This window comes from Anabrus simplex, chromosome 4, assembly GCF_040414725.1.
Source record: "Anabrus simplex isolate iqAnaSimp1 chromosome 4, ASM4041472v1, whole genome shotgun sequence".
Classification (NCBI taxonomy): domain Eukaryota; kingdom Metazoa; phylum Arthropoda; class Insecta; order Orthoptera; family Tettigoniidae; genus Anabrus; species Anabrus simplex.
Window position 1 is genome coordinate 299706493 of NC_090268.1, and position 116518 is coordinate 299823010.

The 116518-nt window shown below is 38.7% G+C and overlaps 1 protein-coding gene and 1 long non-coding RNA gene across 2 annotated transcripts; one reads left to right on the forward strand and one right to left on the reverse strand.

Moving 5' to 3' along the window:
- Positions 1-710: 710 nt before the first annotated feature.
- Positions 711-101519, reverse strand: park (parkin). Its single transcript, XM_067146482.2, has 8 exons — positions 101193-101519; positions 100939-101107; positions 81162-81352; positions 60902-61050; positions 38633-38831; positions 35989-36126; positions 21457-21579; positions 711-2023 (listed from the first exon to the last, which is right to left on the reverse strand). Exons 1-8 carry the CDS (start codon positions 101448-101450, stop codon positions 1829-1831), a joined length of 1422 nt encoding a protein of 473 aa, XP_067002583.2. The 5' UTR covers positions 101451-101519; the 3' UTR covers positions 711-1828.
- On the forward strand, positions 40061-43804 carry LOC137500577 (uncharacterized). Its single transcript, XR_011018099.1, has 2 exons — positions 40061-40421; positions 43197-43804. It is a non-coding gene; the product is annotated as an uncharacterized lncRNA (long non-coding RNA).
- Positions 101520-116518: the final 14999 nt, after the last annotated feature.

Sequence of the window (116518 nt, forward strand, 5' to 3'; positions counted from 1 at the left end):
CAGGCCAATCAGTTTGACATGTATTGAATGTGAGATTTGGAAAATAATTCTTTCTGATTAGACATGTTTGCAGAATTGATAACTCATTTGACAGAAGGCATTTCAAGTTTAGGAAAGATTATACCACTGAAACTCAACCTGTAGGATTTGAGCAAGATATATGCTATATCTTGGATTCAGGAGGTCAAATGGACTATATCATGATGGACTAATCTAAGGCATTTGGTAGGGTAGATCATGGGAGACTACTGGCAAAAATTAGTGCAAAAGGACTAGACAAAAGAGTGACTGAATGGGTGGCTATATTTCTAGAAAACAGAACTCAGAAAATTAGAGTAGGTGAGCATTATCTGATCCTGTAATCATAAAGAGGGGAATTCTGAGGCAAAATTATTGGACCTTTATGTTTTCTTAAATATATAAACGATATGAGTAAAGAAGTGGAATCAGAGATAAGGCCTTTTGTAGATGATGTTATACTGTAGAGAATAATAAACAAGTTACAAGATTGTGAGCAACTGAAAAAAAGACCTCAAACAATAGAGAAGGACAGCAGGCAATGATGATAAACAGGGTTAAAAGTCAGGTTGTGAGTTTCACTAATAGGAAAAGTCCTCACAGTTTAAATTACTGCACTAATGGGGTGAAAGTTCCTTTTGGGGATCAGTGTAAGTACCTAGGTGTTAATATAAGGAAAGATCTTCATTGCGGTAATCACATAAATGGGAATGTAAATAAACATTATAGATCTCTGCACATGGTTATGAAGGTATTTAGGGATTGTAATAAGAAGTAAAGGAGAGGTCATATAAGTCTCTGGTAAGATCCCCAACTAGAGTATGGTTCCAGTGTATGGGACCCCCACCATGATTATTTGATTAGAGAATTGGAAAAAATCCAAAGAAAAGCAGCTTGATTTGTTCTGGGTAATTTCTGACAAAACAGTAGCACTACAAAAATGTTGCATAGTTTGGGCTGGGAAGACTTTGGTCAAAGGAGACGAGCTGCCAATATAATTGGTCTGTTACTGGACATGGTAAATTTTCCAGCTAACTCATTTCTGTTGCCAGCATTTTGCACCAGTGTGCCAATTTGGGATCATCATTTGGTAACTAGCACACCTACAAAAACACATGGCTAGTGCATACCGTGGAGGCATTGTTATTATAAATTTACTCATTCAAGAAAAATATTTTAGGTTCCCTATGGAAATCTATTTCTGTAATATAAATGGTATAATCTGAGCTGTCAGTGGAGACATGGAGTGGAATGACATTAGTAGATTAATATGAAGATAAAGTTGGAATTCAAGAGGGCAAATTGAGGTAAATATTCATTAATAGGAAGAGGAGTTAGGGACTGGAATAATTTACCGAAGGTGATGTTCAATGAATTTCCAAATTCTTTGCAATTATTTAAGAAAAAACTAGGTAAACAACAGATAGGGAATCTGTGCCACCTGGGCGACTGCCCTAAATGCAGATCAGTGGTGACTGATAAGTGATTAAGAATACACACTTGCGCAGACCCATGAAAAGTGGACCTGAAAGACACAACAACAATCTAGCTGTTGGATGGTAGAACAGAAGGAAAGTTGACTGAGATATGTTAGACAGGCAAATTAAGGAGAAGAGTAGTCATATTAGTACAAGGATGCAAATATCAAAATATCTTAGTTATGAATAATTCATAATGCCAATTTTCTTACAGTCCTGTTCTTTCTGACAGTAAGAATTTGTAAATATTCAAAATATATTTTGATTAACATTCCAGGTACTTCGTTTTCTGTGGTTCTACTTCCACAGTTCTTGATGTCTCGAAGAACTAACTAGCCAAACCAATGGCTGCCCATACAATCACGAGTCCACTCCGTCTGACAGACCCAGCACCAATGGAACCCACACTGAGGACGTGTGCACACCATGTGCATGCAGCCACCATCACGTTCTGTTGGGGTGCGGCACTTGGGACATGGCTTTGTGGAAACCTTGATCGTTACTTTACTGGCTTCATCCCATCGGGCCTGGAAAAATTGACGAGAAAATAATTTTCATTAATACATTTAAGGAGGCCTCTCTGTTTACAAGTATCAATTGTTTACTGGGAACACAGCAAGTTTCAAGAGAAAAACACTGCATGGGAAGCTTATCTAGACCAATAAGACTAATGCATTAAAATATCCTACAAAAATATAAGAGTTTTGTGTGTACATTTCCTTTGATAAAAATCAGTATGTAAAGTTAGGGAATAAGATACTACACTTTAGGCTATAAATAATTTTATTCAGACTGAGTAACATGGTAGTAGTTTATTTTTTATTTTTATTTTTGCTATTTGGTTATGTCCCACTGACACAGATAGGTCTTATGGCAACGATGGGATAGGAAAGGCCTAGCAATGGGAAGGAAGCAGCCGTGGTCTTAATTAAGGTACAGCCCCAGCATTTGCCTGGTGTGATAATGGGAAATCAGGGCTGACAGTGGGATTCGAACCCACTATCTCCTGGATATCTATGTTATTAGTGGTCCTATCAATATACAGGGTTATTCACCTAACATGTTACACGGAAATAACTTCATATTCGTAAATGGTAACCAGGGTCTTGTAAAATAACGTGTTACTTATTCTCATGGGGTGATTAATAACCGAGATATTGATACTAAATCCATATTTTTAAATGGAATATCACAAATTTATACAGCTGGCCTAAAAGTTCAACTGCGTACAAGTTCAAATATGTAAGTATTTTAAAAATTGGACAAGTACTTTTTGAGATATAAATAAGAACAGCATGCGATGTTTCGCATGCCGCATCAGACGGCGTGCAGTCTGGCAAGGATATATTGACGACAAGCAGTTTACTGGGAGTGAGTTCAGCCTCAGAACGGATACCAGGCATGTATTGTAAACATAATGTGATGTACTGAAGCATATCATCATATGTTTCATTGGCAAATTTTAATTGTGATAGAACACTGTGGACTTATTGCGCAATATGGCTTTGCGTGGGAGTCTGTGTGGAAGACGGTTAGATACCTGACCACGCTAGCATTAAGGGGAGCGGCCCGCGGATGGCTTCAGACAACAAATTTTGTTTAAATTTGAACGTAATTGCTGGAAACCGCCGCAGTACTCTTTGTCAAGCCAGTTTCGAAATCCGCCAATCACGAGCTAGTAGGAGGGCTCTGTGAACTGGCGAACTGCGATGGCAGGATAACCAACCCTCTTAACCGCATCTTTGTACCAGTTTCTTTTATGATAATAATCTGTCATTGCGCCGATATTCCACAGTTCTGATGTGTCCAGATAGACAAGCGTAATTTTCTGATGCCTGAGAATATATTTGGTGCCTACTTAAGGCATAGATGTTCTTTCGCATTTATCAACGGCTTCTCATTTAAACTAAACCGCCGCTCAACAGACTTTCTATTCTTCAGAAGGGAGTTCCGTTCTTTGAAAAACTCGAAGAGTCTTTATAACTGCTAGTAACAAGGGAGCGTCACCTCATTCTCTGTCTGAATTTCGTGCCGGAAGGTCGCTCGCACGCCGAGACTATATTTACCGGAGGACGCTTTGTTCTGATGTTTGAGACTGAGCCAGTGATACGTATTCGAGATAATACAATGAATAGCTGTGATCAACAGTGGCACAATGTATGTGCAGTATATTAATTCGATCCTGGAGTGATCGGTACATATGTAATAACGACATTTCGCGGGCGCGATCGGGGAACTCTCGTAATCGTGTGTTGTGTTGCCGCGCCAAGGACTCTTCACGTCTGGGCCGAGTTGCCCTTAAATTAATGGTGAGCGGGACAAACTAAATTTTTGCTTGCAGGCCGTAGTCAGTTAACGGCCAAGCATTAAGGGCGTGATCTCACACACGTGTGTGACTAGCGGTGAAGAATACGGTGCCTAATTCAACTGTTACAGGACCAACATCAATCAGCGCTATGGAGCCCGCGCCGAGCATCGATGGACTGACTTCCCACATCCTGAAGACTGAGATGACCATGGCCTAAGTTCGTGATGACGCCAGTGGCCATGTAAGCTGGCGCAAGATAAGCTCTTTGTCATATTTTAGCATGCCTGGGCAATAGTTGCACACTAGTTTAGATCAGATGTATATAAATAATTTAAAGTTAATTGTCAGCCAGAGGGCACAGTGGTTTTTCAATTCAATTTACAGTAATTATGTCCTGGGCTGATGCATGCCTTTGTTTTCCTTTTTATTTTTTATTTTTTTTTGCTAGATTAGATGGGTTTGAGGGTATGCCAGTGTAGTTGTAGAAGTGTTGTTTTGTGTTTTTCAGTGTATTCCATTATGTGGTCAGTATGCAAGCTCTGATCATCATTTACAAAGGCTATACGCTGGTGATGATGTATGGGGGATCAGATTACAGTTGTAGTTTTATCATATATCTTTTTTTTTATTCATGCATGGGAATTTCAGATGTGGTCAGGAAGCAGAATCACGGAAATTCAATGTTGTTAGATAGCGTCATTACTACACTAGGGAAGGACGATTAACGCTTTTTATCGAACAACTGACCGGCCATGTAAGACGCCGGAAGTGCACGTTATAGATGATTGTTAACCTGGGGCAGGTTATGTGAGCCATGTGGAATCACGAGTATAATGATGAATAATTCAGGGGTTGATGGATTGAGACATGTGAAGGAGGCTGGAATTGCCGTAGCCATGACATAAGGAGGGGGAGAACCCGTGCACTGCAAAATGAAAGGCCCGAGTATGGTCTCAGGATTTACAGTATGTGATGTGTGTATTTATATGAGAGAGCCTGCCGCCCATATTGATGTGCATTTATTTTAAATCTGCGAATTGAGATCGCAGGTGATTATAAGTAAGAAGCAGTAATAGTGCTGCAAAGGTTGTGAATTTATCCTTGTCTCCGAACGAGAGTTAGCAGGTAGAGACCAACCCTTTTCTTGAGAAGTCAAGTGTACCGCCCCAAGGCCGTGTTTTCGTAGAGGGCTAGGTGGACCGTTATTCGCATTTTCTCCCGACAAGTCAGGAAGTTACAGGTACCAGCTGTTTGCGATAGTGGAAGTGTTTTTCAGAACGAATGGCCCTTGCATCTGACTTCTGGGCGTAAACCATGTGTCTGCCTGCTGAGGAAAAATCCCGATGACCACATATGGAGCATTTATGCATATTTCTCGTTTTTATTTTACAGGTCCCATACGCCCACTTTATTTACATGTGTTATCATGCTTATCTGGTTTGATCCATGATTTGTATGAGATGGTGACGACTGATTTGTTTTCTTTGTGTTTGTTTTATTTCCTTTGTATTAGATGTCGGCGTGACCAGCGTTGCATTAGATTATTTGTGTGTTTTATTAGCTTGTTTGCTAAATAGATGGTCGCTGGCATTCATGCCATCCAATTGCTATGTGGACGGCCACATATTTAGAATCTGTGTAATCATAAGTTGCAGCTCAGGGCTAGTGTTGAATTGATTTTGTTATTGATATGTAAATATGTATAGTTTGGATCGGTTACTAGTGTGTTTACCTATCTACCGCGGTCATGTATAGACACTTTCTGAAGCGCATCCCATTAGGGACTCATGACATTGAAGCGAATCTTGCGTCGACTTAAATTTAAAATGTATTCATCCGAAGTCAGTTCCAAGTCGTGTGTCTTTAGTAGGGCTGAGTCCCTAGTGTTATAAATTTGTGTTTCACATGGACATGTGTGGGGCACATATTTCATTTTGGTTTTTTTGAGGCCAACAGGCTGAATGTTGTTATATTTCATGTCGTTAGTGAATGAGTTAATGTCTTTAATAAATCCATTGTACCCCCCACTTCTCTGTCTTATTCACGCAGTCTATGTACCCGAATTCCTGTCATGTACCTTTGGTATATTGCTCATGATGACAGTTGAATTTAGTTTTGCCCATATAATTTTTTTCGAACGGTGACCACGTCTCTGCCGCGACTAGCCCGGGATATTATGAAGATGGGTACGGTACAGTACTGAGGCTTGGAAAACAACAGATAGGGAATCTACCACCTGGGCGACTGCCATGGCCTATCCCAAAGGTACCTATGCGGTATTTGCCTGGTGTTGAACATGGGACTCCATGTAAATCACTTTCATGTTGGACGAGGAAGGACTCGAACCTGTGGCTCTCCCAAATGCAGAGCAGTCTGTCGAGTTTTTTAATCACGTGTAGCGGCTAGCATTCGTAGCTGTCACCACGGTGGTCCGGGTTCAATTCCCGGCTATGGTAAGCCATTTAATTCTGGTTGTAGGGCTGGAACGGTGTACACTCAGCCTTGTGAGGCAAAACGAAGAAGAGGTGGGTTCGGTACCCATCTCAGCTATCCTGGAAGTGTTTCCGTGGTTTCCCACCGCTACTCCAGGCAAATGTCGGGATGGTTCCTTACTTACTACAACGGCCACCTCCGTCCCAATTCCTCACCTGAATTACAAATACAGTAACTAACACACACACACACACACACACACACACACACACACACACACACACACACACACACACACACACACACACACACACACACACACACACACACACACACACACACACACACACACACACACACACACACACACACACACACACACACACACACACACACACACACACACACACACACACACACACACACACACACACACACACACACACACACACACACACACACACACACACACACACACACACACACACACACACACACACACACACACACACACACACACACACACACACACACAGCATGAGGCTACACGACCATGATGTCCAACCCCCGGAAATGAAATAACAACAATTATTCTCTGTACTCTTTCGAGTGTCTTAATCACGTACATCTGGAGAGGAACCCAAACAATAAGATGCATTAATGAAAGTGCGACCGTATAACATTACTGTTCTGGAGTAGACTTAGTGTTCGAAAGTGTGGATTTTGTCACGCAATCACAGTGTGAATGACACACGTCCTGCAAACAAATGGAAATAGTAAGATGAGGTAGTGTAGCTGCTATTAGAGGGCGTAGGAGGGGAAGGTCTTGTCCGCCCTGTGTCTCACGGGCCTCATGTTACGTACACTACAGTTTTGGAGTACGTCTAGAGTACGTCTGAAGAAATTGGACATGCTTCTCCTGTACGGAGAGTGTGGAAGGAGTTCTAGGAGAGCTTTGCAACTGTACGCTGAGAGGTATACCGCCCGGGTTCATCTGTCACGTATGACAATACGACGCCTTTGCCGCAAGTTGTTGCAGAACGGACACTGGAATAATAATGTGAAGAGAAACAGAAGCACACCAGCGACAGGGGAAGAGAAGGCAATAGATGTTCTGGCGGCGGTCGCCCATAATCCACATACTACCTCACACGCAACTGCGCGTGATGCCGGAATAAGCCAGGCAAGTGTCATTCGCATTCTACAGCGACCCAAGTTTCATCCCTATCACATATCTTTGCATCAACAACTTGATGAGCGAGATTAAAGACAACGTGTGGATTTCTGCCGTGTTGTTCTTCGCGAGCACGGGACGAGAGGAACTTACTGCAGAGACATCTCTTCACTGATCAAGCGACTTTCAGCAACCATGGATATATCAATCTACGGAATATGCATTATTGGTCTTGTAAGAACTCACACTCGCTCAGGCAGGTGGATCATCAGCAGAAATGGAGTGTCAATGTATGGTGCGGGATAATCGGCATCCATGTAGTAGGGCCATATTTTCTTGAAAGTACCTTAACGGGAAACAGGTATGCTGAATTTCGATCAGAAGCATTACCGGTTCTCCTGGAAAACGAACCCCTTAACATACGACAGGATATGTGGTTCCAGCACGACGGGTCTTCTGCCCACTATTCGCTTGTGACCTGGCAAGTCTTAAACGAGATATTCCCCGGTCGATGGATCGGACGTGGAAGCGCCTTCAGGTGGCCAGCACAGTCACCTTATTTGACACCGCTGGACTTTTTCCTCAGGGGTACGTGCACGAAATAGTCTACGTGTATGCTCCAACAACACCACAGGATCTCAAGTGACATATCATCGCAACATGTGCTGCAATATCGAGGGAAACTCTTCGGTCTGTGAGATCATCCCTCGCGACACGACTGCAAATGTGCATTGCCATTGATGGTCAACATTTCGAGTACATAATTAAATAGACACATTGTGTATGCGGATCACTGAGATGCAGTCCGGCTCCATGGCTAAATGGTTAGCGTGCTGGGCTTTGGTCACAGGGGTCCTGGGTTTGATTCTCGGCAGGGTCGGGAATTTTAACCATAATTGATTAATTTCGCTGGCACAGGGTCTGGGTGTATGTGTCGTCTTCATAATCATTTCATCCTCATCATGACACGCAGGTCACCTATGGGCGTCAAATGAAATCCAAAGACCTGCACCTGGTGAACCAAACTTGTCCTCGGACACTCCCGGCACTAAAAGCCATACGCCATTTCATTTTTTACTGAGACACACGTATTCAAACATCACCTACCTCTTATGTTTATTGTTGTGACAGCCTCCAGCCAATCAACGATTAGCCACGAATGGCTTTGCCACATAAAGTACTGAACTCGTTGCCAACACGGTCTCTAAATACAAAGTGCCAAAATGCCCGCCTCATAACAATTACACTGACGAGTCGTCGTTATGTTCTCATTCCTACGCCCTTAGGGTCATTCCCAATGAAGTCTACCTCGGACATTATTCAACTGAGTTTCTAGAAGGAGCTCTTCCGGTGTTTTTTGTTATGCTTATTTCTCAACTCAAACAGTAGTATGAACTATACACTAAAACCAGTGACAATTATAGCCTTAGTTATGTTTCTTTCAAGGCAAAATACTTATTTTATTCCTTTTAAACACATCAACCCTCCGTGTCCTGTCATGAGTTCGCTTGTCATACACACTTCGCAAACCCATCACATGCGTGCGAGGTGCTTACATGCCTGGTATCCATTCTGTGGCTCAACTCACTCCCAGGAAACTGCTTGCACGTCAATATGTCCTTGCCCGACTTCACGCCGTCTGATGCGGCATGCAAAACTGCGCATGCTGTTCTTATTTATATCTCAAAAAGTACTTGTCTGATTTTTAAAATACTTACATATTTGAACTTGAACGCAGATGAACTTTTAGTCGAGCTGTATGAATTTGTGCAGTTCCATTTAAAAATATGGAGTTAGTATCAATATCTCAGTTATTAATCACCCCATGAGACTAAGTGGCACGTTATTTAACAAGACCCTGGGTACCATTTACGAATATGAAAACAAAATGCCAATATCTTTAATCGTTTAGAAATTATTCCCGTGTAACATGTTAGGTGTATAACCCTGTATACTACGTTACAAAAGTTTTATAGAATACAATTTCCAATCATTTATGTCTGATACAGTTTCACTATACTGGTTGTGATAACAGAGATATTCATTAATTCATACTTTTGTTGCTTAATCCATATCAACACTGAGCCACAAGAAAATGGGTGAACAGAATGTTATGAAAATGAGAACCTGAAGCAATACGAATGAGACACACAGCGATCATAAAATATAATACCATACTCACACGGGTGAAAACTAATTGATAAAAATCTTCAGAGTTGCTTATAGACATGATATAGGCTTTTTGGGCTTATGCCGCGTCAAGCAAATAAAGTGAAATTCTTTACGTTTCGCAGAGAACTTGCCCTGCGTCTTCAAAAGAAAATCTCGACTGTTCACGAGGTAGTGGCAGTTTTCGTCAGTTGCAGTGTCAGTGGGTAAACCTCTAATAACATCAGGCACTAAAACAAGAATATGAGAATAAATTATTACGAATAAAAGAAATAATAAATGACTCCCAGCTAAAATCTGGCACAGGAAGCAGGTTATAGCCTACAAAGGGAATACTTCACTGATCTCAGAACTACATTCTTGCTACTAGCCTTTCGAACTAAACCAAGACATGTTAAACACAGATGAACTATACACTAACCACCATATGGATGTAAATAAAACTACAGCTACAATGAACTGTCAAACCTATTAACAACTACAGGCTATTTTATTTATGCTATGTTAAACTGTAAACTATGCTATACTGTACTATACTAGAGAGATGAAGACTAGGAATAACCATATGAAAAACACAAATTACTGAAGAAAATGCAAAAGATTGTGAACTATACTGAATACCGTATACACCGAGCAAGGTAGCTTAACCATGTGGTGAATGTACACAATACAGTTTGCAACTAGGTTTCAATATTGCTCTCAGGCAATATAAATCATTATGAATGGCAGCTTGGGATGGCTGGATGTCTGCAATCTGTGCACAACCACCAAATAGAGCCAAAACATCAATTTAGAAGCTATAATGTTCAGAGTACAACAGTTGTGATATATAGATCAGAAAGAGGATTGCCATGGTCAAATACATGATGATTATTGATGGTTATGAATTTCATGTTTTTGGTCCGTATTGAACGATATATAAGTAATAATAATAATAACTTAAATGTTTCCACCTTTTCAATACAATATATTCACAAGATTACAAAATTATACGGTACTAGTTTCGACCCATCTAGGGGTCATCATCAGCCGTATTGGAGCAAAGATCATTTGTGGCGAAATCCTAAGACAATATTATTTTAAAGAATAACAAGTGAAATGAGATGTTATGGTAATAGTTAATAATACAAGGAATATACATAATAAGAGGTTTTTAACAAAGAATAAAGTATAAATGGGGTGTTGTAAAAATTATAATCATGGAAATCAGTAAGTTCTTGTATTGAAATGAAATATGGCTTAGGAAGAGGGCTTAAGGTGGGGCTGAAGGGTGCGGGAGAAAGTGTAATTGTCTTGGAAAAGTACCTTTGATTAAATTTAGGATTGAGTTTAGGTTGGCTGCATTATTGTTTCTGAGGAAAGTGATAAATAGATCGAAGAGTATGTTGGGTTTCTCTGAGATTTCATTGAGATTGTGACTGGCATTAAAGTATTGGTCTAGGTGTATGTAGTAATTTTCCATTATGTTCAGTAAAGGGCCCTTGTTTGCTAATACGAGGATGTCCATGTCTTGTTCAATATTGGTGAAATTATGGTTATAATCTTGCATGTGTTGGCCGATGGCTGAAAACTTGTTGTATTTTATTGCGTTAGTGTGCTCGTGGTATCTGATAATGAAGTTTCTCCCGGTTTGCCCGATGTAGGTTTTTTTACAGGTGGTACATTTGATCCTATAAACTCCTGATTTTAAAAAACTGCTGGTCTTGTTAATGTGTGAAGTATTGTATAAAACATTCATCACTAGAAACTCAGATTCTTTCAGTTATAAAATTTTCAGAAAACCCACTCAAACAGCCTCCACCATTCGCCAAGATTCAGTGCACCCCCAGTCCCACAAACGAGCCACATACAACAGCCTAGTTCACCGAGCCTTCAGCATACCTATGTCCAATAAAGATCTAAAAAACGAACTCAACACAATCCGCGGAATCGCAAAATTCAACGGCTTCAGCAATCATTTTATAGAAAGGATAATCAATAAACACAAACATCGCCCAAAAACTACCCTCAAAAAAGAAATAACCAAACCTCTAACATTTTCCACCTTCACGTTCAACAATGATATCTACAAGTTAACCAACATCTTTAAGAAACAAGGCGTTAAAATAGCCTTCAAAACCAACAATAAGAACATGAATGTTTTATACAATACTTCACACATCAACAAGACCAGCAGTTTTTTAAAATCAGGAGTTTATAGGATCAAATGTACCACCTGTAAAAAAACCTACATCGGGCAAACCGGGAGAAACTTCATTATCAGATACCACGAGCACACTAACGCAATAAAATACAACAAGTTTTCAGCCATCGGCCAACACATGCAAGATTATAACCATAATTTCACCAATATTGAACAAGACATGGACATCCTCGTATTAGCAAACAAGGGCCCTTTACTGAACATAATGGAAAATTACTACATACACCTAGACCAATACTTTAATGCCAGTCACAATCTCAATGAAATCTCAGAGAAACCCAACATACTCTTCGATCTATTTATCACTTTCCTCAGAAACAATAATGCAGCCAACCTAAACTCAATCCTAAATTTAATCAAAGGTACTTTTCCAAGACAATTACACTTTCTCCCGCACCCTTCAGCCCCACCTTAAGCCCTCTTCCTAAGCCATATTTCATTTCAATACAAGAACTTACTGATTTCCATGATTATAATTTTTACAACACCCCATTTATACTTTATTCTTTGTTAAAAACCTCTTATTATGTATATTCCTTGTATTATTAACTATTACCATAACATCTCATTTCACTTGTTATTCTTTAAAATAATATTGTCTTAGGATTTCGCCACAAATGATCTTTGCTCCAATACGGCTGATGATGACCCCTAGATGGGTCGAAACTAGTACCGTATAATTTTGTAATCTTGTGAATATATTGTATTGAAAAGGTGGAAACATTTAAGTTATTATTATTATTACTTACATGATGATTACATAAAATAAATTTCATTGTGCTGAGCCTGTATTGTACCGAGTGAGTGAGTGAGTGAGTGAGTGAGTATTGCTAAAGTGATACATCATGACCCAATTGTCTCATACAATATTTGGAAGGATTGCTTCTTTTCAGTAAACCGTAAAATGAGACTAGTCTAGATACTAGTGTTCTCAATCTTCATCTACAATGCTGGAACCTGGATCCTGCGAGCTGGAGATTGAATCCTAAACATGCAGGAACATCAGCAAAAGTTGCCCTCCATCAACAACTTGTCTCTATCTGGATTAAAGAAGAACTACCAGAACACTGGACAACAGCCCTCATTCATCCACTGCACAAAAAAGGGGTCAAAACCGACCCTAATAACTACAGGGGAATCTCGCTCCTAGACATAACATACAAAATATTTTCAATAATCATCCTTAATAGGATAAGTTTACAACTTGAGAAAGAACTAGGAGAATATCAAGGAGGTTTCAGACCCTGGAGGAGCTGTCCTGATCAGATCATGAGTCTTAAGTTGATAATGGACTATAACAGGAGAAGAAACAGAGATATGGTGATAACATTTGTAGATTTCAAGAAAGCTTATGATTGCATCCATAGAGAATCTCTGTTTAAAATTTTAAGACACCTTGGACTACACCCCAAATTAATAAACATGATAAAATTGACTCTCACAAATACCAAATCAAAAGTGAAGTTTAGGGGTGAAACATCAGAGACATCGGAAATTAAAACTGGACTACGGCAGGGAGATGGGCTCTCACCACTATTATTTAACTGTGCTCTAGAAATGGTAATGAGGGAATGGTTTAGAAAATGTCCCCCCAAAATAAAGATTGGCCGAAAAATCAAAACAAATTGCCTGGGTTTTGCTGACGATTTAGCATTACTAGCAGTGGACATAAAAGAAGCAAAAACCCAGATATCAGAACTTCAAAACATTGCAAATAAAATTGGCCTCAAAATATCATTTGAAAAAACAGAAATTATGCCCCAAAAACCAACACAGCTAAAAGAAGTCATCATAAATGGTAATAAAATCAAAATGGTAACTCAGTTTTAATATCTTGGAGAAGTAATAACACATAACTTAAATGAAAAAATCTCAATCCAAGTAAGAACAAATTGATTAGCTAAAGCACAAAAATTAACATGAGATATCTACAAAAAGAAATGTCTATCAATAAATACAAAAATAAAACACTACAACACAGTTATAAAACCGGAAGCTACATATGCAGCAGAAACACTCTTTTACCTGAATAAACAATCAAAGACTGACAGACATCAGAAAATTGAAAGGAGGATTGGAAGAACCTGCATCAACAAAAATACCAGAAAGATGGACAGTGGCGGTTAATACCTAACAAAGTCGTGTACAAAGAGCTAGAACCCATTACAGATACTATGCGTAAGAGGAGACTGGGATTCTTTGGACATATCATGAGGATGCAGGATTTGAGACTTCTGAAACAACTAGTACAACACAATCTCGTCTCAAAAAATACCACAACAGAATGTAAATGGATCAGAGAAGTAAGAGAGGATCTGAAGGAAATAGGCCTTACAACAGAAGACACCACAAATAAGATAAAATTGAATACAGAACTCAAGAATACAAACCTCCGCTTTACCCTTACACAAAACAAACCAACAACACGTACATTTTCAACTGAGGAAAGGGCACGAAGATCGGAGCGTCTGAAGAAGTACTGGGAGGACCGCAAAGCCCGAACAATCCCTTCAAAGAGACCTGAACGACGGACTGACTAAAGTGATCCTATGTGGTCATAAAAGAAGAAGAAGAAAGAAGAAAATATATACAGGCGTGAAAAGTAAAGACTGGCTGACTGATTCATCATCGCTGAGCCAAAACTACTGGACATTTAAAAAAATGAAATTTCGGGAACATACAGTATTTATATTAGAGTGAAGGTGTTCATTAAGGAAGAACTTAGGACGTGAAAATTGTTATTAGGAATCTCCTTTAAAAATAAACAAACATATTTTGTATTTTCGGAAAATGCAAATACGGAGAGGAGGTAAAAGTGAAAAAGGGGTTGAATCCTTTTCACGAGGATGCATGTATCTCAAAATGCTGTTAAGACGTGAAAATTGGTACATCTCATAAACTTAACACGCTACAAACGTAAACACTGGTATTTAGAATCTCCTTTAAAATAAGGAAACACATACTTTTGTTTTAGGAAAATCCACTTAAGGTGAAAAGAATCAAAAAAGTGGGTAAATTTTTAAAATGAGTATATCTACAATATATCACAAAAACCTAACATGTTACAGGTGTTACAAATTTTTGTTTTTGGAAAATCCACTCAAGGGGAGGGTGTGGGATGAAAAGATATGAGGAAGGAGTTGAATTATTTTTTCATAAGGATACTTATATCTCAAAAACTGAAGATGTTACAGATGTGAAAATTGGTACAGTATTTGGAAACTCTTTTGAAAATAAGGAAATATTTATTTATTTGTTTTTGGAGTAGCCAATTAACAAGGGTTGAAAATAAGTGAAGGAGGAGTTGAATTCTTTTCATGAGCATACTTATATCTCATAAAATGAAGATGTTATAGACATTAAAATAGGTATTTGGAATGTCCTTTAAAAATATAGAAATTTTTTTCTTCTTGACTTGAAAGAGGACTGTTTCTCACGCGTAGAGTTCCATGCACATGTTCCAGAGATAGCTCTGCCAATAGCCTTGTCATCTTAGCCCCAAAAGGCAATATAACAAACGTAGTTTACAGATGGGTTCTGTGGTAAATTTTTCAGTGCGTTTTTATACTTAAAGGATTTTCAGATATTGTCTTAATGCGGTATCGGGGAAGATTAATTTTACCAAAGTATGAAATCCTCGCGAGGGAAGGCGCGGGTAACAGCTAGTAGATGCATATTCATCAATGTGACAATTGAATAGCGCCTCAGGCATTGGATGTTAGACGTCCTAGCAGCCTATCAGAGCTCTGGACATTTGAATTTGAAACCTCTACATCACAGATTGTAAGATGCTCATAGTCCAGGAAGGTAGAGAAGCTGTCTATCAGACGAACATACACATGGAGCATTGGCTTTAAAAGGGCTAGTGTTGTGGCGATGCATTCATTCTCTTCTCACACACTGTTTCTGACTGTGATACTGTGACTCTGATCCTTGTTCGGAGTGTGACAACTCTGATGGTGGTTCTAATTTAGACTGATTATTAATATGGGCAAAGACCATCGTCTACTGCATTTGTATGTGTGACTTGTTTGTTGCAATTTTATTACTGACAGCTTTAAAACTACAATTTGTACATTCATGTAAATATTTACTTCATAAACTCCACTAATGTGTTCTCGTGTATTGGCGAAGTTTGTTAATCATCATTGCTTGGAACGAGTCGTGATTGAGTAGCAGCCGTTGTGAATACAGTGTACCAAACTCAGCTGTGATATCTTGCGACATAACCTCAACCATGCAATGTTTTGGGGATCTGTCGAGAAAACATTAGCCAGCTCTCCATACGAATCAAGATTAACTATAAGGTCCATAAGCTGCAAAAGTGCTGTGTAAACAGAGTTAAGGATGTACTTAGTGTTACTTTCTTTGTAGTATGTTTGTCTTCATCTTACAAATATCGTTATTTTCTTATACGATGGAAGACTCAAATATGTTGGTAGTGAGACCAGTGTTGTGGGAATCTCTCATTGAGCATATAATTTGTTTTGTGTCCAGTGATATGTTTAAGTTGTGAGTATGTATTAATGTTGAGAGTTTATGATGAACCATAGATCAATTAGGGTTCTCAGTGCAGTAAATCAAGCCATTTAACAATCTACAGTTTCTTTCATTAGTGGAGTCATACCTGGCAAATTACCCTATTATTTTCAGGGATGAATGAGTGTCAGGTAATGTTATACCAGTAGAAATGGTTTCTTGTAATTCATGATCGAACATCCTGCAATATTGAAAGAAGTCTTTTATGCTCGTTTTACATGATGTTTATTTTCTGTAATATCATTACAGTGGTGAACAAATTTATCTATGAAGCTAAATTTAATCAAATGTGGGGGGGGGGAATCCTTTTTTCTCAATGTACCGGGAGGTACACCTCAACGCTGCGCATTCAAAACTCGCCTAAACGAACTCCTCTATTGGTAAATCAATGAAACTGAAACTACACAGACTTGGAACTTCAATCAGAAGATGTCACCACTAAAATATTATGTAATTTTGTTATTATTATTATTATTATTATTATTATTATTATTATTATTATTATCATCATTAGAAAAGCGCACGAATGTGCATTACAGAGATTATTGACCGTTTTAGTCTTTGCTATAATCGCATAGAGATTTGTTGTTGTTTTTACATCTTGTGATGTGATATATGTCACAGAACTGATCACACAGCGAACACTCACATTTTTCAATTGGGTCGTGATAAGACATATTTTTACATATTGTATGGTGGTACCCGTGTACTGCTAGTTTTATTATCACATGTCTTAGCTTCTGGTTGGCGTTCGTCCAATTTTGATCCAACATGGCATCTGTGCTGTAGAACTCTAGCGGAATTTCTTCTCTCTTCTTCCGCCTCTCCACTAGGTGTGCTTCTACATTCGTTGTGGATGGCAGTGGTAGTTTTATTCTCAGTTCTTCAATAAAGAAGGGCTCCCGTGCTAGTTCGTATGTTAGGTGGGAATGCGTGTATTTTGAGATGCCCATTATGGTCTTTAGGAATTTTGCCTTAACTCCTTCTATGGTGGCCAGGTCTCTCTTTGTTAGTCTTTCCCACATCAAGTGGATTCCATAGGTGAGTATTGGTAGGATCGTTGTGTCAAATAGGCGCATAGCTGTTTTTAAGGATAACTGCTGTAGATTGTTAATGTCGTACATGGCTTTCATGGCTGCAACTGCTTTGTCTTTTATGTGTAGTCTGAACGTCCCAGTAGTCTGCAAGGTTATTCCCAGGTATTTGAATGAGTTTACTATTTCCACTTTGCCGTCTTCGTATTCTACGTTGTTGTTTGCTGCATTTCGTCCGCCTTTCCGAAAGACCATCTGTTGAGTTTTTGTCCAGTTTATTTTCAGACTGTTATTTCCTGCCCATTCAGCCAGTGCCGAGAAAGCGTGTTGGAGCTCTTCCTTCTTTGCTGACCCTAGGACCATGTCGTCTGCATATATGTAGATCACTGCATCCTTTGCTCTTTCTCTGATTGCTTTTGTTACATCCGCGGTGGCAATATTGAATAGTATGGGGCTGAGTGGATCAACTTGCAGCACTCCATTAGTTTGGGTGATTTCCTTTGTTTTATGGGTTGCATCGTCTATGGTGATCTGGTTGTATGCCAGAATATTTCTTATTAAAGCTGTAAGGGGAGTATTTCCAATCATAGTTTGGAGTTTTGACATTAGTTTCTTCCTGTCTATTATGTCGAAGGCTTTTGTATAGTCTATGAAGACTGCATAAAATTTTCCTTTGTGAAGACGTTGTGCTTCTTCTATGTCAGTGAGTAGGTTTTGAATTGCATGCAGGGTTCCTCTTTCTCTTCTAAATCCAAATTGCTCTTCTGGCATTTTGGGGTCTACTTCTTCAACTATCCTGTTGGTTAGGATTCTTGTTAACAGCTTGAAGATATTGCTTTCTAGAGCGATTTTTCTGTATGAGTTTGGGTCGTTGGTTTCACCTTTCCCTTTATAGAGGGTTATAATTGTTGATTTTCTCCATTCATCGGGAATATTTCCTAATTCTAGGCATTTATTAAACAGTTTGGACCATATTTCTGCTAGATGCTAGATTCTTTAAGGTGCTCATTATAAAACCCGTCCGGTCCAGCGGCTTTTTTGCATTTTGTAGCTTTGATAGTGTCTAACACCTCTGCTTTGGTGATGGGAGGTATCACTTCAAGCTGGTTGTTGTATTCAATTTCGTACGCCGCCTGTTTCCTTGCATTGTTAAGAATATGAGTGAAGTGCGTTTCCCAGGTTCCTATTTCTACGTTGCTAGTTCTTGATGATCTTCTGGGTCTGATGGCTACATGTGGGTCTTTTATTGCAGTTGCATAACCTCAGTGAAGTTCTCCTTGTTTTGTTTGCCATTTATCACGAAGTTTGGACATTTTTTCCACAGATGACACTACAAAAACTATGATCATGCACCCTGGTGCGAAGTGAAAGAACTTATGATTTAAAGAAGTTTTGTATTTCTAGGTTTTTGGTAACTGATTGATGCTCATTTATTTTTGGGTTGGCAATTCTTCCTTTTATTTCCACCAGTTTCGAATCCAGCCAATCCCTAATTTATGTAATTAATTTCCAACCAATCCCGCATTTCTTCTTCACCTTGTGTTTAACCAACAAAATCAAGAGGGCGTTTCCTGATTCATCTTGAATGATCTCGAACCTTCCCTGAGGGTTTATAAACTGTGGCTTTTCACGTCTCTTGGCCAATTGATCGTCATCTTACTAAGTGTGTGTATCAAAGCAGGAGGCGGGTGGCCTCTTTCTTCGGTCAGCAGTACATCTACAAGGTAATGGCCACATAACATCTTTCTTTCTTGCGAACTCCGCACCGAGGGAAAGGTCCGAATCGTTAACTATGTAACCTTCTTTTCTAAAAATGTAACTTCCTGCCGGTAAATGTAAAAACTTCATAAATCATTAACAGTAAATCAGGGATAAAGAGTGATGTACCCTCTCGAGCTCCCCTTCATCTTGGTTTGAGAAGACTACGTTTCATAACTGTTTTCCATTCTGTATTGTGGTAATGCAAATTCTATACGAGTCACCTCAGTAGTTTGGGAATAGCCCTTGTTTCATCGGCCTAGAGCCCCTTAGGTTGTTTTAGTGTTCATATCTAGGAGTGCAAGTATACGCCTCCATTCAATTTGTGTTTCAGGCCATTTACTTAACCTGTTATTTCCCGCAAAGGCCCCGTAGGTTGGGTACTAGATACCTCTGTATAACATTACCTTTCAATTTGTAAGTTGTGCCTTGATGGGCGAGTGATTGTAATGTTCGGATATTGCCTTGAATAGGCTAGAAGAAACTGAGAGCCTGTTAGCTCTTTTCCAAAATTTTGTAATTGTAAAGAGTGCCTCTGGAAGGCTGGATATTTAGATTTTGGAGAGCAAGTGCTATTGAATTAGGGGATTTCTGCCCCTGAATAATTTGTGCTCGGTTGTAAATTTGAGCTTGTAGCTCAGGAAATGTAAAGCTAGGGGCTTAAAGCCCAAAGTGTTAAGATTCTGAATCTTGGATTTTTCCCAATCTGGTTTAATGATTGCTACTTGTACCTGTAATATTGGCATGAAAAAATTGTTAAGTTTGAAATTCTGAAAATGTCATTCATGTGGTTTCTTGTGAATATTTCAGTAAGTCGTAATTTGTGCCACAACATTGGAGCATTTGTTAAAATTACAACTGTCACCCAGTGGTTGGATATATATTAGTGGGTTGTTGTCGAGTTGCAATTGTCACAATAAGCGTGTGGCGAGTTCTATTAGGCAAGGTACAATTGGTGCCAGAATGTGAGGCTCGAATGAGGTCCAAATACATAGGAGACCTAGGTGCACTTGTGTTAAAGTATTTGAATGTATGAGGAAGAGTTGAAGTGTAAGTGATATTTTGGAATTAAGGGGTAGAAGTATACAGCAGAAAATTATGCCTGTGAGTGGAAGTAGTACAAAGGAGAGCTTAAATACGAGTGTACAGAGTGGAGATAGTAATAAGGGTGAATCATTTGCGAAAACTGTGCAGTGATGGAGGGCGAAAAAGGAAGGAGTAGTGGGGAAAATCAAAGTAGTATTGGAGGGGGGTGGGCTTATAATGACCTTATGAGACTGTTACTTGAAAAGATAAAGGAACTGTCTAATCAATGGAAGGGAGTAAGAGAGGAGTCGAGTAAGGCACTCGATGAGAGTAGTAAAATGATAAGTGAATGAGGGGAGGTAATTGAGAAGCGTGGTATAGCAATTAATGATTGGGGTAGTACTTTTGCAGTTTTGGAAGACGCTGGGGTGCCAGAATTTTGTCATGCAGGAGTTCTTTTATGTGCCAGTAAATCTACCGACATGTGGCTGATGTATGTGAGCACCTTCAAATACCACCGAACTGAGCCAGGATTCGAACCTGCCAAGTTGGAGTCAAAAGGCCAGTGCCTCGTGTAAATATTTAGTTTCATAAACTCCACGAATGTGTTCTCGTGTATCGGCAAAGTTTGTTAATCATTACTGCTTGGAATGAGTCGTTATTGAGCAGCAGCCATTGTGAATACAGTGTACCTAACTCAGCCACTCAGCCTGGCAAATTGATAAAGTAAGGAGGGAAATTGATCATTGGAGAGATTTTGGGGACAAGGGGTGTGAAGATATTAAGGAAGATTTGTCAGAGCTATGAGCTAGTGTTGATGGCAATAACAATGTAATGATAGATGCTCTTGTGGAAGTTCCAGAAATTGAAAAGGAAGCTTTTTGTGAAAGTGGTGAAGGTTGTTTGGTGGATGAGGAGTCTTTGAGGAAAATATATGGTGTTGTGAATGTTAGTGCAAGTGAGGAGATTAATGTTAAATCACTGATGTGTCAGAATGGTAATGCTGAGATTAATGGAACTTCCATTAAGGGGATCAAGAGCAACAGTGTTGACGATATGAATGATGTGCGAGTGCGAGCTGATATGAAGTATGAAAGATGGAGTAATTGTGGAGGAATTTAGTATAAATTATAGGAATCTCAAAACATATAATGGTAGTGATTTCTGGAGGGTAGCACATTCAAATATGGCCATCTTCAATGCGTTAAACTTTTGTAGACAAATATAAACACAAGAATAAATTTAACATTTCTATTTTCTATATGAATTATCACTCCAAGAAAATCATGCTGACAGGTAACTGAAAATCACAGTACCTGAGCTGCCCTATTGGGATCCACAGCATAATCACAATTTCCTTTAGGTCCTGATGTCCCTTCACTCTCCTGTGCACAGTTGCCTATGTGATACCCTTGCAGGCACTGACGACAGAAGACAAACTGCACAAACAAAAAAACAGTGTGTCAGTTTTGAATACTCATTTCAAAATTAACTCACGAAAATGATTAAATCATAATAAATAGGTAATGAAAGGAACACATAAGTGATGAATTAAGTCATATAGAGAAAAATAAGAATTCCAAAACATGTTGGATACCTGACGTGTTATCATAGAAACAGCAAGCAGTGTGACTATTAGTAGATCGGGGATTCTAAGGTGTAACTAATTTGTAAAATTAAGTCAGCATGGCTTCAGGTTCTTGTAGTTAAATTAGTCTGCATCTCAAATTAGCTGTAATTATATAAATGCAGGAATAATACAAACTGAAGTAGTGAAATACACTGACTGATAGAGCAAATGCAACACCAAGGAGGAGTGGTTCGAAAGGGATGAAAGTTGGGGAAAAAACAGAGACGGCACGGACGAATAATTGATGTTTATTTCAAACCGATATGCAGGTTACACAATGCGCACGGCATCGACTCAGTAGGATGTAGGACCACCGCGAGCGGCGATGCACGCAGAAACACGTCGAGGTACAGAGTCAATAAGAGTGCGGATGGTGTCCTGAGGGATGGTTCTCCATTCTCTGCCAACCATTTGCCACAGTTGGTCATCCGTACGAGGCTGGGGCAGAGTTTGCAAACGGCGTCCAATGAGATCCCACACGTGTTCGATTGGTGAGAGATCCGGAGAGTACGCTGGCCACGGAAGCATCTGTACACCTCGTAGAGCCTGTTGGGAGATGCGAGCAGTGTGTGGGCGGGCATTATCCTGCTGAAACAGAGCATTGGGCAGCCCCTGAAGGTACGGGAGTGCCACCGGCCGCAGCACATGCTGCACGTAGCGGTGGGCATTTAACGTGCCTTGAATACGCACTAGAGGTGACGTGGAATCATACGCAATAGCACCCCAAACCATGATGCCGCGTTGTCTAGCGGTAGGGCGCTCCACAGTTACTGCCGGATTTGACCTTTCTCCACACTCCGACGCCACACTCGTCTGCGGTGACTATCACTGACAGAACAGAAGCGTGACTCATCGGAGAACACGACGTTCCGCCATTCCCTCATCCAAGTCGCTCTAGCATGGCACCATGCCAGGCGTGCACGTCTATGCTGTGGAGTCAATGGTAGTCTTCTGAGCGGACGCCGGGAGTGCAGGCCTCCTTCAACCAATCGACAGGAAATTGTTCTGGTCGATATTGGAACAGCCAGGGTGTCTTGCACATGCTGAAGAATGGCGGTTGACGTGGCGTGCGTGGCTGCCACCGCTTGGCGGCGGATGCGCCGATCCTCGCGTGCTGACGTCACTCGGGCTGCGCCTGGACCCCTCGCACGTGCCATATGTCCCTGCGCCAACCATCTTCGCCACAGGCGCTGCACCGTGGACACATCCCTATGGGTATCGGCTGCGATTTGACGAAGCAACCAACCTGCCCTTCTCAGCCCGATCACCATACCCCTCGTAAAGTCGTCTGTCTGCTGGAAATGCCTCCGTTGACATTCTTAGCTATACACGTGTCCTGTGGCACACGACAACACGTTCTACAATGACTGTCGGCTGAGAAATCACGGTACGAAGTGGGCCATTCGCCAACGCCGTGTCCCATTTATCGTTCGCTACGTGCGCAGCACAGCGGCGCATTTCACATCATGAGCATACCTCAGTGACGTCAGTCTACCCTGCAATTGGCATAAAGTTCTGACCACTCCTTCTTGGTGTTGCATTTGCTCTGTCAGTCAGTGTAGTACGGACTATCATAACTGACAGTGGCAACATTTTTAAAGAAAAGGCAGGAAACTGATAAAACTGTGAATTCAAATACCATAGGTCCCATTAGAAAACACATGAAAACTGTGACATACAGCGACATTGATGCTGCTATGTTTAAGGAGTTTCTGGAAAAGGAAACTCTAAACATCCCATTTAACAGGCCACTACATTGTGCTCGAGCCAAAAAGTTTGCTGACATCCTGGGTGTTCTTCTATAACAGTGATGTTTTCAGACTCTCAAAACTAAACTAGTACAAAAAAGAAATTAATAACAGATTATACCTGAAAAATAACATTAATTAAAAATAGATCATCAGATTCTATCACATCACACTTTTAAAATTATGATTTATTTTATTTATTCTTTATTAGGAACTGATGAATATTATTAAGAAGTGCAAAAACATTTATGTTAAAATTCTGTGTACACCTTTCTAATAATTGTCTTATCTTAAAGAAGAACTTTTCTTGTGCTTCCTCTCACCTCATTAGTCCAGCTAAGAGTGCAATGTGGTGCAATAATAATATTTAACATTGTTTTGGAAATGATATAGGGAATATTAAATGAACATTAGTGAATTATTAAATGACACAATTTAATGGAGTTTGGACAGTTGTACTTTATATGTGATTAGCTGAAATACCTATGGTTGACGGGACAATCACCTAACATGTGCATGATTTTGTCCACATTTCACATCGTCCCCAGATTCTGAGGCACATTAATGGGCATGTCTCTGTCTGTTAGCGGCTTGTCGAGGCATACTCGCGTCCTCGCTCTCTGTGGCCCTTTACAATTACATATTGTTTTGCATTATTGCTGATCTTGGTTTGATCTCTTCTTTCTGGTGAAAAAATATAGCCTAATAATAATAATAATAATAATAATAATAATAATAATAATAATCATCATCATCATCATCATCATCATCATCATCTTCCAGCTCCAGTTTCCTGGGTGTTGTGTACAAGCACTCGCCACTTCTTCTTGACAAAGTATAGTTTCTGTTCCACTATGTCCTCCCACTTGGCATTCCTCTTGCTAACTGATTTCACTGTGTATATCCATCGACTCCTTGGTCTCCCTACTGGCCTCTACCCTTTCACTTCTCTGTCAAAGTAATTCCTTGCTATTCTTGCTCTGTCCATCCACATAACATGTCCAAACCATTGTAGCCTGAGTCTTCTTAAAAACTTAGTAACAAGTATTTCTATGCCAGTCTCCTTCCTGTTTGTTTCATTTCTAATCTTGTCCTTCCTGGTCTTTTGGTTCATTGTCCTGATGAATTTCATTTCTGTTGACTGAATTTTACTATCTGCCTTGTTATGCAGGGTACATGCCTCGAGTCCATATGTGAGAATTGAAATGAAGTAGGTATAAAACATGGTCAATTTTGCTTTCTGGAGTATTTTATCATCCCAGAGTAGATTTCTCACTTAAAAATAAAACTGAGAAGCTTTCTGAGTTCCATGAAGTATTTCTTGGTTTGCTGCGTTATCTTTTGAAATGATACTTCCAAATGTAAGGAAAGAGAGGCCGTGGACAACCACGATTGAGATGGAAGGTTACAATCCAACACAGTTTTATAGAAAGAAACCTGGACTGGGACACAGTATTGGAGGAGGAGTGGTGAAAAGACCAAAGAAAGTGGAGAGGAACCATATTTGCCCCTACCCGGCTAAAGTTGGATAAAGGGAAATGATGATGATGACTTCCAGGGTATCTGAAGTTAGAAACAGACTGCAATAACCAGGAAAATATTTGAATCTGTGCCTTGCTTGTTGATAGTCATTTCAAGAGTTTTTGTTTTACTGATACTTAGTCCAGACTCTTTATACTTGCTGTTCCAAAGATTTGGTTTCTGCTGTACTTCTGTTTCTGTCTAGCATTTGGTTAATATACAGAAAACACTGACAGGTGTACAAAGCCTTCAAAAATTTGTTGGAACGATCTCCATAGCAATTCACTTGACAGTCTGATGATGATGCTTGTTGTTTAAAGGGGCGTCGGCCCCAAATGGTACGAAATGAGACGAAATACAATGACAATTTTAAAGTCCAAAATTCATCCACTGACTAGAATTTAAAACATGATGATGAAGAATGAAAAGATAAATATGAATTTAAAATAATCAGCGGAGACAACTCACAATACTGAAAGTTAAAAATAATTCCAAAATCGATCCACTGGCTAGAATGAAAAAAGATGACGATGAAAAATGATTATGAACTTAAAACAATCAGTGGATCTGACCCGCAATGCCTCACTTTCCTAGAAATGATATTGAAAAGTTAGTATTACTGACCAAGGGACTGCTTACAAAGCACAATTCTGAATCGACGATTCTTGTTGTCCAAAGGGGTCCAAAATCCACGTCAACAGCCCCTCATAATGGTACTTACCACTAGTAAAGTAGAACCATGGTATTTCTCTAGTTGTGGCACTCATCAAGAGTGGCGTAGACTCGCGGTGTTCCAAATGTTATGGTACCACTCACAAGTAGTGTACATCACACAGGTAACTCAGACCTGTGGTGTTTCTCACATAATGGCGCCACTAGCAGGCAATGCAAACCCATGGTGATTCTCACATAGGTGTACTAATCACAGGGACTCGTACTATCCCATGGTGTTCCTCACATAGTGGGTACTAATCACAGGCAATGCAGACCCACAGCGTTGCTTATATAGTGCTACTAATCACAGGCAATGCCCAGACCCGTGGTGTTTCTCACAATAGACCAATCACAAACAACATAAGCCCGTTGTGTTCCGCATATAGTGATACTGATCACGGGTACTGTAAACCCATAGTAACCCACCCACTACTGCTACTAATCGCAAACCTATCGTGTACCTAACATAGTGGTACTACTTGCAAGTAAAGGCGACCCATGGTTTTCCCCATGTGATGGTACTAATAACAATTAGTTTCATGGATCTAATTCAAACATCCCTTGCTCGCCCCTTTTAGTCATCTCTTACGATAGGCAGGGAATACAGTGGGTGTATTCTTCATCTGCATTCCCCACCCACAAGGGGGACTTGACAGTCTATAGAGCAAGTTACAAGCTCTTGGACTTCAAAGTTTAACATGACTCCCTCTGATATTTCCCTTATTTTTCACTCTACTCCTCATTACTATCAGCACTTCAGAGCAGAGATCAAATAACTGGAATACTATAATGAACCAGTATGTCATGTACCAGTAGTCATAAGAACATGTATGAACCTGAGGAAAGGCATGCTAAAAAAGAAAGTTATCTAACTCCCCATCTACTTCCCACCAGTATCGAGGCTTTTCTACTTGGGATGCAGCAGTAGTCCCATTTATCGGAGTTGAGCAGGAATAGAAGAGATAACGCACATCACAACAAACAACAGCCAATGTAATGTTATTGTTGATCAATTTTATGGGCTTACATTTAGTTTTCTGCCAGCTTGATCGCAATCATTTTGATCACCTATTGAACAGGACAGAAGCAGATCAGAGAACAAAAGAACTAGCTGTTGAAACCTGTACAGAGGAACCTCCCATTACATGGGCAGAAACAGAAGCAGCCCTTAAGAAGATGCCACAAGGGAAATCCCCAAGAATCGATGAAGTCAACACGGACATGATTAAAGGAGCAGGAGTCCAGGGTTTACAGTGGCTATACAGAGTGCTCAATGCAGTTTGGAAAGATGGCAAGATACCTACTGATTGGAGCAAGGGTGTCATTATCCCCCTGTTTAAGAAAGGAAATTGCCAAAAATGCTCCAACTACCGGGGAATAACACTCCTTTCTCGTGGGCTCAAAATTCTTGAGAAAATCTTAGACAACAGATTGCGAGTCATCTTAGAGGTTAAATTAATAAATTTCATTGTTTGTCCGTATTGAACCAAGATTACAACTTTATTTATAATTTGGATCCACCTTATTCAATACATAAAAACTGTCGAAACTAGTTCTGATTGAAATATATGTTGTAATTTCATCCAAACAACAGTTTTTATGTATTGAATAAGGTGGATCCAAATTATAATAAAAGTTGTCATCTTAGAGGAACAGTATGGCTTCAGGCCTAACAGGTCCATAACAGACCTAATCTTCTGTATCCGTGTGTTAATGGAAAAATATTGAGAAAAAGGCAAAGATCTGTTTATGGTTTTCCTTGACATTGAGAAGGCATATGAAAGCATTGCAAGAGAGAAGATATGGGATTGCCTGAGAAAAAGGAATGTGCCAGAGGGACTGGTGAGGTAAGTTCAGATGCTGTATGAGAACTGTACCAGCTGTGTGCAATTGGGTGACGGACATTCATCCTGGTTCCAGACGGAAAGTGGAGTCCAGAAAGGCAGTGCACTATCCTCATTATTGTTTATCACCATCATGGATGACATAATGAAGAGCATCAAGAAAACCTCTGGTGAACTAAATGCAATGGCCTTTACTGATGATCTGGGAAGAAACTGAGGAACAAGTACAGTCGAGACTCAATGAATGGAAGGTTAAGTTCCAGGAGTTCAGTCTCAAGATAAACAAACTCAAAACAGTAGTGATAGCAATAAACAAAGAGGGACGACCAGCGAACATCATGCTAGGAAAGCTTTACATACCTCAGCAGTATAATATCTTGAAATAGCTTAGCCACGAAGGAGGTGGCGAATAGATTGCAGAAGAGCTCTCACTTTTACCAGCAAGTACAAACACTCCTCTGGGATCCCAAAGTAGCAACAAAATCAAAGCTGGTGATGTTCAATCAGTACTTCTTACCAATCTTAACCTATGGTATTGAAACCTGCACCCTCACTAAAAAAGAATCATCAAGGTTGCAGGCATCCAGATGAAGTTCCTTAGGTCCACAATTCAAAAAACCAAACTGGACAAGTTAAGGAATGATGTGGTTAGGAAGGAAGCTGGGATTGTTACATCATTGTTAGAATGGGTCAGGACGTTCAGACTGAGGTGGTTTGAGCATGTAATGAGGATGGAGCCAACAAGGACAGCATATGTCAACTTGGAGAGACACGTGGCAGGTAAACAGATGGTGGGAAGACCAAGAAGCCACTGGATGGACATCGTAAAGATGGACATTGCAGATCGGGAAATGACACTGGAGGACATCAATAAGACAGAATGGAAGAGGCTCGCCAACAGTACCCAGGAAACTGGAACTGTAAAATGATGATGATGATGATGATGATGATGATGATGATGATGATGATTGATTGCATTCCTGAGCTGAGACGGCAGTGCATCACACATTTACGATTGCCAAATGTTACTGATACAGCATTCTCAATAAAACACTAAATTAACCAGTAACACGGTAATGTATACTGTATGAGTAATGCTCCCTGTGTTCTTGAACTTGTCTCACGAAATATTTTACCGGATACACTTGAAAGATTTTAACTTATTTACAAATGAACAAAACACAAGAAAAGATTGAAATTGAACATGGAGGCTATTTATTTATTGGCTTATATTCCGTTCATAATTTACTAAAACTGCACGCCACTTGCAGAGGGGTAGATTGTTTATATTTATAAAACTTGAGAGAAAAAAATACATTATAATTGTACAGTAGCATGCCACTAAAAAGACACTGCTTATGAGCATTTTAAGCAGAGTGGCTAGTTTCACTTTCATTTTGTGGATACGTCGGGAATTTGATGTTCTTTGGTAATGTTTTGCATTTAAATTGTAGTTCATCGCCACCCCACGACAACTAATATCAACCCAACCTGCCATCAATGTGTTCTCCGACGCCACTCCCCGCTTTATAGCAGCAGTGGCCCCTCAAGTGAATCAAGGATGGGCTCAGGCCTACGCCACTCCCCCGCCGATCCATGCCGCAGAGACCACCGCCGTCATGGCCGCGGTCTGGGCCATCACCGATTTACCACCAGCTTATAATTGTGTAAGAATATTTACTGATAGTTCTGTAGCATTGTGGACATTACGTACCGGCCTCGGCCGGTATTACATTCTCATGTATATCTTTTGGCTCTGTATGTGTACTTATTAATAAAAACAGCAACAGAGAGGAGCGTGCTCCTCTCGTGGTTGCCTGTCTCCTCGGCTGATAATGCGGCTGATGTCCCGTCCAGGGAAGTGCTGAACTCTCTGCACGTGCACCCTGATCTGCTATAAAGGGAGCGCTCCCATGGACGGGACTTCAATCTGAATGTGAAGCCCGAGGGGACAGGCAGGTAGGTAGTTTATGGCCATCAGCAGTAATTGCTAACATCATCGTACAACGTAACTTTTCGTTGCCAGTAGTTTTAATTAGAACACTTGTTGCTCCCTTCTCAGAAACAGAAGTGTTCCTTGGCATCTAGAAATACACAGGGTTTGGTCAGCATTGCCGATCTGCAAGAGGAGATACGAGTTCTGCTGCCTTAACCTGATTGCATGCCTATGAAACTCTGTAACATTGACGGAGCAGTTGTTATGCATGTTTTGACACAAAGACATCTTCCGCCGCAATGACAGGTTATTACGCCGCATAAACCGAGTACAGCGGAACCTTGATTCTCAGTTTTTGGAGAGGCCACGGAAAAAAGTACAACACGGGAAAACGGAAAATCTGGGTAACGAATTAAAACCATCAACAATTTGGCTAAACATCACAAATATGAAATATGTAGGCTATAATTATAATTTTACAAACACTCTTAAACCAAACTACAGCTCTAGTGGGTCTTCGCCTACCTAGAGACCGCTGCTAAGCCCGAAGGCCTGCAAATTATGAGGTGACACATGGTCAGTGCGACGAATCCTCTCGGCCATTATTCCTGGCTCTCTAGACCAGAGTCGCCATCTCACCATAAGATCGGTCCTCCCTAAAGGTAATCATGTAGGCTAAATGGACCGGGAACCAGCCCTCATATCCACGTAAAAATACCTGACCTGCCCGGGAATAGAATGCAAGGCCACCAGGTGAGAGGCAGGCAAGCTAAACCACGGGGCCAGCTTCAAACATTCATTACACGAGTTAAAATTCTTGATACTTTACATTCAGTTTTACTGGGGAAACTTCTTTCAATGTCAGCAAATTTGATCAGCCAAACTCAATGAAAAATCTAACAACATCAAGCCAAACAACAATCGACCATAAGTAGCTAGTTTTTAAATTCTGTCTTCTTCTTCTTCTTTCCTAGCCGTATATGCACCCATAAAATGGGCACTCCCAAGCTCACTCAGGGTCTGATTCGGAGAGAGTATGTCCGACGTTCTTGTACCAGATCTAATGGCACCTCAGCGGTTTGTTTCCATATTGCCTTACGACGGCCTCTTCCTCTCTTCCGCACTTCGATGGCAAGAGCTTTCCATACCAAATGGTGTTCATTTCTTCTTCTGACGTGACCATACCAGCGAAGCTGTTTTTCCTCTATCTCGTCCCTGATGGGCACAACTTTAAAGGATCCTCGCACATGTTCATTGTGCACTTTGTCATGCAGAGTGACTCCCGCCGACCATCACATCACCCGCATCTCTGTGACATGCATTCACTGGTCATGCTTTTTCTGCCTTGCGCAACATTCGGAGCCGTATATGAGGGTGGGCCGGACAGTAATTTTTTACACTTTGCTCCTTAATTTGATTGGCATCCGCTTATCACGCAAAACACCAGTAAGCGATTGCCATTTCATCCAACCAACACTGATGCGGTGCTTGATGTCTGCATCAATATTACCATCAGTTGTGATGACCGATTCAAGATATTTGAACTTGTCAGTCATCATCAGTGGTTCTCCAGCCAGGAAGACAGTCTTGTGTGGACCCACTTGCCCTGGCTGCGCAAAGTTGAAAAACATGTACTCTGTCTTCTGGTGACTTATTCTTAATCCATTTGCCTCTAGTATTACTCGCCATCGTTCCAAAGCTGCCTCAACCTCCTGACATGACTCACCAACCAAAACAATATCGTCTACATAAAGAATGATCCACGGCTGCTCCATCAGGCAGTTGATGACAATGTTGAACAGTACCAGGCTCAGTGCCGGCCCCTGATGTACACCAACATCAACACGGAAACTATATGAAACACCTGCAGTGGTTTTCACCATAGTAGATGGACGTATGTACATGTCTTGGATCATCTTCACATGCACCTCAGGAACTTTTCGATGTTGTAGTGCTGCCCAGACAGTATCTCTAGGAACACGATTGAAGGCTTTCTCCAGATCAATGAATACCATATGGAGGTCTTTACATAGCTCATGGTGCTTCTAAATCAAGATCCGCAGTCTGAATTGCGTTACTTTTTGACATACTTGGTGTGAAACCACATTGGTTCAAGGGGATGTTAATCAAACCCTTGCAGTCTCCTAAACCGCATTCCCAGATTTTGTGTGTGTGTGTGAAGTGAGCTTGATGCCTCAGTAATTCTCACATTCATGGACATCACCCTTTTGCTTGTAGATGGGCACAAGGAAGCTTTGACGGAACTGTTCTGGCATTGAAAATCCAGCGAGGATTTTGGTGAACAATTTCGTCAACCACTCATTTCCTTCGGCACCTAGGACTTTCCATAGTTCAGCCGGAATATCATCAGGGCCAACCTCTTTGCTATTCTTCATCTTTGATACAGCTACTGCAATATTAGAATGGGTGACTTCAGGCACAGGCCCCTCAACTGGACACTGCAGAACTGGTCTGTCTCATGGAAACTCTTCAATTAGTAACCCTTTGAAATACTTCTTTCAGCTGCTGTTAATGGCATTATCATTAGTCAGTAATGTTCCCCGATCATCATGGATATATTTCGTAGAGACAATATCCCTGGATTGTCTTTCACGCTGAGCAGCGATCTTGTAGATCCGCTGCACACCCTCTGGTGCCTCCAAGTTGTCGTAGAGGCCTGTAATCTGTAATTTAATAAAATAAAGCACATTAGATACAAAGCGCCCATAATGATGATGAAATCCCTTCTTTTCATTTTCTTTTTATCTTCCATTGTAATTTGGTCACCGGTATACAGTTCACAGTAAGTTTATGGAAACGTACTACGTAAATTAGGCCTACATCGACTTTAAGAGGTTACATTGAACTCGAGAATATGGTTTCGAAGTATCGATTCTCAAAAGTTCTCGAATGATTTATATTCAATTGGAAAGAGATAAAATACCACCAAAACTCCAGTAATGTCCGTTATTCGTAACCTTGAGCTCAGCTGGAAAGCGCACTTGCGCACTTGCTACACAAGCCAGTACAAGTGGGAAATGTTACGAACTTCATCATATAGATCCGTATTGATACAGTTAAAACTAAGAAACAATTAAAAAACATATTAAATATATTTATATATATAAATATATATTTAGGGACATGTTTCTTCTCTATTTGAGACTTCATCAGCCATAAAATCATGTGGTAGATCACAAAACTCAAAATTCAGAAATTGATAAAAATGAAAAAAAAAAAAAAAATTGGAAGAACACATGCCTTCTTAGGGACATTTTTGAGAAACGCAATAGATATACAGTAAATATAAATACATTATTTACACAAATTGACCTCACTTCTTGCTAAAACTTTTGTCATCAATTTAAAAAATGAAATATAACTTGAAATATGACAAGCCTGCCATAACGTCTCATACGGAATTAATGTCCATTGTTACTGTCTGTATTCAAAATGAAAGTTCCCTTTGAACTATTGAGAAAACATTGAAGAACAAATATACACATATTTAATGAGGTAGTTTAACACTTCTTGCAAACAATCTTTCTGCAAAGTTAAATATGAACGACCTTACTTGAAAAACGTTGCAAGCATTGTTGGAATCTGGTAGTTTCAGAAGCATGTCAGAGCGAGGCTCAGTCTAAACCAGCTATAGGGAGTTTAATTTAGACCTTGTCTTTTTCAAAAAGGAATATTCTTAAGATTTAAGCCACGAATATGGTGGTCATGCAGCGTTGGTCTTTGCCATACAACAGGCGGTCTCATAAGGCTTCAGATTTCTTCTACCAGAACAGCTCAATTTGAAAGAAAATTCTACAAATTAATGCTTTTAAATGTTCTTATGTGGATTTAGTACTAATCCTTTTCCGAGGCCAGAATTTTGATCTCCCCAGTCAACACACTGAAACTACCAGATTCCAACGTTTTTCAAGCAAGGTTGTTCATATTTAACTTTAACATTTAACATTTTAGAAAATGTTTATATAAACCTCGATCAAAAATACAATCGCATCTATAATCTTAACGAAATCCAAGAAAAAACGAATATCCTGGTTGACACAATAATCGAGAAAGATCCTAAGCAAAGCTCAATTAAGTCTGTCACAACACGCATTACTGGTCCGTCCTTCTGTCCTACCACTCACTCTCCCTCCACTCACCCGCTGTTTCCCCCACCCAACACAACATCAGAACGGTCGCCAGTCAGTGTGGAGGTCAACACCGACCCAACCTGATCTATACAACCACAGGGCTGGAGGAAGTGAGTAATATTTTGTGACTCTTCATATTATCTTTTACTTCTACTTCAGTTTTCGTTGTCATACTCGGCTTATTTTTTTCATTTTTAGATCCTGGCTATACTTGTATTCTCCAAGAAATAATGTAACGGATTTTTCAAAACTTCACTCCGTTTCCAGAAGCATGAAAAATAGAACAACATTTAACAGTCTTCACAATTTTTAAGTATTTCCTCCCGCCAACCAATCGTATTAAATATGGTTGGACCCACACTTACAACTAAATTCATCCAAGTTTGAAGCTATATACATTTTTAACACAGATTTCCATTACATCTCTTGATTGTAGAAGCCATGTACATTTTAACCTTTAAGTGCTGAGTTACCAGTTGACTGTTTGGTACCTCAGTGCTGAGTTTTTTCATTCGTATGTAAACATTTTTGTAGAAGCCTCAATTTTTAACTTATCAATGGGGTGATTAGCTTAAAATGTTTATAAATGTTGGTTGTTTATAAATCTAATGCAAATGGAAAATCTACACTTATGTTCAATATTATTTTGAGAGAAAACAAAATTTATGCCCATGCGTGCATCATCTTTATACAAAGAAAAGAGCCCAAAATAATATTATTTCCAGAAATCTGTAAGCAACCAACACATGTAACTTCTTACAAGTATATAAGTTGATATTTTAAAATACTTTCCAAACCTGGAATGTGGTGATAGTTAAATGTTTTCTACTGGTTTTTGGTGATGCCGATTTGTTCAACTATCTGCACCAACTCCACTGGCACAAAAATTTTGAAAAAATCAATGATTTTTGGGTTGTCATCAAACACTACTTGGCCCTCAGAGCCTGTTACAATTACTTGAAACTCTGGTGAAGAAATGTAATCCGTCCACCATGAAAAAAGTGGTAAAATAGCTTTTGTACTCACCATGTTTTTCTTCTTTCGTTTAGAAGGAGGCTCTGTTTCTCTCTCACATACACTCTCACTTTCAAAATCACTTAACAATTCATTAAAATGATCATCTCCATCATCACTTTCCGCTGTGGTTAATAACTGAAAGATTCTGTGATCCAAAATAACATCGCTGCAATAGAAACTAGACTGTTGTTCCACCATGTTTGTTTACATCACAGCTGAACTCCACAGACGTCTACAAAAAGCTCTGTAAGTTACTTCCCGAAGCTATAATCTCTGATGAATTAGTTATACATAATGTCCAACAGATGGCAGAACATGTCACAGATCAAATTCGCACTCGAAAGTGAACCTGGAAGCTAAAAAAAATTTATAATCTTGCGCACCGTCTATAGACGGGCGTAGCAGTGGTGGACCGGCTGCGTCAGCCCGTCTATAGGTGGGCGTAGCACTCATCGGGTTAAACATAGATTTCCATTGCATTTGTTGATTGTATTTTATCTCAGTTGTTTATGTATCACTGTTTTTTGTATGCCTTTCTTCTTTATGTTATTTTAGCTGATGACGACCACTAGGCTAGGTCGAAACATGTCCTATGTAGCTTTTAGACAGACTATTTATCAAATGACAAACGTGTATTGAACAGGTGGACTTAAAACAATTAAATTCTTTTAGAATTTTATCTTAGATATTTAAAGTCCATACAGACCCGGAGTGAAGTTCATTACTTGTAAGCTCCACATGGTTGAGTTCAGACTGCGCAGAAGTGGTCCTTTCCGTTTGTTACTGCAGATGCACATTCTTGCGACAAGCCCACATATTGGATGTGCATCTCTTAATCAGCGCGAAAATTTATGTGAATATTGAGCCAAAACATTAGGGGTGCAGCTGATATGCGATGGTGGCCAATATAAGAGTAAATACGGCGTATACACAAAAAAAACAGTTTCTTATTTAAATTGTTTTTGTTAGTAATTTAACACTGCACTAACACATGGAAGGTGTCTGGTGATGCAATGGTGGGAAAGGGCTAGAATTGGGAAGGTAGTGGCTGTGGCCTTAATTCAGGTACAACTTAAGCATTTGCCTGATATGAAAATGGGAAACCACAGAAAGGGATGCCAATGGTTGTGTTCAAATCTGAATGCAAGTTCACAGCTACATGACACCAAATCGTTCATCCAACTCACTCGATACCAAGGTGTTTAGTGGGACTCTCACCCAGCATAAAAAGGTATAGGACTTAAGGTGATTCTAATATCAGAAGTAACAACAAATAAAAGGATTTACCCCACATCCACTGATGCATGTGATACGTCTACAATCAGGATCTGCAAGGATTCCCATACCGCAGCCAGGCTGTGGACACAGAACCCCTCCTGCCTGAAGAACAAACTCCTCAGTAGCAAACCTTTGGTACTGTGCATACTGCAATATAAACAAAAATCTTTTAACACATCATTTAATTTATTCAGGATCATTTTCTTAATGATATGAAATGAGGAATTATTATACTCTCAAAAAAAATTGACTGATGCATATAATTTTCTTAATGCCTTATTAAAGTTCAGCAAAAAAAAATATGTAAGACATGGAACATATTGGAATGTATTGGATACAACAGGCATTATTATACAAAAAACAGCAAAGTGTACATATAGTGACTAGCGTTGAGGTTAAAACAGGAAAATGCTTAATGTTAATATGATGAGATGTTGTATCTTGAGACTTGGATAAGGTAGATTTTGATGTAAGTACGCTGACGAAGGGAGTTAAGGCTCCCGAAACATGTACGTATAAATTATTCAAATACTAATAATATATTGACAGGGCGAACCAAACAATCACCTGTTGTACATTATTAATATCTCTAACATACAGAGCACATCTACATAAATCTGCTGCAAAACTGAAGAGCCGTAATAACCTCCTTCAACGCCTAGCCGGAACATCATGGGGTGCTGACGCCAACACACTGAGAACATCTGTTCTAGCGCTTACCTAATCTTCAGCAGAGTACTGTTCCGCAGCATGGCTTAAACAGCTGCCACACTCACCTTGTGGATGTTCAGCTCTGCCACATGCGAATCACAACAGGTACTTTGCTTCCTACTCCAATCAAGTGGCTTCCAGCACCGAGTAACATCCTGCCTCCTCTGATCAGAAGACAAAAAAATCTTGTTCATCTATGGTCAAGAATGCTTAAGAATATAGCACTCCCAATACATGAAGACGTGAGTCAACTAGGAACATCAAGACTGAAGTCCCACAAACCGGCATGTAAAACTGCCTTGGAATTGATAAACAATCACTTCAATCCCGTAGCCAAATGGCTGAATACCACCAGGCATTCCGAAAGTTGCGAACGCAAGGGTAAAACTTAGTGCCTTCGATCTGCCTAAGTGTGTCTGGACTAGACTCAACCATATTAGATGCACTTGGAAAGAACCGCTTCTGTTCTTCATAAGTGGGGTTGGACAGATAGCCCATACTGCAACTGTGCTACCATTCCACAAACAATGGAACACAGTGTTGGATTGTCCCCTCCGTACCTTCCCTGGAAGTCTGGAGGACCTAAACTCAGCTACTCCTGAAGCGGTGGACTAAATCAAGAGTTTACATGTACAAATTTAATATTTCAGTTGTATGAGAGATATCATTTCTGTTGATGTACTTATGGATCTGTATTATTTTCTTTATATGTTGTATTGCATCATATGCTAAATAAATAAATAAATAAATAAATAAATAAATAAATAAATAAATAAATAAATAAATAAATAAATAAATAAATAATCATCTCACAATGCTAAATAAATAATACTAGCAGCTAATATTTATATGGTGGGTCTGGGGGGGGGGGGGGGGGCGACACTACAACATCCAAGTTAGGAAATTTTCGAAAATTGTCCTTTTCTGCTTCTCGCCATCGATATATCAACAAGTCACAAGCCACAACAGAGATCATTCAGTCACGATTATAGACGTTACTACATAAAATTTGGTCACAGGACAATACTGCTTTTTAGTCTTTGACTAGTCAATTATCATTTTCTGTTCCTGTTTGAAGACTGCTTTTTGTAACAGTCTATGCTGTGTATTTGAGTGGTTAACAATCCATAAATTTTTAGTATTAATCTAACAATTTTATCTATGTTACATGTTTAGTGTTTCACTTAAATATTTAAATATTTTTTTGCTAGTTGCAAAAAAAAAAATTTTAAAAATAAAACTTGCCTAAACATAAATGTGTGTTTAATGGTACGTTGTCAACAACATATTCTTCTTATCTATCTGTCTTATCTATTTACCTAAAGATGGCAGTATATGAAGATGTACACTGTCCTTGTCATTTTGCATTTTCATGTTCGTCCTCGTCTCCTTTTCTGTTGTTCCCTCTTCCAATGTTAACCTGTCTATTATGAGATCCTCTTGATGTCCCTTTATTTATATGGCAGGTAAAAACTAGTAATCCATAACTGCTAAGTAGTTAATACAAGTATTTTTTTTACATAATTTTTGGGGTAATTCAATAGGCCATCTTTAGAACATTTTTAAATCGAAGCAGAGGCTCTGATGATAAATCTGAACTCTCTGATCAATGATGTTGATGATCTATACAACTGTGTGGCTGAATGTTTCATGTGAAGATTGGCTTGATCAGTCATCAGCAACATATCCACAAAGTCAACAGGCTTTAAGAAGAATTGCAGGAGAAAAACTATTCTCAGAAACGAGTAGTGGGAGTAGTGGCCGCTGATGACGATACAACTACAGTGATTCAAGCATTTAGTGTCTATCACGCAAGCAAAATTAAGTTGCCTATATTCAAATTAACCCATGGTTAATATAATGATACACTGAGACAGTCCTAAGTAAATACAAGTTGTGTATTTTCATTGCATAATAAGAGAAAATAAATTTGCAGTCAAACCTCCTGATTTGAGAGAAGTCTGAAGTGATGCACTTCAGTGATGAGAGAGTCTCGACATCCAGCAGGGCAGGGCAATGTGTAACCATGTTCTGGATGTGTCCAAAACTGTCTATCCCTCAGTCTTGATCTACAATATGCTCGGAAACAGTCCAAACAAGTGACGTGAGTAGCATCACAAGGAAATACTAGTACAGGGTCACTGAAACATAACAAACAAACATAGTATAAATCAATTTTTGAAGTAAAATATTTAATCACAACAAAATTAAAATTTATATAGCTTATTGTTTGAAAGCAATATTTTGAAGGAAAGACTTGTAATGATGATAATTACATATATGTCAGTAGTTTGTTGTGTATGATAAGCAAAATATGAGGGCGAATCAAAAAGCAAGTTTTTTGCTATTTTGCTTTACGTCACACCGACATAGATAGGTCTTATCAGGACGATGGGATAGGAAAGGCCTAGGAATGGGAAGGAAGCGGCCGTGGCCGTAATTAAGGTACAGCCCCAGCATTTGGCTGATGTGAAAATGGGAAACCACGGAATACCATCTTCAGGGTTGCGATTTGAGCCCACTATCTTCCGGATGCAAGTTCACACCTGTGTGCTCCTAACCGCACAGCCAACTCGCCCGGTAAAAAAACAGTAAGTTGCACTAGCTCGCCGCAAGAGCACGCAGTGTGTCGTGACCATGGCCAATGTGGAGCGAGCTACAGTAACTGCTGACACGTCCGATAGGAAAGTTGGTGTGGTATTCTGCCGTGTTGTGTGTGCAGAGTGGGCTAGGCTCACTCCAAATTGGAGGTGCATGCAACGATCAGATTTCTATGGGCTAAACAGCTCAACTGCACAGACATTTATCATGAAATCACTGCTGTATATGGTGAGTGTGCAATTTCTAGCTCAGGTATTGTAAAGTGGTGTAAACAATTTGACGCCGGACGCATGGATCTCACAGACGAATACCCCGAAGGCAGGCCCGTAACATCCAGTACCATTGCAAATATTAACTGTGTGGATGGGATCATTGGAGAGAATCTGTGTATAACACTGCAGGAAATTGCCAGTATGCTGAACATTTCATATGGCAGTGTGTACTCCACTGTTCACCAGTACCTTGGAATTCGTAAACTGTGCCAAAGATGGTTCCATAAATGGCCATAACATCGAAGTGTAACTTAATTTCTGACTCACCTTCATATGAATGAAATACTAAATATATCCAAATTGTCACCGGTTGGTGGGACAGAGAACTGAAACTACAGTGTGTTTGGAAATGTAAATTTTAATTTTTTTTATTTGCCTGAAGGATTTCATTTTTTTGCAACTCTGGACTCTACTGGAATTTCATGTAACCGCAAGAAATACTGAACTGTATGAACATTGCAACATGCAAAAGTGCTTTGAAGTGATTTTTTTTAAATGTAGTTTTTATGTAATCTGATGTAAAATTTGTAAGGTGATTTATTTTGGAGCATCCTGTACCTGTACCACACGTGTGGTTTCCTATGATGAAATTTTGGTGTTGTAATCGTAATGTTCCAGAACTTGTGTAATTGCTAACGATGTTAAAATTACCATATATGGTAACGAGATTTCCTATTGGCAAAAGGTCCAGGAATCTAGGGCAAGTTTGATCTTATTGGTTGATTGTAATCGGGCCATTTCCGGTCTTCTTGCCGGCTTGGGAAAAATGATGCGTGAGCTCGGCGTCATTTTCCATCCGACCGCCCTCGCGAGCGTTCGCGCTCGAGGGCTACCCTCGGGGACTCCTGCCTTTCCGAAGTAAGTGTTATTTCAGTGTTTTTGCAATGTTATTCTCAATGTCTTCCGGTTTCGTTTCATTTAGTTTAATTCCTTTTGTGTTTCATTATTTCTTTGCTTAATGTCATTTTAAAGTTTAATTTGATGTGTCCGAGTTTACCCTAGGTTCCAATTGCCGTACTTTCAATTCTTTCATCCATTAAGTACTTTCGCTTTAAACTATACCTTTAATGTAGCATCACCTTCATTGTTAAATCTACCTTTATGTTAAGTAACTTAAGTATGTCTTGTTTCCGTGTCGTGGAACTGTATTTGTAAAACTTTCTTGTCATTTCTAATATAGTTGAGCTAGAGGGTGTTTCTTATAAGTCTTTTCTCCCCCATAACGTCATACGTTTCCATGGACCTCAGTAGAGCTTCCCAGCACGTTCCACATCCTGTCTTAGTTGTCATTTTTAGGCCTGTAAGTGTTCCCTGTATTTGGTTTATTTGAATCCTCCGCCTCTGCGTCATATTTCTACCTCCTTATTCATATTATTAAGTATTATATTATTTACTATCTCATTATCATTATTATTTATTACTGGTATTATATTATTTCTAGTATTTTTATTTATGTACACGCTCGAAGTCCCAAATGTAACCGCGGGACTTCGAGCGTGTACATAAATAAAAATACTAGAAATAATATAATACCAGTAATAAATAATAATGATAATGAGATAGTAAATAATATAATACTTAATAATATGAATAAGGAGGTAGAAATATGACGCAGAGGCGGAGGATTCAAATAAACCAAATACAGGGAACACTTACAGGCCTAAAAATGATAACTAAGACAGGATGTGGAACGTGCTGGGAAGCTCTACTGAGGTCCATGGAAACGTATGACGTTATGGGGGAGAAAAGACTTATAAGAAACACCCTCTAGCTCAACTATATTAGAAATGACAAGAAAGTTTTACAAATACAGTTCCACGACACGGAAACAAGACATACTTAAGTTACTGAACATAAAGGTAGATTTAACAATGAAGGTGATGCTACATTAAAGGTATAGTTTAAAGCAAAAGTACTTAATGGATGAAAGAATTGAAAGTACGGCAATTGGAACCTAGGGTAAACTCGGACACATCAAATTAAACTTTAAAATGACATTAAGCGAAGAAATAATGAAACACAACAGGAATTAAACTAAATGAAACGAAACCGGAAGACATTGAGAATAACATTGCAAAAACACTGAAATAACACTTACTTCGGAAAGGCAGGAGTCTCCGAGGGTAGCCCTCGAGCGCGAACGCTCGCGAGGGCGGTCGGATGGAAAATGACGCCGAGCTCACGCATCATTTTTCCCAAGCCGGCAAGAAGACCAGAAATGGCCCGATTACAATCAACCAATAAGATCAAACTTACCCTAGATTCCTGGACCTTTTGCCAATAGGAAATCTCGTTACCATATATGGTAATTTTAACATCGTTAGCAAATACACAAGTTCTGGAACATTACGATTACAACACCAAAATTTCATCATAGGAAACCACACGTGTGGTACAGGTACAGGATGCTCCAAAATAAATCACCTTACAAATTTTACATCAGATTACATAAAAACTACATTTAAAAAAAATCACTTCAAAGCACTTTTGCATGTTGCAATGTTCATACAGTTCAGTATTTCTTGCGGTTACATGAAATTCCAGTAGAGTCCAGAGTTGCAAAAAAATTAAATCCTTCAGGCAAATAAAAAAAATTAAAATTTACATTTCCAAACACACTGTAGTTTCAGTTCTCCGTCCCACCAACCGGTGACACAAATAGCTGGTGAAAGGAACAATAGTTTGATTTGAGAAAGAGAGGAGGAGGGGAGGGGGAGAAAGAAACTCAGCAGCAATTTATTTATTTATATTTTATGGCCTTAATTGGACCAGTTTAGTAAATTTTATAAAAAGGATTTTTCAGTTTTCTATCATCCCAGTACTTCTTAATTCTCTCAGACCTTAACTTTCTTTGTTCACTTGAAATTACCCGTCCCATTATCTGTCTGTTGATTGTAGTTTGTAGTCTGGTTTGTCTGCAGAGTTCTTGATTTTGTTTGTTTTGTTTTTTAAATCTACTGTAATGTGTAGTTCTCACATATCTACCTTGATTTCTGTAATCCATCTAATTTTGCTCTTGTTGTTTTTCAATAATTCTCCTGATGATCCTGTTTTCTAGTGTCCTGAGTAGGTCTACAGAATGAGATTAATTTCTTCCTCATTGTGCTCATTACCGATTCCATTTCCTTGTAGACTGTTTCATTAGAAGCTAGTCTCCAATGTCTATTTTCTAGGTTGTTTTTGTCTATGCACATTCTGATTATTCTTCTTTCAATCTCTGTAGTAATTATTAAACCAAACAAGTTTCTATGTGGCTTGAGACACACAGCTAACAGATTGCATTCGGGAGATAGTGAGTTCGAAACCCACTGTTGGCAGCCCTGAAGATGGTTTTCCATTATTTCCCTGGGGCTGTACATTCATTCAGGCCACAGTCGCTTCCTTCCCACTCCTAGCCCTTTCCTATCTCATCGTCACCATAACGACTATCTGTGTCGGTGTAAAAAAGACAAACAATTAATAAAGAAAGTTTTATGAAGATGACTATAAAAAGTAAAATAAAATACTACACTGAAGACAACAGCCAACTTGGCACTGTCAGTACTTGTGTCTCTGTTTTCAACCAGAAAGTTCAATTCCACCTGATATTAGTGACATTTCAGGGTGTTTCAGTATATGTTTCTCTTCCCTCAGTTTGACTGATGTTGTGTGGCCTCCAGAGAGGAACGTGCACGTCCTTCTACCAGACGTCCACGGGCGACCTGCATCTGTGTGTGGTGATGATGATGATCTAAGAAGATGTAATAGTGCAGGTGATTATTGATTGATGAGGAAGTAGAACTGGGCAAGGGACAAGGTGAAACACTGTGTAGGCACATTGCCATCCAATGCCCCATCCAACAGACGAATCACCATCAACACTGCCTGAGCCCTCACTCCATATGAACACTCCAGAGAGGTTTGGAATTGAACCCATCTACTGATTAGAAATAGTTTACCATGGTGATTTTTTTTTTTTTTTTCATCAACGGGACTCAAACTGGCTAACCACAGTGTCAGACCATAGAGATCATGTCCACCAAGTGGGCTTTCCCTCAGTGACTTCCTGAAGTCCGATTCCAATTCTGTTTTTCACAATACTGTTCCATTTTGTGTGATGAAGTTTATGACTGTTGGTATGGAAAACTTTGAAACAGAGTTTTTGTTCTGTTACAGCTCACAGCAGATTTTGTTACAAGCTTCTGTTATCTCTGTGTTTGTACAAGGTGAAGAAGCTGGTTTGAAATAAAATTTAGAAGAAATTTTCACTGACCTTTTAAATGTTTGCCTTTCTTGACATGAAATTAGAGGTCCAAGAACTCTCTGTCCAGCGATACACGCACTTCCTCTCCAGCTACAGCGTTTATTGCATTCCCTGTAGATGTCAAGTGACAAATTCCAAACCTTCTTACTCTAAGGATGCTATATTTCATATTTGTTATTAACGTGTGTCATATGTACTGTATATACTAGGTTTGTATTACCGGTTACTTGTAGCAATAATTTATTAATATAATTGTGTGGGTGTGTGTGTGTCTGTGTGTGGGGGCAGGCTCACTCTCCCTCTCTCCCAATTCTCTACAGGGCTGGGTATGAAGTGAGATGAAACACCATAGAGAGTTTTTATGACAAGATGCCCTTCCTGATGTCAACTTCATCCGAGAAGTAAATGAGATTAAATGAATGACACAGTATATGAAGTAAGAAGACAGAGGATGAATTTCTCATATGGTAAGAATGTATAAAACATGAAATATAGGAAATTATACTTAACACAATTTTTCTTAAGTACAGTTCATTAATACAGCTAACATTAATGGATAATGTACCAGGACGTACACCTCTACGCCGCACATTTAAATCTTGCACCTAAAAGAACTCCTCTACAGGAGAAACATTGAACTTGAAACTAGACCTATTTAAACCTTTACTCAGAAGATGTCACTACCGTAATTTTGTTACTGTGAAGTTTGCAGTACTGTATGAAATTCTACGTGTTTTGTTTACCATTTATCAAGAAGTTTATACATTATCTCATAGATGTCGCTGCTAGAAAACTATAATTATGCACCCTGGTGCGAAGTGAAAGAACTTTTTTGAAGAAGTTTTGTATTCATAAGGTTTTTTTTTTTTTACTAATTGATGTTAATTTATTTTTGGGTTGGCAATATTTATCTTTTCTTTCCGCCAGTTTTGAATCCAGCCAATACCTAATTTTTGTAATTAATTTCCAACCAATCCTGTATTTCTTCTTCGATTCTGAGGGCCACTTTTAAATTTGACCAATAACATTCCGTGGGCGTGTCTTGATTATTCATGAAAGGTCTCGAACTTTCCCCGAGGGTTTATAAACTGCGGATTTTCATGCCCCTTGGTCATTTGATCAACATCTAAGTGTGTGTGTGTCAAGCGGGAGGCGCCTCTTTCCCAGCCAGCAGTTCTTCAGCAAGGTAATGGCCGTTTAACATCTTTATTTCTTGCTAGCTCTGCAGTTTAACCCGAGGGATAGGTCCGAAACTTTAATATGTAACCAATGTAAGTTCTGCCGACTAATGTGAAAATTTCATAAAATCTGTAACTGTAATTTGGGGATAGAGAGTGATTTACTCTTTCAAGCTCCCCTTCATATTGGTTTGAGGTGACTATGTTTTATAACTGGTTTTCTTCCTTTCCGTAATGTCTTAAATTATTCTTATACGAGTCACCTCCATAGTTTGAGAATAGCCCCTGTTTCATCAGCCTAGTGCTCTTTAGGTTTTAAGTGTTCATATCTAGGAGCTTTACTTAACCTGTTCTTTTCCTCTACGGCCCAATAGGTTGGGTACTAGATACCCCTGTTTCAAATTTTGTAAGTTGGGCCATGGAAGGCCAAAAGGGTGTAAGATATTTTTGGTGTCGCCTTGTAAAGGCGTGGAAAACAGAGAGCACGTTAGCTCTTTTTCAAGTGTTGTAAAAGTGCTAGTGCTCCATTGCATTGAGGGATTTCTGCCCTTGTCTAAATTTGTACCTTTGTAAATTTTGAGCTGTGTGCTCACGAATTGTGAAGCGAGGGGCCAGAAGGCCGGATTACTAAACAGTCACTAAATTTTGGATGTTCTTACCTTGTATAAACTTTGTCATTGTTATTTCACTAAGTGAAAAGTTGTTAAAATTTTGTTGTTGATTTTTGAAATTCCAAAGAAATATAACCTTTGTTAAAGTTTTAAATCCATTCATGAATTTGTAGTTAGACCCAATCACCCCGGCACCTTCTTTCACCTCTGCTGATCCACGGGTAGCCCCATAACAGATAAATCTGACATTTGCTGTTTTGGCCCCCTTAATATTGGTACGTCACTGTATACTAATCAAATAATATATCACCTAGTGGACAATCCCGCTATCCCTGAACTTAAAATACACAGTTCCGAGAAATTGAATGGATGAAAACCATAACGGTATAAGTGACATTAAAAAAAAAAAAAAAAAAAAAAGAGAGTTAAGTGCAGAATGTAACTCCGGGAGGATGTATCTTTCACCAGCAAAGAGATACAAATGATAACGGTAATATTCTGCGCTCTAGTGATGGATGGTATAACTACAAATAGCATGCTTTATATGAGTGTTATGATGTTTAAATGCCTTTTTCTCTGAATGACCAAAATGCTACTTATACCGTTATGGTTTCATCCATTCAATTCTGTTCAGGCCTTTTCCTGTGATATCATAACAAACAAACAAACAAACAAACAAACAAACAAACAAACAAACAAACAAACAAACAATAAAATGAACATTTTTTTACTTTTATATACCTACTCGGACCAAAGAAAATCAAGATCAAAGACACATCATAACACGTCTCTCCATTCATGGTTTTCACCACAAGATATGCAATGTGAAGTCTTTTCATAATCCAGATGACAATTGTATATGCATTTTATGTGGCAAACAGTGTGAAAGGTATCACTTCACGACTTGCAAGAAGAGAAACATGTCGGTAAGTGAATATTGTAAATCCTAATGCCCGCATGGGTGCCCCTTTCTATTAATAAAAGTGTGTTAGTTATCACAGTATTGACTATTTAAATAAAATTATAAATTGTCTGCTCATTTCAAATATTTGCCTCATACTTTATCTCGGACGTGATGGAGCCGATTTTCCAACGCGTAAAGTACATTTAAGAAAGCGTGCTTTCACTTTCTCTATCCTTTCGAGATCTCTGAGTTTGAGATGATCCCAAATTAATTTCAATCCGTAAGTCAAGACAGGTGATATTACTGTGTGGAATAACATTATTGCCGTAGATAAAGATAGTGCCGCAAGATTTTTTTATCTTGTAGATGGCCCTTATCGCTGCCGCAAGTCTTTCTTCTGTGTGGTAACTAAGGGACAGTGCTGTCGTTTGCTATGTTTGCTACACTTTGCTATGTTTTATTATTGCAATAGCTCACACATAAAATGGACTAAAAAAATACATAAATTCTGCGGTCAAACACATATCAAAGTATGAAAAGTTTTACAAGTAAAATATAAGTACTTTGTACTAAGCCAAGGGAATTACAAGTAATGAACTTCATTTCGGTTCCATATTGACTTTAAATATCTAAGATAAAATTCTAAAAGAACTTAACTGTATAAAGTGTATTGAATAGGTGGATTTTATACAATTAAATACCTTTAGAATTTTATCTTAGATAAGCCAAGGGAATTAAAACCATTCCCCTCTAGTGCAGCAACACACCAGTAAATGCTGACTAACAGTGTCAGGATTTCCAACATTAAGCACTTGGGTTAAAGCCTTAACCAGCTGCACCTCAGAGCCACATAAAAAATACAAAATACTAAAATGGCAAATACACTACTGGAGAGAGAAAATGAAACACCCTGTATCAGGCATGGAAATCCTATTAAACTGCTTTCTGTAGGAAAAACATATTGCCAATCCCATACCTAAACTTAATGGCAGTTTTCACAGGGTTTTATAAGTATAAGCTTTGGGAAAGCATTATGTTTGATTATATTAGACATATTTGTGAAATTAATAATTGGTTCAATAGAAGGCAGTTTGGATTTTTTGTTGGTTGAGTCATCAGTCCATAGACTGGTTTGATGGAGCAGTCCATAGACTGGTTTGATGGAGCAGCCCATGCCACCCTATCCTGTGCTAACCTTTTCATTTCTACGTAACTGCTGTATCCTACATCTGCTCTAATCTGCTTGTCATATTCATACCTTGGTCTACCCCTACCGTTCTAACCCACTACACTTCACTCAAAAACCAACTGCACAAGTCCTGGGTGTCTTAACATGTGTCCTTTCATTCTATCTCTTCTTGTCAAATTTAGCCAAATCTATCTCCTCTCACAAATTCAATTCAGTATCCCTTCATTAATGATTCAATCTATCCATCTCACCTTCAGAATTCTTCTGCAACATCACATTTCAAAATCTATTCTCTTTCTTTCTGAGCTAGTTATCGTCCATTTTTCACTTTCATACAATGCCACTCTCCAGACGAAAGTCTTCAAATACATCTTCATAATTCGTATATCAATGTTCAAAGCGAGCAATTTTTTTTTTTCTTAAGAAATGCCTTCTTTGCTAGTCTGCATTTGATGTCCTCCTTACTTCTGCTATAATTAGTTATTTTACTACCGAAGTAACAATATTCATCTACTTCCTTTAAGACTTCATTTCCTAATTCTAATATTTCCTGCATCACCTGACTTTGTTCGACTGCACTCCATTACTTTTGTTTTGGACTTGTTTATTTTCACCTTGTACTCCTTACCCAAGACTCTGTCCGTACCATTCAGCAATTTCTCCAGATCTTTTACAGTTTCAGATAAAATAATATCATCAGCAAATCTCAGGGCTTTGATTTCCTCTCCTTGGATTGTGATTCCCTTCCCAAATTCCTCTCTGATTTCCTTTACTTTATAAGTAATATAGTTCCCTCTGCAATACCAGGAGACAATAACTCAATAATGCATGGTGTCATACAGGTGATGTAGTCATCCCGAAACACATTACTCTATTTCTCCTCTGCATACACAATCAGTTCAGCAAAGAGTTTTGCAATGCACAGGCACCAGAGCAAAGAACAATTCAGCTAGTCCCATATGTGTTCTATTAATGTAAGCGTTGATATCTTCGCAGGCTCTGTAGAGTTTGTTAAACTTCACGGCGGTATGTGGTTGAGCATTTTCATGCTGCAGTATACCATCCGACATACATGGGAGAAGGGGGAGAAAATGCTCATGGACATACTGGTGAGCTGCCAGTGAACCCAGAACAAATACCATACAAGATGTAGATTCATAATGGCTCCCCACACCGTAACTCCAGACTTAGAACCCCTATATTATTATTATATTATTAGATATCTTCCTACAACACTTGCAAGCTCCCCTAAGGACAAAGAATACCTTAACGAATAGATATTTCAGAAGCGTTTTTTAATACTTAAAGGAAAACAGGGTAGCTTTAAAGGAGGGGATATGGTCTATAGGTGTTGTTTCTGAAGATGCCTATCGAGGACCCCTTTAATGCAGCTGTTGCAACTGAATGGAGGTCAGCACTTAGTCCAAATCTTTTCATGATGTCCATGAGTAGGATGGTTAAGTTGACCTTTGGGAAGAACATACCACCGCTGAAAACTACATTCCCCGCAAAAAAAAAAAAAAAAAACCTATGGCAATGTATCATAAGTTAATTAGCCCATTTGAGAAGTTTCAGCGCAATAACTGATAAGCATTACTGATCGTGACAATCACAACACCAATACTGACGTTTCCCGCCTTTTGATAATATAACCTTCCAATAGTTGCTAGATCGAGGCTAAAGAGAACAATGGAAGTTTATGGTAATATAAACTTAATGAAATCATATGTGAGGATACAGCCAATTGTCAACATCCAGGTACATCAGTAAGTGAAATAACTCGCTCAGCTGAATAAATGCCATATAATGAATTGAAGGTACCGGTGAGTTCACAAGGTCAGAACCCCGTGGTATCCATTAAGTCATGGTCGGTACGGAATGTTCTAGTACGATGAGATAATATTGAATAAATGTTGTATTTTACTTCTGCAGAAGAGGAACAAATATCGATAGATGGCATGGAACCTCAACGGTGAAGATGTATAGTGGAGGCCATGGGATGGATTGGATCATACAGGCCAAGTTTAAGTCACATACGATGTTCATACATTGCCTATCTATTACGATATAATTCGAGAGTCGAATCCCATTATATGATAACTGATTGGTATGTAAATCTAAGAACGCGACGGATTGTTGAGTATGTTCCTTTATCAACATCAGTGATTACAAGAGCGTTCTGTATCAAAGAGGTTATGCTCAAAACGTCAAAATCATATGGAAGGGAGATTACAGGCCACGGAATTCTGAGGATCTATGAAATGCAAGCCGACTGTTATTATTGTATTTTAGAATAGGATTTTGTTTTGTAAGAACAATGCAAATAATGGAGCGATGCTAAAACGACATCAGAAACATTGCACAAGAAGCAGCTAAATCTAAAATTTATTTTTAAACTGTACAACTATTGTACAGATAGCACAAAATAATTTTGTAAAGAGATAAAGATACATCTTAATCTCTCGAGTAATAAGGCAAGTGTTGATTCAGAACATTGTAAAGCGTTCTTTATGTATTTATATCACCCAATTTGTTTTGTTAGATTTTGCTGAGGTAGATAATAATTTAAAGAAATGATGGAATATTGAAGGGTGTAAAGGAGTGGAAAAGGGTGTGAAGGAGTGGAACAGTTTACCAGGGGTAGTGTTTGATCCTTTTCCAAAATCTGTACAGATATTCAAGAAGAGAATAAACAGCAACAGAGAAAATAAATGAAGTGTTAGAGGGCATTCGACCAGTGCAGGTTATTGTAAATAAAAAAATGTGTGTGAATAAATTAATTCCATCCCCTGGTCTAAGGAGTTTGGACAGCCAAAGTAGGGGACTGCCTATAGGGGTGAAGTACAGTGGGGACTTCGAGGGCCCTGGGACCCCTACGGTAGCTGTGAAGGCCCTTCATGAACTCTGGAAAGTAGTGGCAAAAGGGGCTCTGGTTAAGACACAGCAGGTCATTATGCTACTTAGGTTCCAGAATGGGTAAAAAAAAGAGTAAATAAATGCAATGTAAAGTTTAATCTTACACCAGTTGTATAATATCATTTGAAGTAATTCCACATACTGTATATCAGTTGACTATATTTGTAAGTAGTACAGGAGATATTATAAGTAGAATTTTGTAAACAATATAAATTTATTAAAGATGAGCTGTGTGTTTAATAGAAAAATTGTTAGCATAAATTGTATAATATTGTATTATAGGAAAATTTTCTTCTCTTGTTAATTTAATATTTAGTGCTTGACAATAATGTATTTTAGTGTACCATTTGCCACCGAGGTAGACACCTCATTTGCAAATAAAGAGATTTTGATTTGATGACATTATGCTAATTCCATATTAAGAGTTTCAGGTACTACGATGTCGCCTTACATGTTAAAAGATTGTTATGTGATGTCTAATAACCAGACAATGCTGAGTTAAACTCTGGAAGTGGTTCTGAGGGGTCTGGCGAGTGTTGGAATGAAGGCCAGATGATGAAATTAAGACCCGAGAGATGTCATCTTCCCGAAGCCATCGTATGATAAGTACCAAAAACAAGTGTCTTTCACCTATTCTGCTATGTAGTTGCTTAAAGTAGAGTAGATCAATTTATGGTGTCAGAATGTGACGTGTAGGTAAATAACTTGAGTGATACCGTATGATCGTCAATCATTACTTTATAACAGACAAGGAGTGCTGTGAATTTCATCATGAATAATCCAGGAAAAATCGCAATTTTTTGTGTGCTACATTTTGAATCCGAGTGTCTAACAGTAGATATTACACAGGAAATTTTCTGAAACGTGGTCGCTGCATTTAGTAGAATAATGTCATCGTAAATGAGCCTCAGTGTATTATTTATTGCGTAGGCATATTTATTTGAGCTGACCATAAAATAGTTAACATGTGTTTAAATTGGAGTCATCTAAGGTCACAATTTCACATCATTTGCGTAGTTTTTGTGAGAAGAGTAATAGTATTATTGCATTGATGAAGATTTATGCATATGTAAGGATGATTTAGTCTTCGAGAATAATGTGCTTGGATATTTAGAAGATGAATTTTACTTGAGCATGACGCGCATGTGGAATGAGAGAGATCTGAAGTAGGGTCGTCGAAATGAAGTGAATGATTTGATACGCTATGTTGTTGGAAGATAATTCATTGGGATTATGCATTGAATGATATAATGCAATCTTCGAGAAGTCCCGATGATATGTTACTGAAGTAAGGATTGATGTTCGTCATACGTATGGATTTAATGGTGGTGATGATAGATAAGCACTTAGGCATGAATAGGTAATTTCTTGATGATGTTTTCGAAGGATACTGAAGTCAGTAATGTGATAGTTGTCAAAATGTGATAACCTATGATTTAATGTAAATGAGTTATATGCAGATGTGAAGGAATGAAATAGAATCTTCGATAATGAATGACACCATGTAGAAGTGAACCATGTTGCAGATGAGATGGAGAGATCTTACTTTGGTAGTGTGTAGTTTAATTTCCTGCTAATTATATTCTTCTGGTAGCCCATAGAATTGGTAGTTAGCATTAAAATATGTAGATTTTCAGGATTTTCATAGAGAACACCAGAGGTTGTGGAATCATCGAGAGTCTTGACCATTTATTATTAGTGGTGACATTATTTCAGGAAACTTATTGTCTAGATGCAGCTGTCGCAGATTTTCAGAGGGTGCTGATTTCTAATTTTACTACATAACCTTAGTAATTAGAGAGGAATCTTGGTGTATTTCCATTTCTTTGGTCATACGGTTGATATAAGCAATGACATTGTGAGCCTGTCATTGGAGCACCCAAGTTGTTTTGTTAGATTTTGCTGAGTTAGATAATAATTTAAAGAAATGATGGAATATTGAAAGACATGAATTTTTGGGGCCAACGAATGCGAGTGCCATGGAATAAATATTTCTAATTTCATTTTTTAACTAGGAAGCAAATGATGTAAAATAATGGAACCTGTAACGTTAAGGTTAAGCCTTCAGCAACTCATATGTTGATTTTCTCTCCCCCTCTCTCTCTCTCTTGATGGAATTATTGGATACATGAATTTAAGGTTAATAATGTGGCCAATATGTTTCAATTGTATTATGAAAGCTTACCATTATGAATCATCGTAACCAACAAAAGTTAGGGACTTTGGACATTTACAGTTAATGACCATATTCAATTTTGAACAGATATCCAATCATGTTGTTGTTTCAATTATTTTGTAAAAATGAATTTCGTACAATGATATTCATTAAAATGGAATATCCTTCCAAAGAAAGAAAAATAATTCTTGGAATTCTCATTTATACGCTAAGTTTAGTAAGATAGTATTATATAGTCTTAAGTAGTTGTAAAATATGTGCTACCATACGTCAGTCAAATCACAAAGTCTAACTGTGGAATAATGTAACCGGACTCGTCGAACTTGCACGTCCCTTGAATGGAGTTTTTTTGCATCGCTGCATGACACCAGCTGTGGTATAGTATTAATGACTCCGAACCCTGAACCAGAAATTCATGTAAGGTCACAATAAGAACCACAAACAGCTGTCTTAAGGTTTATTGCTGTAAATTCTCGTGCTGCTTGCTTGTGTGGATATTACGGCTTGTCTACAACAAATAGTCTCGCTTCCAAGTCAGGTCATAGTGACTCTTTCACCTGAAAATGCAGCAAGGGCCGTAGCATTAGTGGAAGATGGGTGCAGTATATGCTATATAGCAGACAGTATAGGTACGTCTTGTTCTAATGTGTACAGAACTGTTAAAAGGTACGGAGAGGACAATAGCACTGGTGATGGATCCGCATACATTAAGTCCACATATTATCAATAGAGGTAGGATTTATTGATGGAAATGAGATTTCAGATTGTTGTAGGTGTTACAAGTGTTGTAAATATAACTTTAATCTCGTCTGGGCATGTTAATCAATTAATTACCTTTCCTTCATATTTCTTGGAATATTTGTTTCGTTTATATTATCGTTTATATTCTTGGGTAAAGGCCCAGAATGGTTAGGAATGTATTTGCTTCCACACTTACATGGGTTCTTTAAAACATTACCTTGATTTTGTATGATTGGAGTTCCTTTATTGTAAATTATCAACCAGCTTTCTTCTTCTGAGGTTATCTTTGGAGTTACCATTCTAGGTATCAATCATTTAGCGGAATTAACTTCTACTACGGTGAAAAATTTGCTCACTACAGCAGATTGTCGTTATATCCTATTTTTCATAAAAGTTGGGGAAAACCCCACGCAGATTAAAATCAGTATGAAACGGCAAGCAGTTTGTTCTAAACTTGTGTTTTCGTGGAAGATATCCACACTACGACTGATTCATTAGTTATTTTTTGAATTCCAATGCTACGTAAAAGCATATGTTCAATTTCAATCTGAAAAGGTAGAAACCTATGGTACATGAACCTTTTCTTCATACTTGAGCTCCCTAAAGCTGAATGGGAACTTGGTATCAAGAAAAGGTTCGCGTACTATAGTATAGGTACTCTAGCATGTAACACATAACTTCGCCAGTCCATAAATATATATAACCGGGCGAGTTGGCCGTGCGCGGAGGCGCGCGGCTGTGAGCTTGCATCCGGGAGATAGTAGGTTCGAATCCCACTATCGGCAGCCCTGAAGATGGTTTTCCGTGGTTTCCCATTTTCACACCAGGCAAATGCTGGAGCTGTACCTTAATTAAGGCCACGGCCGCTTCCTTCCAACTCCTAGGCCTTTCCTATCCCATCGTCGCCATAAGACCTATCTGTGTCGGTACGACGTAAAGCCCCTAGCAAAAAAAAATAAATATATATATATATATATATATATGTGGTTCTTAAGTTAACCGCATGGATGTATCATGAAAACAGAGAAATGATAACCTTCTTGCTATAACTTTATATGAGAAATAGCCTTTCCGGAAATTAACCAGACGAAAAAGTGTGAACATTTTTTGTTTACAATTTGTTTTATGTCACATCTACACAGGTAGGTCATATTGCAATGATGGGATAGGAAAGGGCTAGGAGTTGGAAGGAAGCCGCCGTGGCCTTAATTAAGATGCAGCCCCAGCATTTGCCTGGTGAGAAAATATGAAACTACATAAAACCATCTTCAGGACTGCCGACAGTGGGATTCAAAGTCATTGTCTCCTGAATGCAAGCTTAAAGCAAAGTAACCCAAAATATCAACTAACCTCTGAAATCATTGATGCACTCTGGCATATCTCGAGGTGTTATACATTCTCACTTAATTTCAGTATATAGCAACAAAATTAAGTGATCGTTTACTTCAGCCTTTATTTCTAACAAGTTAACAACTGCTATCAGCCATATTATTTAAACATTTATTATAAAAATATGTTCTCTTTCATCTTGAATTTTCTTTACAGAACAGCAGTCGACAAGTATTACTAATCGACTCCAACATTGCCTTCAAACGTCGATGAGAGAGCTCGATAACGTGCATAGCGAGAATATGATGACTAATCGCATTCTGTGGCAAACTTATAAGCCACGGCCTGTCAAATAAGAGAAACATTGAGAAGTATTTGCACCCTGAATGATTAGATTTGGATCCCACATCATAATCCTCTACACATTAATGGATGTATTGGAAGAAAACGTTTAATTTCCTTACAGATGCCGGTAATGTGGAAGAACCACTCATGGAAGACAAAGCTTCAACAGTTAGTAAATCGCATTTCTTCTAAATTTATTCTTTTAAAGGCAATTGTGACAGCTATAATACGGTTATTGCCGTATTTGTAACACCGAAGATTGAAATTTATGCTAGACAATGCCTAGCTACAAGACAACAGCAGCAAACGACCCTGTAAGCAAATATTTACAGGTGCTAACAAGTGGAGAAAGATTTCAATTTTAAACGAGCATCAGCAGATGAGAATGCAAGTGAATACTTTCGTGATACATTTATTACCATACTATTACCGTACTATTATCCTGTCAAATTAGACTACGCCTTCTAGAAAACATTATATTCAAATTAGACTAAGAATTTTTTCGAGATATGTCTTAGGAATGGCCTTCAGACAATCGGAAGAATATGGATACAGCAATGTGTTGCCAGTCAGTGCAGCTTCGGGTAACACTCAAGGGACAGGTAAGAGTTCTGATTGATCACTTCCTGATCATAATGTTCTAACCATCGTGCAAAGAAAAAGCAAATGTTTCCTCTGTGATTTCAATTGTCACATCCCAAAGTACCAACAAAATCAAAACTAGTGATGTTCAATCAGAACTTCATAGCAATCTTAATCTATGATATCGAAAGCTACACCCTCACTAAGAAGGACTCATAACGGTTGCAGGCATCTGAAATGAAGTTCCTGAGGTCCAAAATTCTAAAACAAAACTGGACAAGTTAAGGGAAGACATGGTTAGAAAGGAAGCTGGGATTGAGACATTGTTACATCAGGTCAGCATGTCCAGATTGAGGTGGTTTAACAATAATATTTGCTTCACGTCCCAGTAACTACTTTTATGGTTTTCGGAGGTGCCAGAATACAGCCCCACAGGAGTCCTTTTATGTGCCTGTAAATCTACCGACACAAGGCTGACGTATTTCAGTACCTTCAAATACAACCGGACTGAGCCAGGATCGAACCTGCCAAGTTGGGTGAGCTGGTTTGGGCATGTAATGAAGATGGAGCTAACAAGAACAGCTTATGTTAACTTGGAGAGACATGTGTCAGGAAAACAGATGGTGGGAAGACCAAGAACCCACTGCATGGACATCATCAATCAATCAATCAATCAATCAATCAGTACTGATCTGCATTTAGGGCAGTCGCCCAGGTGGCAGATTCCCTATTTGTTGTTTTCCTAGACTTTTCCTAAATGATTTCAAAGAAATTGGAAATTTATTGAACATCCCTCTTGGTAAGTTATTCCAATCCCTAACTCCCCTTCCTATAAATGAATATTTGCCCCAGTTTGTCCTCTTGAATTCCAACTTTATCTTCATATTGTGATCTTTCCTACTTTTATAAACGCCATTCAAACTTATTCGTCTACTAATGTCATTCCACGCCATCTCTCCGCTGACAGCCCGGAACATACCACTTAGTCGAGCAGCTCTTCTTCTTTCTCTCAATTCTTCCCAACCCAAACATTGCAACATTTTTGTAACGCTACTCTTTTGTCGGAAATCGCCCAGAACAAATCGAGCTGCTTTTCTTTGGATTTTTTCCAGTTCTTGAATCAGGTAATCCTGGTGAGGGTCCCATACACTGGAACCATACTCTAGTTGGGGTCTTACCAGAGACTTATATGCCCTCTCCTTTACATCCTTACTACAACCCCTAAACACCCTCATAACCATGTGCAGAGATCTGTACCCTTTATTTACAATCCCATTTATGTGATTACCCCAATGAAGATCTTTCCTTATATTAACACCTAGATACTTACAATGATCCCCAAAAGGAACTTTCACCCCATCAACGCAGTAATTAAAACTGACAGGACTTTTCCTACTTGTAAAACTCACAACCTGACTTTTAACCCCGTTTATCAACATACCATTGCCTGCTGTCCATCTCACAACATTTTCGAGGTCACGTTGCAGTTGCTCACAATCTTGTAACTTATTTATCACTCTATAGAGAATAACATCATCCGCAAAAAGCCTTACCTCCGATTCCACTCCTTTACTCATATCATTTATATATATAAGAAAACATAAAGGTCCGATAATACTGCCTTGAGGAATTCCCCTCTTAATTATTACAGGGTCAGATAAAGCTTCACCTACTCTAATTCTCTGAGATCTATTTTCTAGAAATATAGCAACCCATTCAGTCACTCTTTTGTCTAGTCCAATTGCACTCATTTTTGCCAGTAGTCTCCCATGATCCACCCTATCAAATGCTTTAGACAGGTCAATCGCGATACAGTCCATTTGACCTCCTGAATCCAAGATATCTGCTATATCTTGCTGGAATCCTACAAGTTGAGCTTCAGTGGAATAACCTTTCCTAAAACCGAATTGCCTTCTATCGAACCAGTTATTAATTTCACAAACATGTCTAATATAATCAGAAAGAATGCCTTCCCAAAGCTTACATACAATGCATGTCAAACTTACTGGCCTGTAATTTTCAGCTTTATGTCTATCACCCTTTCCTTTATACACAGGGGCAACTATAGCAACTCTCCATTCATCTGGTATAGCTCCTCCGACCAAACAATAATCAAATAAGTACTTCAGATATGGTACTATATCCCAACCCATTGTCTTTAGTATATCCCCAGAAATCTGATCAATTCCAGTCGCTTTTCTAGTTTTTAACTTTTGTATCTTATTGTAAATGTCATTGTTATCATATGTAAATTTTATTTCTTCTTTGGCCTTAGTCTCCTCTTCTATCTCGACATTATCCTTGTAACCAACAATCTTTACATACTGCTGACTGAATACTTCTGCCTTTTGAAGATCCTCACATACACACTCCCCTTGTTCATTAATTATTCCTGGAATGTCCTTCTTGGAACCTGTTTCTGCCTTAAAATACCTATACATACCCTTCCATTTTTCACTAAAATTCGTATGACTGCCAATTATGCTTGCCATCATATTATCCTTAGCTGCCTTCTTTGCTTGATTCAATTTTCTAGTAAGTTCCTTCAATTTCTCCTTACTTCCACAGCCATTTCTAACTCTATTTCTTTCCAGTCTACACCTCCTTCTTAGTCTCTTTACTTCTCTATTATAATAAGGTGGGTCTTTACGATTCCTTACCACCCTTAATGGTACAAACCTGTTTTCGCATTCCTCAACAATTTCTTTAAACCCATCCCAGAGTCTGTTTACATTTATATTTACCGTTTTCCACCGATCATAGCTACTTTTTAGAAACTGCCTCATGCCTGCTTTATCAGACATGTGGTACTGCCTAACAGTCCTACTTTTAAGACCTTCCTTTCTATCACATTTATTTTTAACTACCACAAAAACAGCTTCATGATCACTAATACCATCTATTACTTCAGTTTCCCTATAGAGCTCATCTGGTTTTATCAGCACGACATCCAGGATATTTTTCCCTCTGGTTGGTTCCATCACTTTCTGAATCAGCTGTCCTTCCCATATTAACTTATTTGCCATTTGTTGGTCATGCTTTCTGTCGTTCGCATTTCCTTCCCAATTTACATCTGGCAAATTCAGATCTCCCGCTACAATCACATTTCTTTCCATGTCGTTTCCCACATAGCTGACTATCCTATCAAATAATTCTGAATCCGCGTCAGTGTTACCCTTTCCCGATCTGTACACTCCAAATATATCAAGTTGCCTATTATCTTTAGAAATGAGCCTTACACCTAGAATTTCATGTGTCTCATCTTTAACTTTTTCGTAGCTTACAAATTCTTCTTTCACCAGAATGAACACTCCGCCTCCCACCCTTCCTATCCTATCTCTACGATACACACTCCAGTGCCGTGGGAAAATTTCTGCATCCATTATATCATTTCTCAGCCATGATTCAACACCTATTACAATATCTGGTGAATATATATCTATTAAATTACTTAATTCTATTCCTTTCCTTACAATACTTCTACAGTTCAACACTAACAATTTTATGTCATCCCTACTTGATTTCCAGTTCCCTGTTCCCTTATCACCGCTCCCTAGGCCATCCCGTTTCCCTGAATGTACCTCCCTATTACCCTTCCAAACAAATTTCCTAACTTATACGTACCACTGCGGTTTAAATGAAGGCCGTCTGAGCGCAGATCCCTATCTCCTACCCACCCATTTGGATCTAGAAATTTCACTCCCAGTTTCCCACATACCCACTCCATAGTCTCATTTAAATCCCCAATCACCCTCCAGTCAGTATCCCTTCTACACAGTATTCCACTAATAACAATCTCCGCTTTCTTAAACTTCACCCATGCTGCATTTACCAGATCCCACACATCTCCAACTATGTTGGTACTTATATCAGCTTGCCTTACGTTGTTGGTACCAACGTGAAACACTACCACCTTCTCCTTCCCCTCCTCCCTCTCTTCTACTTTCCTCAACATCTGCCTCAACCTAATTCCTGGATAACACTCTACCCTGGTACCCTTTCCTCCACACACTTTCCCCACGTGTCTAACAATGGAATCTCCCATGACCAGAGCCTCAACCCTACCCACCTCGTTTGATCCCCTCCCCTCCTGATCAGCCCTATCTTTCCTGATAACTGCAGAAGCTATTTCCTCCTCCCTTTTCTCCTTCCCATGACCCTGTTCCACCTGTCTTTTCCTATCATCTACTCTACATTTTCCTTTCCTACCTTTTCCCTTCCTCCTACTCCCATCATAAAGATGGACATTGCAGATACAGGAAGGATACTGGAGAACATCATTAACAACAGAACGTATCTCAATAAGACAGAGTGGAAGAGGCTCGCCAACAGTACCCAGGAAATTGGAGCTGTAAAATTAAAATGATGACGACGATGACTGATTCTATTGTAAACATATAACATGAATTGATTCTTTAGTTATGTTTATATATTCATAGCACCTAGAGTTTATATGTTGAATAAAACCAACTTTTGGTGTAACTAACTAGTGATGTCATTACACCTAGCAACATGTAAAAACATAACTTCTGAAGTAGACACTAACAAAGTAAGTTGAAATCTACATATAAAAACATCAACACTCATCTTCTCAATTAAAACAAGCCTTGAAACGTACTTAAAACCATGAAAAATAGGCATAGCTCCGAGATTCTTTCTGTTTCTCGCTTATTAGAATCAATATGGAGCAATAAATAACATTCTGGTGATTCTTGATTCCACAGAGCCGTCTATTGGACTAAAATAGAAAGATATGCATGGGACAACTTTCACAGTGCCCGCTATTGGGCTAGCATAGAAAAATCAGCTAGACAACTTTCATAGAGCCATCTACCTAAGAATATAGTTAACTGCAACAACCTGAGCGTATTATTATTAGATTAAATTACTATCTAACGCAAATAAAAGCCTTAATGAACTAAATAATATTTTTCTAGTAATCCTGAGATGGAGACCTTTCTTCTGATGTATAATAGGCCTAAATAGTTGTTAGTATTTCAGTTCTCTCACAATATTCTGTTACAAATTCAAATTATATATATTACAGGAATATTTAAAAAAAAAAAAATTACAGGCATTTTGTCTAACATCCAGTTTCTAGTCATTATACGCTTTCATAATTACCTAACATCTGTGCAGGCCAGACAAGGAACATCATGGATGTTCGACTTAATGAGATAGAGAGGAACAGCTTCATCATTTTCTCCTTGAGAGGGATGATCGGCACACTTGAAATAGAACTGGGCAAACATAGGGCCATCATCAGTTCCAACCTATAAGAAGCAAAATATAATTAAAAATATATATCTCAAATTACAATAGAAATTAACAGAAAAACAATTAGGCATCACAGTATGTATGTATGTATGTATGTATGTATGTATGTATGTATGTATGTATGTATGTATGTATGTGTGACAGTTATAGTCTTTGACACTTTTGAGTGACATATCTGTGACCAGGCTATACTAGGAGGGGCACATGTACAAGCTTAGTGAGCGAGATGGAGTGGTTTCTTTTTTGTACTCTTTTTTTTTTTTGTGTAACCTGCTGGAGGAGAATTCAGCCAGGCTTGGCCGCAGCGAGTTCAATGGAAATAATCAATACTTTGCGACCTCCAGAAACATGCAAGAGTCAACACATAGATGTCGAGTAAAGAATTTCAAATCTCCTGCATACTGAGCTTACAAGCTTCATCACCGCCACGAGTAATTTTATTGCATGTGCAATGAAAATTCTACATGTGTTGAAATATTTATGTGAAAAATTAAACAGGGTAATATTCAACCTTCTAAATTCTTTTTGCCAATTATATTAAATGAATCAACGCATGAACAGCATATTCTGGAACAATGAATGTACAGAATTCAGGACGCTAATTGAACAATGTATTTCTGTTCAAGGCACCCAGCACCTAGCTTATTTCAAGCCTCAGGAAGGTCTGTCACTTGCTCTCTTGTTGGCGCTTGATTACACGCTGCATTTCAGACAGCTCGTCTGACCAGCCAGCACAAGAAATGCTGAACAGCTGTTGCTCTACTTCACATTCGCCGGAGAGGTGATACTCCCTTCATCTCACCGTCATTCAATTCAGAACTGGAAGCTATTAACAGATGTCAATAGTGTTAGGAATTTGTGCCACAAAAGTATGTATCAGTCCGTGCTATTTCTGAAGATACACACTAAAGACACACTGGTAATTCTCTCAGAGAATCTCATCTATAAGCGAACGAGTCCAACCCACGATCAGCAACATGAAGATCAACAAGGGACATTTCATCATTACCTGGAAACATCAACCATCACCTTGCAGTACTAAACAGTGCGACTGATGCCAACAGCCTCATAATGCCAGGAATCTAACTCTAAGGTCATCGAGGCCATCATTCCTCGCCGATAATCCGGTCATCCGTGGAAACCAGCAAAGTCAAAGTTAAGTCAACATGTTATTATATGGGAGTAGCCTAATATCTGTTCTTTGTAGAAGTATTTTAGTAGTTAACTTTCTTCTGGAGGGGATTATTTAATTTTGCAGCAGGTCTTTAGCATTATTTGTGATATCTCTACCATGAGTTTTTTCCATTCCTTCTCAACGTTGAACTTGGAATTTTCTTCAGTGCTACACTCCACTACATATGATGATAGCATTTTTTGTGTCATTGATTGTATGTGGTTAACAAGGGCCTATCGTTAAATATGAATCAAGCTAATATTACAGTCATCTGCAGAGATTAAGAGAATATTATTTATCCATTTGATTGCTATGATATCAAGGAACATTTCACATCAATAGTTTTTTCTTCAGAAATATCCTTCTAGTCTATTTTACTGAAAGTGTTTCCTACATTTCTGCATGAATATTAAACTCATTTGATAAGCGAATAGAAGATAATGACTTAAAAGCTTTCCAGCCTGTCGAACACACAAGTTAAATATAATATTACAGGTATATAATATACCTGTTAAAAAGCACATTATTACACAATAAATTATAGAAAATATGGTGTATTTTTATTCCGTGTTTAATAATGTGTCTTTTACAGGTATGTTGTAATGTAATATTATATTTAACTTGTGTAGGTGTAGGGATGTGGCAACCCCATCGCCCAGTGGGAAACCACTGCAATCAGCTATCCGAGTATTGGCGTGAAAACCATAACATTTGCAGGGTATGGAGGAAATGCCTATTCCCAGTCCTGAACAACTAGGATGAAGTAAGGCAGAAAGCCTCCTTCACAATTTCATAAAATCATCCTTCATCTCTCATCTCCACCTTTTAAAATAATATTTAGAATTTTAACTCTAGGATTTATTCTCATCTCAAGGTGACACCTTAGACAGTCGATCATGAAAAGTCTTTTGAAGAAGAATTCCACCCACTGACTGCAATCATATATTGCAGAAAACACAGCATTCAGATCCGGTGGACTGTCATTCGGAACATTATGATGGTTGAAATAATAACATTAAGTTATTTATTAGACCACCTAATCAATACAAAATCGTCTTGGATGTTTTACATAAATTTCTTAGCTAATAGTAGTACATGTTTCGCCTTCCCTGAAGGCATCATCAGCCATAGTCTTAACCTTAAATTAAAAATAAGCGTCTAAATAACATGTAGTAATGAAATGAATTTTAAAATCTTGAAGAGATTTGAAGTAAAATAACATTAAAAATAACAATGATGGTTTGAAAATACAATGTGATGAGATACAATAGTGGAAGTATTAACAAAATTAACATTAGAAGGCTGCTAAAATAAGTACAATGGATAAAACAACAGATTGTTATACAACAAGTAGTAAGATTGCATAAAAGTAAAGTTGATAGTCTGGCGGTTATAATTAGACGATGGCGAAAAATCGTATATAATCAAAGTAAAGAAGAGAGAATAAAAGTCAAAGTTAGTCGAGAGATCCGAAGTTAATCATGATCTTGAAGATAAAAGACGAAAGTCAGATGCATATGGTGAAGTTGTAGAACACGTTGAGGATATGAAGTTGGTGAATAGAAGTTGAAGAACAGTTTCAAATAGGATCACTATGGACCATCTCAAAATTTGAAGTGATGTTCAAATGTTGTAAATTGTGAGTTTGTAGATATTCTAGTTGAAAGCATATAAAAGTGGAATCTGTAAATGGAAGCAAGAAACGTAGAGTTAATTGTGTGAAAAGATATTTGAAAAATATTGAAGTAGAATCGTGTGCACTTACCATTTGACGGTGACAAAGATAGCTTGTAACATTATGAGTTAGAAGTATTTGCAACAGTAGACTTCTTGCTACGTGTGTTATAACTGAAGTTTTGTGCTGGAGGGGGATCTGTTTGCATTGACGTAACTATTGGAGGGGGGGCTGCTATTGGTGGGAGGGAAGGAAGAGAGTGTATTACTGCGCGTGTTGTAACGGTGTAAGGCTATTGGAGGGAGCGATGTTACGGTGGGTGTGGCTATGGGTTTATTGGTTGTATTTGAATTAGAGGTACTAGCGGCGGGGGGAAGGGAGGGGGTATATTAGCTGTAGGGGAGGTGGGAACTCTAATTGATGTGAGGTTGAAGATTTTTAAGAATTTGTTGGTGAGGGAAGTTGATTCTCGTAATAAAATAAGAATCTGTTCATACAAGGGGCTTTTTTTATCAATAGTGTCATTTAGATTCTTATCTTTATTAAAATGTTGGTCGAGGAAAATAAATAAGTTTTCATATTCTGTCATGAGTTTGCTTTTATCGACTCTTTTTAGGATATGGAGGTCTTGTTCTATTGTGGTGAATTTATGCCCGGTGTCCCTCATATGGTTGGCCATTGCGGAGAATTTGTTGTGTCTTTGGGCATTGTAACGCTCGGCGTATCTGGTAGAGAAGCTGCGGCCAGTTTGGCCAACATAAGAAAAATTACATGTAGAGCATTTCAATCTGTATATTCCTGATCCAGAGTAACTATTGTCTGTGATGTTAATAGAGTTGTGATTGAAGAATAAATTACAATTAGGGTTTTTTGTTGTGTAGGCTATTTTTATTTCGTGCTTCATTAATGAATTGGTTATCGGGTAAATGCTATGGTTAGTGAACGTGAATTTAGCGTATTTTGGTTTGACGGGTTTTAATGGAGTTAAATTGGTAGCTAGTTTCAGTTTGGTTTTATTGATGATTTTATCAATCATACTCGTGTTAAATCCATTGAATTTAGCTATTTCCTTGATGAATAGTAATTCTTTCTTTAAATTAATAGAGGACATAGGGATCTTTAATGCTCTATATATTAAACTGTGATAAGTGGCTTTTTTATGTGAGTTGGGATGTAAAGAATCATTTTTTATGGTTGTTGGAGAAAAGGTGGGTTTTCTGTATATTTGGAAGTCGAATTTGTTCAATGCTCGTGTGATTTTGATATCTAAGAAGTTCAAAGAGTTATTGAACTCATCTTCTTTAGTGAATTTAATATTATTATCTAAGTTGTTGAGAAATGATAGTATGTTATTGCTGTTGTTGATTTGTTTATCAATGATAGCTATGGTATCATCAACATAGCGATGCCAAAGACAGAGTCCGTTGATGTTATTAATAATCTTACTATGTTCGAGATTATCTAAGTATATATCGGCTAGTATTCCAGATAACGAGTCTCCCATCGCTAGACCTTCTTGTTTGTAAATTTTCTTATTGAAGGTAAAATAGTTGTTGTCTAAAACGAAATTAAGTAATTTTAACCATTCATCAATTTCGATTTTACTCAATGTGCTATGTTTCAACAGATTGTTTTTTATGATGTTAATAGTATTGTTGATAGGGATATTAGTATACATGTTGGTGATGTCAAAAGAACATAAAACGTGGTTTGGTTGTAGACTGAACTTATTTAGGGAATTACAAAGTTCGATCGAGTTCTTTATGGGGTTGGAGTTGTGAAATTTGAAGTGTTTTTTTAGGAATTTGTGTAGGAATTGAGAGGTTTTATAGGTAGGACTATTGATACTATAAATTATAGGCTGAATGGGGACATAATTTTTATGAATTTTGGGCAGTGATATGACTGTAGGTAATTTTGGGTTCATTACAGTTAATTTCTGATAATCTTGATCATTTAAAATGAAGTTAGAATTTTTAAGAAGGTTCTTTAAGTTACGCTGTATTTTGTTTGTTGGATCTTTGTTAATTAATGTATAGGTATTGTCTGAAAAAATGGTTACAGTTTTATTGATGTAATCTTGTTTGTTCATTATTACTATGGTGTTGCCCTTATCTGCTTTTGTAATTACTACGTTGTTGTTATGGATTTTGGATTTCAGGTTTAGAATTTGTTTCGAGACATTGTAGTTATTATTAGATGTTATCTCATTAATCAAAGTTGGGAGTTTCTTTTTTACTTCATATCGTACGTCATTCTGTTTATCAATTGGGATTTGTTTATCGATATTAGTTTCGGTTTCAGCGATGGTAGTGATGATGTCGGAGACTTTTGAAGAACATCTAGATCATCTAAAGGAAGTTCTCAATCGCCTTCGTAAGGCGGGGCTAACTGTGAAGTTGTCCAAGGTAGCGTTCGTTAAGCCCTCTGTGTCATTCCTAGGGCATATTGTGTTGCCCGATGGTGTCGAAGTCAATCACTCTAGAACGCAGGCCATCCGTGATTTCAAGCCTCCCAAGGGCATCAAAGGTATTGCTAGGTTCATTGGTATGGTGAATTTCTTCAGAAAATTTATTCCAAATTTCGCCAATAGAGCAGCGCCCTTGAACCTTCTTCGTAGGAAAGGCATCAAATTCGAGTGGGGGCCTTCGCAACAAGCCGCTTTTGAAGACCTGAAATTAGCTCTTTGTAATGCCCCTGTCCTTGCTATGCCAAATTTCTCGAAAAAATTCATCGTCCAAACCGACGCGTCGTCGTCGGCGGTAGCTGCAGTTCTCCTTCAAGAGACTGAACTAGGGAGGCGACCCATCGCCTATGCCTCTAGGACTCTATCGGCTCAAGAAGCCAAGTATTCCATCTATGAGCTCGAAGGTTTGGCAGTCTTATTTGCCTTAGAAAAGTTCCGCCTCTATCTGGAACATGTCAAATTTGACCTGGAGACTGATAATCAAGCCTTAAGCTGGGTCTTAGGTAGGCCGCGTCGTACTGGTCGTATAGCCTGGTGGGCCATCCGAATTTCTGCCTTCCAATTTGACGTCAGGCATATCAGAGGTACTGAAAATGTTGTCGCAGACGGACTCAGCCGTATGTTTTCCAATGACGTCGCAACCCATGAATCGGCTGATAGTTCATCACCTCCCGAGTCCATGCTATCTGAGGTTAATGCCATCTTAACAGATGCTCCCATGCTCTTTAGGGATCTTGAGAAATATCAACGTGAAGATCTGACGCTGGCTCCGATCATGGAAACCCTTTCTTCTCGGGAACATGTTGTCCCTTATGTACTGAGGAATGGTGTTTTATGTTGCCCGTCGAGGCATGATCAAAAAATGAAAGTTGTAGTTCCAGCTGTACTTGTGCCAATGATCTTCAAGTACTATCATGAAACCCCACTGGGGGGGGGGGGCATTTAGGCATCTTCAAAACCCGGGAAAAGATCCGTGAAATGTTTATCTGGAAAGGTATGGACGGTGAAATTCGTGAACTAGTAAAGGCTTGTAAATCTTGCTTGCTTAGTAAACCCACCATGTCTACCAAGGTAGGCCTGTTGTCTTCTCATCAAGCATCGCGCCCCATGGAACGTCTCTACATCGATTATGTAGGACCCTTCCCCCAGTCAAAGGGGAATGCCAACAAGTTCATCCTTGTATGTGTAGATGGTTTTACAAGATTTTCTTGGTTATTCACGACTAAGCTGGCTACCGCTCAGTCCACCATTACTTGTTTAAATTCTATCTTTGCTTCTTTTGGTCCGTGTCAATATATTGTGTCTGACAACGCTAAGGCGTTCACATCCAATCTATTTCGTAAATTCTGTTTTGATCTGTCCATATCTCATGTGACTACTTCTGCTTATTATCCCCAACCATCTCTGGCCGAAAGAGTTAATCGTAATCTGAGATCCGCGTTGATTGCCTATCATGAAGATCATTCCAGGTGGGACACGTCCCTGCATTGGTTAGCTTTTGCTTTGAATTCAGCTGTTCATGAATCACATAAATTGACTCCAGCTTCTCTGATGTTCAAGTTTGTTCCCAACACGCCGCTCTCTAACCTCTGGTCTCTGAGTGACATTCTACCCGAGACAATAGATCCAGATAATATTAAAGATCTTTGGAAGAAGGCTAAAGCCAATCTTAAAGTGTCTCATGAAAAGGTTAGGGAAAGATATGATCGTGGACGGAGACCCACCAATTTGAAGGTAGGTGACCAGGTGATGGTCAAAAATTTTGTTCCCGCGGGCAAGCTTGCCCCCAGATTTCATGGGCCGTGCATAATCCTTGATTTTCTTACGCCGGTTACGTTGTTATTAAGCAATCAAGCCACCGAGAGGATATTTAGGGCTCACCTATCACAGGTGAAACCTGTGTAACTTCCGCGCTAACGTAGCTGCATTAATAATTGTTTTAACATTTTGAAGGTATTACATGTAATAAATATCATTTTTGGTCCGTATTGATGATATTTGATTGAAATAATAACATTAAGTTATTTATTAGACCACCTAATCAATACAAAATCGTCTTGGATGATTTACATAAATTTGTTAGCTAATAGTGGTACATGTTTCGCCTTCCCTGAAGGCATCATCAGCCATAGTCTTAACCTTAAATTAAAAATAAGCGTTTAAATAACATGATGGCGAAAAATCTTATATAATCAAAGTAAAGAAGAGAGAATAAAAGTCAAAGTTAGTCGAGAGATCCGAAGTTAATCATGATCTTGAAGATAAAAGACGAAAGTCAGATGCATATGGTGAAGTTGTAGAACACGTTGAGGATATGAAGTTGGTGAATAGAAGTTGAAGAACAGTTTCAAATAGGATCACTATGGACCATCTCAAAATTTGAAGTGATGTTCAAATGTTGCAAATTGTGAGCTTGCAGATATTCAAGTTGAAAAAGCATATAAAAGTGGAATCTGTAAATGGAAGCAAGAAACGTAGAGTTAATTGTGTGAAAAGATATTTGAAAAATATTGAAGTAGAATCGTATGCACTTACCATTTGACGGTGACAAAGATAGCTTGCAATATTATGAGTTAGAAGTATTTGCAACAGTAGACTTCTTGCTACGTGTGTTATAACTGAAGTTTTGTGCTGGAGGGGGATCTGTATGCGTTGACGTAACTATTGGAGGGGGGCTGCTATTGGTGGGAGGGAAGGAAGAGAGTGTATTACTGCGCGTGTTGTAACGGTGTAAGGCTATTGGAGGGAGCGATGTTACGGTGGGTGTGGCTATGGGTTTATTGGTTGTATTTGAATTAGAGGTACTAGCGGCGGGGGAAGGGAGGGGGGTATATTAGCTGTAGGGGAGGTGGGAACTCTAATTGATGTGAGGTTGAAGATTTTTAAGAATTTGTTGGTGAGGGAAGTTGATTCTCGTAATAAAATAAGAATCTGTTCATACAAGGGGCTTTTTTTTATCAATAGTGTCATTTAGATTTTTATCTTTATTAAAATGTTGGTCGAGGAAATTAAATAAGTTTTCATATTCTGTCATGAGTTTGCTTTTATCGACTCTTTTTAGGATATGGAGGTCTTGTTCTATTGTGGTGAATTTATGCCCGGTGTCCCTCATATGGTTGGCCATTGCGGAGAATTTGTTGTGTCTTTGGGCATTGTAATGCTCGGCGTATCTGGCTGCAGCTTCTCTACCAGATACGCCGAGCATTACAATGCCCAAAGACACAACAAATTCTCCGCAATGGCCAACCATATGAGGGACACCGGGCATAAATTCACCACAATAGAACAAGACCTCCATATCCTAAAAAGAGTCGATAAAAGCAAACTCATGACAGAATATGAAAACTTATTTATTTTCCTCGACCAACATTTTAATAAAGATAAAAATCTAAATGACACTATTGATAAAAAAAGCCCCTTGTATGAACAGATTCTTATTTTATTACGAGAATCAACTTCCCTCACCAACAAATTCTTAAAAATCTTCAACCTCACATCAATTAGAGTTCCCACCTCCCCTACAGCTAATATACCCCCCTCCCTTCCCCCCCGCCGCTAGTACCTCTAATTCAAATACAACCAATAAACCCATAGCCACACCCACCGTAACATCGCTCCCTCCAATAGCCTTACACCGTTACAACACGCGCAGTAATACACTCTCTTCCTTCCCTCCCACCAATAGCAGCCCCCCTCCAATAGTTACGTCAACGCATACAGATCCCCCTCCAGCACAAAACTTCAGTTATAACACACGTAGCAAGAAGTCTACTGTTGCAAATACTTCTAACTCATAATATTGCAAGCTATCTTTGTCACCGTCAAATGGTAAGTGCATACGATTCTACTTCAATATTTTTCAAATATCTTTTCACACAATTAACTCTACGTTTCTTGCTTCCATTTACAGATTCCACTTTTATATGCTTTTTCAACTTGAATATCTGCAAGCTCACAATTTGCAACATTTGAACATCACTTCAAATTTTGAGATGGTCCATAGTGATCCTATTTGAAACTGTTCTTCAACTTCTATTCACCAACTTCATATCCTCAACGTGTTCTACAACTTCACCATATGCATCTGACTTTCGTCTTTTATCTTCAAGATCATGATTAACTTCGGATCTCTCGACTAACTTTGACTTTTATTCTCTCTTCTTTACTTTGATTATATAAGATTTTTCGCCATCATGTTATTTAGACGCTTATTTTTAATTTAAGGTTAAGACTATGGCTGATGATGCCTTCAGGGAAGGCGAAACATGTACCACTATTAGCTAACAAATTTATGTAAATCATCCAAGACGATTTTGTATTGATTAGGTGGTCTAATAAATAACTTAATGTTATTATTTCAATTTTGAAGGTATTCGGAAGGTTATATATTTTTGGGGTGTTTCATTGTGAGGCCTTCTGCCCTTCGAAGCAAGTTCTTTGTAGTTAAGCATTTATTGTAAAACCTTCCCCGACTAGTTAAACTGCCATCCTGTCCTTACCATGGCCATTACCACGCTCCCGTCTCCTGCTCAACAACACACAGTGGCTATTTAAATGAAATAAATATCTCCACGCCACTGGCCCCTCAACCTCACCACAAGCTTGTACCCTAAAATAATTATGGTCCAACAAATTCTGCCGCCGAGATCTTAATGTTTCAGTGCCCCCGCAGCAGCGCGGCGCCGTACCGCCACTGAGATGGGGTATGGGCCCGCCCCTCTTCTGTGAGGCCAACTAGTGTACAGCGAACCGGAGCCATACTCCCGGCCAAGGCTGATGTGCGGCGCACAACTTGCAACTTGCCCGCGACCTGTATGTTCGCCGCGGGCGCGGCGTGCTTCAACTCCACGGCTCCTCTCATAGTGTGGGCGAGCGGTATCTCAGGGTACTCGAGGGGTACGAGCGGCCTCCTCTGGACACAAGCAGCGGTGGCTGGTCTGGCCGTCAAGCTTAATCAACATTGAATGTACTTAATAGGCCACATGGACATTTAATATCAACAATTACTACATTTTTGAATTCAACTGCAATATTTGTTGGACTTAGAAAATTTCTCTTCACCTTCAAGTATTAAAAGTTTTTCCTTCTGAATTCAACTTCTACAAGCATAAAGACATTACATCAGAAGTAACTACAAAGAATTTTGAAACTGGAGCCAATCATTTTAAGAAAACTTGTTTGTAAATCCTTCTGCAATTAATTTCTATTTCAACAGCATAACTTGGACCTTGTTTTAAAACAAAAGTTTATGTTCTTCCGTGTTACCCCTTGGAGGGACTTTTGGGGGGGGAGGTCTGTACCGGGCGGTACACCTCCGCGCCGCCAATTGAAACTCCTCTACTGGAGAAAGCCTGAACTTTAACTACCAGTGTTAATTCTCAAGTTTTTCAGAAGATGTCACTACTTGTAAATTTCGAAGTGTTCTGAACTGTGTCGCTTTTGATGTATTTTTGTTTTGCCTGTAGTAAGAAGTGTGAACATTCTCTTCTAGATGATACTACTGAAGGACTACAATTGTGCACCCTAGTGCAAAGTGAGGGAACCCGTTTTTGAAGAAATTTAGTATTTATAAGTTTGTTCCTTATTAAATTTCTTTCAGCTTGTGTTTAAGTTGGCAATGTTAACCCTTTCATTCTGCCTGTTTTGAAACTGGCCAATCATAAATTTCTGCAATTAATTTTCCACCAATCCTGGTTTTCTTCTTCAATTCTGACATGTAATCTTTTGGTCGTCCAATAAAAGGCTTGTGGGCGGGTGTTCTCATTCATGAAAGGTCCCGAATGTTCCACGAGGGTATATAAACTGCTGATTTTCAGGTCCCCGCGCCACTTCAGTAACACCTATCATTGTGTAAATTATGTAGCAGGGGGCGGGAAGCGCCTCTTTCTTCGGGCAGCAGTTCAACCTCCAGGTAATGGCCGTCTTATAACTTATTTTCTTGCCAGCTCAGCAGTTTAACCCTCGGGGCGGGTTCGAAACCTTCTACCATGTAACTTTCCTCTAAAATGTAAAAGACTCTTGATTTAAATTCTGCCTCTGTAACTACAAATTGGGACAGAGAGTGCCTAACCCTCTCGAGCTCCCTTTCATATTGTTTTTGAGGTGACTACGTTTTCTCAACCATTTTTCTTCGTTTCGTAATGTAATAGTTTTCCTATCGTGTCGCCTCTTTAGTATGGGATTAGCCCTTGCATATGCGGCCTAGTGCCCAGTAGGTTTTAATAAAGTGTATTAGGAGTGCAGTTTCGCCTCCTCTCAAGTTGGTATTTTGGAGGCCATGTAATTGACCTGTTTCTTTACTTAATAGGCCTCAGTAGGTTGGGTATTTTTACCCCTGTTTTCATGTGTTAGGAGGTCAGCTTGAAGGTCAAGTCTGGTGTGGCCTTTGATAGGCTGGAACTTTGAGAGCGAGTTGCTCTTCCCAAAAAAAAATTTGTTTCTGTGTGCCTTGAGGAGGCTTTTACTATGTAATTGGGAGCAAGTGCTCTTGAGCATGATTGGGGTCTTCTACCCCTCGGTTGAATCTGGTATATGGGTAAAGTTGGGCTTATAGCTCAAGAATTGTGTGTCTGGCTCTCGGAGCCCAAATCCTGTAACTACTGTAATTGTACATTCTCGATTTGTTGCTAGGCTACTAAATACCTGTTATATTTGCTATTTCTTGATCTTGAAAAGAAAATATAACCTTGTTAAATTTTAAATTAACTCTAATTTCGTAGATTGAGACCTATTCATCCCAGAACCTTCTTTCACCTCTAACTACCACGGATAACTCCGTAACACTAATGATATGGTTATAATTGGGGGAGATCTGAACTTGCCAGAAGTTGAATGGAATGGAGCTGCAAGTGAAGCCCATGAACAGAAACTGGCAAATAAGTTAAATTGGGAGGGAGGGAGGGAGGGAGGGAGGGAGGGAGGGAGGGAGGGAGGATATACACAAGTAGTACATGAACCGACTCGTCTCAATAACTTACTAGATGTATTCTCGGTTAAACCATGGGAAATTGTTGATAAAACTGGGGTAATTGAAGGAATAGGTGACCATAAGGCAGTAATGATGGATGTAGGACTGGAACCAAAAAGGCTTAACAAGAGGGTCACACAAGACAAGAAATTGTACAGAAAAACTAAAGTTGATGAATTTTGGACTTACCTTAAATCACAATTCAGTTGTTGGATAAGTGAAGGGAGTAATGTGGATACACTTTGGGCTAAATTTAAAGGAATCATTTGGGGAGGAGAGAAGAGATAAGAAGGGTAAAATGACCTCCGACCCTGTTTATTATACAAAGGAAATAAGAAAATTAAAAAGAAAATGTAGAATAGTAAACAGGAAAATCTAAGAGGGTAGGGAGAGTAGAGAAACTAGAAAACAGGTAATGAGGGAACTGAATAGAGTGAAAAAGGAAGCAAAAGAGAATTATATGAATGGCATACTTCACGGGAAATGGAAAAAGGTGTATTCATATACCAGGAATCAAAAAGGAAAAGGAATACAAATACCTACAATGGTGGGAGAAGGGGTTTGAACGCTATATAACAGATACTGAGAAAGCAAACCTATTTAGTACGGAATTCAGAGATTCAGTAGAAAACTGTCAGGAGTTGGAAACCGAAACAGAATAGAGAGAGGGAGAGACACATAGGGAAACTAGAAGCTTCTCATTCACAATGAAGATATTTTCCGAGAAATCCAACTGCTTCAGCAGGGAAAAGCAGCAGGAAGTGATCAAATTACTGGGGAGGTATTAAAGACAATGGGGTGGTACATACCTTATTTAAAATTTCTCTTTGACTATGTCATAAATTATAGCATAATACCACAGAAATGGAAGGAATCTATAATAATAAGAATTTATAAAGGAAAGAGTGATGAAAGGAAACTGGAGAACTACAGACCAATCAGCCTGACCGGTATAGTTTGTAAAATACTGGAGAGTTTAATAGCAAAGTACATCAAGAGGGATATGTGATGATAAAAATTGGTTCATGAGGAGCCAGTATGGATTAGAAAGAAATTTTCTTGCGAGGCACAACTGGTGGGATTTCAGCAGGACATACCATATCAGTTGGATTCAGGAGGCCAGTTAGATTGCATAGCCATAGATCTTTCCAAAGACTTTGATAGAGTGAAACATGGAATATTATTAAAGAAGTTGTAGGGCATAGGATTGGACGTAAGGGATAAAAACATTTCTAAATTCAAGGGTTCAGAAAGTCGAAGTAGGAAATAATGTATCACAGGAAGAGAAAGTTTGGAAGGGAATTGCACAGGGTAGTATAATCGGTCCATTACTTTTCTTAATATACGCAAATGATTTAGGGAATAATATAACATCAAAAATAAGATTGTATGCAGACGGCATAATTGTTTATAGGGAAATAAATAACATTGAGGATTGTTCAGAATTACAAAGGGACCTTGAGAGTATCCAACAATGGGTTAAAGAAAGTTAATCGAGGCAAATCAGCTGTTACAACATTTACAAACAGGAGCTTTAAAACTGAATTTGAATATACTTTGGATGAGGTAGTTATCCCAAAAGATGGCAAATGCAAATACTTAGGTATGAGATTTGAAAGTAATTTGCACTGGAAGGGTCATGTGGATGATATTGTTGGGAAAGCATACAGATCGTTACATGTCATAATAAGGCTACTTAAATGATGCAACAAAGAATTTTAAAAAAAAAGTTACTTAAGTATGGTTCGTCCATTATTGGAATATGCAAACAGTGTTTGGGATCCTCACCAAGAATATCTAATAAAAGAAATAGATAGTGTGCAGAGGAAAGCAGCGAGATTTGTAACAGGGGATTTCAGGAGAAAAAGTAGTGTATCAGAAATGTTAAAGGAACTTGGGTGGGAAACTTTAAGTAAGAGAAGGGAGAAAACTAAACTTATACGATTATATAGAGCCTATACAGGAGAAGAAGCATGGGGAGATATCCGTGAGAGGCTTCAGTTGAAAAATAATTATATCGGCAGGACTGACCACAAGTATAAAATTAGAAGGAATTTTAGCAGAAGCGATTGGGGTAAATTTTCATTCATTGGGAAGGGCGTGAAGAAGTGGAACAGTTTACCAGGGGTAGTGTTTGATCCTTTTCCAAAATCTGTACAGATATTCAAGAAGAGAATAAATAGCAACAGAGAAAATAAATGAAATGTTAGAGGGCATTCGACCAGTGCAGGATATTGTAAATAAAAAATGTGTGTGAATAAATTAATTTCACCCCTGGTCTAAGGTGTTTGGACAGCCGAAGTAGGGGACTGACTGTAGGGGTGAAGTACAGTGGGGATTTTGAGGGCCCTGAGACAGCTACGGTAGCTGTGAAGGCCCTTCAGGAACTGTGAAAAGTGGTAGCAAAAGGGGCTCCGGTTAAGACGCAGCAGGTCGTTATGCTACTTAGGTTCCAAAATGGGTAAAAAATAAATAAGTAAATAAATGCAATGTGAATTTTAATCTTATACCAGTTTTATAGTATTATCTGAAGTAATTCCGCATACTGTATATGAGTTGACTATGTAAGTACAGGAGATATTATACGTAGAATTTTGTAAACAATATAAATTTATTAAGGATGAGCTGTGTGTTTAATAGAAAAAATTGTTAGTGTAAAATGTATAATATTGTATTCTAGGAAAATTTTCTTCTTCCCTTGTTAATTTAAAATTTAGTGCTTGACAATAATGTATTTTAGAGTACCATTTGCCACCGAGATACATACCTCATTTGAAAATAAATAGATTTTGATTTGATTTGAAAATCCAGAGATCCTCGCGGACATTCAACAAACTTTTAAATTGTGATGACCCACTAGAAAAGTTGGAAGTAAATACTGACACACCCATTTTAACCACCCCAGATCTAATAGATTCTCCAACTATCAACGAGGTAGAATTCGCAATTAAGGAACTAAAAAATTATACGGGGCATGTGGTAAAGATCTAGTCTTTGCAGATATCTGGAAAAACGAAGGGAAACCAGATATCATAAATCTACATCAGCATCTAGTCAAAATGTGGAACACAGAGAAAATCCCAGAATAATGGACCTCAGGAGTAATCCGTCCATTATTCAAGAAAAGAGGGAAAACTAATCCAGACAATTACAGCCCACGCCCCCCTGACACACAGATACACGCGACCGCAACCTCTCCTACTTTCCCTTCCCCTACATAATACGCCCCGCCTCACAGCTGAACCAGCCAGCTGTCGTTTGACATTCAGCATTTGTTCCTCACTCTCTCTACACGCTGCTACATTCAACCTGAGGCGAGTTTCATATCCTCAATTCTTTTCTATAGTACCGCGTTTCATTCTCAATAACTCGTACTCAATTTACAATTTCCTTTTTAGGTCCGTGCTGGTTCGCGATTAATACTAATTACTGCCCATTTCTACCTGGCATATAAAATAATATTCAAGATCTCAACCACAGTTTCAGCCTCAGCCATACAGTTATTTACCTTGAAAACACTACGAAGCAAGGTTCAAATACTAAAATAAGATTAAACATATCAGCAATCTGCTACTCCTTACATCACTCAAATATAGACTAATTTGTCAATATTTTTTAAGAAAGAAGAACCGGTATATAATAGCAAACAGTATAAGTCGCATATCATGAGGAACCAAAAAACTGTGCTTTAAAATGGCAGACGTTTTGTAAAATCATTTATCAATTTTATATGAACTTACAGTACATCAACTACACCAAATTATAGACTTTTTTCAATCACCTAAAAACTATTTTAGACAAACCAAATAATACTGTATTTTTTAAAAAGACATGTTACTTGTATAATACAATGGGTCAATGTTATCTAGCCATTTTTAATGCTTTCATGTAGAATAGGACTTGCTGTTAAAAGTATGCCAAGCATACATTCTGTACTGATTCTATAGCATATTTTTACTTTTTTGAATATTCTTTGATATTAAACTTTCAATGACTGATGATGGCATAATGGATTGCCGAAACCGGTCTCAAAGATGTATTTTACAATAAGTTAAATAAATATGTGATGTTCTAAACAGACCATTATGATAATGTATTGAACAGGTGGAACCTTTAGCTTTACCAAGCATTCTAAATTCAGATTATCAGCTAACAAGTTCCTGTAGTCTTCATCACTCAAAGTGTATGGTATAATGGCCAATAGCCCTAGGGCATGCAAGAAGTACGCTCCCCAGACCATGACACCACCACCACTGGCCTATTGGACACCCACAAGACAGGCAAGGGATGCCATCTCAAGCTGTTTACACCAGATACGGACTCAGCTGTCAGTACAGTGCAACAGGAAATTGAACTCATCACTCCAGATAACCCTCTTCCTTGTGACCAAGGTCCACTGACATCTTTCTTGGGCCCACACCAGGCGTTGTTTGTGATGATTTTCTGAGGTCAACAAGGGCACCTTTATTGGTCTAAAACTTCCAGCCCCAAGTCAACACCAGGTATGTCACATGGTCATTGTGGAAACTAGATGTACCTGTCCGCTGCTGTACTGGATGGACAAATGTCCCACTGTCAAGCATCATTGCTGCGGTATCAGACGTGACATACAACATTCACCTTTCTGTTCAATCACTTGTGGCTTGTCACAATTTGATCTTATGCTTGATGTCTGTCCATGATTCCTCCACTCTTAGTATCCCCTCAACAGTCTGGTACAGGAACAGCCAACAAAAGCTGTAACTGTCGAGATACTGGTACCGAACCTCTGGACCCAATTCTCTATTTGTGGTCAATGTCATTTAATGATATAGATGTTGATTCCCATAGGGAATCTGAAATATTTGTTCCGAATGAGTAAATTTATAATACCAACATAAATGGTCCGTTATTGGTTGGTTGTTGGTATTATAAATTTACTCATTCGGAACAAATATTTTAGATTCCCTATGAGAATCAACATCTATATCATCTGATGGCCAGGCAGGCATCAATTTTTGGTAGTGGGATAGAGTGTCTCATAGTGTATTGGCACTGCCGGTGGCTACAATTAGCCTACGCAGTGGCCTCCATGGTATGCACTAGCCAGCGTCTTGATAGGTGTGCTAGGTGCCAACTGATGAGCCCAGCCTAGCACACGGGGGCGAAACGCTGGCAACCAGGAATGAGTTAGCTGGAAAATTTATAATGTCCAATAATGGACCATTTATGTTGGTATTATAAATTTACTCATTCAGAACAAATATTTCAGATTCCCTATGGGAATCAACATCTATATCATCTGATGGCCAGGTAGGCCTCAATTTTTGGTAGTGGGACAGAGCATCTCATAGTGCATTGGCACTGCCGGTGGCTACAATTAGCCTACGCAGTGGCCTCCACGGTATGCACTAGCCAGCATGTTGATAGGTGTGCTAGGTGCCAACTGATGAGTTCAGCCTAGCACACGAGGGAAAAATGCTGGCAACCAGGAATGAGTTAGCTGGAAAATTTATAATGTCCAATAACGGACCATTTATAAAGTCATTTAAGTCGCCATGTTTACCCCATCACTGTCGAATGTTATTGTCTGATGTGCAGAGGAGAGTTCAGCACAATAAGTGTAAGGTGTATGTGGTATTGCATCGTTGGCCACAAACTGTCATGCCTAAGGACTTCCTAATAAAGTTATTGTTCAGTGTATATATACTCAATGACAAAAAAAGTTAAGCAGCTAGAAGAAAAGGTCCAATGTCAACATAATTTCATACACGGCATACCATTGGAGGTTAGCCTCCGTGACTTAGGCGGCAGCGCGCCAACTTCTCACCGCTGGGTTCAATGGTTCAAATCCTGGTCATTCCATGTAAGATTTGTGCTGGACAAAGCGGAGGCGGGACAGGTTTTTCTCCGGGTACTCCGGTTTCCCCTGTCATCTTTCATTCTAGCAACACTCTCCAATATCATTTCATTTCATCCGTCATTCATTAATCATTGCCCCAGAGGAGTGCGACAGACTTCAGCAGCCGGCACAATTCCTATCCTCGCTGCTAGATGGGGGCTTCATTAATTTCATTCCTGACCTGGTCGGATGACTGGAAACAGGCTGTAGATTTTCATACCATTGGCGGAGGGTATGTAAATTATTAGAGTTGAAATGATCTGTGACAGCTAGAATGGCCACCAGAGTGCATTAGTGTTGTCACCATGTAACAAGTGTTATTTGGTCACATAGTTTATATAAGGGCTGGCAACTTTAAGTCACCTCTGGTAGTGATTCAGGCAACAATGATGGTTCAATGTTACCTCCCATGAGACAGTATCCTGGTACCACCTTTCAACAGGACAGCGCTTCTCCATACACACAGCACGTGCCTCTATGAACCGCCTGCATAATGTTGAGGTACTCCCTTGGCCACCACAATTTCCAGATCTGCCCCTGCTAGAACATGTGTGGAACCATCTCAGATGTCAACTTAACCCCAGTGCCAATCTCCACGATATCGAGGGCTAGTTACAACAGTAGTGGGTCAACTTGCCTCAGGAGAGGATACAACACCTGTGATACCCTTCCTAACCAAATCAGCATCAGGTGGTTAGTGAGCACTGTGAAGGGCCATAGAGAATGATGTGTGCTGGCATGAGACAACATTACCAGCGCTAGCAGATTTTGAAAGGGGGGCTCACTGTAGGTCCATAAGGCCGGCTGATCTACTTGTGCAAAATCTAGGTATGTGGGGCATTAGATATGACAGTGGCCCAATGATGTACTGAATGGGAATGTGAGGAAAACCACATACGTTCGTCAATGTTCTGGTCAAACAAGTCTGACCACACCAAGGGAGGATCATCATATTGTGCACCAAGCACATCGTAACCCCTTTGCATCTGCGCCTGCGATCCAGACCCACTACAACACTCCTTATCATCCTACACAATTGGTCGGAGGCTAGCAGTTGCCAGACTACTGAATCACCATCCCATGCATATAAGCATGGACTATTGACGAGTGGCTTCGCATCATTTTCAGCAATGAATCTCTGATCTGCACTACCTCAGATGACCATCTTCTGCAAATGTGGTAGCGCCAAGGGGAGGAGGTGTATTCTGCCAATGTTTTGGAGAGACATACCGGTATTACTCCTGGTGTCATGGTGTGGGGAGCCATCGGGTATGACTTTAAGTCACCTCTGGTAGTGATTCAGGCAACAATGATGGTTCAATGTTACCTCCCATGAGACAGTATCCTAGTACCACCTTTCAACAGGACAGCGCTTCTCCATACACACAGCACGTGCCTCTATGAACCGCCTGCATAATGTTGAGGTACTCCCTTGGCCACCACGATTCCCAGATCTGCCCCTGCTAGAACATGTGTGGAACCATCTCAGATGTCAACTTAACCCCAGTGCCAATCTCCACGATATCGAGGGCTAGTTACAACAGTAGTGGGTTAACTTGCCTCAGGAGAGGATACAACACCTGTGATACCCTTCCTAACCAAATCATTGCATGCATCCTGACCCAATGGGGTGCAACATCCTACTGACAAGAGACAAGCAGTGTGCTCATACTGCAACTTCATTGTACATTTCACTTGATTTTGTAATCACTGAAATAAAATCACAATCTCTCAGCACGTGAAGATTCACTTCATTTCCTCCTCTCTTTCTAGGTGCTTGTCAGTGAGTGTATTTTATCTGTCAAGATGAATTCTTAATCAAATTCAAACAAATTATTTGTTACTTAGCACCTCAAAGACAAACGATTAGATCATTTATATGAACATAATGTCAGCCAACTCATTCCAGACAAAATCCTAAAATTATCAACCCTTTTACTTACACAATTCACATCTTCACACACTCCTGTTATCTGGTTGGGCTCCAGCACATCAGTCCAATTCCTAGGATCCCTATCTACAGTAAAGGCACCACTTCTACAAGAAGCACACCGTACTCTCAATTTTCCTCCTTGCATACGCTTGCACGGTGATGCACAGTACACATAAAAGTGTGCCTTCTTCTTTTCACTAACTGTAAACAGAATCCAACCATAAAAAGAAAGCGATCACCAAAAAATAAACTCATGACCATTCAAAATCATTCAACTGATCATAAGGAGTGAAATGTGTAGAGAAATCTAATCAAAGGGGGTTAATACATTGAATTATTATTTTTTCTAAACATGACTGGATTGATTCTGCTATAAAATGAGAGCAAGTGTGTACATTTTATTTTTTTATTGTTCCTTCAACTGTTGTAGATTTTGCTAAATGCCAAAATGCTGAAATTTTCTGTAAAAAATGAGTTCTTTAATATAAAAGTAAATCCAGCAAGAAAGGTCTCGTGCATTTAAGCAACCAACTACCCCATAATTTTACCCTGCAATTATGAATACTGAAGGAAAAATGTCTAATTACACAACTGGTGAATGTGCGTTCATCTTACATGATTAAAAATATCATATTTTATTTTCTTCTCGAATGCTTTTTGAATTCATATAAGGCATAATAAAATGTTTGTTATTAGTCTGAATTATTTCCCCCTTTATTAAAATTACATTAAGTGTAGCGACTCTGCCAGCCTCACAGCTAGGAGTAGCAAGCCTGCCTCTTACCTGGAAGCTCCGAGTTTGATTCATAGCCAGGTCAGAGATTTTAACCTGGATATTAAGGCTGATTCAAGATCCACTCAGTCTACATGAGAAAAACTGAGGAGCTATCTAATGGGGAGATGGTGGCCCAGGTCTAGAAAGCCAAGAATAATGGCAGAGAGGATTCATTGCACTGACCATGTGTCACCTTGTAGTCACCAACGTTTCAGGCTAAGCAGCCCTTGCTCGCTAGGCCAAGACACATCAGGGCTGTAGGGTCATGGGGTATGTTTGTAACATCACTAACTTTATAAAGTACCTGTAGTGTTGGGGATTACTTTGTGTATATATATATATATTGCACTGGGAAATGATCAGGGATCTGTGCATGAGAATCTTCACTTAGGGGTGGACAGCTCTTATGGAGCAGGTACAGAGAGGCTTACGCAGAGCAAAATAATAGTTACCGGGCGAGTTGGCCGTGCGCGTAGAGGCGCGCGGCTGTGAGCTTGCATCCGGGAGATAGTAGGTTCGAATCCCACTATCGGCAGCCCTGAAAATGGTTTTCCGTGGTTTCCCATTTTCACACCAGGCAAATGCTGGGGCTGTACCTTAATTAAGGCCACGGCCGCTTCCTTCCACCTCCTAGGCCTTTCCTGTCCCACCGTCGCCATAAGACCTATCTGTGTCGGTGCGACGTAAAGCCCGTAGCAAAAAAAAAAAAAAAAAAAAATAATAGTTGGGCGTAAAACTCAAACCATTAATTTATGTGCAAAGTTTCCTATTTTTCCTGCTTCTATTGATGAAATATTTGTTTTGTTGGCAAATTATTTAAACATTAAAGCAAGTTATTTTACAAAATTTTCGTACTGCAAAATAAATAAAGTTAATCTTGACTGATTTAGTAACATGATATCCGCAAAAGATTGTCTTTATCTTGATGTTCTGAAAATAACTTGTTTTTTAAGTCACCATAAATTAATTGAAATGAGTGCCTTTCACTTGTTGCTCATGGATAGGCAAGCATGCAGCCGCAAATTCTGATTATGGAATACGCAAGGACAGCTGCGGTGACGTGGCATCTGCCATAGGCTGTAGCATATGATAACAGTACTTGCTTGCGTCTCAGATGTAAAAGGAAAGGAGGTACACCAGATTCAGTGAGCAGGCTGGATATGGGACTTATATGGAAAGCTCCCCATGTGATGGATGCTATTCGGTACTTTTAGAACAGTTTTACACGATGATCCACATGCTGCACTACTATAGTCTAAGTTGGATAAAATATATGCCCTTTAAAAATGTAGGAGCACCTTGCAATCAGACCACAATTTCTAGGAAAACTTCAGGATTCCATCACTTGGAAAATTAAAGAGACCTAAATTGAAGGAAGCCACCATATGATCAACAGAGACTCCTTTTATAACATAGCTTAAGTTATATATTAAACAATGTAGCCAGACTGAGTAGATCAGATGGTAGAGCACTGGACTTCTGAGTCCAAGTTGGTGGGTTTCTTCTGGCTGAGTGTCGTATTATTTGAAGGTGCTCAAATACAGCACCACATGTTGGTAGATTTACGAGTGAAATGTAAGGAAGTTAAATCAATAACATTATTATAAACTGGACTCCAAATCTCACACGAGAAAACCTGATCCATTGAAGGATCTCCTCATTACTTAGATAAACATCCTCTGGTAACTCAGTTTGCCAAAATCCCTCAAGTAAATAATTTCAAATACTTAGGGAAAATCATAAAGCATAAAAACAGAGAATTACTAAATTATAAAAAGCCTATGTAGAATCACACGGAATAGATACAACTTCTTCTTTTACTACCGCGTTTTTCCCCACACCTGTGGGGTCACTGGTGCAAACTGCGTCGCACATGTGGATTTGGCCCTGTTTTACAGCCGGATGCCCTTCTGATGCAACCCTATATGGAGGGATGTAATCACTATTGCATGTTACTGTGGTTGTTGGTAGTATGGTGTGTTGTCTGAATATGAAGAGAGTGGTGGGACATACACAAACACCCAGTCCCCAAGCCAGAAGAATTAATCAGAGGGGATTAAAATGCCCGACCCAGCCGAGAATCAAACACGGGACCCTCTGAACCGAAGGGCAGCCAACGAGTTGGACACGGAATAGATACAACAAAAAATCAATATCTCTGAACGCTAAATTAAAACAATATAACACAGTAATTAAGACTGAAGCATTACACGCATCAGAAACCCTGATCAATGGAGGCAGACCACTACCTAAAAATTTAGAAAAACAAGAAAGGAAGATCTTTAGGAAATTCTTTGGCCCAGTATGTATAGGAGTATGGATGAAAAGGTGGTCTCCTGAGTTATAACAGCATTCTGAGAAAATGTCAGGCACTATTAGAAAAGGATACAGTGGAACCTTGGATTGCGAGCATAATTCGTTCCGGCAACATGCTTGTAATCCGAAGCGCTTATATATCAAAGCAAGTTTTCCCATAAGAAACAATTGAACCGCGGATGATTCGTCCACAACACAAAAATATTTATTCGCATACCATTTCTAAAACAAAATATAACGTAAAACAAATTAAAGTGCACTTTACCTTACCATAGAATCATTGTTGGTGTGAGGGAGATGAGAGATGACATGAGAAGTGTTACTGTGTAACACAAATTTCACGAACGGAATCACTGCTATCTGTTGGCTCACTGGAATTGTTTCCATTTTGTGTAACTTTAACGACGAACCTCTCCAATGACTGTTGCTTTTGCCTCTTTCTGAGGATTTCACGAAAATGTGACATCGCTTGCATTGCTAAAGCCTTATTCGGGTGGTGTTTCTCTACAAAATTTTGCACCATTTCCTACATTATGCACTTCTGAATCTCAGTCGAAGTGAGAGATTCCACTGACTTTTCCTCCTCCTCTTCCCCGGACGAGATCTCCTCCATAACCTCCTCCTGTTGTTCGCGATGCAGGTCCATCAGTTCGTTGGTGGTCAGCTCCTGGCTATGTTCTTCCACCAGCTCTTGAATGTCCACGTCATTCACCTCCAGCCCCATAGTCTTCCCTAAGGACACAATTTCATCAACAATCGGCAGCTCATTGTCACCAACAATCCCCTCAAAGTCATGACCAAGAATGCAGTCAGGCCACAGCTTTCCCCAAACGGAAGTGACAGTTCCCTTGGTAACTCCATCCCCGGCTTTATCGATGATCTTCTGGCAGTTCACGATGGGAAAATGATTTCTCCCAAACTCACGGAGGGTAAGGTTTCTTCCTTTGGTCACTTCGAAGCATCCCTGAAATAGTGCTTTGGTGTATAGCTTCTTGAAGTTCGAAATGACTTGCTGATCCATAGGCTGGAGTAGTGTTGGGAGGAAGGAACTTACCCTTAACGAACTTGAATTCCTCCAGTAAGTCGTCCTCAAGGCCCGGAGGATGAGCAGGAGCATTGTCCATAACCAGCAAGACTTTGAGCGGCAGATTATTTTCTGAAAGGTATTTCTTCAGTACAGGACCAAAGACCATGTTCACCCATTTAACAAAGGCACAGGGGAGGGGAAAACGTACGCACACATGACGCTCGTATTGCGGAACCTCACTTGCTTATCAAGTTACAATTTATTTAAAATGTTTGCTCGTCTTGCAAAACACTTGTATACCAAGTTACTCGCATTCCGAGGTTTCACTGTAATTGAAATTTTATGGTCATATTCATAGAAAGGACAATGAAAGTCTTACTAAAAGTATATTAATTATGCCTCTTCACTAAAAGTCAAGAATAACTGGATAATCAAAACTGAAAAGGGCTTTCACGAAATCAACAGACGAAATTATATGGGAAAGTCCTAGCTTTGGAACGTTGGTGAAGAAATATCACTTTGCTGAAAAAAAAGAAAAAAGATGAGAAGCAACTCTGGGACGGAAAAGCAGAAGATGAAGAGATTCTGGGAGAGAGGAAAGCAAATTCACCTGCTAAAAAACAATCTCAATCCGTAATTGGGCACAACGTTGTGAAAAAAATGCAGTGTACCAAAGAACACTTTCATATCGATTGTCTTTACTGTTCTAGTTTAGGTATAATGTTACAATTACTTGGGTCAATAGGTTGAAGAACAATAATTCATTCCTGAATGCTACTGATAATTTCTCCCAAACTCACGGAGGGTAAGGTTTCTTCCTTTGGTCACTTCGAAGCATCCCTGAAATAGTGCTTTGGTTGCCCATGTTGTGATATTGTGGTCCTATACATCTCTCTCTTTTAGTCCAACCCTTCGTAAGGGTGTAGTGGCAGCATGCGACAATCCTTTTGGTGATCTTCCTCCAGGAGTCTCTGCTTTGGGCATGGTGACTTGCTTGCTGTAAACTCATTCTTGTCAAGTTCTTGATCTGGTCCATCCATCGTAACGGTGCACGTTCTCTAGGTCTTCAGCCTTCAACTTTTCCCTCTATGATAAGTATTTCCATTGCCTCCTGTCTTCTGGCAATATGTCCAAAATATCCGAGTTGTTTTTGGTTGATAAGGGTCGACAGTCTTATTCCGATGCCGAGCTGTTGCAGGATCGATTCATTAGTACGGTGTGCTGTCCATGGTATTCGCAGTAATCTCCTATAGCACCACATTTCAAGAGTATCAATCCTGCGGCGATCCGCAGTCTTCATCGTCCAAATTTCTGCTGCATAGGTCACGATAGGGAAGATCAGAGTTCGAATGAGGGTGAGCTTTGTCTTGGAAGTGATGGAGGTGTCCTTCCAGATGCGAGTAAGTTTTTCTGCTGAATTTCTCGCAACCGCAATGCGCTTGCGGATCTCAAGTTCACAGTCCCCAGTATTTGTGACAATAGATCCTAGATACTCAAAGCGACTGACAACCTCATAATACGCAATTCTTGTTATAGCAGGTCTGTTGTTATTAAAACGGTGTACAATCATCACTTTGTTCTTTTTATTGTTGATTTCAGGACCATATTCTCTGCTTCGCTTGTCTAACCTCCGCATGATAGCTTCTAGTTCATGATCATCTGTTGCAATTATCACAGTGTCATCCGTATATCTGAGATTGTTAATTTTCCTACCACCAAATGTGATGCCGTCACTCCAGTCCTCGAGAATCTCCCTCCAAATGTACTCACTGTATACATTAAATAGGAGGGGGGAAAGAATGCAACCTTGTCGAACTCCACCACTAGTAGAAAAGATGTCTGAGAAGTCACCATTAACTCTTACTGTTGCAGTGTTTGAAGAGTACAATTGTTGAATCAGGTACATTAAATGTCTCGGCGTCCCCATCTCAATGAGTATAGCCCAGAGCTTTGACCATTGTACCTTGTCAAAGGCTTTCTTGTAGTCCACGAAGCACAGGAACATCTTGATATTGTACTCTACATTATTGGGGGGGAAAAAAAAAAAAATTGTAACATCCTCAAGGACAGTGTTTAGTGGCACCAAGGTATATGTGCATATTGAGGGGTTGTTGTGTTAGTGATTCATTTGTCATGAACATCAGCGATTAGACGACGCTCTGAAGGCCTGTTCGTTTCCACTCAGTTTTGACTCTGTAGGCAGTAACTGTGCTGAGGTTACAGGTGAACAGTGTTCACAAAATTCATTCTAGGGTACATACAACCATGCCCCGCTGACGAGTACATGCTTCTGTTGAACAACTACAGCCATTTGAACGGGGTCGCATTGTGGGCCTGCGGGAAGCTGGATGGACGTATCAACGGACTGCTACACGTTGAGCACAATGTATCAGTGGTGTGTCGTTGCTTTCGGCAGTGGTCTGTGGAACATTCTCGCACCCGTAGACCAGGTTCTGGATGTCCGTGTAGTAGACGCACTTCAAGATCGATGCATTATGCGAGCAGCAGTGGCCAACCGAACATCATCCAGGAATGAAATCCGGGCATATGTTGCACCTGCTGTGTCACCAAGGACGATTGAGAACCGTCTGCTTGCAGCAGGATTACAATCATGTGTGCGTCTGGTCAGGCTACCAATGACACATTAATATTGGATCAACATTGAAATACAGAGCTAATACTTATAGCACATCATCAAATTAAGCTATTTTAGAGCAACTATACAAGGACAGTGACATTCAACTTTTATTCTAATGGAAGAAAACCTGTACATTATAATGGTTCTTACATACAGTATTATGAGGAACTGTATCATGTTAAAAAGTAGATTATGATATTTTACCCACGTAAAGAGAACACTATTCTAGAAATCAGCTGTTAGTTTAGCATTTTGGAAAGTGCCTAAGGACATAAATTTTTAAAGGAATGCTCTTATTACTCTTTAAGGCTAGTTGTACCGGTACATACTTTATAGCTGTATGAATTCTGCCCTACAAGAAAGATTTTATCAAAACTGGGTGCCATAATATTTTAAAATAGTTACAACAAATAGATAACGCAAGGTGCTTTAAAAATGTATATAAATGTTTTATGATGTATCTATTATCCCATAAGGATTAATCTAGTATCTGTATTTTAATTACATTGATTTTAAGTCACATATGTAATTGTAAAATTTACAACTTAGTATAGAAGGCTCTGTTCATGTTCTTACACTAGTATTTCATGAAGCTATTTAAAAAACCTTGGAACAATTTCCTAGGCTGATGATCGCAAAGGAAGGTGCCGAAACCGGTCCAAAAATGACAGATAATAAATATGTGATATTTTAATAATTTCACTATTTTATTGTATTGAACAGGTGGAAACCTTTATCCTTATCAATAACTACCACTGACACCACGACACCGCCAAGCAAGACTACTCTGGTGTCGTGAGAGAGTATAACGAAAAGGGCAATGGTGTTCTGTTGTCTTCAGTGACGAGAATAGGTTCTCTCTGTGTGCAAGTGATGGACATACATGTGTACGGCGTAGAACTAGTGAGTGGCCTATTCCACAGTGAATTTGCCCACGACACCGAGGTCCCACCCCAGGCTTCATGGTGTGGGGGGCAATCAGTTACAACTCACAGTCACAGTTGTTGATGCAGGGTAACATAATCAGTGCCCACGCAGTGCACAGGTTGTTGTCCCCATGCTACTGCCATTTCTCCGACAGGAAGGTGATGTTTAAAGATAAAAATTTCATTGTTCCGTATTGAAATTATTAACATTAAAAATTAAATAATCGAAGTTCAACCAATTCAATACATAAAATAAAGAAGTGTAGTAATTACATTCTTATTTAAATGGGACCGGTTTCGACCTTAGTCCAGGTCATCATCAGCCGTAAAATCATCATCAGCCGTAAAAACAAGTAGGCGAAATCACACAATGTTTATGCATATTGGAGAAATGGGTCAGATTCACACTCTGTCAGGCACAAAGTCACAACACTATCAAATAATATATGAAGATTATAAATAAACTTGAAGTCGCAGACGAATAGATTTGTAGAAGCAAACCGCCAGTTCTCGGTGATCAGCGCGGCACATTCAAGGTCATGTGCTGCGGTCTCGAACGCCAAAGTAGAGTGGAGAATGTCTTGAAGGTCCAATATTTGTCTCGGTTGCGGGAAGTTAAGTACGTATATGAAAAATATACGACGCAAATCAGTATAATTGATAGTGTTGTGACTTTGTGCCTGACAGAGTGTGAATCTGACCCATTTCTCCAATATTCATAAACATTGTGTGATTTCGCCTACTTGTTTTTACGGCTGATGATGACCTGGACTAAGGTCGAAACCGGTCCCATTTAAATAAGAATGTAATTACTACATTTCTTTATTTTATGTATTGAATTGGTTGAACTTCAATTATTTAATTTTTAAGGAAGGTGATGTGCTTTTTCAGCGGGACACTCCAGGTCCACACACAGCCACTGCAATGCAATGTGCTCTAAGTGGTGTACACCAACTGCCCTGGCCAGCAAGATCACCGGATCCCTCGCCAATTGAACATGTATGAGACATGATGAAGCGGGAACTTATGCATTCTCCAGAGCCTGCAACCATTGCTGAATTGCATCAAAAGTTACAAGATGTTTGGGAGAATCTATCGCAGGATGCCATCCGGCAGCTTTATGATAGTTTGCATGCGCGAATACAAGCCTGAATTGCCACCAGAGGAGGGTACACTGTGTATTGATGCAACTATTTGGGCACCCTTTACTGTGACATGTGTTTCATTTGGTCTGTATTTGTAATCATATACTCTGCAATGATGAACTACCTGTCACATTGCTATGGATAAAATGACCTTGTCCTTGAGTATGTTGCACTTTTTTTTCCCCAGCAATGTAGATTAAGAGCCCTGTATTATTACCAGAAAACAATCGATCAAAGTAATGGTAGTATAATGTCTTTAGTCTTTGATAATACAGCAGAGATGAAATCAATACTTCAATTAGCACTCAGCCTCAATATGCAAGGAGATCTCCAACTGAGAAAACAAAGTCAGCCTTCAAATAAAGTAGATGAGAGTACCCCAGTGTAAGCAAGCATAAAAACAGCAATGGACAATATGCTTGCTGTTTATATTGAATCTGCAGCATTGGCACATTGTCTTTTTTGTTCAAGGTTATGTATCAAATTCTTGCATAGGACTTAACGGTAAATGTTAAGAGACCTGTTTCAGTATATTTTAATCACATGTCAAAGAAACTTATTTTTTCATTGGTGTACATATATACATCCCTTTCATTACATTAATTCATTACGACATTATAATACAGTAGTTAAACCAAAAGCACTGTACGCTGCGTAAACTCTCAACTTACAACTAAAGGGATTAAAGGAACAATTAGGAATTAAAGAACGAAAAATCATGAGAAAAATCTTAGGACCAAGAATTATAAACGGAACTCATTACCCTACCTAATAGTGAAATATACAAGTACATTTGCAAAATTACAGATGCAATTCGAATGCGACAAATCAATTTGCAGGACATTTGGAACGAATGAACCCTAACAGACTTTCACATCAAATTTACAAATTTCTACAAAACAAGGCCACTAGACCAAAAGTGGTACAAATTATTAGAGAAAGACCTCACTGAATTAGGATCGCCAAATCTACAAGATCGAAAGGAAATACAAAATATCATTCAAACACGGGGATATGAGGAACAAGAAAGGAAACCCACACGATCAGCATGGTCGGAGGACCGGAGATGTGCGCAATCATTGAAGATGAAGAACTACTGGGCAAAAAAGAAGCCCGAAAAATGTTGATTCCACGTGGTCCTAGGTGACCCATTCGCAAAGAAGAAGATATCCCTTTCAGACCGTGTACACACAATTGTGCGGGTTCGTTTTTATTTACGCGTATATGACGTTTTCTTGGCACAAGACTGGACTTCAGTGTTTGTGCAAGACATGTAGTGTGTACTTCAGTTGTTTTTAGTTAGCACCTGACTGCCAGGGTGCAGGAAGAAGAGTTTAAAAACACATTTGATCGGCAAGATGACAGGAAGCAGTAGTGCCAAAAGTATTTCATTCATTCATTCATATCATTTTTGCCCTTATAGACAGTGTTTGAACTCGAATATCTCATTTTGACACAATTTTCACTTCTTTCCCTTCTCTTCACAAAATCTCTTCATCCTTTGGCTGTGCTCCTGTTTCCTTTGTTCTGTCCACAATGTTCCTGTCTTCTTCTTCTCATTTACTATAAATTTTGTAATCTTAATTTTGTTTCTGAATTATTTTCTGTCTCCTATCAATTGCCTGTTGATCTCCACCTGCCTTAAGTCATCCTCTATTTCACGATACCAATTTGTTGTCTTGCTTGAACAGTTTACTACATCAAAGATTTTTCTTTGTAAGTCTGTTGTTGTCCATTCTCTGTATGTGCCCATTGAAAGTTAGTCTGCATTTCCTGATCATGTCTGTGAGTCTATCAGTGTGCTGGTACAGCTCTTCAGTAGGTCGTTTCATCCATATGCCATCTCTGTATATTGATCCAAATATTTTTCTGAGAATTTTACATTCTATTTTTTCTGTCTCTATGATGCCTGATGCTCCAATTGTGGTCGTTTCTGACGCATACAATGCTTCTGGTAATACGACTAAGTTGATAGAACTTAATCTGGAGGGTACAGGTACCATCATGGTTATTGGTTGAAAGGGATAAATTTCAGTCATGATTTAAAGCTTAGACAGGGTGACTATGAAGAATTTTGTAGAAACAATGACAAGACGATAACTGTCATATGACGAGACAGCAAGTGTTACCCTGTTGTCAACCCGTGGTGGAGCAGAACCAGTGGAAAATGTGAAAAGATGGCCTAAGAAAGAGGAAAAATATAACGAGGTACCATGTCCCTTTGTTGTACGCTGCTACAATCCATGTATGGGTGGTGCTGATATTTTGTGACCAGCAAATGGAGTGCTACCGCACATGGATAAAACCAAGAAATGGACCCTCAAGGTATCCCTGCATTTTTTGGAACTCGTCTTTGTAAATGCATGGATGGAATATTGGGAAGATTGCAGAAAGGCTCATATTCCTGCCAAGAATAATTTGGATTTACTTGGGTTTCAAACAGCTATCTCAGTAGCCCAAATTGCTGCACCAATCAAAAAACGTAGACAATCAACAGAGGATGACTGCTCCAGCGCTAACGCATCAAGAACTGTGGTTGCGAAAATCCCTGCTGCGGACAAGAGATTCGATGGCTATGACCACTGGCCTGTAGTTGATGAATTAAATTCGGCAAGGTACTACCGCCAAAAGGATTGTAAAAGCTGAAATCGTACTCAATGTACAAAATGTAATGTGTACTTGTGTCAGAATACGGATTTTAACTTTTCAAATCGCTCTACACTGTAAAATAGAATATCTGATCATGTACTGAGCTGATTTTCTTTTTTTTTTTTTTTTTTTAAATGAGTGAACGAAGTCCTATAATAGGTACCGTAGTAAAAATAAACATGTCAAACCCAAGTGTTTGGCCTTTGCTGATGATTTGGCACTCTTCGCTGAGACAGAACAGGAAGCAATAACAAAGATAAACGAACTACAGGAGATAGCCAAGAAAACAGGTTTAAATATCTCCTTCACAAAAACAGAGATGATGAGCACGGACAGGAATGATGTGAAGAGAACAATGAAGACGAAATATGATGAAGTGAAGGTCACAAAGCAGTTTAAATACCTGGGAGAGATTATTAGCAACAACGGGATGGATAAAAAGGCCATGGAAAATAGGAGACTTAAGTTGGAAAGGCTAAACACTGCCACCAAAGCCATTTACAACAAAAAGAATCTTTCCATTAATGCCAATCTAAGACATGACGCTGTGGTAAAACCAGTGATTCTGTATGGGGTGGAAACAGCAACATTACTGAACCTGGAAAAACTACTAAAGATTGAAAGGAGAATATTAAGGACGATTTACGGCCCAAGGGTGGTAGAGGGAAACTACAGATTACGATCAAATAAGGAGATATACAAAAGAACAGAAGACCTGGAAACAACAATAAGGAAAAGACGGCTGCGATTCTATGGATACATGGTCAGAATGGATCCAGCAAGGTTAAAAACAAATTTTTATTATTATTATTATTATTATTATTATTATTATTGAATATCCAAAGCAGTTTGGAACCCTACTTTACATAGTATACTAGGGTTGTAGTTAAAATACATATTCAGTTTTACAATAAAAATGAATTCATGTATCTAATCGATGGAAAATGAAGTGGATGAAGTTAATGAAATATTTGTAACAGCATGGCTTCTTAAACAAGAGATACAGGGGTTTTGATAATGCAATGTTGCAATAATTCAAATGAGAGTTCAAATCATGCCTTCTTCTTTCTAATGCAGCACATTCAAACAGTAGGTGATCCACCATTTGTGAGGATCTGCAAACACACACATAGCCATAAGGACGATTGACTCTGAATCGATGAAAATAGTAACCAAATTTGCCATGACCAGTCAAAAATTGAGTAATTTCAAAGCTTGGCACCAACACGTTACTTTGCAGGCGGTTGAAAACCTCAGGGAAGAATATTTCTCTGGTGACTTGGCCTCTAGGGGAAGCAGTCCAAATGTTGTTCCATTGATGGATTACGTGCTTCTTTATGACTTTTTTTAGCGTAGCTAGGTGACGTTTTGTCATAATAAATTTCAAAATTAGATGTAGGCGCTGCTTTCGCCAGTAGATCAGCTTTCCCGTTTCCAGATATTCCACAATGACCGTGAATCCAGTCAAAACTACTTGAAGAGCCAGGGGGGATATGCCAAGCAGATGAAGGAAGAACTCAAGAGGTTAGAAATTGCAGATGAAGAACGTCATGATAGAGACCAATTCAGGAAAAGACTTTCCAACATAAAAGTTCTTGTTGAAGAAAAGAAAGAGCGCAGAGGGGAAAGATGGACTGAAGAGAGAAGAGTGCAACATTTTGAAAGAATGAAGGCACTGTGGAGAAAGAGGAAGGAAGAAGGGATGATAAGAAGGAAGTGAAGTGGTATTGGCGTGGTCCTAAGTTTGGCCGGTTCGCAAGAAAGAAAGAATGAAGTCCTGACACACACAATTGTGTGGGTCCTTTTTTTCGGATGTTAGTTTTTATTTTGTAAAATAAACTATCAATATGTGTATTTAAGAGCATTTTAGTCAGTTTTGGATGTACAAACAAAAATTCATACCTCCAGTTTTCTTTCAGATGTGAAAGGGATATTGGTATGTATACATACCAATGAAAATCTTCATCATTACAAGGTACAAAAATCAGTTGCTACACACACAGTTGTGACAGCCAAGGCTGCTTACTACAACTGTGTATATGTTGAATTGGGTATGCCCGGAGGAGAAAATAAAGTCTACATCCTAGCTAAGGCACGTCATCAAGCCACTCAAAACATCAGTAATGTCAAGCACATAAAGGACGAAGACCACGACTTCTCCGAGATCCAGCCGCTATCTTTCACTGATGGAGCAATTACTACTCAGCGATCAGAAATGAGGAATTTGAACACCCTCTATTCCAGAGTGCTGATCCAACCTCTTGACCAGTGTTGCAAGTTACCATCGAGGAGGTAAAAACGATCCAGCTTGTATGTCACGCCATGAAGATATTTGAACATGTTGTTGATAACAGGCTTCACAATGTGCCTTCGTCAAAGGGTGTGGAATGTCTGATGCAATTCATGCTGCTGGGTTGCTTTTGGAGAGACATCAGGAGAAGTCCATACGTGTTCATAAAGCATTCCTCGATCTGGAAAAGGCCTTTGATCATGCCCCTCATGAGCTTATTTGGCACGCTGTACGATCCCACACTGTTCCTGCAGCATGCATCCAGTGGATCCAGTATTTATCCAGTATCAGTATTTATCAGTATTTATGAGCGGTTAGCTAATAATAATAAAGTTCATATATCCCAGTAATTGCAGTTCAAGTCCCTGGAGTAATAGTAGTAGTAGTTTTGACAGAAATATTTGAGAAATTATTGTAGACAACCTCGTATTTTTCAGTAGGCCTAATTAAGGACACTTTTTTTTTTCTCCGTCCCGTAGAGTAGGGAAAATAATAGTAATCCACCAGCTGTAATAATCACATAACCACATTTCAGTAGAATTGTAAGGTATAATATATTAGATAGTATCTTGCCAGTTATATTCGTGTTTTTCTTCGTGTACGGCAATCCTTTTGATACTTAAGCATTTAACCAAACGCAGTATAGTGTAGTGTAGATACATTGTAGTATAGATACAGTAGGGTACATTTTGATAGTGCCGTATCTTGCCTGCTATATTCGTGTGTATCTATTAGACCCTAATACTAATAATAATTTGTCTAAGCATTTAGCTTCGTTGGTAATCTTTGAGTACAGTAGTTCTTGCAAATTTCATTTCTGTTGTGCTTAGTAGTGACATACGGTACGGTACCGGTATCGTAATTAGGATACGTCTGAAAGTAGTTTAAAAATTACTGTAGTGTACTGTACAGTAGTATACAAGTAATATCCTATTAGAATTTAGTGTGCTTATTTTATTATTGTAAAATATTTGTGTAGTACTGGTGTAGTAGAGGTATCCGTAGAAACTCTTACTAAAATATTGTTGAAATTAGGATAGGCTTAATTGCAGTTTGGAATTGTGTAGTTCTTGTGTATTACTTTCGATATTCAGTAATTAACAGCAGTTTTTATCCTGTTAGAGGTTGTAGGATTTAAAAAAAAAAATAGAGCACGACTAAGTAGTATTGTAGTGTAGTCGTATATTAATTACCTTATTGTTGTGTACTATCCCAGACAATATATCCCTCCGTTCATTTATTTTTTTGCAAATAAGTTACTTATTTTTTTAATTTATAATTTAATTTAAGAATGGCTAAGGAGCGCGAGTGTACTTATTGTGGGTGTGGTGAGGCATTGAGGGGTATGAGGGAGGAGTTGGAAAGTTTGAGGGAGATAATTAGGATTCTCACAGAAGACAGGAAGGAAGATAGGACTCCCTCAAACAATGTACAGGTTACAGTAGGTGTACAAGAGGGAGGGGAAGGAAAGGGAGGAGTTGTAGAAGACAGGTGGTCTAATGTTCTAAGGGGAAGGAGATTGCAGGCCAAGGACTCTATTCAGGATCAGAATTCAGGACAGGTGTCTGTGCGAAATCGGTACGAGTCACTCCAGGTAGAAGAGAGGGAAGATGAGGGGCAGGGAACTGTTGCTGAGATGCACGGAAGTAGGAGGAAGGGAAAAGGTAGGAAAGGGAAATGTAGAGTAGAGGATAGGAAAAGACAGGTGGAACAGGGTCATGGGAAGGAGAAAAGGGAGGAGGAAGTAGCTTCTGCAACTATCAGGAAAGATAGGGCTGACCAGAAGGGGAGGGGATCAAATGAGGTGGGTAGGGTTGAGGCTCTGGTCATGGGGGATTCCATCGTTAGACACGTGGGGAAAGTGTGTGGAGGAAAGGGAACCAGGGTAGAATGTTATCCAGGAATTAGGTTGAGGCAGATGTTGAGGAAAGTAGAAGAGAGGGAGGAGGGAAAGGAGAAGGTGGTAGTGTTTCACGTTGGTACCAACAACGTAAGGCAAGCTGATATAAGTACCAACATAGTTGGAGATGTGTGGGATCTGGTAAATGCAGCACGGGTGAAGTTTAAGAAAGCGGAGATTGTTATTAGTGGAATACTGTGTAGGAGGGATACTGACTGGAGGGTGATTGGGGATTTAAATGAGACTATGGAGTGGGTATGTGGGAAACTGGGAGTGAAATTTCTAGATCCTAATGGGTGGGTAGGAGATAGGGATCTGCGCTCGGATGGCCTTCATTTAAACCGCAGTGGTACGTATAAGTTAGGAAATTTGTTTGGAAGGGTAATAGGGAGGTACATTCAGGGAAACGGGATGGCCTAGGGAGCGGTGATAAGGGAACAGGGAACCGGAAATCAAGTAGGGATGACATAAAATTGTTAGTGCTGAACTGTAGAAGTATTGTAAAGAAAGGAATAGAATTAAGTAATTTAATAGATATATATTTACCAGATATTGTAATAGGAGTTGAATCATGGCTGAGAAATGATATAATGGATGCAGAAATTTTCTCACGGCACTGGAGTGTGTATCGTAGAGATAGGATAGGAAAGGTGGGAGGGGGAGTTTTCATTCTGGTGAAAGAAGAATTTGTAAGCTACGAAAAAGTTAAAGATGAGACACATGAAATTCTAGGTGTAAGGCTCATTTCTAAAGATAATAGGCAACTTGATATATTTGGAGTGTACAGATCGGGAAAGGGTAGCACTGATGCGGATTCGGAATTATTTGATAGGATAGTCAGCTATGTGGGAAACGACATGGAAAGAAATGTGATTGTAGCGGGAGATCTGAATTTGCCAGATGTCAATTGGGAAGGAAATGCGAACGACAGGAAGCATGACCAACACATGGCAAATAAGTTAATATGGGAAGGACAGCTGATTAGGAAAGTAATGGAACCAACCAGAGGGAAAAATATCCTGGATGTGGTGCTGATAAAACCAGATGAGCTCTATAGGGAAACTGAAGTAATAGATGGTATTAGTGATCATGAAGCTGTTTTTGTGGTAGTTAAAAATAAATGCGATAGAAAGGAAGGTCTTAAAAGTAGGACTGTTAGGCAGTACCATATGGCTGATAAAGCAGGTATGAGGCAGTTTCTAAAAAGTAACTATGATCGGTGGAAAATGGTAAATAAATATGTAAACAGACTCTGGGATGGATTTAAAGAAATTGTTGAGGAATGCGAAAACAGGTTTGTACCTTTAAGGGTGGTAAGGAATGGTAAAGACCCACCTTATTATAATAGAGAAATAAAGAGACTAAGAAGGAGGTGCAGACTGGAAAGAAATAGAGTTAGAAATGGCTGTGGAAGTAAGGAGAAATTGAAGGAACTTACTAGAAAATTGAATCTAGCAAAGAAGGCAGCTAAGGATAACATGATGGCAAGCATAATTGGCAGTCATACAAATTTTAGTGAAAAATGGAAGGGTATGTATAGGTATTTTAAGGCAGAAACAGGTTCCAAGAAGGACATTCCAGGAATAATTAATGAACAAGGGAAGCGTGTATGTGAGGATCTTCAAAAGGCAGAAGTATTCAGTCAGCAGTATGTAAAGATTGTTGGTTACAAGGATAATGTCGAGATAGAGGAAGAGACTAAGGCCAAAGAAGTAATAAAATTTACATATGATAACAATGACATTTACAAAGAGATACAAAAGTTGAAAACTAGAAAAGCGGCTGTAATTGATCAGATTTCTGGGGATATACTAAAGACAATGGGTTGGAATGTAGTACCATATCTGAAGTACTTATTTGATTATTGTTTGGTCGAAGGAGCTATACCAGATGAATGGAGAGTTGCTATAGTAGTCCCTGTGTATAAAGGAAAGGGTGATAGACATAAAGCTGAAAATTACAGGCCAGTAAGTTTGACATGCATTGTATGTAAGCTTTGGGAAGGCATTCTTTCTGATTATATTAGACATGTTTGTGAAATTAATAACTGGTTCGATAGAAGGCAATTCGGTTTTAGGAAAGGTTATTCCACTGAAGCTCAACTTGTAGGATTCCAGCAAGATATAGCAGATATCTTGGATTCTGGAGGTCAAATGGACTGTATCGCGATTGACCTGTCTAAAGCATTTGATAGGGTGGATCATGGGAGACTACTGGCAAAAATGAGTGCAATTGGACTAGACAAAAGAGTGACTGAATGGGTTGCTATATTTCTAGAAAATACATCTCAGAGAGTTAGAGTAGGTGAAGCTTTGTCTGACCCTGTAATAGTTGAGAGGGGAGTTCCTCAGGGCAGTGTTATCGGACCTTTATGTTTTCTTATATATATAAATGATATGAGTAAAGGAGTGGAATCGGAGGTAAGGCTTTTTGCGGATGATGTTATTCTCTATAGAGTGATAAATAAGTTACAAGATTGTGAGCAACTGCAACGTGACCTCGAAAATGTTGTGAGATGGACAGCAGGCAATGGTATGTTGATAAACGGGGCTAAAAGTCGGGTTGTGAGTTTCACAAATAGGAAAAGTCCTCTCAGTTTTAATTACTGCGTTGATGGGTTGAAAGTTCCTTTTGGGGATCATTGTAAGTATCTAGGTGTTAATATAAGGAAAGATCTTCACTGGGGTAATCACATAAATGGGATTGTAAATAAAGGGTACCGATCTCTACACAAGGTTATGAGGGTGTTTAGGGGTTGTGGTAAGGATGTAAAGGAGAGTGCATATAAGTCTCTGGTAAGACCCCAACTAGAGTATGGTTCCAGTGTATGGGACCCTCACCAGGATTACCTGATTCAAGAACTGGGAAAAATCCAAAGAAAAGCAGCTCGATTTGTTCTGGGTGATTTCCGACAAAAGAGTAGCGTTACAAAAACGTTGCAATGTTTGGGTTGGGAAGAATTGAGAGAAAGAAGAAGAGCTGCTCGACTAAGTGGTATGTTCCGAGCTGTCAGCGGAGAGATGGCGTGGAATGACATTAGTAGACGAATAGGTTTGAATGGCGTTTATAAAAGTAGGAAAGATCACAATATGAAGATAAAGTTGGAATTCAAGAGGACAAACTGGGGCAAATATTCATTTATAGGAAGGGGAGTTAGGGATTGGAATAACTTACCAAGGGAGATGTTCAATAAATTTCCAATTTCTTTGAAATCATTTCGGAAAAGGCTAGGAAAGCAACAGATAGGGAATCTGCCACCTGGGCAACTGCCCTAAATGCAGATCAGTATTGAGTGATTGATTGATTGAACAATTATATCGCAACATTTCCAGTAGAGTCAGATGTGCTGTAGGTACATCTCCTACTTCTGCCATCAATATTGCAGTACATCAAGGGGCAAAGACAGCCATGTGCATTGACCCTGGTGGATGAAGACCGCATGGTAAACCCACGAAGTGGTGGAAACATCGTACCAGGGAGGATATGGAGTATGTGGGCGTCACCCACATACTCCGGATCAGGCCAAATGGAGACGGAATGCCGATAATCGGACCCCACCACAGTGCTGGAATAACGCTAGAAAGAAGATGTACTGGTATTGAAGAACCTCTAAAAACCAATCGAAATTCAAGGGAGAGTCAACATGTAACAACGAACAACAAGACTGTTCAGACTAATGGCTTCAAGTTTTAATAATGACCAATATTTATTCTTACTTTGTATTCAATCAGTCGATCATCATGATCTACATTTAGGGTTGTCGCTATCTATTTTTTACCTAACATTTTCTTAAATAATTTCAAAGATGTTGGAAATTTATCAACCATCTCCCTTTTCTTCCCTTATCATTAGAACAGACCACACGTTCGATTAGAAGAAATGCCCTACTCATTTCAAAATTTGCTCCCTACTGCACACAAGAGGGACAGAGCACAGAAAACTGTTTCCTGCCATACAGGATAGTAGCATGGTCAAAGCAACATAAACACAATCATTACGTTCGACTAGTTTTTCCTCAAATATTTGGCGATATAACGTAAACAGTATTTTCATAGGCTATACACTTTAAACATAATCACTATGGAAGGTAGACAATGACAATGTGTAAATCAAGTATTTACCTTCTTCACTGTTTATATCACTTCTCTCGCGCTCGCTAAGTTGCAGATCTATCAAAGTTTTCGAAAATGGTTGTGATCCCTCCCTATGATCATTTTCCGGCCGAAATCTCGTTTCAGATGGTCGAGTCTTAACAGCATGAAGGATGCTCTGGTCTCCAAGATCACAGTCCTGGAAGAAAATCAGCGCTATACTCAAAAACAGCTGTGAATATACGCATAAAAGGTTATTCCAAGCATAATATTCAATAACCGACCTCAATTATCGTCGAGTCATGAAGTTCCTTCCCAGCAAAAATTATTTTCACTTCATCTGGAGTTAACCCTAACCTCGACGCAACGATCTCTTTCACATTTTTTATGTCCCATTTTGGATCAAGATCAACAGACAGTGATTTTCCTGTATTAGTCTTTATGTAAATACTCAGCGAATTTGAAAGAGTTCGTCTTCCAAATGACAATAACTGAAGCATGCTCTGAAAAAATCTCTTCAAAAAATCAACAATGAAGCTCATCTTCCATTCGAATACTTTGAAAACAAACTCTGTCGTCTCGCCAAATTCGAATCAGCTGATCGAAAGTTACGCTCGTTATGTACAAACCAATTCAAACATGTTATCGTTTCTTGTATTTATAACAGAGAGTTGACACTGGTCGATCTCATTGAAAAGATCGCTTCGATAATCGAATCGCTGCCTCCTCTCCAAATCGAGAACAAAGCAAATCTTTAAACCGGAGGCGGCCAGGGGTGGCCAGGCGAATTTTACGGTAACCTTGTTAACCCGCGAGTGGTCTTTCTCTCACATTAGAATAAATATGACATTTTTCACATTTTTGTGGGGCATACGGCTGAAATTTACTACTGAAATGAAACGCAAGTTCTGCCTTATATATTTTAGATAAATAAAATGAAATGAAATGGCGTATGGTTTTTAGTGCCGGGAGTGTCCGAGGACAAGTTCGGCTCGCCAGACGCAGGTTTTTCGATTTGACTCCTATAGGTGACCTGCGCGTCGTGATGAGGATGAAATGATGATGAAGACGACACCTACACCCAGACCCCGCGCCAGCGAAATTAACCAATTAAGGTTAAAATTCCCGACCCTGAAGGGAATCGAACCCGGGACCCCTGTGACCAAAGGCCAGCACGCTAACGATTTAGCCACGGAGCCGGACATATTTTAGATAAAAAATGATTAGCCGTTTATTAAAACAACAAATTACTACTTAAAATAATATATGCAACGTACTTCCGTCCTGAAGTTGTAAAAAATAAAATCTCACACATTCATTATATCTAGTAATATTTACGTACAAAGCAAGGTTTCTGAACACAATAACATTTTCAAAGACAAAAAGTGCTCATAATACAAATACTAACACGTACAACAGGAGTAAGTTTTCCACTCCACTTCAACATAACACCAATGTCATTGGTCGCGCGATGAGAGAAACTCTCACGCAGCGTGCACGGACACTTAGGAACCTTTGTTTTGACTAGGGGAGGTGGTGCCTACCCTTTAGATGTTAATCGCTCCACTTACGGCAGTTATAAAGTCAGCTAGAAGAGGGAACAGTCACCTCCCTTTCATCACTGTGAAGTAATATCACAATAAAAAATAATGTGAGAGAAAATCTCATATAGTGACCACTCGCGGGTTAAAACGACCACTTTCACTGTTTTTTCTCATGTGGGATCAAGATCAATACGAGTTTCTAGGCCTATTAGTTATTATGAATACAGTACTCAATGAATTCGTAATACTGTTATTTTTTGCGTCCCACAAATTATTTTTTTACGGTTTTCGTAGGTGCCAGAATGTTGTCCCACCTTTTATTTATTTGTCTACCACGCTACTATGGGTTGAAATTTATTCAACACAAACAGATGTTATTACCAACCAGAAAACAATGGAATCCCTTCAACAACGATATCAATTATCTGATAAGCAATGAACTTCATTTTTAAGATCACTGGAGGCTCCTCTTCAACAGAATTCCTGAGGCAGCAGATAGGAATTTCTATCCAGCGAGGAAATGCTGCCAGCGTTATGGGCACGTTTCCTGATAACGCTCCAATGGACGAAGTCTTTTATCTTACATCTTAGACTTTCGAGCTGAAGCGAAGTTTAAAAAAATGATTGTTGAAATATTATTTTGTATATATTCGCAATTATAAAGATGTACTGTATGTTGTTTAATGGAGATAATAATAAAAGATCCATATTGATGGATATGACTTATTTCTTATTTGAAAGGATTTATTACCCACCTAATCAATACATTACATTAATTACCTGATTTAGTTAGGACTAGTTTTGACTGTTGAACTGGTCATCTTCAGCTAATTTTTGACAAGATAGAATCCATGAAAGACACAGCAATTTTAAAAATAAATAGTCTTTTTAAAATGTTAACTAGGACAATGTCAAAAGTTTAAACACCCTTATGTCAAAAGGAACACACATACAGTGGAATCATACTGGCCTTATGTCAGTAGGTAACCACACTATGCAGTCCAGTTTAGTCATAGACACTTTTTCTTATCTCCGTTTAAATCAGTTTAATCCTATCCCAAATTTTCTGAATCACTTTCTTGATTTGGTTTTCAGTAACTCCAGTTCCATTGAAGTAAAATCTAGTAATGAAAGCATTGTCCCCCTCGATAGACACCACCCAGAATTTTTTTTTTTTTTTTTTTTTTTGCTAGGGGCTTTACGTCGCACCGACACAGATAGGTCTTATGGCGACGATGGGATAGGAAAGGCCTAGGAGTTGGAAGGAAGCGGCCGTGGCCTTAATTAAGGTACAGCCCCAGCATTTGCCTGGTGTGAAAATGGGAAACCACGGAAAACCATCTTCAGGGCTGCCGATAGTGGGATTCGAACCTACTATCTCCCGGATGCAAGCTCACAGCCGCGCGCCTCTACACGCACGGCCAACTCGCCCGGTCCACCCAGAATTAGAGATTTCTTTACCTATAAATGAGCTATACAATTCCTTGCCTGCTGATAGTTTTTATTTTGACTCTTTAAATGGTGACTATAATGGACTAAATTATTATCTGTCACAGTTCAGCTGGAAGGAGATGTTTCAAAATGTATCAATTGATAAAGCAGTAGAAATCTTCTATTCAGTACTACATTATGGCATGGAACTTTACATCCCTATACGGAATTTTAAGACTCCCAAATTCCCAAAGTGGTTTAATCATAAATTGAAGTCCCTGATTATTGAAAAGAAGAAAGCACACAAGCGATATAAAATATCAGGTCTCAATAGTGATTATCAGCATTTCTCGAAATTAAGAAATGAATGCAAGTGTGAATCTAAATCTTGCTATACAATGTATGTCTCCAACTGTGAACGAAGTATTACTTCCAATCCACAGAAATTCTGGCAATATCTCAGTTCTAAAAGGTCATGTGATAATATTCCTTCAACAATGCATCTTAATGAAGTTACAGCAGATACTGGAGAAAATATTGTCAATCTTTTTGCTAACCACTTTTCATCTGATTATTCTTCTTATCAGAATAGTAGTAGTATGTCATATGATTATCCTTTCTCTGTCAATCTATCAGTTATAAACATTAGCAAGGCAGAAATTTACAACAAACTAATATCTCTGGAATTAAAGAAAACTGTAGGACCTGATGGTGTTTCAACTTACCTTCTCAAGTACTGCTCATTTATTTTATGTGAAGCACTCTTTTATTTGTTCAACTTTTCATTAAACCAAGGCGTTTTTCCAGTGGAATGGAAGAAAGGATTTGTTAGTCCAGTTTTCAAAAATGGTGATAAAACTGACATAAAACAATATAGACCAGTTATAATCTCTTCTCATATTTCCAAAATGTTTGACTCAATAATTCTTGACAAAATCACACCTCTCTTTAGAAACATCATCATTGATGAGCAACATGGATTCTTTTCAGGACGGTCAACCTGTAGCAATCTTCTTTTATTCTATCAGTTCCTCTTGGATGCAATAGAGAACCACTCCCAAGTGGACTGCATGTATACAGACTTCTCAAAAGCTTTTGACACTGTCGACCACGATATCTTGCTGCAAAAACTAACAGGCTACGGAATTAATGGGCCTCTCCTCTCATGGTTTGAATCGTACCTTAAAAATCACCTGCAGGTTCTTAAAATAAGGAATCATTTTTCTGCGCCTATTATTGTTACCAGTTCCTCAAGGGTCTCACCTTGCACCCTTACTTTTTACTCTCTACATGAATGACATTAAAAATATACTTAAGAATTCTGAATTGCTTTTGTTTGCTGACGATGCAAAATTTTTTATGCAAATTAATTGTCCACTCGATTGTTTAAAACTTCAAGAAGATTTAAATCATCTGGAAAAGTACTGTATTCAAAATGGGTTGAAACTTAATCATGAGAATTGTAAAATAATAGTTTTTTAAAAACAAGAAAATATCATTTCAGTACAAATTTAGTAATAACAACATTCTAACTCCTGTTTAACAAGTTAATGACCTTGGTGTTTTATTCAGTTATAACCTATCGTTTAATGAACATATTGAAAATATTTGTAAGAAAGCATTTCAAAGATTGCGTTGCATTACTAGATGTTCTAGAGAATTTTCGAACTTAGCTACCTATCGATTACTGTATGTCTCTATGGTATGCCCTATACTAGAATACTGTACACCTGTTCGGAACCCTTCTCATCAGACCTCTATCCATAGATGAGATTCAGTACAAAAATTTCTTCGTTTATATTCATTTAGAGCAGGATTCTCATATGATAACGTTGATTATACATCCTTACAACAGTCCTTAAATATGCATAGCCTGTCACAATTCCGTGAATTATTGGATACACTCTTCATTTTTAAATTGCTTCATTCCTTGGTGAATTGTCCACAACTCCTTGCAAAAATTAACGTACATGAACCAGACAGACGCACAAGGTTCAAGAATACATTGTCTACAAATTGGCATAGAACTAACTACGCATTCAATGGGCCAATTGAATGAATGTCAAGATCTCTAAACAAAGTGGATATTGATGTATTTAACTGCTCATTGTCAAAATTGAGAAATCACTTACCGGTACATAATCTCCAGAACTGACTATTACTTTCCTGTGATTACTTGTAATATAACCTCTGTATATATCTGTACATATTTTTCTACTTATACTCCATTGAACTTTCTCTTTAGTGTGTTTTGTTTTGTTTATTCTTCTCTACTGTTATGTAAAATGGTATTACCATTAATAAAGTATTATTATTATTATTATTATTATTATTATTATTATTATTATTATTATTATTACTGTGTGCCGTCCATGTATGAATCTTCAGTCTTGATGAACAATTAATAACGTAATGTGAATTAACACCATTACTTCACTAGTCTGTATATAAGAAAAATAGTATAAAATTGGCCATGCACATAAAATTGATGATGTTCATAAATACAGTCCTCTAAGAAAAAATACTATGCTGCTATGTTGAAGGATATCTGAGCATCATTAAGATATCTTGTTGTGGTGATTAATTTGATACGGTACCATAATATTAGTCCTCTAAACAGATATAAAATAAGAAGTGTGCTCTGTACATAAAATTACAGATGTGTGGATACAATCCTCTATAAAAAGATACGAGATGGTGGTGGTCGAGTGGTTAGCGTTCAAGCTCCGTAATCGCTGGATCGAGTCCTGCTTGTCGTTTCCGGTCTCGAAAGCCAAGAACAACGACCGAGAGGATTTGTCGTGCTGACCACACGACACCTTGTAATATGTAGGCCTTCGGGCTGAGCAGCGGTCGCTTGGTAGGCCAAGGCCCTTCAAGGGCTGTAGTGCCATGGGTTTTTTTAAAATAAAAAGATACAATGCTGTTGTTTTAATGAAGGGATATCCTGGTGTTGAAGTGAAGAATTTTGTGTCATATCAATTTTAAGTTCCAGCAGGAGTGCACTGTTCAGCATCTGATAGTGCTTCTATGCTCTTACTTTACCAACATAGAAGTGAAGTGGGCTGACATACACCTCTACATGCAGCAAATGTATGGGAGTGTCCTGCTTCAATCAGAATATTCCATATTCTGGATTCTGAGGATGAAGACAACATCAAAAGCAACTGTGAATACTGAGGATCATGTCAAATACAAACATACCAGCACCTGCACCAGAGAAGTTTATGCAAAATGAAGATGAATTTTATGAAAGATACAAATTTGTCAGACATACTGAACACTAGCTGGTTACGTATACATGTTCATTTTAAAATGAATTCCATCAAATTATAATTCTTTAATGAAAAATTGCTCTTTTTGTATGTTTTTAAACCTATTTTAGGCAATAATATGTTAATAAAATTATATCAATTCTCTATTTTAGACATTTTATTGCAGTAGTGAGTTCTTCTTCAAAACAGAAATGCTTGGCACCAACAGCACCTCCCAATGATTGTCCATTGCTGAGTTATGGCTTTTGAAAAACTCCCAAGATTGCAGCCATTTATTCAAAATTTCAGGGTGTTCCCCAAACAGGATTTTTAGTGGTTCTTTTTTTTTTTTTTTTTTTAGAAGTAGAGGGGGACATAAAGAACGTATTTCAGAAGGAATCAGCTTTCTAATAATTATTTCTGTCTCCAATCTTATTTTGCCTATACTAGTAATTATGAAGGTTCGTCATCAGTTCCAGGTGCCTTGTTTGTATTTAGGTCTCTCAAAGCTCTGTCAGATTCTGACCTCAAAATTGGGTCTTCCATTTCATCAGCATCAACAGCCTCTTTTTGTTTTAGAACTTTATCATCTACAGTATATCTTTCACTTGGTACAAATGTTCAATATGTTTCTGTCATCTTTCTGCCTTGTCTTCTTTCCCTAGAAGTGGTTTTCCATCGACGCTCTTAATATTCATTCACCTAGTTGTCCTTCCTCCAAAGGTTTCCTTCATTTTCCTACAGGAAAGCAACAGGAAACTACCTCACTCATTTCCCTAGTATGCCTCTTCAGTGACACCTGGGCTATGTGTGACAGCTGTTGGTGTAGCTGTAGAGGATCAAACCAGCCTTGGGGCTGAATACGCAACATACAACTCATTTTCCTATATACATCTTTCTTTCCTACAACCCTACAATATAACTGCACTTCTCTTTCAGCCATTCTTTCTTAGATACCCTGCACTTTCTATCTACTTCATTCTATAATTGCCTATATTCTTTTCTACCCTCCTCATTTCTTGTACTTTTGCTGTTCATCAATCAGGTCTAGTATCCCCTGAATTATCCACTGATTCTCACTTGATTTTGCCTTTCCTCCTAACTTTTCTTGAGTAGCCTTACTGATCTCCTTCTTAATGACCATCCACTCTTCATCTATTGTGTTTCCTTCAGCCTTTTCATTTAGTCCTTGTGAAACATCTTTCTTGAAATAATCCCTCACTCTCTCTCTTTTCCTTCATCTTTTCTAGATCACTTTTCCTTGCATGCCTTTCTTTCTTCAATTTCTTCAACTTCAGACAGCACTTCATGACCACCAAGTTGTGGTCAGAGTCCACGTCTGCTCCTGGGAAGGTCTTGCAGTCCAACAATTGGTTTTTGAATCAGCCTAATTATAATGAAGTCTATTTGATACCTTCCAGTCCCTCCAGGTCTCTTGCACATATACAGCCATCGTTTGTGGTATTTAAACCAAGTACTGTATTAACCAGACTAAATTATGATTGGTGCAGAATTCCATCAGCTGACTTCCTCTTTCATTCCTTTGTACCAGTCCAGATTCTCCTACTATATTACCTTCTCTTACCATTGCATTCCAGTCTCCCATCACAATTAAATTCTCATATCTTTTTACATATTAAATGTTCTATCTCTTCATGTATTATTGCCATTTTTTCCATCATCCACTGAACTACTGTAGTAGGCATATAGACCTGCACTATTGTGGTGAGCATTGGTTTGGTGTCTATCTTGATAACTATGCTTACCCATTGTCCTATTATCTTATTCATTATTAAAACAAATCCTGCATTTTCTCCGTTCAATTTTGTGTTGACAATTCTGTAGTCGCCTGTCAAAATCCTGCTTCTCCTGCCAACATACTTCATTTATACCAACTACATCTAACTTTAGTCTATCCATTTCCCTTTTCAGATTCTCTAACCTACCACAATGATTCAAACTTCTAACATGACAGTATTCATCTTGCTTATGATTGCCCCTTCTCATGTAATACCCTCCTGGAGATCCAACAGAGCAACTGCTTTACCTCCAGAATATTTTACCTGGGGGTGAAGCCATCATCAGCACATTTCATTTATTCATTCATACAGAAAGAGCCGCATGTCCTCGGGAGTTAGTTACGGCTGTAATTTCCAGTTGCCTTCAGCCGTGTGGTATCAACATAGCAAAGCAGTGTTAAATATTATTACAAGGCCATATCAGGCAACCATCCAGACTGTCATGCTTGCAACTTCCAAAAGTGTGCTACCTCACTTTTGGTGAAGGATTCACTAACCCGGTCTCTTGATAGTTACCTATCTGATATCCAATATGGTTGCAACTACGGCTCAGCTACTTGCTTCATTGAGATGCACAAGCCTCCCCAACGCTGCAAAGTCACATGGTTCATACGGGAGGGATTCTGATTTATGATAATTTTAATGAACGATGCTAATAACACAATCTTTAAAAATAATCTCTTTACCAAGCGAGTGACTGTGCGGTTTGGGTCACATAGTTTTCAGTTTGCAGCCCTGAAGATGATTTTGCGTGGTTTCCCATTTTCACACCAGGCTGTACCTTAATAAAGGCCACGGTCAAATCCTTCGCACTCCTAAACGTTTCCCGTCCCATCATCACCGTAAGACCTGTCTGTGTTGGTGTAATGCAAAGCAAATTGTATTTTTTTAAAAGAAAACTCAGATTAATTTTAATATTCCTGGGTGTTTCTGGGCAGGAAATGTTACCTAGCCAAGGGATTCTTGGAAGGTGGGAATCCCAACTATATCTTGCTGGAGTCCTACAAGTTGAGAATAACTGAAATAACCTTTTCTAAACAATCTTTATTACTACTGACAATACTTCTGCCTTCTTTAAGTGCTCACATATACACTCCTCTTATTCATTATTAATCCCTGAAATGTCCTTCCTAGAAGCTGTTTCTGCCCTAAAGTACCTACAGTACATACCCATCCATTTTCACTAAAATTCATATGACTGCCAATTACGTTTGCCATTGTGTTAATCTTAGCTGACTTTTTGATAAATTCATTCTCCTAGTACCTTCCTTTATTCTCTCCTTAATACTACAACTGTTCCTAACTGTTCTTTCTAACCAGCATCTCTTTCTTAAACTCCGTATTTCGCTGTTATAATATACAGGTTTGCTATTCCATACCACCTTTAGAAGTACATACCTGTTTTCACAATTCTCTACCAATTGCTTTAAACCCATTCCATTGGTTGTTTACAGTTTGCACTCATCATAATTACTTTTTAAAAAGTCCTCCATACCTCTGTTATCAGCAGTGTAATATTGCCTAAATTGTCCTATTTTTTTTACCTTTCTATCACTTTTTAAAACCATCCCCAAAACAGTTCCATGATCACTAGAGACGGGAATTTGCCTATTTGCTTATTTTATTCCTGTGTTGAGAAACGTAGGCTTTTGAGATATAAATCTGTTTTAGGATCTTTTTAGTTAGATTTTGCTAGTTTTATTGTGCCTATATATGCCTATTTCAGGGGTTTGTGCCTATTTGGAATATAATTGCCTATTTGATGCCTTTTGACTGCATTTTAAAGAAGCCTATTTTATTCCAGTGCATTATATTGTAGCTAGTGCGCTCGACAGAATTATTTTCTCATTTCTCAATATCTGTTTACCCCACGAACAAAAATGGGAATTCTCGGAAGTCACCAGGAAAAGTGGTTGGGAAATTTCCATCAGGGGAAACAAGGAACAATTTGTTATAGAACCTTCAGCCCCTCCAACCTCCTAACACATACGCAAGAACCAATCAACGTCGAACTAAGTTGCACAAACCATAACCCCTATACCTCCCTCCAGATGTGAACTGTTGTACACGTACGCTTTATCTTCAGAACGTGTTGTGATTTATTGTGAAGAAGAAGAGAAAAAGTGTGTCTGCAACAATTCCCAAAGAAAAATCGTTGAAGTCCTACTGGCTGAAGCAGTGGATCATGGGGATCCCAATTTCACTATGGATGGAAGGGTAGACTTCCGCCAAGCTTGCTGTTAGGAGGTAGGTTCGTTTGTTCCTTTTCCTTTCTTTTTACTTTTTCTGTGATGGAGAACTGTGATCGAATTTCATTGTAGTATTTAAAGGCCTATTAATTTATGTATTGTGGCAAATTGTTTTGTTGCAATTGTGTATTATTTGTGAACTTTCAATATTTTATATTGCTAAAATGTAAATGATCATTTCATTACTATTTATTTATTGTATGATGTGCACAGATAGATTATATAAATATGTATACAATATATACACAATATATACAAGCAGAAGCCTATAGTTCCAAATCAAGTCCATTGATCCATTTTAAGGCCTCCTCAGTTGCGTTGTGTATGTCCTCCAAAGGACCTTGAAATGCTCTCTGTGGACACTCGGCAATTACGTGGTGGATGGTCTGTGAGGAAGCTCCACAATCACACCCAGAAGACTTCTGCCAGCCCCATTTATAAAGAGTATAGCCGCATCTTCCTTGATTGACTCTTATCCTGTTTAGAGTACTCCATTGACGTCTGGGTAGATGGAATGCAGGAGGTTGAACATGAGGAGTTAGAATGTCGGTGGTCTCTTGTCACAGAGTGGATGAAAATTAAAAATTGGTATTTTGAACTGTGATTCATTTCCTGTGAAAATAGAGATTTACAACTGAAATGCAATTTTTTTTAAAATCGTGAGTAACTTTCACCAGTGCTATGTGTAGACTATAGTAAACCCTAATATGCTTCCACTAAGCCTTCACGAAACATAGGTTACAGATCCAATGTGGCGCGGCTAGGGCAAGTCACAGAGGCTGGACATACAACATGGCACGGCTCGGACGATGTCACAGCGTGTTTTACAAGGCTGCCAAGACTTACTGGATTGGTGAGGTCCGGTTAGTAATCGTTGTGCTGGGGAGCAACCAAAGACAATCTGGGAGGCGTAAGCTCCCAGGTAAGGGCATATACTGGAGCATCTTCAAACTTCAACAAGCTGCAATCACCGAGTTGAAGAAGTGTGGCATGCCTCAGGTTGAGTCATTTAGGATTTTGGAAGAAATCAGGGTAGTTTTGACCGAACCTCCGGGAAGGTAGCCGGTGTCAGCGGAAAGTTCAATAGGGTCCTGCAGCGGAATCCAGGATGGAAAGTGATGATAAATGTACCAGGGTGCTACAAGGTGAGGTAAATGAAACAATGGAACTAAGGCCAGATGAAGTAGCTTCACTGAAGTTTTGTCCGATCATTCCACGTGATGTTGAGAGATCTTTCTCTCAGTACAAAACATTCTGCATGACGAGAACACAATACTGTTACCGGAAAACATTGATAAGTTGCTTGTTGTAAATTCCTTTTATAGTAATTGAGTGTGTTATTAAATTATAAGTAATTTTTCATGCCTATTTTGTTGCCTATTTTACACGTTAGTGCCTATTTACATGCCTATTTCGGCTAATTTAAGAGCCTATATGCCTGCCTATTTTAACTGTTTTTAGTGCCTATAATTCTCGTCTCTAGTGATGACTAAGGCGCGGATTTTATGTAGTATCAAAGTGTGAAATATATATGTAAAAATGTAGTAAATATCAGTGGAAAATATAAATAAATATGTAATATTCATAAAATATGTAATTAAATATGTAATAGTATTAATGCACTAAATTTACAAAAATGCTCGTATATTCCTTTAATTCGGACATATGGTTATGATATGAGACAGTAAAATTGTTTTAAATACCTTCATATTTTATGACAAAGTAATCATTGTTGCTCTAGATAATTTATATTGTCTACTGTTTTCTAATTTTGGCAGTATAAAATATTAAATAATCAAATTTAAGGCACAATCGAAATACTTCAAATAATTAAAAATAATGCTGTGCACTGTAAATTGCGGAGTATATTACATAATCTTTGTTGTAGCTAATTTCGTGTTGCTCTTATGTCCTGAAAATGAAACGAATAAACGTTACTAAATAAAGTTAATACAGAATCTGTCTTTAAACCCCTATTAAGTTACTCAAATAATATGGTAACATTTTTATCGTGATACACAGTGTGTCACCAAGCACTTCTCCATGTCTTCCATGTGATGCTTTAGCCCTGATCCGATAAAATTCTCTCGTAAGCTGAGACGGACCGTTCAACATCGTAGGAAGTCACCGGTGCATATTTTTAAAAAGAAAAAACTAGCTTCTGGTGGCTCTTCTTGTTCACCATGAATGATCTTGCAAACTGATAGAGCTTGAATAACCTAGATTTTGTTTTGAAACCGCATCGAGTTTGTTAGAAACTCTGACCAATGAAAGGCACCTAGTCATCCCAGATTCTGAGAAAGGATTAGTGCTATTTTATGCAGTTCAGGCATTCCTACTGTACTACACAACAAAGGGTTAGAAATGCAAATTTTAAAGGAATTTTAAAGCCAATTTCCATAATTGAAATATATTCTGTATGTGTTGAAATTCACCCGTTATTTTACTGTAGTCTGAAATTTAAACCAGCTAACAAAATTTTTAATTTTTTAAAATAATTACCTAGATACAGTATGTACAAACATGTTACATTCTTAATATAATACAAGGGTTATTTTTTAAATCAACGTTCAATCAGATGAAGCTTTGTTAAGTTGGTGAGCTTCGTAATCTATAATCTTCATTTCCGTTTTGACGAATTACACAATTAGAAATAGGAAAGGATTTCTACCTATCAATACATGTTTATTGCACTTATTATGCTACAGGACCGGTTTCGACCCTTTACATAAGGTCATCTTCAGCTGAACCATGCATACATATCTATGTGATGAAGCTATGATTAAGATTGTATTGTCAAAGGAATGCCATACGATAATAAACATTAGGTCACATCCAAATGGGGCATGTCGTAACATGAACTGGCATATATGTCACTATGTACAACAATGCATTGTATGTCTAAAATAGTATGTTTAAGGTTTTAAAATTAGTTGATAAAACACATCTCTACTTAAAACTAATATATATATGTACAAGATGAATATAATATATGGGAGCACTTCATGCACATGAACGTTCGTGTCTTGCTTGTTGTTCAATTCACCGGCTGACTCCCGTGTTCAAGTCTTATTTACACAGTTGTACACTCAGCTGCTGTTCCTGGAGTTTAAATGATATGGTTTGCTTGTAAAATTGTATAAGTAAAAGATTTTGTCTTCATGTATGTACATAGAATAAAACACTTTCCAATTTTTAAAAGGTGCCAGACGTATGGATAAAATTAGGCTAAAATGTGTTCAGCTCTGCTGTGTGTGTTGCCTTATGTTAAAATCAAATCATGTTGTCCTGTGACGTCCATAACATTTGAGTGACATTGGGTTCAAAGTAGTGGCTCCTTTCCCATGTGTAGCTGTGCAGTGATGTTATATTTATCTGTGGATCAGACATCACCTGTACTCCATGGCATGACTGTGTGTAATATTCTTAACATTTCAATAAAGTAGAGGACAGGGAATCCAACAGACAACCTTCATCACAGATGCCAAATATGAACCTGCTTGCTACAAAAACAGCAATAAAGCACAGAAACAACCATGGACTGATAAGGAGGTGACCAGGTTATCTATCATCATCATTCTCCAGCTCCAGTTTTCTGGGTGTGGTGTCTATCTATCTATCTATCTATCTATCTATCTATCTATCTATCTATCTATCTATCATCCAGTTACAGTATTTCATATTGAGATCACCATGATCATCATTCACCAACTCCAGTTACGCAGGTGTGGCTCACAAACACTCACCATTTGGTCCTGTCATTATCAAGTTTCTGTTTCTCGACTTCTGATCTCCCAGTCTCCATCTAGCGCCTCCTTGGCCTATCCAACGGCCTCTTTTCTTTCACTTCTCTGTCAAAGTATTACCTTGCTGTTCCAGAAGTGTTTGTTCTCATCAGGTGCCCATACCACTGAAGTCGGTGCCTCTCTATGATACCAGTAATAGATATTTTGTTGCCAGCATTCTTCCCATTCACTTTGTTTCTGGTTCTTCAATTCATACCTCTAATAAATTTCATCTCTAATGCTTGGATTTTGCTGATGTCCTTGCTTAATAGGGTAAAGGTTTCTAGTCCACAGGTAATAATTAGAACTTAAGAGCTGAAGATGGTTATTTTGTCTTTCTGGTATTTTGTTTTACCACAGATTTCTACGTGGTTGTAGAAGTGTGAAGCTCTTTGTGTTCTATTAAGTATTTTTTGCTAAACTGTATTATCCTATAAGATAATACTTCCAAGGTACTCTGCGCTAGAAACTGATAGTAGCTTAGTTACCACCAAAAAGATGGTAGAACTTGTTCCTTTTATGTCGTCAGTCATCTCCAAATTATTAAAATATGGTGCTGCAATAGTTCAACGTATCTTGACCTTCTGGTTCAGTCACTTCCTATATCATATCATCTGCAAATACCAAAGTTACTTGGGACTCACACTCAATAAGAATTGGGAACTTCTGAAATAAATCTAAGATCCATATTCAGAAAGCCAGACATGCATTAATTAAACTTTAAAATGTTTTGTGCAACTTACAACTAACTTAACATCCACCCGAGAACCAGAATTTTTAGAATAACATGTTTATTATGGGAGTGGAAGCTTACTAAAGAGACAATAAGAAAAATAAATGCTTTTTAACTATGATATAATCACTGTATACAGTATATAGTATGGATATACCATGTCTCAAATAAAACAGTAATGAATATGAATAGAAGAAAGGAAGCTTTACAATCTATCAAGAAAAGAAAAATGGTATACATTGGGTGTATAATGCAGAATATGAAATACCACCATCTCAAACTGATTACTGAAAGGGAAACAGAAAGCATAAGAGGATCTGGAAGAAGATGAATTTTATGGCTGAAGATTATACACCAATGGTCTGATATGACATCAGCTGATTTAACTGGAAGCAGCATCAATTCAGTCTTACAGTGATGGGTGCAATGGATCACAAATGAAGAGATACAGAATCAAGTTGATGAGAGGAGAATGACTAGATGAAATTTCGCAAGATGACAGATTAATAGGACACATCTTGAGACATTATTTATTCAGTTGGGTTTTGAGGAAAGAATGATAGGGGGAGGCCAAGACATGAATATGATGAACAGATCAGAGTAGATGTAGGATGCAATATTTGTGTAGAGATAAAGAGGTTAGCACAGTATGAAGACTGAATCAAACCAATAAAATGAAGTGATTAAACTATAAATTATCAATCAGCATGTTGAATAAAGAAAAGGCTTAATAAACACCCTTCATTTCTAATCAGACTGTTTTAGTCATCAACTATCTTGAAGAACATGTTTTAAAATTTGTTAACTTTATTTCT

Excerpts from the sequence above, each read along its gene's own strand:
- park (XM_067146482.2), bottom strand. The coding sequence starts at position 101,450 with ATGAGCTTCATTGTTGATTTTTTGAAGAGATTTTTTCAGAGCATGCTT. Across the intron at positions 101,108-101,192 it reads ATGACTCGACGATAATTGAG|GACTGTGATCTTGGAGACCA; the intron begins GTCGGTTATTGA and ends ATTTTCTTCCAG. Across the intron at positions 2,024-21,456 it reads ATCCCAATAGGGCAGCTCAG|GCCCGATGGGATGAAGCCAG; the intron begins GTACTGTGATTT and ends CAATTTTTCCAG.